Genomic DNA, 144,179 nt, shown 5'->3' with positions numbered 1-144,179 from the left:
CAGCATGCTATGTGCATGTGGATGAATTTTGGCTGGTGGCTCAGGAGACTGAGAATGCATGCCCTAAACATTCACCTAGAAAACATTCCCGATTTTAACTGGGCGTATCTGGTCAGTTACTCACACAGAGGACACTTTGTTCTAAAACCCTGGGGGTATGCCCAGCATTCATTACAGTCTGGGCACTGCGTCTTTGGTCACATTTACCCCTGGCAGGGTCCTTAGGTCCTAGTTAGCAGCTTTTTCTACTTCAAGGGAAGCAGCAAGAAAAGTTAAAAAAACAAAACAAAAAACAACATAGCAAGTGACTTTTGACTTTCCTAGCAAATCACCTAGCAATATCAAAGGGGAACGTGTCTGTTAACTGGATGACACCAAATGAATTATGGGGCAAAGGGCAACTGACAGCAACTGCCTGGGAGTGGCAGAGATGGATTTATAGACAGGCTCATTGCCCACCCTTGATTTCTCAAAATGAAACAGGGAGAGAAAGGTGTTCTTCAATTTGGTGTATCCCAGATACAGAAAACCAGTGAAGCAGGAAAGAGTGTGAGTTCCAAAGTATGGTGACTTCAGTTTGAATACCAGTAGCTGTATGAACCTGAAGATGTTCCCACCTTCCTGAACCTCCATTTCCTCATGTGTAAAAAGGGATACTACATACCTGCCAGATAAAGATTAAAGGAGATTTGATCACATAGAATAGTGCCAAGCTCACTGTAGGCCACCAATAAGTAGTGTTAGTTATCATTATTACTCACTTGAGTTTCTCCTGAGAAACACAATCTCAACTAAACCCAGGCCCGATTTTCTCTCTAAGGACTGGTTTATCCACCTGGGATCTTCCATAGGTGTTGCTCATGCTGCTGGTAGCTTCTCTCCTAAGCTTTACTCACCATTCTGGCAAACAGGGCTGTAGTGAACACTTTCTTCATATTGTGTAAGTCTTGGGGAGACAGAACTCTCCTTCCTGCTTGGAAAGCCAGCCCAGTCATCGCACAGGCCTGAGACCTGGACTTAATCAATTTGATGCCTCTTCCAGAGGCTGGGACTCTTATATGAATGAAAGAGAGACACTGGGACAGGTGAGAAATGATCGCGAGTCAGGGGGCGCAAGGACAGTAGCAATCCCGGCCTGTCCCCTGCTCTTGCTGCACAGCCTTCTTTAGTTGTTTATTTTCACAGCCTAGTTCTCCAGCCTTCTAGTCAATTCTGTGAACTACTAGGTCTCCTCCCAATACATTCCTTTTTTGAATGAGTCAGGCAGAGCTGCTTGCTATTGTTTGAAACGAAGAAGTTTCTAATGTGGAGCCAAGACACCTTTTACACACTGCCAGGCAAGAGGAAAATTCAGCCAGATTTGGGTGTTGAGAGCTGCCCTTTCCCTGGGAAAAGCAACTACTAGCAAAGAGGGCAAGAGAGATTTTCATAGTTACCCCAGGGTTCAGGGGAGGCAGTCTCTCTGCCTTTTGATGTTGCTGGAAATCCTCTAACAACGTTTGATGCAATCTCAAAACTAGCAACTCAGGAAACAGGATAAAGCAGTGCAAGAGAAATACAAGGCAGGCAAGTTCCTGGTTCAAAGTCATAAACATTTGCCATAAAAATGAGAACAAGATTTCCCTCGATAAACAAAACAAAGGCAAGAAAATGTGGAGATTGGTTGCTTTTTCCTCTTCCTGTACTTAGGAGGGTTGACCTTGATTCTACCCTTTCTTTGCTCAACAGCATAGGCAAAAAGACTAAGCTGAAGTCGGGCCAGGGAGGAGACACAGGCTTCCATCCCATAGTTGCCCCAACAGGGGACTGGGTGTGTCCTGAAGTTTCCTTTTTTCTTCCTGTCTCTACTAGCAAATGTCCCTTATAAGGACCCATAATGATGCAGAGTTACATGACCCCTGAGCCAAGTATCATCACCTCATCAGTGAAGCCTTCTTTGATATCCCCAGGTAGAGTTCATTGTTCCTGGCCCTACATAATACTACATTGTAGAGTATGTGGTCATTTAGTTGTCTGTCTCCCTCACTAGACCTATAGTGAGTGCTTTGAAGGAAAGGACTATGCCTGGCAGTACCAGGCTCAGAAGTAATCTCAGTCTGTTGAATAAATGCATGTGGGAGACCTGACTTCATGTGAACAGCTGTGTTATTCCTCTATTGTGTGAGTTCACAGTTGATAGCAACATGCCAAGAATGGCCTTGGCCTCCAGGCCCCATATGTGTGTTGGTGCGAGGCATGGGAGTGGGAGAGTCCATGCAAACAGCATTTAAGGCATCAAATGGCCCTCCTAGGGAAGTGATTAAATTGAATAAAAGGACTTATTTAATTAGCAAGCAATTATTGAGTGTTCTTGTACCAATTGGCCCATACTTAAGGTGAGAGGCAGTGAACACATGTCCTAGGAGCCAGAAAGGAAATCAGCAGTACTCCTTCCACCTAGAGCCATTGCTGACAACCCCTCTCTGCCCTGGCATCAGTCAGGCCCTGATGGCTCTGTCCTTGGGCAGATTCATTGTCAGCCCTCACTTGGGGAACTAACTTTTTTGTTTAACTTTTTAAAGATTTTCTGGCAAAAACCAGAAAGCCTACTAGACAAATTCTAATTCTAAGAGCTGTAACACTGGGAACTAACTTTTTTTTTTTTTTTTGAGACGTAGTCTCGCCCTGTTGCCCAGGCTGGAGTGCAGTGGTGCGATCTCGGCTCACTGCCACCTCTGCCTCCTGGATTCAATTGATTCTCCTGCCTCAGGCTTCCAAGTAGCTGGGATTACAGGCATGAGTCACCATGCCCGGCTAATTTTTTGTACTTTTGATAGAGACAGGGTTTCACCATGTTGGTCCTGAACTCCTGACCTCAAGTGATTCACCCTCCTTGAACCACCTTTTAAAGAAACATTAGACCCTGGGCCAGTCATTACCTTCAGGTTGCCACACTTCCTATATCACTCTCTCCTCTTAGTGGTTTTGACAAAAAGATGTGACTTGTCATACCCTAAGAGGCTGCTTTCTTTTCAGAGCAGATTGCTTTGATCACTCACTTGAGCACAGCAATGAGAGGTCTAGGGAGGTGCTGCCATGAATGGAAGCAAGGACTTTAAAGAGAGTTCATTTGGATCCCGTTCTTTTTTTTTTTTTTTGAGGCAGAGTTTCACTCTTGTCGCCCAGGTTGGAGTGCAGTAGCGCAATCTCAGCTCACTGCAACCTCTGCTTCCTGGGTTCAAGTGATTCTCTCACCTCAGCTTCCTGAGTAGCAGAGATTACAGGCACGCACCACCACGCCAGGCTAATTTTAGTATTTTTAGTGGAGATGGGTTTTCACCATGTTGGCCAGGTTGGTCTTGAACTCCTGACCTCAGGTGATCCACCCACCTCAGCCTCCCAAAGTGCTGGGATTAGAGGCATGACCCACCGTGCCTGGCCTGGATCCTTTTTCTTGGTTCTTAGGATTGGATTAATAACCTTTATTAGTGATGGTGGTAGGTCCTGGGTCCTGGTTTACAGTTATTCTATGAACAAGGGTTCTTTTCAAAAAGTGCCTGAAAATGATTAAAAATAGACTGGGCACAGTGGCTCATGCCTGTAATCCCAGAACTTTGGGAAGCCAAGGCAGGCAGATCATCTGAGGTCGGGAGTTTGAGACCAGGCTAACCAACATAGAAAAACCTCGTCTCTACTAAAAATACAAAATTAGCCAGGTGTGGTGGCACATGCCTGCAATCCCAGCTACCTGGGAGGCTGAGGCAGAAGAATCACTTGAACCCGGGAGGCGGAGGTTATGGTGAGTCAAGATCTCACCATTGCACTCCAGCCTGGGCAACAAGAGGGAAACTCCATCTCAATAATAATAATAATAATAATAATAATGCCAAACTGCAACTCTCCCGTCTTCCTGAAATAGTGAATGCTTTCCCTAAATTAGATTTACCTTAGTATGCTTAACAGCTTACAATGCAACAAATAAAAAGACAAACAATTCAATTTTAAAAAATAGACTAAGAATTTGAACAGGGAGAATTTGAATTTCTCGCAAGAAGATCTACAAATAGCCAATAAGCAGTAAAAAGGTGCTCAACCTCAGATTCAACTCAAAAGCACAATTAGGTACCACTTCATACCCACTAGAATGGCTATAAGAAAAAAAGTCAGATAGTAAGTATTAAGGAGGATATGAAAGAACCCTCATGCACTGCTGCTGGGAATGTAAAATGATACAACCGACTTGGAAAACTGCTTCTCAGTTCGCCAAATGATTAAACAGTAAGTTACCATATGACCCAGCAATTCCACTCTTGGGTCTATACCCAAGAGAAATGAAAACATATGTTCATGTCAAAACCTGTGTGTATGTTTATATCAGCATTATTCATAATAGCCAAAAAGTAGAAACAACCTAAATGGCCACCAACAGATTAATGAATAAACAAAATCTGGTATATCCATACAATGGAATATTGTTCAGCCATAAAAAGAAATGAAGTGCTGACATGTACTGCAACATGTGGACCTCGAGAACATTATGCTAAGTGAAAGAAAACAGACAAAAACCCCATGTATTATTCCATGTATATGAAATGTCCAGAATGGGCAAATCCACAGAGAAAGAACGGATGAGAAGTGACTATTAAATAGTACGAGGCCTCTTTGGGTGATGACAGAAATGTTGATCTCTAGACCCCATCTCTAGATAGTGGGATAATTATAAAATCTTGTGACTAGGCTGGTGGCTCAAGCCTGAAATCCCAGCACTTTGGGAGGCTGAGGCATGAAGACTGCTTGAGCACAGGGGTTTGAGACCAGCCTGGCAACATAATGAGATGCTGTCTCTATTTTTAAAAAATTTTTTTGGGCCAGGAGCGGTGGCTCACGCCTGTAATCCTAGCACTTTCGGAGGCCAAGGCGGGCGGATCACGATGTCAGGAGATCAAGACCATCCTGGCTAACTCGGTGAAACCCCATCTCTACTGAAAATACAAAAAATTAGCCGGGCGTGGTGGAGGGCGCCTGTAGTCCGAGTTACTTGGGAGGTTGAGACAGGAGAATGGTGTGAACCCGGGAGGCGGAGCTTGCAGTGAGCCAAGATCGCGCCACTGCACTCCAGCCTGGACGACAGACCAAGACTCCATCTCAGAAAAAAAAAAAATTTAAATCTTGTGACTATACGAAAGATAACTGAATTTTTATATATATATATATATATTTTGTTTGTTTGTTTGAGACAGAGTCTCACCCTGTTGCCCAGGCTGGAGTGCAGTGGCGCGTTCTCGGCTTACCGCAACCTCTGCCTCCCGAGTTCAAGCGATTTTCCTCCGTCAGTCTCCTGAGTAGCTGGGATTACAGGTGCCTGCTACCACACCCAGTTAATTTTTTTGTATTTTTAGTAGAGATGGGGTTTTACCATGTTGGTCAGGATGGTCTTGAGCTCCAGACCACTGGATGGGGTGGGCAGACCATCCAGATCTGCCCACCCCAGTCTCCCAAAGCACTGGGATTACAGGTGTGAGCCACTGTGCCAGGCCTACACTTTTTTTTTTAGATAGAGTTTCACTATTGTTGCCCAGGCTGGAGTGCAGTGGTGCGATCTCAGCTCGCTGAAACCGCCTCTCAGGTTCAAGCAATTCTCCTGCCTCATCCTCCCAAGTAGCTGGGATTATAGGCACCCACCACATCTGGCTAACTTTTGTATTTTTAGTAGAGATGAGGTTTCACCATGTTGGCCAGGCTGGTCTCAAACTCCTGACTTCAGGTGATCTGCCCGCCTCAGCCTCCCAAAGTGCTGGGATTACAGGTATGAACTACCATGCCTGGCCTGAATTTACACTTTAAAACGGTGAACTTTATGGTATGTTTTCCTCTCTTTGTGTGTGTATGTGTGTGTATATGTATTCATGCACATATATACACACACACTTAAGAGTTGTCATTGACCTGGCCTATTCTTTATTTTCTTATTTTTTTTTTGGTGACAGAGTCTACCCCCAGGCTGGAATGCAGTGGCACAATCTCAGCTCACTACAACCTCTGCCTCCTGGGTTCAAGTGATTCTCGTGCCTCAGCCTCCCAAGAAGCCAAGATTACAGGCATGTGTTACCATCCCTGGCTAATTTTTGTATTTTTAGCAGAGACAGGATTTTGCCATATTGACCAGGATGGTCTCGAACTCCTGGCCTCAAGCAATCCACCCAACTCCAAGCAGTGGAATTACAGGCGTGAGCCACCACACCTGGCCTGACATTGGCCCATTATTGCTCAAGGTCTTTACATACAAAGCAAGAGATGACTTCTAAGGGTTCTAACCACTCTGATGTTTTAAGCATGTGTCTACTTAAGCATGCAGAAAGCAAGCTCAAGTACTCTTGTACTAAATTACTAATTCAGAGCACCTTCTGCCCATAGACCTAAAGATATCTTGCAAGCCAGGTGATCTCAGGTTTATTTGTGGGCCACATGTTCAGATGTTCATGTGCCTGAAGATCACATGACTTTTAAAAAATTACCATTGTATGTAAATTAGTCTACTAATCATTAAAATTAAGAATCTTGGCCGGGCGCTGTGGCTCACATCTGTAATCCCAGCACTTTAGGAGGCCAAGGCGAGAGGATCACCTGAGGCCAGGAGTCCAAGACCAGCCTGGCCAACATGGTGAAACCCCATCTCTACTAAAAATTCAAAAATTAGGCGAGTGTGGTGGCGGGCTCCTGTAATCTCAGCTACTCAGGAGGGTGAGGCAGGAGAATAGCTTGAACCAAGGTGGCGGAGGTTGCAATGAGCTGAGATTGCACCATTGCACTCCAGCCTGGATGCCCAAGGGCGAAACTCCATCTCAAAAAAAAAAAAAAAAAAAAAAAAAATGTTTAGCAGCAATACAAAAGGAGTCTGTTCAAAAGTATATAGCCTAGTGCTACCTGTTAACCAATTCTAATGTGATTTGATCATATAGTAATGAAAGTATTTACATTATCCTCAGAACCTATCAGGTCAAGGCGTGTCCCAATCCTGACACCACATTTGAATTTACATGGTAGTTCTCAGCTTCATGTCAGCAGTTTCATGAAACAATAAGAACTTTGGCAGAACTAGGTCGAGGTCCTCTTGGTGGGCAGAGTATCATCTCCCTGTATTCTATCAGTTCCTTTGACTTGGATAGGACAGATATTAGACAGCTCTCAAGGACTGCATTCCAAAGGCAGTTGCAGAAAATCAACACATTTCACAGGTGTCTTAGACTGTGCCTCTCTCTCAAATTGTGCCCATTTTCACCAGGGAGAGCTTCAGTTTATCTTATACTATTCATGATTCCACCATGCTTAGGCAGTTCAGTAATGGGAAAGAAGTACATTTGGGTATTGTTATTCAGACCAGAAAGCTAGTTGGGTGTGGTAGCATGCGCCTGTCAGGCCCAGCTACTAAGGAGTCCAAGGCAGAAGGATCACTTGAGCCCAGGGTTTTAAGACCAGGCTGGACAACACAGGAAGATTCTGTCTCTCTTTAAAAAGAAGGAGAGAGACACAGAAAGACACTGCATCGGAGGGGGAAATATATTAATAGGCTGGGCACAGTGGCTCATGCCTATAATTGCAGCACTTTGGGAGGCCTAGGTGGGTGGATTACTTGCGCTCAGAAGTTTGAGACCAGCCTGGGCAACATAGCAAGACCTCGTCTCAACTTGAAAGAAAAAAAAAATCAGCTGGGCATGGTGGTGCATGCCTATAGTCCCAGCTACTCAGGAAGCTGAGGCGGGAGGATTGCTTGGGCTCAAGAGATTGAGGCTGCAGTGAGCTGTGATTGTGCCACTTCACTCCAGCTTGGGAGACAGAATGAGACTCTGTCTCAAAAAAAAAAGAAAAGGTAATATAGAATATGTATACATTAGAAGCATCATGAGCCCTAGCTTGGGGCAGTATCAGGTGGAGTTTAGAATAAAATCATATGAGGGAGGGACTGTTGCACTGTTCAATAGAAATATGAGCCATATATGTAGTTTTAAGTCAGCTAATAGACATATTTAAAAAGTAGGCCGGGTACAGTGGTTCATACCTGTAATCCCAGCACTTTGGGAGGCCGAGGCAGGTGGGTCACCTGAGGTTAGGAGTTTGAGACCAACCTGGCCAACATGGCAAAACTCCATCTTTACTAAGAATACAAAATAAATTAGCTGGGCATGATGGCATATGCTTGTAACCCCAGCTACTCAGGGGGCTGAGGCAGAAGAATTGCTTGAACCCAGGAGGCAGAGGTTGCAGTGAGATCACGCCACTGCACTCCAGCCTGGGCAACAGAGCTAGACCCCATCTTAAAAAAAATAGTAAAAAGGGCTGGGCATGGTGGCTCATGCCTGTAATCCCAGCACTTTGGGAGGCTGAGGCTGGTGGATCACTGGAAGCCAGGAGTTTGAGACCAGCTTGGCCAGCATGGTGAAACCCTGTCTCTACTAAAAATACAAAAAAATTAGTGGGGAATGGTGGCTCATGACTATAATACCAACTACTCAGGAGGCTGAGGTGGGAGAATCGCTTGAACCCAGCAGGCAAAGGTTGTAGTGTGCCAAGATTGCGCCACTGCACTCCAGCCTGAGCAAAAGAGAGCCATCCTGTCTCTAAATAAATAAATAAATACATAAGTGAATAAGGAAATAAAGTAGGCCAGGCATGGTGGCTCACACCTATAATCCTAGCACTTTGGGAGGCCAAGGTGAGCGGATCATCTGAGGTCAGGAGTTCAAGACCAGCCTGGTCAACATGGTGAAATCCCTTTTTTTTTTTTTTTTTTTTTTGAGATGGAGTCTTGCTCTGCCGCCCAGGCTGGAGTGCAGTGGCTCACTGCAAGCTCCGCCTCCCGGGTTCACGCCATTCTCCTGTCTCAGCCTCCCGAGTAGCTGGGACTACAGGCGCCCGCCTCGTCGCCCGGCTAGTTTTTTGTATTTTTTAGTAGAGACGGGGTTTCACCATATTAGCCAGGATGGTCTCGATCTCCTGACCTCTTGATCCGCCCGTCTCGGCCTCCCAAAGTGCTGGGATTACAGGCTTGAGCCACCGCGCCCAGCCAGAAATCCCATTTCTACTAAAAATAGAAAAAATTAGTAGGACGTGGTGGTGGATGTTTGTGATCCCAGCTACTCAGGAGGCTGAGGCAAGAGGATCGCTTGAACCCAGGAGGCAGAGGTTGCAGTGAGCCAAGATTCTGCCACTGCACTCCAGCCTGGGCAACAGAGTAAGACTTTGTCTCAAAACTAAATAGTAAAAAGAAACAGGGGAAACTAATTTATATATTAAATATATGAAACTATTTAATATATCCAAATAGACCCAATATATCAAAATATTATTTCACCATGTAATCAATAGATATATTTTACTTTTTTTTTTTTTTTTGAGATAGAGTCTCGCTATGTCACCTAGGCTAGAGTTCAGTGATGCAAACACAGCTCACTTCAGGCTCACGCCACCACACCTGGTTAATTTTTTTTATTTTTATTTTTTTAGAGACAGGGTCTCACTATATTGCCCAGGCTGGTCTTGAACTCTTGGGCTCCAGTGATCCTCCTGCCTCAGCTTCCCAAAGTGCTGGGATTACAGGCGTAAGCCACCACACCCAGCCTACGTTATTTTCTTCATATTTCATCAGTCTTTTTCCACAAAGTAATTTTTATTATGCCACTGTGCAGGTAAGAAAACTAGAGAGGTCAAGTTTGGCATCTCAGAACTAATACATGGTAGAGCCTGGACTCAGATCCAGATCTCTCTGACTGCAAAATCCTCGCTTGCTTGTAAACTCTCATTCTATTTTTTTTTTTTTTTTTTTAGAGAGAGGGTCTTGCTCTGTCACCCAGCTTGGAGTACAGTGGGGGCAATTATGGCTCATTGCAGTCCCAACCTTCTGGGTTCAAGCAATCCTCCCGCCTCAGACACCCAAGTAGCTGGGACTACAGGCACACGTCATCATGCCCGGCTAATTTTTGTATTTTTCATAGAGACAGGGTTTCACCATATTGCCCAGGCTGGTCTCCAACTCCCGGGCTCAAGCAATCCATCTACCTTGGTGACCCAAAATGTATCAAGACAAAAACCCATATGAATCTCTTGTCAAGAATTTAAAACACTCTTCCTCGGCAGGGCACGGTGGCTCACGCCTGTAATCCCAACACTTCGGGAGGCTGAGGTAGGTGGATCACAAGGTCAGGAGTTTGAGACCGGCCTGACCAATATGGGGAAACCCTGTCTCTACTAAAAGAAAAAAAAAAAAAATACAAAAATTAGCCAGGTGTGGTGGCGTGCGCCTGTAATCCCAGCTACTTAGGAGGCTGAGGCAGGAAAATCACTTGAACCTGGGAGGCGGAGGTTGCAGTGAGCCGAGATCATGCCACTGCACTCCAGCCTGGACGACAGAGACTCAGTCTCAAAAAAAAAAAAAAAATTAAAATTAAAAATTAAAAGAAAAAAAACGTTCCTCATTACAAAACCAGCATAGCTTGTTGTGGGCTTACTTTGGTATGGGATTTCTCACAACAGTTGGACACACTGCCAGGGCTGATTTCTCTGTTGTGACAATTTCACTCCAACACAGCATTTGTGGGGCATTCTTTGGAAAGAGATGGGGCTGCCAAGGCTTTTACAAAAAAACCTTCTCTTCCATGAAAATTCTCAAATACGGCAGCGAGCAGATATGTTCGCAGAGCCTCTGAATTCATGCACAGACAGATGCTCTGCATAGAAATTGTGACTTAGTCTACAGCCATACCATCCTGAATGTGCCCAATCTCATCTGATCTCAGAAACCAAGCAGAGTCGGGTCTGGTTAGTACTTAGATGGGAGAAATTGTGAATAAACTTCACAATTGGAGAACATAAAGATCTTTTATTTGCAGAGGTTGGAGATTAAAATTTGAATGTGCGAAACTGCCAACAGTTTGGTAAATACATCAGCCCACCAGCAGCCTTCAAAGGGAATTGAAATCATCTGTAAAATACAGTGAGGTGGGCAATGTGTGGGCATGTGGGTTTTCCATGGAGGGAATAGATTTATGCTAGATGCAAAATGCATACTTCATAAGTCTTTAAAAGTCTTAAGTCTTTGACAAAAGACTTGATATATCATACATCTTTGAAAACTGGTAATATTTTATAGTTACAGCTCATCTCAATTTTGACTACCTATATTTTAAATGTCAGTAGCTACACATGACTAGTGACAACTGTATTGGACAGCACAGCTTCAGAGCGTCTTAGCTGTGGGAATAATACAAGCAGCACTTAGTGAGAATCGATTTTGGTAGGCATTGTTCTGAGCTCTTTACAGGTATTAACTTGTTAATCCTCACAACTCTATGAAGTAGGTATTATCATCCTCTTTTACAGAGAAGGAAACTGAGTTTCAGAGAGGTGAGCTTATTTGCCCAAAGTCATAGCCAAGGTAGTTTCAGAGCTTCTGCTTTTAACTATTCTACTAAACTCCCTGGGGCCTGCCTACTATTTCTATCTCTAGTATGGTCTTAATAAGTGGTAATAAACCAAGTGCTGCTCTGTTGGGAATATTTTTTATTTTGTTGGAGAAGGATCTGATAAGGTGGAGTCACGAACTCTTCAGGTCCAGGAAACGCTAAATGTGGGGCATCAACTCAGTAAATCTCCAAGATTCCTTAATCTCTACAACCCTGCTTTAGCCCTTTACAAATATTTCACAAACTGGCAAGGGTCAAGGGCATGAACACAATGAAAACTTGTGATGCTAATCACTTTCTTCTCTAATCATGCAATGATTTGCAAAGTTCATAGCACAAATTTTCCTGGAGAATGATGCAATAGAAGCTGAGTATACTAGCCTTTTGACTTCAATAAACTGATAAACCTGTTTGTCCATTTTCTAAAGGTACAATTCAAATCCATTTTCCTACATTTAGACAAAACTTCAGATTACTTATTGGCAAGTGGTTTAGCCCTGCTAGTTAATATTATCTAATGAGGTAGTTTTTAATGTCAAATATGACATATAGTCCAAATGTTGGATGTTCTCCTGCCTTAGGAATACTCCTACTTTCCTTAACCAAAACTGGTAGAAGGATGAGATGGAGAAATTTAAGGATGCTATCAAAGAACATGTAGCAAATTATTTTTATGTCACAAAGGGATAGCAAACTGCTATAGACTTTTCTTATTCATTTTCTCTAAGCAGAGGTTTGGACAAGGACTTTACATGGTACTTTAAGGAACACCTCTTTTTGACTTGGAGAACTGAGCACATGCATTAATCTCTACTTCTTCCCACTAACATGAGAGCAAGTGAACATCAAATAAAGCCACGAGCACAAAGAATAAGGGAGGAGAGAACAGCAGATGAATGTGAACAGTTTCAGAAGTTAGAAACTGGCTAGAAGAGTGAGCAGTTAGGAAAAAGTGAAACCTAAACCTGCTGGGGATGGGAATGTCAATGAGAAGCAAATGAGTCAGGCCTCAGACCCTGGGGAAGCTCAGGATCCATGTACCGTGTATCATGCCATGTACCATGGAAAGCAGGGGGCCAGCTGTAACTGTCAGCTGAATCTCTACATGGAACAATTGGGCCCCTATGTACACTCTCATCCCAAGCAGCTAGATGACTACCCCTCTCCCAATTAACAAGAGACTGGGAGTTGATTCTGTGGGAGAGTTTCAGTCAAAGAGGTTCCAGGCAAATAAACTCCAGGCATGGTGGACGTTGGGGGAAATAATACATTATTGGGGAAAAAAGGTGAAGTGTTCACTGTGAATGATGAGATCTTAGCTTGCATTGCTTGGCTCTAAAGCCACCAGTAGCTAAATGTGTATCTTTGCCCCATCTTTTTCCCACCAGAAGACTGGATAATTCTTCTGTGGAGAAACCTATAGAAATCGATAGGAGCTTCAAACCACAATGCACTAACACATCTCATCTTCTGACATAGAGCTTCCAATGGCTTTTCTAGGGTCTTATAGACAACAAAAGACTTTTGAAAAAAAGGCTTCCAACATGAAAGGTAAAGGCCAAAATAAATAAAAACTCAAATGAATAAATGCAAGAACAAAATTTCAAAAAAGTTGTAATTAAGAAACACTTCATTTGGATGGAACTATAAAGTAAAAGAATGGGATAAATTGTATCATTTCACTCTATGAACTTATGTTTCTTTTCTTATTAGAATGTTGCCACCCTTTCACTTCAGAGATAAGCCAAATAAGAAAAAGCCATGAAAATAAATTCCAAGTTTTTTCACTTCTCTGCATGCACCCCCATCTCCACTGCAGTAGTCCAAAGCAGCAGCATCTTTCACCTGAACCATGACAACAGCCTCTTCAATAGATCTCCCTGCATCAGACTAGTCCCTGCCAAACAATACTACACAGAACATTTAGAATGATTTTTTTTTGAGACCCTGTTGCCCAGACTGGAGTGCATTGATGCGATCACAGCTCACTGCAGCCTTGACTGCCTGGGCTCAAGCAATTCTCTTACCTCAGCCTCCCAGGTCTTTGGGACCACAGATGTGTATCACCCCACCTGGCAATTTTTTTTTGTAGAGATGAGGTCTCCCTGTGTTGCCCAAGTTGGTCTCCAACTCCTGGGCTCAAGCAATCCACCCACCTCAGCCTCCCAAAATGTTGGGATGACAGGCATGAGCTACCACACCAAGCCAGGATGATTTAAAAAAAGAAAAAAAAAAAAAAAAAAAAAGAGGCTGGGCACGGTGGCTCACACCTGTCATCCCAGCACTTTGGGAAGCTGAGGCAGGCCTTGACCCGAGAGGTCAAGGGTGCAATGAGTCAAAATCATACCACTGCACTCCAGCCTGGGTGACAAAGTGAGACCCTGCCTCAATAAATAAGCACATAAATAAATCTAATGCCCTTGTGCTGGCCAACAAGGTCTGGTATCATCGGGTCTGTATACTCCTTCAGCCTCTCCCACTCCACTTGCCATTCCACCTATTCCTTCTCCCTCCGACATGCCAGCCCCATCCAGCTCTTTCTGTTCCTAGAACACAAGTTCATTCTCCCCTCAGGCCTTAGCCTAGAGGTTTCTGAATATGACTGCTTTTTTTTTTTTTTTTTTGTCTGTGTCCCCACACTGTAACAAAAGCTCCATGAGAGCAAGTATCATGTCTATCTTATTTTCCATCAGACCATCTACAAGGGTACCTGACACGTAGTATGTGCCCAATAAATATTGTATAAATTAAATCGTAGTACAGAAGCCTCAGAGTTTCAAGGGATAGGTGAAACAATGTAAAATGAAAAAATATTGAACCATTAAACAAATTCCATCAGGGAATATAAAAACTCTATTGATGTTTGAATCAATATTTTCCTTGGACCAAGTAGGTTTCAATGTCAAAAATTCTATTTTATCAATGTCAATATCCTGGCTGTGATATTATGCTATAGTTTTGCAAGACTGAAGGAACTGGATAAAAGATACACAGGATCTCTCTTATTTCATATAAATCTATAGTTATCCCTTTTAGTAGTATTGGGTATCTAAATTTACTAAATTATTAATATTACTTAGTATGTTATTTTAGTATCTCTGCTAAAATAAAAAGTTTAAATACTTCTAATCAAAGGTAAGATCATTTAGTATTCACCCAGCCTGCTTTTACAGTGCCACCCCAAAATGTATTCCTCTATAGAATGTTCCACAGAAACAAATGCTCACTGATGGAACTTAGGGTCCTAGAGGAAGCCTCCATAGCTGGTAGCTGATATCCTTCTCGGGGAGCTGAGAACATCAGACTATTCTTAACCACACACAGCGCCTCGCCCAGTCAGTGTTCAATAAATAGTTATTCAATGAGCTAATTATTCGAGAAAGTCAAAATGACATCCCGGCACAGGCTGTGAACTCTTATAACATTGGCTATTATTCCAGCATGGGAAGACACCAGCATCAAAGACAGGTCTATAAATGACTGTGTACTATTCACAAAGCCCCTATTACTCTTAAAGGAGTAAGATTCCCAAAATGTACAATTGACACTTATCCAACATGTCTAGTTACTCAATTCTTTGATACACAAAAATTTTAAAAAATAAAATCCTTCGATACAAATTGCTTTACATATTAAGGTAGGACAAGGAAATACTCTGGTAGGCCATGTATAAAATCCTACTCTTTAAATAGATACTGAAATAATCCTGGTCTTATTAACAAGTTAAGGCCCTTTCTAAAACTCGACTAGTAAATGTGTGGTTTGAGAAGGACAACTGTGTCAGGAAGTAGCTACCCACATGAAGAGGCCCTATTTGACTTCTCAATTATGGTAAAGGATGAAGTGCCTGCATCTCCTGGTTGTGTTTATATTTTGTTTCTATTTAGAGAACAGTTAATGGGTTAAGCAGCATAGTTGTCTATTGTATCCATTGAGCTAATCTACATACCTAAAATATTTTTGGGTCTTACATCCTCTAAAAGAACATTTAAAAAATTTTAATTTCACTTCATTTATTATAAGTTACAATCCTTACAAAGTTAAACATTAAAATTGACTACATAAAATTTAATTGTTTTTTAAATTTTTATTTTTCATTAAAATTGACTACATAAAATTTTATATAAACCAAGTTCTTCTGTCTGAGCATTTTTCTTTCTCCTCTACCCCATGAAAGAGCAATTTTTTTTCCCACAAGCTATCTAAATTGCACTCTAAAGCAAGTCCAGTAGCTGCTGCCCTTGAAGTTGATTAGCAAAACACAAAGTATTCAACATAACACAGGAGCTGATTTAAACTGATAAAAGGCAGGAAATTCAGAGCTGAAGGTAATACCAGCTCCTGACGTACCCCATTGTTCCTTGGCATACTAAGGCACTCATCACATTTAGTGACCTCATATCTCATCTGGACTAAATACCAAAGCTGAATGCATCTATTTAAGGCAGATGTAGCTTCATCCTTAAATTTCCAGATTTAAATCACTGTTGTCCTTTCTCATTTGTTTTCTAGAGTGGCAGATTTTATAAAAGTAACTAAGAAAATAGGTTTCATATGGAAGAGAGAGTTGAGCGATTAGTATACCCTTCTCAATTGTGTATAAGAGAAACTTTGAAGTTTAAATTTAAAAGGTCTATCAGCCCTGACACATTACAGGAATATTAACACTGTCCTGTGAATGAAACTAGATTTACAATAAAGTCTAAGAAAAAAAAAATTTTTTAATGTCAAGCTATCACTCACCTGTAGCATCAAAACACTATGCAAAAAAAGTTTAGGTAAGTACATTTTAGAACTTACCGGTAAGAATGCCCAACAATTTTTCTGCTCCTGAATTTTGGCATTGACCTTAATACTTAACTTCCATCAAAATTATCCCTTCATTTTCTTTTCCAACTCCCCTGCTTTCTACTTTTTGAAATCTTCAGATTTCAGACCACATTCATACTCAACCATAGAAATAGGTCATGCAAAAAATAAATGGAGTTTCACTCTTGTTGCCCAGGCTGGAGTGCAATGACACGATCTCGGCTCACTGCAACTTCCACTTCCCAGGTTCAAGCGATTCTCCTGCCTCAGTCTCCCAAGTAGCTGAGATTACGGGCACAGGCCACCATGTCCGGCTAATTTTTTGAATTTTTTTTTTTTTTCTTGAGATGGAGTCTCACTCTGTTGCCCAGGTTGGAGTGCAGTGGCACTATCTGGGCTCACTGCAAGCTCCGCCTCCTGGATTCACACCATTCTCCTGCCTCAGCCTCCCGAGTAGCTGGGACTACAGGTGCTTGCCACCATGCCCGGCTAATTTTTTGTATTTTTAGTAGAGACGGGGTTTCATCGTGTTAGCCAGGATGGTCTTGATCTCCTGACCTCATGATCCGCCCACCTCGGCCTCCCAAAGTCCTGGGATTACAGGCATGAGCCACCGTGCCCGGCCAATTTTTTGAATTTTTGGTAGAGATGGGGTTTCGCCATGTTGGTCAGGTGGTCTCAAACTCCTGACCTCAAATGATCCGCCAGCCTTGGCCTCCCAAAGTGCTGGGATTACAGGCATGAGCCACTGTGCCCACCCCATTCCAGATACTTTTTTACTTGTTTTATTTTTAGAGATCGGATCTCGCTCCATCCATCGCCCAGGCTAGAGCACAACAGCACAATCACGGCTCACTGCAGCGTCCATCCCCCAGGCTCGCGTAATTCTCCCACAACAGCCTCCAGAAGAGCCGGGACTACAGGTTTGAGCCATCACGCCCAGCTGATTTTTTTGTTAAAGACAGGGGTCTCACTATATCGCTCAGACTGGTCTCAAACTCCTGAACTCAAGGGATCCTCTCACCTAGGCCTCCCAAAGTGGTAGGATTAGGCGTGAGCCACCGCGCCCGGCCCTTTTTTAACTCTTAAGAATGACATAGGCCGGGCGCGGTGGCTCAAGCCTGTAATCCCAGCACTTTGGGAGGCCGAGATGGGCGGATCACGAAGTCAGGAGATCGAGACCATCCTGGTTAACCCGGTGAAACCCCGTCTCTACTAAAAAATACAAAAAAAACTAGCCGGGCGAGGTGGCAGGCACCTGTAGTCCCAGCTACTTGGGAGGCTGAGGCAGGAGAATGGCGTAAACCCGGGAGGCGGAGCTTGCAGTGAGCTGAGATCCGGCCACGCACTCCAGCCTGGGCGACAGAGCGAGACTCAGTCTCAAAAAAAAAAAAAAAAAAAAAAGAATGACATAATTGGCTGTGAATGGTGGCTTATGCCTGTAACTCTACCACTTTTTTTTTTCCTTCTTCTAGATGGAGTCTCACTCTGTTGCCCAGGCTGGAGTGCAGTGGTACAATATCTCGGCTCACTGCAGCCTCCATCTCCCAGGTTCAAGCAGTTCTCCTGCCTCAGCCTCCTGAGTAGCTGGGATTACAGGCACGTGCCACCATGCCCAGCTAATTTTTAGTAGAGTCGGGGTTTTACCATGTTGATCAGGCTGGTCTTGAACTCCTGACCTCAAGTGATCCGCCTGCCTCAGCCTCCCAAAGTGCTAGGATTACAGGTATGAGCCACTGCACCTGGCCAGTAACCCTACTACTTTGGGAGGGAGGCGGGAGAATCACTTTAGCCCAGGAGTTTGTGACCAACCTGGGCAACATGGCAAGACCCCATCTTGTGTACATCTCTACTAAAAGTACACAAAATTTACCAGGAGTGGTGGTACATGCTGACAGTTCCAGCTCCCTGAGAGGCTGAAGTGGGAGGATCACCTGAGCCTGGGAGATGGAGGCTGCAGGAAGCCGAGATCACACAACTGCACTCCAGCCTGGGCAAAATAGAGCGAGACCCTGTCTTGAAAAAAAAAAGAAAAAAGATTATCCAAACAAATGGAAAACATCTCATGTTCATGAACTGGAAGACAACATTGTTAAGATGGCAATTCTTCTGAAACTGATCTACAGATTCAGTATAATCCCTATCAAAATCCTAGCTTTTTTGCAGAAATCAATGAACTGATTCTAAAATTCATATAGTTTTGGGCGGGCGCGGTGGCTCATACGTGTAATCCCAGCATTACGGGAGGCCGAGGTGGGTGGATCACTTAAGGCCAGGAGTTGGAGACCAGCCTGGCAACATGGCAAAATCCCGTCTCTACAAAAAATACAAAAATTAGCCAGGCATGATGGCGCCTGCCTATAATGCCAGCTACTCTGGAGGCTGAGGTGCGAGAATCACTTGAACCTGGCAAGTGGAGCTGAGATCATGCCACTGCACTCCAGCCTGGGTGACAGAGTGACAGAGTGAGAGAGATTTTGTCTCTTAAAAAAAAAAAAAAGTATAAAGTATATATATACGTATATATAAATGTGTGTGTGTGTGTGTATGAGTGTGGGTATATATCTCTTGACAGCGCCTTGCACTCTGTCACCCTGGAGTACAGGCACATAATCATAGCTCACCGCAGCCTCAACCTCCTGAGCTCAAGCAATTCTCCTGCCTCAGCCTCCTGAATAGCTGTAACTACAGGTGTGTACCACCACACCCAGCTAATTTCTATTTTTTTATTTTTTGTAGAGATGATGCCTCACTTTGTTGCCCAGACTGGTCTCAAACTCCTGGATTCAAGCAATCCTCCTGCCTCAGGCTCCTGAAGTGCTGGGATTACAGTTGTGAGCCACTACTCCCAGCCTGGTCAACTGTTTTTTTGACAAGAGGACCAAAATAATTCAATGGGAGAAAAAGTCATCTCAACAAATGGTACTGAAACAACTAGATAATCACATGCAAGAGTAACAGTTGGACTTCTACCTCATACCATATACAAAAATTAACTCAAAATGGATTCGAGACTTAAGTAAAAGCTAAAACTGGAAAACTCTTAGAAGAAAACTAGGGGGGAAATCTTCATGATATTGATTTTACAACCCAAAATTGGATCTGGCAATGATTCCTTGGATATGACAGCAAAAACAAGCAAAAAATTGAAAAATAGATGTTTTAGATTTAATCAAAATTGACAACTTTTATGCAAAGGACTACTGAGTGAAAAGAGGCTGGGTGCAGTGGCTCATGCTTGTAATCTCAACACTTTGGAAGGCTGAGGAAGGCAGATTGCTTGAACTGAGGAGTTCAAGACCAGCCTGGCAACAGGACAACCCATCTCTAAACACACACACACAGTGAAAAGGTAACCCAAAGAATAAGAAAATAAATTTTAAAATGGACAGGGCTGGATGTGGTGTCTCACGCCTGTAATCGTAGCACTATGGGAGGCTGAGGCAGGCAGATCACTTGAGGTGAGGAGTTTGAGACCAGCCTGGCCAATGTGGTGAAATCCCATCTCTACCAAAAATACAAAAATTAGCCAGGCATGATGGCGCCTGCCTATAATGCCAGCTACTCTGGAGGCTGAGGTGCGAGAATCACTTGAACCTGGCAAGTGGAGCTGAGATCATGCCACTGCACTCCAGCCTGGGTGACAGAGTGACAGAGTGAGAGAGATTTTGTCTCTTAAAAAAAAAAAAAAGTATAAAGTATATATATACGTATATATAAATGTGTGTGTGTGTGTGTATGAGTGTGGGTATATATCTCTTGACAGCGCCTTGCACTCTGTCACCTGGAGTACAGGCACATAATCATAGCTCACCGCAGCCTCAACCTCCTGAGCTCAAGCAATTCTCCTGCCTCAGCCTCCTGAATAGCTGTAACTACAGGTGTGTACCACCACACCCAGCTAATTTCTATTTTTTTATTTTTTGTAGAGATGATGCCTCACTTTGTTGCCCAGACTGGTCTCAAACTCCTGGATTCAAGCAATCCTCCTGCCTCAGGCTCCTGAAGTGCTGGGATTACAGTTGTGAGCCACTACTCCCAGCCTGGTCAACTGTTTTTTTGACAAGAGGACCAAAATAATTCAATGGGAGAAAAAGTCATCTCAACAAATGGTACTGAAACAACTAGATAATCACATGCAAGAGTAACAGTTGGACTTCTACCTCATACCATATACAAAAATTAACTCAAAATGGATTCGAGACTTAAGTAAAAGCTAAAACTGGAAAACTCTTAGAAGAAAACTAGGGGGGAAATCTTCATGATATTGATTTTACAACCCAAAATTGGATCTGGCAATGATTCCTTGGATATGACAGCAAAAACAAGCAAAAAATTGAAAAATAGATGTTTTAGATTTAATCAAAATTGACAACTTTTATGCAAAGGACTACTGAGTGAAAAGAGGCTGGGTGCAGTGGCTCATGCTTGTAATCTCAACACTTTGGAAGGCTGAGGAAGGCAGATTGCTTGAACTGAGGAGTTCAAGACCAGCCTGGCAACAGGACAACCCATCTCTAAACACACACACACAGTGAAAAGGTAACCCAAAGAATAAGAAAATAAATTTTAAAATGGACAGGGCTGGATGTGGTGTCTCACGCCTGTAATCGTAGCACTATGGGAGGCTGAGGCAGGCAGATCACTTGAGGTGAGGAGTTTGAGACCAGCCTGGCCAATGTGGTGAAATCCCATCTCTACCAAAAATACAAAAATTAGCCGGGCATGGTGGCACGCACTTGTAATCCCAGCTACTCAGGGGGCTGAGACACGAGAATTGCTTGAACCTGGGAGGTGGGGGCTGCAGTGAGCTGAGATCGTGCCACTGCATTCCAGCCTAGGCGACAGAGACTCCAACTCAAAAAAAAAAAAAAAAAAAAAACCTCCGAATAACATTTCTCCGAAGAAGATACACAAATGGTCGGTAAACACATGAAGAAATACCCATCATCATCAATTATTAGGGAAATGCAAATCAAAACCACAATGAAGCTACTCTGCCTATGGAGTAACTATTCTTTTACTTTCTAAAAGTAACAAAATAAAAAAACAACCACACACACAATGAGATGCCATTTCATGGCCATTAGGATGGCTAATATATATATTTAAAAAGCAAATAAGATTACAAGTGCTGGCTATGAGGTAGAGTAATTAGGATACTTGTAATTTACTGGTAGAAATGTAAAATGCTACAGCCACAAAGAATTACCATGTGATCCTGCAGTTCCATTTCTAAGAATAGATCCAAATGAACTGAAAGAGATTCTAACAGGTATCTGTAAACCAATGTTCACAGCAGCATTATTCACAATAGCTAAAAGATAGAAACAATTCAAGTGTCCATTGATAGATGAATAACAAAATGTGGTATGAATACAACAGATTATTCAGCCTTAATGAAGAATGAAATTCTGATATATGCTACAACATGAATGAGCCTTGAAAACATTATGCTAAGTCAAGTCAGACACAAAAGGACAAATACCGAATGATTCACTTATAGGAAGTACCTAGAACAAGCAAATTTGTAGAGATATAATAGAATAGTGGTTACTAGGAGAAAGAAATGAGGATTTTTTAATTAATTAATTAATTAATTTTGAGACGGAGTCTAGCTCTGTCGCCCAGGTTGGAGTGCAGGGGCACTATCTCGGCTCACTGCAAGCTCTGCCTCCCGGGTTCATGCCATTCTCCTGCCTCAGCCTCCTGAGTAGCTGGGACTACAGGCTCATGCCACCATACCCAGCTAATCTTTGTATTTTTTGTGGAGACAAGAGTTTTGCAATGTTGCCCAGGCTGAGATTTTTTTTTTTTTTTTTATGGGTAACATTGCAAAACCCTTTCTGTTGCCCAGGTTGGGATTTTTTTTTTTTTTTTTTTAAACTCTACATGGGTAGAGTTTCAGATTGGAATGATAAAAAAGTTCGAGATAGTAGTGATGGTTGGAAATCAATGTGAATGTACTTAATGCCACTGATTTGTATACTCAAAACTAGTTAAGATAGTGGCCAGGTGCAGTGGCTCACGCCTGTAATCACAGCACTTTGGGAGACCGAGGCGGGCAAACCACTAGGTCAGGAGATCGAGACCATCCTGGCTAACACGGTGAAACCCTGTCTCTACTAAAAATACAAAAAATAAGCCGGGTGTAGTGGCGGGCGCCTGTAGTCCCAGCTACTTGGGAGGCTGAGGCAGGAGGATGGTGTGAATCCGGGAGGCAGAGCTTGCAGTGAGCCGAGATCGTGCCATGCACTCCAGCCTGGGCAACAGAGAGAGACTCAGTCTCAAAAAAAAAAAAAAAAAAAAAAAAAAAAGTTAAGATACTAAAATGTTGTTATATATATTTTACAATAAAATAACAAAAAGGCAACCCACAGAATCAGAAAATACTTGAAAATGTGTAAGAAACTTATATCTAGAATATATAACTCTTAAAACTCAGTAAACATATAACAATTAGAAAATGGGCAAATGATCTTAATAAACTTTTTTTTTTCTTTTTATGAGACAGAGTCTCGCTCTGTTGCCAGGCTGGAGTGCAATGGTGCAATCTGGGCTCACTGCAACCTCTGCCTCCCGGGTTCAGGTGATTCACCTGTCTCAGCCACCCAAGTAGCTGGGACTACAGGCACGTGCCACCATGTCCAGATCATTTTTTTTTTTTTTAGTAGAGATGGTGTTTCACCATGTTGGCCAGAATGGTCTCGAACTCCAGTCCTCATGATCTGCCCACCTCGGCCTCCCAAAGTGCTGGGATTACAGGCACAAGCCACCACACCCAGCCTTAATAGACATTCTTTAAAAAAGATATACAAATGGCTAATAAGCAAATGAAGAGATGCTCAATATCACTAGTTATCAAGAGAATGCAAATCAAAACCACAATGAGATACCATTTCACACTCACTTTGATAGCTAGAATAAGTTCATTACACAGTGTATGCTTATACCAAAATATCACATGTACCCTATAAATATGTACAACTATTACATACCCATAGAAAATAAAAATAAAAACATCCCCCAAAAGTCAGATGAGTGTTGAAAGGATGCTGAGAAATCAGAACCCTCAAGCACTGCTAGTGGGAATGTAAAATGGTACAGCTGGTTTGCAAAACAGTCTAGCAGTTCCTCAAATGACTAAATGTAGAGTTACCATATGACCTAGCAATTCCACTCTTAGGTATGTACCCCAAAGAAATAAAACTTCTACATGAATTTTATCAGCATTATTTTTAAGAGCTAAAAAATGGAAACAGCTCAAATGTCCACCCACAAATGGATAAACAAAATTTGGCATAGCCATATAATAAAATACAGTCACTAGAAAAAAGTACTGATACATGCTACAACACAGATGAACCTTGAAAACATGCTAAGTGAAAGGAGCCAGTCTATTGCATGATTCCATTCATATGAAAGTCCTGAATCAGAAACCTATGAACAAGTTCATAGTTGCTTAGGGCTGGGAGTGGAGCAGGACGGGAAACAGGGGAGTAATAGCTGAAGTGTATAGGGTTTCTTTTTTAGGTGATGAACATGTTCTAAAATTGACGATGGTGATGGTGTCCCATGTTTTTAATATACTAAAACCAATGTACACTTTAAATGGGTAAATCATATGGTATGTGAATATTTAATGAAGCTAAAAATAGCACCCAAAAAAGATCATTGACAAGAATGAAAAGTACTTATTACACCTAGGAGTTACTTTTCATTTATACATCAAGGTTTTAGAAACTCAAAACACAAAATCACAATATCAACCCTACCTCTGTGCCTCCAGGGCTCTCTCCAAATAGATACACTGAAAACCTACATAAAAGCGCTAGCATCCACACAAGACCCAGTCAGTAACATAACCAGTCACTACTCCAAGCTTAGTAGGAACAGTTCTAAATTGAGCTGGAAAAAAAACCTGTGGGGGTGGAGTGGAGGGAGCTAAGCAAATCAGCAAAAACCAAACCAAACCAAAAAACCTTCCCTGGCTTCCTTTCATAAGGTCAGAGGTTTTAAATATATAAATAAAAAAATATACTTACAAAGTCTTATACACAGGTTTTCTTGGAAAAACATGCAACGCAATTTCCTTTACATGAGTGGGGCAAATGTTATATTGCTCTATGTGACTCGATTGATTTATATATGCTAGTTAACAAGGAGAATTAGTATACTGTTCACCAATCACACTAAAGCAACAGAAATGGGTTATACTGCCTACTCTCTAGTCCTAGTGAGTCTCAACTTCTTAAGAATTTCGGTGACATTAGCCTCCCTTTCACCCTGAAAAAGAATCAAAAGTCGAGCTCTGGCCAGCTTTTAGACACTTCCTCTCTCCCCCAAATGATCACTTAAAAGCAATCTTTAATGAAACACGTACAAAATTTATGCCATTGACAGAAATTTATTCTTCCATTAAGACTACAGCAATGTGAATTGCCAATTTATAGCTGCAAGTCCATCCAGGATGTAAGCTAATTAAGGATGTTTCTCTATCAAGAATAAGACTCCTATGAAAAGAAAGAAATCACTCAAGGAAAAAAATGTAAAGTTCTCCACAATAATTATATTTCATTTAAATTTGGAAATAAAAAAAGGCTCTGTAGCAGCAATTGATGTTATCCCTTTATCCTGATAGATGCCATAGAAGGTACTAATCCACACAGGTTCCTCTTTACACAACATATGCTGCATTTAGACACTTAATATATAAAGCTTTCTCTTGAAGGCACACATAGGCACACAGTAGTTACTTTGCCAAATAGGCTCAAGGTTTTAAGAGGACCATTTAACGACAGGTGCACTTTGTAGCTATCATATCTTCATACTCTTTATAGGCAATTGAGCCATCGGGCTCAATGGTCAAAACACTCAAGGGGCTGTATTTGGCAGGTACACATGACGGTCTTGGCACTGAGGAGTCCAGCTTCTCATAGATGATGTTCTGTACCATGGTGTGAACTGGAGAGCCATACCGATGTCCAACTGCCCTTGGACAGTCCCCTTTACAGTATCGAGGGTTGTACCTGTGTGGAGCCACAATCCAGTTGTCCCACTTCAGCTGACTAAAGCTAAGTCTAAAGTCATGGAGCTCACACTCATTTTGTGGAAAAAGAAACTGTTTGAAGTATTCACTCAGATTGAAGGAAGCTGGGACCAAGGGCTTCTTCAATTCAGAACTGACCGTTTCCTGACCTCTGCGGTGTCGGTGATGGGAAGATCTCCCATCCTCAGCAGCATCTTCTCCCACAGGATAGGCAGACAGACTTCTCTCCTGGTCAGGACCCTGGGAAGGCCTCCTTTTATAGTAAAGGGAATACCACCTGTGATAAGCCTGAGCACTTGTGTCATTCAAATATAAGATCAGTGAGGGGGGCACCAGAATAGTCATGTTAAACAAACCATTCTGTGCTGAAGGATGCTCCAGCTGGTCTTTCATGCATGTAAAATTTATAGACATATGAATACTTCTCTTGTTGGAGGCCACTAAAGGTTGAAGGAGGCTGGTGACATCAATCTCAATCCATTTGGGTTTCTTTCCAAATTCAAACTGTGAGTTAAAGGTTAATGAGTACGGAGCTCTGCGGAGAGTCTTGCTAGGAGACTTTGGCTCCTTTATCATTAGGTTGCACACACATTTGACAGCAGAGGAAAAAGAAACTGAGTTGTTGATAGTGTACAACAAGACTGACTTGAATAAGTGTTCAACGGTAGTAATGCGATCCAGGTTAAATAACAGGTCCACTGATGGAAGGATTCCTAAGAAGAAAAATAATCTACCAGTAGTGCTTGAATATGAGTCAACATAACAGGTAGTCAAGTCAAAGAAATAGTACTTCGTAATATGCTTTCTCCCTTCTCTTTTCCCCCACTTTCTCAAGCCTCAAAAAAAAAAAAAAAATGGCAGTTAATACAGAAAAGGAAGGCAATTGGTACCATTACTAATTCCCAGCAACCATACTGGACATTTTATCTCCAGAAAGTCAGATTTGATGGTGAATTAAAGTAACAGGGAAGCACTACATTCTGAAGTTTCTTTTTTTTTTTTTTTTTGAGATAGGGTCTCACTGTTACCCAGGCTGGCATGCAGTGGCACCATCATGGCTCACTGCAGCCTCAATCTCCCAGGACCAACTGATTCTCTCACCTTAGCCTCCCAGGTAGCTGGGACTACAGGCATGAGCCACCACGCCCAGCTAATTTTTTGTTTTTGTAGAGACAAGGTCTCGCTATATTGCCCAGGCTGGTCTCGAACTTCTGAGCTCAGGCGATCCTCTCACCTCAACCTCCTAAAGTGCTGGGATCACAGGCATGAGCCACTGTGCTCAGCCTGAAGCTTCATTCTGAGCAATTTGCTCCAAACACAGAAGCAGTTGATAAGGAAAGTAGTATTTTTCTCTTGGACAGTCTCTAGAGGGAAAACCATAATAAAAACACTTACCAGACTTATTAAGATGACATTCTAAGCCCTAGTGAAGAAAGTCAATTTAAAACAATGTAATTGTCCTAGTTAATTTAGAACACTTGAGAGGAAAAACGGATGCTCTAAAACCACTGCATTAAAATATGATATTAAGGAAGGAGAAAGGGTTTTAAGCAGACACAACTACCCTGTTGAGTTAGAATGATTTTAAATCAAGAGCTAGTAGATAGAATTATTTATTTATTTATTTATTTTTAAGATGGAGCCTCACTCTGTCACCAGGCTGGAGTGCAATGGTGCAATCTCAGCTAACTGCAACCTCCGCCTCCCTGGTTCAAGCGATTCTCCTGCCTCAGCCTCCCGAGTAGCTAGGACTACAGGCACGCGCCACCACGCCCAGCCAATTTTTGTATTTTTGTATTTTTAGTAGAGACGGGGTTTCACTACGTTATAATTTTTTAAAGCACCACACCCAACTGCTGAGTCAAACTGTGGACTGACACTTTGTTCTTGTAAGGATTGACTCTTCCAAATGGGAACTTTAAGCTTTTCTCTCACAGAAAGTAACAAACGAGAAAAACACCCTATTTAACATTTCACACCAATAGCTGTAAGAGAAGTTTAAGGCCCATTCCTGGGCCAAAAGCTTGGTGGACTAGAAAGAGATGCTAACATTCTCTAGCAGCACTTCCCCTCAGCCCTGAAAGCCAGTAAGTCTCTGGTGTTGCTTTAAAATTCCATCATATTAGCCCACCTTAACCAATGAGAGCATTAGGAAGAAACAATAAGCTCAAGTCCCAAATTTGTTTCAATTGGATATTGAGTTTTATGCAAAATAAAATGCAATTCAAGGAACTAGGCTCAGCTCTTTTCTGTAATTGAAATGCAGAAGTGTCTATCATCTTCCCTCCACCCAATTAACCAATCTGCTCTTACATACCTGTTACCTGGTCTCCAGGAACCTGCTTGTGCTGGGTACAGGGGGTGAAGAGCCGAACAGTGTTGTAGAGGTGACTTCTATTGGATTTAGGAATCCCTTCCTTGGTAGCGTATGTCTTATAGAGCTTCTTCATGTAGTGCAAAGCTCTGGAGTCTGGTTGCAGCCTAGGTGCCCCACCTCGCCCAACAGATAGAACTCTGAAAAGCCGGGGAAGGAGGCCAGCTCTGTCTCTCTCATCTATAGGCTGCAGCAAAGACCAAGGTGTAGCCCCAGATTCCAACTCAGCACTAGCAGCAATCTGAGCATCTCCCCCAGAAGCCCGAGAACCAAGGCTAACAGGAAAACACAGCCAGGCAAAGCAGTAAAACCAAAGGAGAAATTTGTTGGGAAGCGCCATGGCCTGGGAGAACTAGTGAGGAACATATTTCTCCATGCCAGTCCTCTTCCTAAAAGCCAGGAAGAGCCTAGCTTGGTCTCTTAAATAAATTTCAGGTGTGTGGGTGGACTAGGGTCGCTTCTGTAATCAGGCCTCAAGTATGCCTAGCTGAAGATGATTTTTATCAGCTCTATATCGAGCAGCTGATAACACCTTATTTCCCCAATTAGTTCATTAGATACAGATTTATTTGGTTATTCAGCTTTCCTCTCTTTTTCCCCTGGCATTTCTTAAAACCTGTTATTGGTATACTACCGGACTAGCTATGTAGCTGAAAGTCTAAGATAAATTGAGGAATGATCTTAAATAAAATCTCTCATTTTTTAAGAAATTTGGATTAAGATGTTTGCAAGGTGCCTGCCGAAACTTCTGAGGCATGTGGAAAAGCTAGCCAATTATTCATGATGATATTCAGATCTGTTGGTATGCAACTTATGGTATTAGGTTTACTCTTCCTCTCAATTTATCTTCACGGCCTCTTGCACTTCCAGGTGTTTACAATATGTAATTATTCGCTGCATGTTAATTTGAGGGGTGAGAAAGTCACAACTGGCATAGAAGTTCCAGAGAGCAGAAAACCGTTAGGTTTCTCAGTCCTCCCAGGTGGTTGGGTACAGAATATGTACTCGGAGTACTGGAATCTTATTTGCAATGTTCTTAAAAGAGGACATCGCCTTTAACCTTGATTTATTTTTAAATATAACAACTTGATGTCCCTACTGTGGTCTGCACACTCATCTATACATATTTTGATTGAAAGGTTTTCAGATGTTTGCAGATGCTATAAAATAAATGAATGTTTTTTATTATTATTATTCACCCAAATGGTCATAGAATTCGCTACAATATTTCTGTCCTTACCTGTAATTCTGTTCTTGCCTTGGAGCTGAGACCAGGCTAGACATTATGGTTTTAAAAAATGAGGCAAAGGAGCACCATGAGAAGCTGAAATGAGGGGATATCCAGCGCCACCCCGAAGAAGACTAGGCTGGAAGAAAGTCAACCCACATAGTACAAGATACAAAGCCAGTTTGTGCAGTACCTATATGAGAAAACTAAGGTATGTCTGCAAAATACGAGTTGACTGCCTCCCGAGCCTCCGTGGGCCGTAAGCTGTGTTATAAAACACACCCAACTGCTGAATGAGAGCTTAGTCCTAGATTAAATATGGCCAGCAATTTCATTAACAACACTGACAGATGCCTCATGGCAAGCTGTACAGGACAACAGCATCGTCAAGCAGAATGCACTTCAGAGAAAACACAGTAAGGCCTCTCACCGGACTTCCTTGCTTCTCACGTGGGGAGAGGAAAGATCTGGGGCATCGTGATACCCCCCATCCCACGCAAACCATCTGGGAGGCGGTTCAGCATTCATCAGTTGACGATTATTTGATTATTTTTGTGGCTGAATTTGAGGAAACGTTTGTATTATCTCTTGGGAACGTTTACAGCCTGCCAGTGGACTCTAAAACAGAGGTTACCAAGAGAAGCCTTAGATGTGTGTCCCTGATTGTGGTGCTGGGGTCGCTGATGGCTTGAAAATAACAGAGCCCCCTTTGAGTTACTGGCCAAGGCCAAATAAAACCTCGTGCTCCTTTGCTGTGGGGCGGTCCGGTCTCGGGGCTCAGAGGCGCTGTCCACAGCTGGGAGAACTCGCAGGTCCCAAGCTCCTGGCCAGCGCGGCCCCCGAGGTCGGCAGGCCCCTTGCTCGTCACCTCGTTGCTCCCTCACCCGCCTCCCGCATTCGGCCGCTTCCTGACTGGGATTCCACAGAAAGGCCGAGAGCTGAGAAGTGTGAGCGCCTCCGCCTGTCCACTGTCCCCCAAAGTCAGTTCAATCCCCGACGTCCTCCGCTAGGCTCCACCCCACCGGCCCCGGCGGGGCCTCCAAGGCACCGCCCACCTACGGGTCACCCAGTCAGGCCACTTCTTTCTGGGACAAACGCATCATCCCTTAGAGACAGCAGGAAAATGGCATCTCCCGGAAGTTACCTCACGACCTCCAAGCGCGGCTTCCAACCTTTCCGGAAGTGACGAAAGAGTCAACCGGCTCGGTGACTGCGGAGGGCGAGCTAACACCTGTGCGTGAGTAAGAGGCTGGTTGTGCAGTGTTGGTGGACCCTGGGAGGCCACGGGCGCCCCGCTGGGCTGGGGTAGGATAAGGAGTCCAGAGGCAGGAGTCTGGGGTTGGGGTGGTCCGCCGCGGGGACTGCGGCGCTTTGCGAAAGCGAGCCAAGCGCCTGTCCGCCCTCGGTCCTGCAGGGCCGTCGCCACGATGGGCCGCGAGTTTGGGAATCTGACGCGGATGCGGCATGTGATCACCTACAGCTTGTCACCTTTCGAGCAGCGTGCCGTCCCGCACGTCTTCAGTAAAGGAATCCCTAACATGCTGCGCCGCGTTCGGGAGTCTTTCTTTCGCGTGGTGCCGCGTGAGTGCCCTGGGCCTGTGGGAGCGGGAGGCTGAACCCCAGCAGCAGCAGCAGTCCCTGCGTCTCCGCTCTGAGCGCTGGCGGCCGGGCAGGCGCTCTGTAACTTGCCGTACACACCTTTCTCGTTGAATATTCCTGACCGCCCTTAAGCTGGTCATATTATCCTCCCCATCTTACACGGGGAAAACTAAATTACAGAACTGAAATGACTGGCCCAAGGTCACTCGGATGATTCCAGCGTGTTCCTCTGAGGTCATCTTTATCGAGTTCTTACCAGTGGTGAAATGCTTTGAATTAAACGTGCAGCAGATAGTGATGATAGTTGCACGGCCTTGGATATGCTAAGAACTACTTAAGTGTATACTTTAAAGAATACAACAGGACTGAGACCTTTTTTTTTCTTCTATATGTCTTATATATGTGCTCTGTTTACTCTCTTAATTTTTAAAGAATTTGTAGTGTTTTATCTTATCTACACATGGGGGACTGAAGAGTTCGAGAAATCCAAGAGGAAGAATCCAGCTGCCTATGAAAATGACAAATGAGCAACGCATCCGGATGACGGTTCCCTGTCTCTGAAAGACCTTTTTCTGGAAGAGGAGTCTGCATTGTAGTGTCTCAAAGACACAATAAACTTCCTATGGTCTGCACTGTTGTGATTTTACATTTTTGTGAGTAGAATCCTGTGTGACCACTAAATATTCAAGTTAATGAAGCGCCCCTCCTCAGCATGAGTCTTGACGTTTTGCCTGGTCTTGGGTTTTGGTGAAAGAGGAGGGCTCGCCCTTTGTTCCATAATCTACAAGAAAGTAGCTGCAGCTACTCCTGCAGCTAACCATTTGTGGGTGACATGGACTATGGGGAGTGCTGGTTCTTGGCCCTCTGCTCCCATAACAACAATAAAGTCTAGTAACTATATTGTAATTAGTATGTGTCAGGTACACTTTTATTTTTTATTTGTTGAGATGGAGTCTTGCTCTGTCACCCAGGCTGGAGTGCAGTGGTGCAATCTTGGCTCACTGCCATCTCTGCCCCCTGGGTTCAAATGATTCTCCTGCCCCACACTCTAGAGTAGCTGGGATTACAGGTGCAAGACACCACACCCGGCTAATTTTTTGTATTTTTTGTAGAGACAGGGTTTCACCATGTTGGCCAGGCTGGTCTGGAATTCCTGACCTCAGGTGATCTGCCCACCTCAGCCTCTCAAGGTGCTGGGATTACAGGCATGAGCCATGGCACTCCAGGCCTCAAATACTCTTCTTAGCTACACAAATGAACTGTTAAACCTCACAAGCACCTTTAATGTATCCTCATCTGGCAGATGAGGAAACAGGCACAGAGAGATTAAGTAATTTGCCAGAAATTATACAGCAGTGAATGGTGGAGTCTTGCACTCAAGTGATGCTCTTAAAGCTATGCTCTACTGCAGGGGTGTCCAATCTTTTGGCTTCGCTGGGCCACACACAAAATACACTAACACAACAATAGCTGATAATCTTAAAAAAAATTGCAAAAAAACCCAGCATTTTCAGAAAGTTTACAAATTTTTGTTGGGTGGGATTCAAAGCCATCCTGGGCCGCTTGCTGCCAGGACTGCGGTTGGACAAGCTTGCTCTACTGCCTTTCCTCCTAAGGCGGGCCTTAGCCTGAAGGGATATAAGCTATAAAACGGAGGAGGTGATCTCTTGGCCTCCACAGCAGTTTTCTGTTTCTATGCCAGGAAGCCAACAATGTTTTCAACCGTATGTGGTTCATAAAGCCTCAAATATTTACTCTGTCCCTTTATGAAAAAAGGTTTACACCTGATCTAAAGCCTTTAAATTATCTTTTTGGTATTAAAGGTACCATTTTCCCTTCGCCCACTGGCAGATGGTGGGGGTAGGTGTGGTTGGCAGTTTTATGCCTCTAGTTTCTTAGAGAGGCTTCTCTAAGCTTCAGGGCATGGATCTCACTTGTGGTAGCGGGTATGTGGAATATGATGAGTTGTCATAGCTCAGTCAGTACCATACATGACATGGAATCTGAGATCCGTTTTTAGAAACTCTTCCTGCTAGCAGCAACTTTGATTCTGGCTCAGACTGTTTTTTTTTTTTTTCTTTTTTTTTTTTGAGATGGAGTCTTGCTCTGTCGCCAGGCTGGAGTGCAGTGGTGTGATCTCAGCTCACTGCAACCTCCGCCTCCCGGGCTCAAGTGATTGTCCTGCCTTAGCCTCCCAAGTAGCTGGGACTACAGGCACACACCAACACACCCAGCTAATATTTGTATTTTTGTTTTTTTTTTTTTTTAGCAGAGACGACGTTTCACCATGTTGGCCAGGATGGTCTTGATCTCTTGACCTCGTGATCCACCTGCCTCGGCCTCCCAAAGTGTTGGGATTACAGGCGTGAGCCACTGTGCCCGGCCAGACTGTATCTTTATTATCCTAAATACTGCTATTGCCTGTTAAGAATCAAAAGTTAAGATACTTCAAAACATGGCTGGATGCGGTGGCTCACGCCTATAATCCCAGCACTTTGGGAGGCTGAAGTGGCTGGATCACTTGAGGTCAGGAGTTTGAGACCAGCCTGGCCAACATGGTGAAACCCCGTCTCTACTAAAAATATAAAAATTAATTCAGCATGGTGGCACACACCTATAATCCCAGCTACTCAGGAGGCTGAGGCAGAATCACTTGAACCTGGGAGGTGGAGGTTGCAGTGAGCAGAGATTGTGCCACTGCACTCCAGCCTGGGTGACAGAGCGAGACTTCAAAACAAAACCTAAAAGATGAACTCCATTGTGAGGCAGGATATGGGGAGAAGGCTGAGTCTTAACAATCTTGGGCTTGTCCTCTTAGCCCGTCACTTCCTCATTATGTGATACAGGGAAGAAACCTACCTTCATGAGCCTTAAGCTTCACACCCATAACATGGAAATACAAAGTTCTTGCGGCCGGGCACGGTGGCTCAAGCCTGTAATCCCAGCACTCTGGGAGGCCGAGACGGGCGGATCACGAGGTCAGGAGATCGAGACCATCCTGGCTAACACGGTGAAACCCCGTCTCTACTAAAAAATACAAAAAAACTAGCCGGGCGAGGTGGCGGGCACCTGTAGTCCCAGCTACTCCGGAGGCTGAGGCAGGAGAATAGCGTGAACCCGGGAGGCGGAGCTTGCAGTGAGCTGAGATCCGGCCACTGCACTCCAGCCTGGGCGACAGAGCAAGACTCCGTCTCAAAAAAATAAAATAAAATAAAAATAAAGTTCTTGGGCTGTGATGATGGTGAAATGAGTGACAAGTGTCTGTCAAGATGGTATGGGTTTAACATAGGGCAACTGAGGAACTCTTCTACCCCACCCCCAAAAGACAGGCCAGTTTTCCCATTTTTCTCTGTCCAGATTTATTCCCAGGTCTTGCAACGTATTTGGGTCATAGACTTCTTTGAGAATGATGAAAACTGTGGACCCATCCTTACCGTGCATAGTTTCAAGAAGTTCACAGCCCAGGGGAGGACCACTGCTTTGAGAGGCCGTTCATGTCTTTCTGCCTCTGGTGTTCGCCCCAAGCTGCCGGGTAGATGGCCACCCTCTCCCATCTTGCTCGCCTTTTTCTACACTTAGACTATTTCTCCCTGGTTCTTTGACTTCTTTGGAGAGACCAGCTCAAAAGATCGAAACCCATTTTCTCAGCCCAAACCAGGCATTGAGCCTATTCTTTTTATTCCAGGAGTGCTCTACTGAGATGACTGTGCCGTAAGCCCTGTGATGTGCGGAGCTTCTGCTTTGGATGAAATTAGTCTGCTTTAAGCCTGTGTCTCATCAAAGGGCTTCCCTCTCTAAGCTTGGAGGAATGGATCTCACCTGTGTGGCAGAAGTGCTGAGGTGGTGGGTGTGTGGAATGTGGTGAGTTTTAGTCGCTCAGTGCTCCAATACATGATCTGGGATCATTTTAGGGGACATTCTATTTGCGTAAGTCCTCAGAGGAGGACCTGAGTAAAGCCTTTTAAGGATGGACAACTGCTGTGGGTTTCAGTGCTGGTAACCCATCTGGAGCCTCCAATCCTGGGTATGGATCCCTTACCTGCTACTCTGGCATAACCACTTGCTCCATTTAACCTTTCTTTCTCCAAATGCTCCTGCCCCCACAAGCGTTTTTAATCTATGGGCTGCAGAGTCTGGTGAAAGGAACACCCTTGCTCTTTTAGTTTGCAAGCAGTCCTCAAAATGCAGGCCTAGGGTAGGCCCAGAAGTCTGTGCCAGTTCCAGCTAGCAAAAAAGCAAATACACTTTGACCTTTTGTTGAAATTTTACCTGGTAAAGTTTTTCCATTTCAGAGTCTTTCCTCTTTTATTAGGCACCTTCTGCTTAGGGACAGCAAAAGGTTTCCAATTACTGCCAACTCCCAGTGATCGACCTGGAATGTGTTTCAAACAGCTGCTCATGTAGCTATACCCTCTTTCTCCCATTTCATCCTAAGCATTTGCCTCAGAAGCATAAAATCTCTGAGAGTTGTATCCAGAGTTACCAAGCTCTCGGCTATCAAATCTGCTTCAGTCTCATTTTCTTCTTGTAAATTAATCATTTGAACCCCCAAAGTGACAGAATAGGAGACTAAAGCCCAAAGAGGGGAAGGGCCAGCCTATTGGCAGTTGCACTCTGTAGACCCCAGGCTACTGCTTACCAGTCAAGCATTCTATCTTCTTATGGCTGAAACTGTTAAAGGCTACTTAGGTCTTTCTATTGGATAAGGAGCATGTAGTTACGTGTATACTCACTGAGCAAAGTACTTGATTGTAGAGTCCGTGAATTTTTTTTTTTTTTAATTTCAAGAAGAGGCCTTCCCAGTCTCTCAAATGTGGGATATCTGTGGACAAATGCTGTCAATTCAGCTAAGTGCTGCCTGGATGTTGCTTTGAGTTTGATTTTTGTGCCACACTTAACTAAAACAACTAGAGTTCACATAGACATATGTTAAAATACTTTCCCCTTCCCCAACAGTGGTTCCTTCAACAGTGACTAATGGATTTTTTCTTTTGGGGAGAGGGTGGCATACAACATAGAAGCTTGAACCAAAGTCCTCTGCAGTGTTGTCACACTCATGAAGATGAATGGTCCTTTCCCCCTACACAGAGGGGCAAGGGCTTCAAGCTTTCTTTCCTTGACTGTGTTATCGGCTTTACAAATTAACACAACAGGCTAGTTTGATCCTGCTAGAAGTACAGGAAAGCAGAAATGGAGGAGTGGAGAATTATTCATCTTTTGGATGAACAGTTTCCAAATCCCATTTGGCGCGTCACTCTAGACTGGTAAAGGGGAGGCTGGCACTGAGGCCACAGACCCAACTGGCTCTAGGACATCACGTTGTTCAGTCCTTTGCTTATCTAATCACATTTGTGTTCTTACCCAATGCTCACTAGGTCACCACATAGCCACTTCCCCTCCCAACAAAAGTTCCCAGTTAGGCCCCGTCTGGGATCATCCAGTATCCAAGCTCAGGGGTGAAGGGAGGGAGCAGATAACTAGTCTCAACTGGTTAGTTGGTATATAGGTCTCTTCTCAGTGTTCCTAAAGTGCATGCAGTGGCATCCCCCTCAAGGCCTAGCTCCATGATTCTGAGAGGACTAGAACCAGGACAGTCAGATCTGTGGTCACATCCTGCCCAATTCCAGTTCTGAGGTCCATCAAACCATCTGCTTCTCCCTTGGCAAGAAGCCAGTCAGTGGCCATCCTTTTCTACCTTCAGCTGTTGTGTATCTCCTCCACTTTTTCTGGGGTAAAGAAACAAGCAGGTTCTTATCCAAATACCCAACCTGTGAAGATGAGACGGCCCTTGGGAAGAGGTATTAGCCACGTTTTCAGTGTGATGCCTGGCAGAAAGAATTTGTTGTATTTGTCTTAAGCTTATTATCCTCCCAGGTCATAGGAACATCTAAAGTTCAATGAATCTCCTTACTCTGAATTCACACCTTTCCCCTCAAACTTAAAATGCCCACATCATTTCACTAATACCCATAACTACTCATGGTTTAGATACATGTCCTCACTTGGTCTAGAAATCTGCAGCAGTGGGCTGGGCGCGGTGGCTCACGCTTGTAATCCCACCACTTTGGGAGGCTGAGGCAGGCGGATCATGAGGTCAGGCGATCAAGACCATCCTGGCTAACACGGTGAAAGCCCGTCTCTACTAAAAATACAAAAAATCAGCCTGGCGTCGTGGCAGGCACCTGTAGTCCCAGCTACTCGGGAGGCTGAGGCAGGAGAATGGGGTCAATCCGGGAGGCAGAGCTTGCAGTGAGCCGAGATCCCATCACTGCACTCCAGCCTGGGCGACAGTGCAAGAGTCCGTCTCAAAAAAAAAAAAAAAGAAAGAAAGAAATCTGCAGCAGTTCCTACTTAAACTGATGGATACTTTGGGCTTTGGAGATATCTCATCCTTATGCCTGCTGCCCTGAGGAAGGAAAGGCCCCACTCAACTACTGGGTAGAAAGCCCGTAATTCAAGGCGCTTAATACAGTCACTACACAAGCTATCCCTCTGATTTAGGAGATCTTGTTACCTCCTCATCTGCATGTGCTTAAAGACAAAAAGAAACCTATAATTATTCATCACCTGTGGTCCAAGTCAGTCTCACATCCAGCCATTCCCCTGAGAGGGCAGGAGGCCAGACTTGGAACTTTCCACAGCTGGGTCTTCATTTTACTAGTGAGATGAACTGGTGCAGATTAGGGCGATAGTCCATCTAAGCAAGTGGAGGATCTGGGGAACTGTAGACCTTGCTGAAGCATCCTTCCACAGAAAGGAGATAAGGGCCTTAACCAATTGCCTGTACATAATAGATCAGTGCTGCTTTCCTAGACAAGGCCCAAAGGGGTCAACATTATTTCTGAAGACTTCATTATTGGAATTCTATGGGAGTGATCTCACTGAGCTATTTTGGAATAGCAATGTGGCTAGTTGCTTGACCTCCCTCAATGGTTTCACGTGGCTTTTAAAGGGAAGGAAGGGCAGTGCTGACTTGTGGTAAAATGGGCAACAGGGTCCATGCCAGCAACACAATCACTCAAAGTCCAGATGAGGGATCAGTAAATACAACGTGCCTGAAAGGCAGCCCTTGAGCACACTCCTCTGGTAGATATTAACTTATTAAATTGATTCTGATTACAAATACAAACTTTGCCCCCCTCTCACCTGGTAACAATGTAAGAGTCGATGTCAGTCTATAAAAGGAAGTAGGAACTGTCCCTGGCTTTCAGGCTCCAACATCCTCCCTCTGTCAAGATGTGGCACCTCAAACTTTGTGCAGTCCTCATGATCTTCCTCTTCCTGTTGAGCCAGGTAAGGAGGGAAGGATACATATGTGTATGTGTGGAGTGTGGAGATGATAGTGGTGGTGGAACTTGAAAGCTAGATTCAGTCCTGAGGAATGATTCCTCTGTGTCTACAGCATCTGGGGAATGATCATTCTTCCAAGGTGTGCGGCAGGGTGTCAACACTTCCATATATGAATGTCTTCGCCCTACAGATAGATGGCTCCCCAATACCAGAAGTGAGTTCAGCAAAGAGAAGGCCACGGAGAATGACCCCATTTTGGAGAGGGGTTTCCCTCAGGCCCATTGGAGCCTCCTGCCGGGATGATTCTGAGTGTATCACAAGGCTATGCAGGTACTCCACGAATCTGGGAGCAGGGTTGGGCCAGAGAGCCCTGGAAAGCTGGGCAGAGGAGTGACGAGGGGACACATGAACCTAAGAATAAAGCTGGGATGGAGGAGTTCTAGGCTGAGACTGGGAGCTCCATGGAAAATCCCTTAGGAGTTAGAAGCCAAGAACAGCTCCATGTGGGTACCATGAAAGAGTGGTGCCTTTCCATTCTTCAGTCTTTCCTGAATTGGATAGATCAAGCGAAGAGGAAGGAAATGCAGCATAGGTGGCCCTGGTCATTCCTAGACCCAGTCTTAAACTACCCTTTCTTTTCCCCTAGAAAAAGACGCTGTTCCTTAAGTGTGGCGCAGGAATGATGTACATACCAGGGGAAGAAAGGACAGCAGTCACCTCTGGCAATGCTCCGTTCTATGGAATATTGATTAACTGCATTTTGGCTGGAGACACACAAGTGAAGCAATCTTGTATTTTTAATATTTAAAGGCAGATGTATGCTTTAAATTGGTCTCCATTTCTTCTTAGAATGTTGATATATGGATAAGTATAACTAAACTTGTCAACTTAGAGTTTATTTTTCTATGGATACTATTAAATGTCTCAAATTGAAATTTTAGCAGTTTGGAATTCAAGCTTTTGAGGGAAAGAAGGATTCACTTTGTATACTAAAGAAAAAACCAGCATTGCCCAATAATGTGTTAACTTCTCAATCTGGAAGGTGTGGTGAGAGCTACATAATCAACAGCTCCGTAATCAACTTCAGCAAGTTCCTAAGTTGTGGATCCCTTCATTCCATAACTCTTCAGGGAGGTGTCAAAGGTGGTCAAGCTTGGGAGGCTGAGGCAGGAGAATCACTTGAACCTGGGAGGCGGAGGCTGCAGTGAGCCGAGATCATGCCACTGCACTCCAGCCTGGGTGAGAGAGAGACTCTGTCTCAAAAAAAAAAAAAAAAAAAAAAAAAAAATAGATGGTCAAGCTTGGCACTTGCCATCTAATGAAGCACCCAGGTTTGTCTATGACCGCCTGAACATAAGGTAGAACAGAAAGAAAGATCTAGTTTAATAAAGCAATAAAAGCCCAAGCCACCAAAAGCACCAAAAGAGATTTATGTTGGGACAAGGTGAATTTTGACATATGCACAAGGACCCATGGCCAGCAAGTTTAGAATTTCTGTAATCAGAAAATGAAACCTCAGCTGGCAGGAATAGACTTTTAAAGAGTAGTAATGGACCTTAAGACACAAAACAAGAATTGCATGGAAAGGGCTCAGTTGAAGAAATACGAAGAGCACAGTGTTCATTAACTTTAATACAGAAAATCTATTTGATATTTATTAAACTTAGTTTCTCCAGCTATGGTTTGGCATTGTACAAAGCATCTTAATGACACAGTAAAGTTAAAAAGATCTTTACAAATTGAAATGTGATACCCTTGTCTCCAAATATTTTAATTGCCATAAATTTGTTTAAAAATACACATTAAACGCATGTTTGACACTCTAAACTTTCTATACTCTCAATACCACAAAATACATATAATATACTATACAGATGTGGAAAAATCTAGTTAGTATATAATACTTTGCTCACCATTAACAGCTTTATCATGTGAAATGCACATACTGACTTAGAAATCCTAGCTTTTGAGCCCCAAAGTACCTCTGAAATTTTAATGTATTGCAACAAATAAAAATCACAGTATATAATTGAAATTCTGGTTGAAAATGTCAGATGCCTAAATATTTTGGATAAAAGAAACGTAAAACAAAGATTTGGTTCATGTACAAAACAAAGGCATCCTATCAGTCACTAACAGTACCTTTCTGCAAAATCAACAGGCTTTTAATTTATCAGTGACATTACCTCCCCTCCAAAACCCTCCCCAAATATCAAACAATTATTTACCAAATAATTTTAATTTCAAATAAAAGGATTTTCAATAAATATATAAGCATTTCCATCCTCCATATACAAAATTTCTTAAAACCATTCAAAACGGAGGCTAGATAGAAATTTTCATAACTGTGCTTACCAACACCACAACTGGCCCTCAAAGGTGGTGCCTTTTCAGGCAATGTCAGCTGGCCAGTTCTGTTGGTGAGCCCCCCCACCCCCCACCCCACCCATCCCAGTACTGTTGAATGCTCATGTTAATGATTTGCCAGGTGTGTGCATAAAGTTGTAAAATGGGGACACTTCTGGAACAGCAACAAGAAACTCAACAATATGGAAAATCATGGCATTGATTTGAAAGGCAGCATTTCCAAATTGATATTTTCCAGAGAGGAACATACCAGGTAGAAAATTCCAATGGTTAAAAGCTGAAAAGAAATCCCACATGGAAGCAGTTAAGAGGTCAAAACTGAGTATTACTAGAATTTCTGGGTGGGAGCTTTTTTATTTTTAAGAATGGCAAGTTATGGTTAGCTGAGTAACAGCAGCAAGGAGAGGTCAATGCTGACATTCCTGAAAGTCAACTTCTTTACATGATGACTACTTAGGCTGCTATTTTAGGGTACTTAAAGATCTCTAAGACTTAGATTAGACTTAACTTGAATACCTTATTCTGTGACCAAATTACATGAAAAGATACACAGTTATTCTTTCCATTCCTTTTTCTGGAGACAGCAAGTTCTAATTAACCATAGGGTTCATGTGAATAGGAGCTTTGTAAGACCAGCATCCACTTTACAAACTATTAATAATTTACTTTTTGTCACTTGCTAACTTGGTTTTGGGGTCTAGAGGTCTAAAGTGAATTTCTCCATTAGTGAGTACCTGAAAGACGTGCTCACAAACATGAAAAATTTGGCCTCTTGTCACTACATATTCCAAGGCATTCAATAATTATCTCTTCTATTAATTTTACTGAATAGCAACCTTAGATGTACAGTATTATTACTGGAAAAAAAGCCTGCCTCTTCAATACATTAATGCATAAAGCTGAAATGAAATTTATGTTCCATGTATTAGGGGATATACAGATATGATAGTTGTCTATATGGGTTTGAAATGCTCTGGCTCCCCAAGTTACTTAGGTTTTTTAAAAAACATCATCACAAGCTGCCTAACAGTCACCCCCAGTAGATGTTCCTGGGACCCAGACACAAACTCCTATAAATCAAAATTTATAATGAGGCCATACTGTTCAATTAGCAACTGGAAAATTAAAATCTTTCCCACCCTGTAAGAGCCCTACGACACTACAGAAGGGCTCAAATACATTTTAAAAGTTAATTTACTACAAATCATAGTAATTAAGCTTTAACAATCTAAAGGAATACACATTGCACCCATGAACATTAATATTCAAGGTGTCAACAAGAAAGTGTCTTAGATCAATTTAATAAATAATGTGGAAATAGTTGCACTAAGCTAAAATACTAAACACACACATTTTTGACAAACTAATTTCATGTTTTCATACATACATACATATATATAAAGTGTGTATGTGTACATAATTTTAAGATCCAAAGTTGCATACCCTTACACCTAGAAGAGTGCACAGTATACCCCTCCTCTATATAACTAAGCATCACTGACTGGAACAATCACTGGCTGCTCTGACACTCCACAGAGTACTGGCCTCCAGAGCCAGAACTTTCATTTATAACAGGTGCCTTTTGTAGGCTCTTGCTTCAGAATGCAAGCTCATTCATGAAAAAAATGTACCAACGTTTCTGTCGTTAAATACAAAATGATGCTGTCTGATCTGTCTGATTAAACCTTTAATGAAAAGAAACAAACAACAATTTTTAAAAAACTAGTGAATCTAATAAAGCCACAAGTGTGTCATTCAAAGTGCAGCCCAAGTGCCTATGAATCCGCCACTGTGAGAGCTCCCAGAAACACAGGTGACTGTGGGCTCACGCACACACTGCTCTCCATTGCTTTTACATTAGAGAATTAGATCAATGATGGTCAACCTTCTCCACTCTTCGGCAGCTATAGCTGTAAGTTTATCTGAAGTACTCACTGCGTATAAAGTCACTTCTTGGCTACTTGCCCAGAAAAAGGTAGCACTGAAGCAAGGAATGGGCTGGATGCTCTCTAGCCAGACTGGAGCCTGGGCTGAGCTGTGGAAACTCCCCTGAAGGGGAATACTCCCCACAGCCCAGCCCAGTCCAGCCCAGGCAAGAGGACTGTGACGACTGCATCCACTGCAATTGGTTCGTTGGTTGCTTGTAAAGAGTCTAATGGTGTATAGGCTGCTGCCTCCTGGCATACAAGTGTAGTCATAAAGAGCAGTCAACAGAGTAATTGTTAAAATAGTTGTTGTTTCTATAATTAACCATATATTCAGTACAAGTCTCAGATTAAGTTTTTAGCTACTTGTCAAATTCAGTTTTAAATGGTTAGAAAACACTGAGGACACCTATTGAGGAGGGAGGGAGGAAGGTCACCTGTAAAGGAGTCCAAAGTATGTGCTGGAGCAGATGATGACAAAGACAGAACATCTAAGAAGACAGACGTGAAGGAAAGGGAGTAGTATTTCCATACACTATGACATTGAAAATTCGATAGGATTTTGATTTACGATAGGATTTTGATCCACTGCCCATTACTACCTTGTGGAAAAAACCTTCCACAATGAAAAGGTTGAAAAATTCATTCTCCAAAAATTGACACAGTTTTAAAGAGAAAATATTAGAGCAGCACCATAAACCATGCAGGAAACTCTGCTTTAACAAAACATCAGTGTGACCCCAGAAATGCTCCTGCTGCCTTTCAGGACATACAAGAGACTAGAACACACTAGAACGTAGAGGTATCCCATTGGCTGTTGTTGCTAAAAGTCTGAAAGCCCAGAGGATATTCTTTCCATTTCTAAGACATCACTGCAAATTAAGGAATCTGAGTCAGAGAAATCAGAGAATGACAAGACATACATGTACTTGATTAACAACTATTATTTCTTACTAAATAACTATCATGATCATTGAGAAGTTGTCCTCTTATGGAAAACTGTTCCTAGAACACACTAAGATTAAGTTAGAAAGATATCAGAGGCAATTTCTCCAAGGGAAACTGGTTAAATTCAACATAATTTGTACATCTCAATTTTCAATGATATCTAAAAACAATCTGAAGTACAAAACAGTTAAGAAGCTCTATAAATATGAGGCCACAAGGACAATGGAAGTTCACTAACTTCAGAAATAAGTGTAAAAAAGACTCAAACACAAAGGATTCACTGCACTACTGGACTTGAAACTTTTCTATGCCTTTGTTCCCCTTTCCTATTTCAAGCCTTAGCAATCATCTACAAATAGTAGTATAATCTTTTTTTCTGACTGGATGGATTCATTTCTGGAATGGGGAGAGGGACAAACTATTTTTCAAAGCAGCACTACCCAATTAGTTAGACTAAGTCATGTACCAAAGCAATAGCTTTTCTGAAAGAACTAATCTTTATAGGACCCTAAAGAAAGATTTAAAACGAAAGAGAATTTAACATTATTATTGTAGAAGACCAATCATGTATGGACGATCTGGTCCTAGTGTAAAACTTCAATTGTAAACAATCCATAGAGTCTTCATTTAAAGGTAAGATTTAAGGCACACCAAACATGATAGGGGCATGAAAAATAAAGTATAGAGGGTACATTTCTTACCTTAGACTTCTACATGCACCTTGCAGCAAAAGGTACTTTGATATACAACTCTTACAGAGCCAGCTTCTTAAGCTCTACCCTTGGCTCCCCTCCCTGTCCCGAGAGCTCACACTGAATCAAGTTAGGTACACTTTTCTAGTGTGAAATTTTCTGATTCCATCAGAAACACACATCATTGAAGAGGGCCTTCATAATACAAAAGCAGTAAACACAAGATAGGTTTAAAAAGGAGAAATTCATTATCTCTACATCAGGCATTAGAACTGTAAGTTGTATAGCAAAAGCACACACCAAAGCTCCAGCCTGTTTCTGTATCAGTCACTGCATGCTCATATCAGAGCATCACAATCCAGTATGAGGGGGAAAAAATCTGAAAAATAACTCTAACCGTCAAAGATAATCAATTAAAGACACATAGGCAGCAATCCTCAGGAGTTGGATCATCCTTTTTTCCACAGTAACTTATTCTGTTTCGATTAAGTGTCAAATGATTAGCAACAAAAAATAACATATGGTTTTAATAAAATCCGTAACGTTCAGGATTGTCCTTTTATGAAACCCTTCAACACAAAATGCTTCTTCTAGAAAGTTTGCCCTCCCTCTTTTGTAATGCATTAAATGCAAGTTATAGTCACCGTGTGATTGCTGTAGTGTTATTAACACACATTCACAGTTTTTGAAATAATGCATACCAAATCAGACACATTTCATAGTACATACATGTAGAATGTCATTTTCTCATATTTAAGTGATTTTTTCATGTGTAGGAGAATATCCTTAATAGTAACTGTAAATTCCACAATAATAAAATTGGAGTTAAGATTTCAAATATCAGGTCAGGTAGTAGGTGTAGAAAGAATATGTCCTTATTTTAGATGAACCAATTCTTACTCTTAGAACAGCTACCACAAAAAGATATTAGGTAATAAAGCTCCCGAAGTATATAAATAAAAATGTCTACATTAAATTTATGCTAAATATTCAACAGAGTAAATTTATAGGCAGAAATAACTAAGTCTTAAACTAGCCCCAATCTGGGAACTTAAAAAAATTAAAATAAATAAAATTTCAATTCATTAGCTATGAATTGCAACTGGAATTTCAATCTTATCATAGCTCATGGAAACCATCTTATCAATGTGCTGCAGAATTAAAAGCATTTAAATAACTGTTCACATTGGAAATATTAAAGGGGCCAACTGACATGATGGCTTTGGGTTATCAAAAACAACAACACATGAACCAACGAGGAGAAAACTATTCCTCATTCTTAGTGTCGACTAGGTGGTATGTTATGGCAGTTTTCCTTCATGATGTGACACAGTGTTGTGGAGAAAATCAGAGGCAACGAGAATGTGTTCAGTTCAAGATACCAACTTGGCATCCTGGCGAAGCCAGTGCAGTCCCTGCCGGGTATAACGAACTAGATCTGTCATGATGCTTGCATTAAAGATGAGAGGGCCCATTACTTTATCCAGTTCAGCAAAGAATTCTAGAAAACCAAAAATATTCATTAAATGATATATACTCTTTTGAATCACTGCTTTAAAATTATGAGATTATAAAACAGCATTCATAAACTCAAAAAATACCTCCTTCTACACTAAAATGCTTTACTGTCCATGTTTTAGAGCAAATCATTCCACAGTCTCTCAAGTTATGTTTGTTCCCTAAGTCATGCAACATTTTAAACAGAATGTATCGTCAGAAATTAAGTGTTATGTATAAGCAGGATTCCATGAATGGAAATGATAAATTGCTATTACGTAGTAAATATTATTAAAATGAAGACTTAGTGCCATAATGTGCTACTGATTACTCAAAACATTTTGTGCTTTTGTATAAGAAGCAAGTGATACAAAAAGGAGGATGTTTTTTGCGGGTTTCCTGTAACAGCCTCTGTGAGGTTAGATACTTAAGATTGTATCAAACTTTCAGCTACAATCATATGCCATGAACCAACTGATAACTAAATCTCATGTTTTTATTTATTTTCATTTATTTTTAGACACAGTCTCCCTGTCGCCCAGGCTGGAGTGCTGTGGTGTGATCTCGGCTCACTGCAGCCCCAGTCTCCTGGGTTCAAGCGACTCTCCTGCCTCTGCCAAATACAAAATACAAAAAAGGTTTTTCGGTGTGTTTTTTTTTTTTAAGTAGAGACGGCGGGGGGGTCTCACCATGTTGGCCAGGCTGGTCTCGAACTCCTGACCTTTGGTGATCCACTCGCTATGGCTTCCCAAAGTGCTGGGATTACAAGGTGTGAGCCACCATGCCCAGCCACAAATTATGTTTTTATAAATACAGCTTTGGCCGGGCGCGGTGGCTCAAGCCTGTAATCCCAGCACTTTGGGAGGCCGAGACGGGTGGATCGCGAGGTCAGGAGATCGAGACCATCCTGGCTAAGACGGCGAAACCCCGTCTCTACTAAAAAATAGAAAAAACTAGCCGGGCGAGTTGGCGGGCGCCTGTAGTCCCAGCTACTCGGGAGGCTGAGGCAGGAGAATGGCGTAAACCCGGGAGGCGGAGCTTGCAGTGAGCTGAGATCCGGCCACTGCACTCCAGCCTGGGCGACTGCGAGACTCCGTCTCAAAAAAAAAAAAAAAAAAAAAAAAAAAAAATAAATACAGCTTTATGTTGAATGTTGGGATTCCTAGCCTGAGCAACGTAATAAGACCTTATCTCTACAAAAAGTAGAAAAATTAGCTGGGTGTGGTGGCACGCATCTGTAGTCCCAGCTACTGAGGAGGCTGAGGCAGGAGGATCACCTGAGCCCACCCAAGAGGTAGAGGCTGCAGTGAGCTGTGACTGTGCCACAGCCTGGGTGACAGAGTAAACCCTGTCTCAAAAAAAAAAAAAAAAAAAAAGTTGGGATTCCACTTTTACCTTTCTCTCACCATAACCTCTCTTTAGGGATAGGAATCTTTCATTTTCATCTGATTACCTGTTCATACTGTATTTAAATATACTCTGTGACAAAATGACACTTGATTGGCTAATGCAGTGTTTCTCTGCAAAGGAAGAGAAGCTGCATGCAAATATTTGCTAATAACATCTACTAAATAAAATGGTGGTTGTACAGTACTTTCCACTAAGGTCTTCAAAGACTTTATAATTCTCAATGTCTTTGGTTTGGGAAATAATAAACTTTTAAGGGGCAAAGCCTCAAACAACCTAATTTTAAAGAATGTTAAGAATTCTGGCCGGACGCAGTCGCTCACACCTATAATTCCAGCACTTTGGAAGGCCAAGGTGGACAGATCACAAAGTCAGCAGTTCGAGACCAGCCTGGTCCACACGGTGAAACCCCATCTCTACTAAAAATACAAAAGTTAGCTGGGCGTGGTGGCGGGCACCTGTAATCCCAACTACTCAAGAGGCTGAGGTAGGAGAATTGCTTGAAACCAGAAGGTGGAGGCTGCACTGAGTCGAGATTGTGCCACTGCTGTCCAGCCTGGGCAACAAGAGTGAAACTTCATCTCATTAAAAAAAAAAAAAGAAAATTTCTATTCATTTCCTAGTCTCCTTTATTTCATAGGTTTCTTCCAATACACTTAAAAATCCAGTATGAATATGCTTTCTTATACATTAACCTTCTCAGATGTACAGAGGTTTGGATGTAATCCTATGCCTATTGCCAAATTTACTGTTAATCATCCTAGGGTAGAACATATATTTTATTACTTTTATGGTATGAGCTACATTTAATGTGCCAGACTAGAGGCACATTCATCTTAGACCAAGAACTATTTTCAGTTTAGTTTTGTCACCAGAATCACGAGAGGTATCTTTTGACCAAATTCAGTTTCATTTAGTGTAACTGCTAAGCAATGAAGACTATTAACAAAGATTATCATTAACTCTAAAGTAAATAATAAAACTAAATATAGACTAAATACTTACTTAACTAAATTATAAAAGTTCCTTCTAACAATTCCATCCCTTGAAGTTTATCCAGAAACCTACCTACCTTTTTGCTCTTTGGAAAGCTGTTCAGCTTGGTCCCAAATTTCGGTGGCATAGAGGAAGTTGGACGTGACCTGAACATAGCTGGCTGCCATCTGGTGGATCTTCTGTGGAATGGTCACTGAAGAGCCACTTGCAGAAGCACTACTGGCCCCAGATGAATAATTTCCTGAATTGCCTGGTGACAGCTTTGGAGAAACGGGGGAAGGCATCCCCACAGCTTTGCTACACAACAGAAATAGGAAGCTTGTTCATATGGACATGGTGAGCATTACAAAATCAAGTACTACTAGCTCTTTCTTCATGAAACCATTTAAAATGTAAAGATTCTCTTAAACTAGATGGATTTGCAGACAACTACAATTTCTTCTAAATAAGTACTATAATCTTGTAATTCATAACCTTATTATCTTAGAATCTATACCCTTTGATTTAATGAAAACAAAACAAGAGATGGACAATAACTGAAGAAGTCATGCACCTTGTTAGTGACAGTTCAAAGACTTAAAAGCCAGATCCCCTCACTCTCTACTTAACACTTTCCATCTATTCAGGCATATAATTACATATTTTTCATACTGTTTTGTAGAAAGTTTGGTGGAATTCACATTTAACCTAAAAAACTGTGGTAGAAGATGGGAACATCTTTTATTGAACTCCATAATTTCTGACACTTTCCTAGTTTAACCAAATTACTCAGAGCTGACAGAGGTACAGCTCTCTCAAGCAACTGTAATCACCCCAACCTTCCTGCCAATTAAATATGTCTTAGAAAACATGTATGTTGAAATCTGGCAGGTTCATTTCAGGAGTTCTAAAATTTGTGAAATGTTCAAGACTGTGATCACACACTAAAAGAAAGGAAAAATCAAAAGTTGGAGGAAAAATAAATTTGTGTGTGTGTGTGTGTGTATATGTATATATATATATTTTTTTTTTTTTTTTTTTGGGGGGGGGGAAGACACTCTTGCTCTGTCACCCAAGCTGGAATGCAGTGGCGCGATCTCGACTTACTGCAACCTCCACCTCCCTGGTTCCAATGATTCGCCTGCCTCAGCCTCCGGAGTAACTAGGATTACAGGTGTGCACAACACCACACCCGGCTAATTTTTGTATTTTTTAGTACAGATGGGGTTTCACCATGTTGGCCAGGCTGGTCTTTAACTCCTGACCTTGTGATCTGCCCGCCTCAGCCTCTCGAAGTGCTGGGATTACAGGCGTGAGCCACCATGCCCGGCTTGTTTGTATTTTTATCTGCACTTTTAACATTATAAACTTATGTAAAAAAATACATTCAGGACAAAGAACATCAATTCTTATAAACATAATAACTGAACAGATAAAATTAAAAAGGTTCCATGGTGTTTTTCATCCTTTGGAAGATCGGTGGGATGAGAGTGACATGGAGATGGAGGAGAAATCACAATCATGTCACTGTTACTAAATTCTGGCAGTGCCAAGATTTGACTAAAGATAAGCCTGCTGTGATAAGTCCAAGTAACTATGGAAATCAAACTGTGAAAAGGGTTGAGTGCTAGTAAAAACTCAGATTTCTTAACAGGTGAAATGTCTCATATCTATAATCTTTATGATTACGTTCACTTATATTTTCAATTCATAAAAAATAGAGAAAAAATTATAACTTCTAAAAATATTTTATCAGAGACTGTTTTACTTATTTAAAAAGCAGTCATCTTTCCATTTTTGGAAATTGAACCATACTCATTTCACTTTTATTGTCACAAATAATATTTTACATAATAAAATTTTACCTACCTTCCCAAGCCAGGCGATGGTGCTTGAGAATTATTGTAAGAATTCTGTGGAAAAAATAAAATGTACTTAACAACAACAAAAACCACCACTACTTTATAAAGTTCTAAATATATTTAAAAGCACTGAGTCAGAGCTGATCGCAAGCAGCTTTAAATATTTAAGACACCAAAATACGTGTGTGTGTGTGTGTAAAAGTACAACAGAAAGAAATTATTAGGTGAGAGCTGGGGTGTTCTGGAAGACTTCACAGAAAAGGCAAGGAAAGAATGAGTAACACATGGATAAAGGGAAGGGGGATAAGTCCCAGCTACTCTCAGCTACCTGAGAGTAGCTGCAGTGAGCCATGATCTTTTTTTTTTTAAAAAACTCTCTCTTAAAAAAGAGGGTGGGTGGGTGGGTGGAGAGAGGGGAGAGATGAATCATACTATGCACAAAGGCTGCAGAAAAGACAATGTATGTGCCCCATGCAGTTTGCCTAAAGCAGAGGTTTAGACAAGGAACGAGAGAGACCCCTTGGGGCCAGGGTAAGGAGTTTAAACTTGACCTAGCAGGCAACTACTGAAGGGTTCCAAGTCATAATCAGAGGCAGATTTTAGCAGGATTTATGTGGTGCTGGCCTGAAGAAACACAGGAAAACCTTTTAGGCAACTAAGATAGTAGTCAGAAAAGGATGGCATGAAAACAAAAGATTTTTTTTTTTTTTTTTGAGACAGAGTCTCTCTGTTACCAGGCTGGAGTGCAGTGGCCTGATCTCGGCTCACTGCTGCCTCCGCCTCCGGGGTTCAAGTAGTTCTCCTGCCTCAGCCTCCCAAGTAGCTGGGACTACAGGCGTGTGGCACCTCGCCCGGCTAATTTTTATATATTTAGTAGAGACGGGGTTTCACCATGTTGGCCAGGATGGTCTCGATCTCTTGACCTCGTGATCTACCTGCCTCGGCCTCCCAAAGTGCTGGGATTACAGGTGTTAGCCACCTCACCTGGCCGAAAACAAATTATCATTTAAAAAGTAAATCCAGCCACTGCACATGGCTACCAGAGTTCTACCATCAGATACACGTACATTAAAAAACTTGAAGAAACCTCCAACTTATTTAAAGGTCCCAAACAGTAGCTCCTCCCCTGGTGTGTTTTGCATAAACATGAGGGCAGTTCTGGGGTGGGGACGGGAGACTACATATTTTGTCTCCTAGGAAACGGACCTTGTGCTTTTGTATGCTTACCTTCAGGTGCTCTGTCAGTGTCTTTGAGTACTTCAAAGCATTTTCTTTCTTCAGTTTGAAAAGCCTCAGGTACAGCAAAGACTCGCATCGCAGGCTAGCCAATGGAAAAGGGCAGCTTATTTACCAGGACAGCAAACTGTGGCCAGATCTGCACAGTCTTTGCATTGTGCAGGAGACTGGTTCATGTGACCATGGCAGAGGCCACAACATTAATCCTTAGGCAAAACCAACAGATGTGCTCTTATTGTGGTACACATCCTACGGAGGGGAAGATGGCTAAGAAGCCTAGGACTAGCCTCTCATTATTTGCTGACATTCCAAAATCCAAACCTTATCCATAGGACACCAACGTGTCATGAAGTTTTAAAAATTATGAAGGGGTAGAATTTCCAAACCAAAGTGTAAACAATCTAAAATTAAAAAACAAAAACTAGGAAACTCAACTACAAATATTACAAACCAAAACATAGCTTACAAAGACCCTGCAGGATCATCCCTGCCTATCTCTCCAGTCACACCCACTTCTCGCTGCTCTTCTTTTAGTTCCTTGAAAGTTTCCCATTCCTTTCCACCATCCAGCCCTTCCTTGTACATGTTGTTCCCTCTAAATAGAGTAGGTCTTCCTACCCTCTACTGTTACAGTTACATATACTTTTCTTTCAAAACACTTAATTCATATGGACTTGTATGATGATTTGTTTGATTTCTGTCTTCTCACACTAGACTATACTCCATGATGAACAGGGCTGTGTTAGTTTTCTTCTTAGCTGCATTCCCAGTGTTAAATACAGTGCCAGTTAAAGACCTATAACAATTGAACTGATAATATCTCACTGGGATGAAGCAAACAAGTCACATCCTTTATTCTGAGCAAAGTAGATGCTTGCTCCCTAAGGAAAAGCATGGGTGAATGGAGAGAGAGGGTACCAAAAGAAGAGTGTGGAAAATTGATTATTCAAGACCACGGAGGTTTCTACTATCAGTCCCACAAAGCCAAGGCTTTCATCAAGAAGGAAATGGATCAGCGACTGACAACTCAAACCTTTCAGTAGGAATTTTGAGTTACTTCCTGCTTGACCCGTCAAGAACAGATTTAAGACAGGATTATGGAAGGCTGATTCAAGGAAAACATTCAGAAGAGCACACACAGCACTATTTATTATAGAACTTCCTGTCATCTAGCAGAGGCTAGAACACAGAAAACTCACCAAAGTACTGTGAGTCGTTTATCTGCAGCTGTAGCATCTGGTGCCAAGTAATTCTTTAGCTTCATAGTGTATCTGTTGAGTTACAATAACAAACAAATGACAAACAGAACACTTCACCTTGATCTTATGATTTCACTTGTCCTCAAAACATTAGAATTTCAAACCTAAATAAAAGCAAAAATACTCATTGAAGTATCTACTTCTCCTTTATCCAAGGACATTAAAGGATTATACACCCTCTTCAGTTTACCATATATCAGCCCCTTCCTAGATGGACCAGAGAAATAATGTTATTGCCAATGATCTGCCAAGTTTTTCCACTTACTTGATGAGATCCACTGTCTCTGAATACATAGGGAATGGGGATTTGGATTCCTGAGCATTTTTCTCTAATGCATTCCCACATTCAATGAAAGATACCACAGCATCAAGATAGTATACAGCTTTCTCAAACCTATCAGACTGAAGAAAGGAGAGAATGCAAGTAATGAGTAGTGATCTACTATGGCTACAAACATCAAAAGATTACTTAAGTTAATTTGATTAAATATGTAAGTGTAAGGAGAATATTTACATACCAGTGCATCTGCATTGTGCTTTAGCTTTTTTGCTTCTTGTAAATAATGGTCTGCTGAATAATTTCTGCAAGGTAAATTTTCATCATAAATAGAGTAGTAAATATTTTCATAATACGAGTTCATTTCAGTATCTAGTATCCCTCAGTTTTTATGTCCTCAAACAAAGAAAATGAGCTATTACTAAGTATTTGTTTCAGTATTTTCTGACAAATGTTTGTATCAGGTTAAAAGCGTAAGTTGTTTTGACCAACTCATGGCAAATCTAATTAGGAAAATAGAAATCAAGCTCCCTAGTATCAAATACTAAGTTACTCAAGTTGACTGAAAGATTAAGCATAAATAAAATTAGAGTAGGAGAAATAACCCTTTTATTAAAATAGAGGAAAAAACAATATTGCTCTTCCTCATCTAAGAAACCCTCCATTTTAACAGTGATATCAGCAGTAGTAAGATTCTTCTACTGGAAGGCAGATCATTCACATCCCCCATGGGAGTCATGGAGTTAAGCTAAAGGAACAGTACTTGGACTAGTGGGTACTGTTCAAATTGAAACCTGAATATTCTGCAGATCATACATAAGTATACATCCTTCTGATCAATGACAGATTTATTTATTTATTTTTTTGAGACGGAGTCTCACTCTGTCGCCCAGGCGGGAGTGCAGTGGCACCATCTCGGCTCACTGCAACCTCTGCCTCCCAGGTTCAAGCAATTCTCCTGCCTCAGCCTCCTGAATAGCTGCAATTACAGGTGTGCAACACCACACGCAGCTAATTTTTGTATTTTTAGTACAGACACGGTTTCTCCATGTTGGTCAGGCTGGTCTCAAACTCCTGACCTCGTGATCCGCCTGCCTGGGCCTCCCACAGTGCTGGGATTACAAGCGTAAGCTGCCGCACCCGGCCAATGATAGAAATTAAAATGAGTTTCTTATATGCTGACTGGAATCATTTCTTAAATACACATACAAAAAATCATATTATCTCACCTGTCATCAAAGACAAGCTTTGTTCTCCGAGGCTTAGAAGAATCAAGAGTTGGTGCAGATGGAGGACAATTAGAGGAGCTACTTGGAGCCTTTTCCTGACCAAAAAAATATATAACTACAATGAAAACTGTAAGGAGATTAAAAATGAAACTAATAGCATTTCTTCAGCCACTGGTAAAAAGGAAACGAAATTTCATTGCCTTTCGTAATGAATTTCCTTGTTACAAAACTTTTATAAACTTCATAATGTAAATTAAAAAAAAAAACAATGGGTCCATTTTATATAACTGAAATATTCGTTCTAATATTTATATAAGGGTCTACTATATGCCAAGCACTGGCCTAGGCAGTTATTAAAACATAAGGAAGACAAAAGCCTAGTATGAAAATGGCAGCACTACTTATGGCAAATTTATTGGTAGTTACTGGTCAATGAAAACAGCAATAATATTAACAGCATCTAATGTTTATTATGTGCTTATAACTTAGCAGGCACTAAGTTAACTAAGTACTTAGCATTATTGTTTTTTTTTTTTTTTTTGAGACGGAGTCTAGCTCTGTCGCCCAGGCTGGAGTGCAGTGGCCGGATCTCAGCTCACTGCAAGCTCCACCTCCTGGGTTTACACCATTCTCCTGCCTCAGCCCCCCGAGTAGCTGGGACTACAGGCGCCCGCCACCTCGCCCGGCTAGTTTTTTTTGCATTTTTTAGTAGAGACGGGGTTTCACTGTGTTAGCCAGAATGGTCTCAATCTCCTGACCTCGTGATCCGGCCGTCTCGGCCTCCCAAAGTGCTGGGATTACAGGCTCGAGCCACCGTGCCCGGCCAGCATTATTGTTAATCCTTTAACAAACCTATGAAATAAGTACTGCTATTAAGATAAAATGAAAAAGCAGTCTCAAGGAGGTTGAGTAACTTGCCTAAGTTCAAACAGGTTTTAAGTGGCATTCCTGGAATTTGAGTTTTAAATTCAGAATTGCCAGACTTCAAAAGCCAAGTTACTTTCTTAACCTTTACTCTGCCTCTCATCCACATGTCTTTTTTTTATTTTAAGAGATGAAGTCTTGCTATGTTGCCCAGGTTGATCTTAAACTCCTAGGCTCAAGTGATTCTCCCGCCTCAGCCTCCTGAGTAGCTGGGACCGTAGGCATGTACAACTGCACCTGGCTATATGTTTCTGCCTCCTATCAATATAGCCCTTTATGAAAGAGCTATGACTCTCTCTCAACTGCCTCCCATCCAGCCCTATCTTTAATAAAACGAACATACATTTTTCCATAATAAAACACCATAAACAAGTGGAATTTATTCCAGGAATGCATGGATGTTTCAACATTAGAAACCCCAATAATATATAATTTTACTTTACCTAACAATTTACCCAATAATATAAAATGTTTTATATTTATATAAAAAATATAAAATTTTTAAATATATAATTGTACTTTGAAATGGCTTTCTGAATATTATGTTGTACTGTAACATTACTAGGATAGCTTTCCCTCTGTTTTATTTATTTATTTGTTTGAGACAGCGTCTCACTCTGTTGCCTAGGCTGGAGTGCAGTAGTGCAATCATGGCTCACTGTGGCTTCAACCTCCTGGGCTCAAGCAATCCTCCAGCCAGCCTCCCAAAGTGTTGGAATAATAGGCCGTGAGCCACCATGCCTGGCTGCCTCTATGTTTTATAAATAGACCCATAAGGACCTACATTCAGATATGCTTTTCAGAGGATTTCTGAAAATAAGTTTCCAAATATTTAAACACAGTTTTCTTATATAAAAACTATGTGTAATATTGGTTTTCCAGATCTAATTTTTTCTTTAGTTGATAGTATAAAAAACAGCGTATTTCCTAACTAAATTACAGATTGTTCTCTAAAAAACTCAAATGTCACTGCCTAACTTGGGAACGGTCAAGACTAACAAGTATTAACTTCAATAACTGTTAAGTGTCAAGAGCTATTGAAATCAAAGTGGTAAGGCCCTATTCTGTATTTTGTTGAAAACAACAGAGTACCAAATGACTACATTTGATCCAACAAATATTTCCTCATTACCCAGCAAGTTAAGCACCGGATAAAACACAAAACAAGACACAAATCTCTGCTTTCAAGAAGCTGACAAACTTCTTGAAGAAACTCCCTTATGTGTGATAGAAGCATACACAGTGATTTTTACCTATGAGATAGCAGAATCCAAAAGAGGAGAGCTCACTTACTTAAGAGCCAAAAAAAAAAAAAAAAAAGCAATAGCAGGTTTCAAGAAGCAAGCACAGAGGCCTCAAATCCTACAGTTAAAGGATGGGAAATAGAGAAAAAACATGAGCAGGCAGATGGAGAACTGGAGCAATAAAGCTGGCCAATGTAAGAGTCAAGGTCCTAAGCACCTTGTGCTAACACTAAACTACTACAGAAGGAGCTTGTTCAGCTAGAGAAAAAGCTTTCTGTGTATTTAAATTTAAGAAGTTGTTAATTAAAATAATCTCAATTAAAAATTTTTTAATTTTACCAGTTAATAAATATAAGAGCTTTAAGGAGTCTTATTTTTCAATTCTCAAACCTTTGCTTACTAAATAATAGGTATTTTCTGATTTGAGTAAATTTGCTTCTGATCAGAACAGTTTAGAAAGCAAATGACCTGGTAAACAAATTGAGGGTGAGAGACTATTAAAGTACAGCCTTCAACAAACTCCTTTGATCCAAATCTCCATCTATAAATGTGAAGAATACTTCCCCCTACATTGTGAGTATCCTAGGAATAATAATTAGAAATAATTTCAGTGCTAACTTAGCTAAAGATTTCTTTTTCTATTTCATGAATCAAAGCCAAATGATTGCTTTGTCACTTTACATAATATAACTAGTTTGTAAAGTATAATTCTGAGAAACTAAAAGCCTATTTCAAACAATATACAAGAACTCAATCTTAGCAACTAAAACCATTTAGTTCTTATTTTAAAAAGTTCCATAACCAATTTTTCCAATTACTGGTTTCTATCTTTTTTTTTTTTTTTTAATTCTAAAGCTCTTTTACAGACAGGGTCTTACCACATTGCCCAGGCTGGACTCAAATTCCTCAAGTGATCCTTCCATTTTAGCCTCCCAAATAGCTGGGACTACAGGTATGAGCCACAGTACCCAGGGGTTTTTATTTCAATGGACCAGCTGACTTACTGCCTTCACAGTCTTACATCACTGTATTCATTTATTAGGATTATTACATATAGAGGGTAAAAGGCATAGGCCTATGTATTTATTAATATGTTACAATAATTTCAAAGCACAGTGTCACCGTGGAAAAGTCACATGGCAAGTTGAGTGATTTTCAAAAGCCCCAGGCCCCCGACACTTTACCTTAACCTCCTTGGAGCTACTGGAAGTCTTCCCTTCGGTCTTCTTCTGCTTCGATGTAGAGGAACTATTTCTGCTGCTGCCACTAGTCTCCTTGTTGTTGTTACTGCTTGACTTTAAGGAAGAAGACTGACTAATAGTCCTCTTCCGAGAGCCATGCTCTGTTTTTGGATCTTTTGAAGGAACAGGCCCAGCAGGAGAAGGCAATAAATCCTTTTCTTTTGCAGCACTCTGCTTAGATGACCTGCCAAACCAAACGAATGCCCTCATTTCTCCACACAGTAATACAAGGGTAGCTGATTTTTCCATTTCTCTTTGTCTGCTTTCAAGACAAATCTGTTTTTCCCCATTTGATTACTAGGACACAAGATTTCTATAAAACAAAATAAGACTGTAAATTCCATGAGGGTAGGCATCTTCTCTGTTTTTATTCCTGTGGTTGTATATCCAGGGCCAAAAACACGACCTACCACTCAGTAGTACTCAATAAATATTGGCTGAATGAATGAACAAAATGATGAATAGTGAATGAAGAGATGACCACTTTTAAGTTGGCAACCAGTCTCTTGGAAATTACAGGTAAGTTTGCCATCTAACCAGAAAGTGGCATAGCTTTACTTTAATTCTCCCCCGATACTCACCCCTACCACAATAAAAAATGAAGAAAGGAAGAATTAATTAAATTTTAAATGTTTTCCATTCCTATTAGCTAAAAGCGAAAGCTCCCACTATTTGGCATATGTTATGTGTGTGCATTTATATAACACTCGCTTACTAAAAGGAACACTTAGAGCATGTTAGAAAGTACCCAGTATCAAATGATACACATATATTAACAACATTAGCATGCAACATGTTTTGGGGACGTACTCTCTGTTGCTGGATGGTTTATGGCCTGCTGAATTCTTGTCCTCTGTTTTGGGTTTCTTGCTCTCGCTGGCTCGGCTATCATCTTCATTCTAGATGAAAAATAGAAACCGTGGTCTGATTTTTATTCAACTAACTTCAGCTTCCAGCACTAGCTACCCACAAAGAGTTTATCCCTTATTAGGCATCAGAAAGATAAAACAGAAGTACAATAATTCATTTAAATAATATTCAAGAAGATTAGGTTTTAAGGCTGAGGTCTCCTATTTTAGATATACAGAACCCAAAGACTGAAACAGATTTCCTACAGTCTCTAAGATGGCATCTTTTCAATGTAATGATTTGGGGGGTGGTATCTGTGAAATTATAATTAAGATATAATTTACATAACATGAAATTCACTCTTCAGAAGTACACAATTCCATAACATTTGGTATATTCAGAGTTGTACAACCATCACCACAATGAATTTTAGTTTTATTTATTTATTTATCTGTCGCCCAGGCTGGAGTACAGTGGCATGATCTCAGCTCACTGCAACCTCTACCTCCCGGGTTCAAGCGATTCTTCTGCCTAAGCCTCCTGGCTAATTTTTTTTTTTTTTTTTTCAGTAGAGACGGGGTTTCATCGTGTTAGCCAGGATGGTCTCAATCTCCTGACCTCATTATCCGCCCATCTCGGCCTCCCAAAGTGCTGGGATTACAGGTTTGAGCCACTGCACCCGGCTTAATGAATTTTAAAATATGTTCGTTATCCTGAAAACACACTCCATACCCATCTCTTCCTCCCCCAGACACTGACAATCACACTTCATCTTTATAGATTTGCCTATTCTAGACATTTCAGGAAAATGGTATCATTCAATATATGTGGCCTTTGTGGTTCCTTTCATTTAGTGTAACATTTTTAAGGTTCATCTATGTTGTAGCGTGGATCAGTACTGCATTCTCATTTATGGCTGAACAGTATTCACTGCATAGAATTTATTCATTTCGTTGACTCATTCATCAGGTGATGGCCATTTGGGTTGTTTCCACTTTTTGGCTAATACGAATAATGCTACTATGAACATTCAAGTACAAGTTTTTGTGTGGACATATGTTTTCATTTCTCTTGGATATATACCTAGGAGTACAATTGCAGGTCAAAAGGTAATTCTATGTTTAACTTTTTCAGTAACTACCAAACTATGTTCCAAAGCAGTGGTATCATTTCCATTTTCATCAGGACCGTATCAAAGTTCCAACTTTTTCACAACTTTGCCAACAATTTTTATGGTCCCTACTTTTGATTATAGCCCAGCCTAGTGACTGAAAAAACTTTTTGATGGAAAACACAAGTGGTGGGCCCATCCACTGCCATGTTACTTTTCTAAGTGAATCTAAGTTTTCCTTTTGTTTCAAATATCAGGGCACAAGAATGTAAATATTCTACCATAACAAAAGAATCTGTTCCCCTAAACAAACGATTAAAGACAGACAAATGAAAACATGAGAAAAAGAAATCTACATCCTTTATTACCCTTAACTGGGTCTTCTCTTAGTACTACCTGCTTTATCTCCAGGTATTGCCCTTGACACTTTATATTTTAAATGTTTGAATATCTTATAAAAGGGCCAGGTGTGGTGGCTGACACCTGTAATGTCAGTGCTTTGGGAGGCTGAGTGGGAGGACTGCTTGATTCCAGGAGTTTGAGAACAGTTTGGGCAACAGAGCATGACACTATCTCTATAAAAAATTAACCAGGTGTGGGGTCACATGCCTGTAGTCCTAGCTACTTGGGAGGCTGAGGAGGGAGGATCACTTGAACCCGGGAGTTTGAGGTTGCAGTGAGCTATGACTACCATGGCACTCCAGCCTAGGTGACAGAGCAACACCCTGTCTCTAAAAGTAAGAAAAATAAAATAAAATGTTATGAAAAAAGTAATACTTTTTAAGCACAAAAGGACCATTCTTTTTAAATTCCATAAAAAAACCTAGGTTCCTAAAGAGCAGAGTCCATCATACACAAGCTCTTATTCCACATAATTCTATGAATTAAATCCCACAGTCAAGTCCAGCAATCTGAGGCTGTGGGCTACAGGGGCCAGTGGCCCTAAACAGCTTACTAGTCCAGCAAAACATCCCTGTACAATGATAATGGAAACTCATTAGGTATAGTAAGGAGAGCAGTAAGCACTGGTTTTCTAAAAATTCAAATAATGTGGACAATTTCAATTTTTAAAGATTCAAAAAAGAAGTGAGTTATTATTCTAATTTGTCTGAATATATATCATCTGTACATGGCACTGTGGTTTTATGAAAAGGAGAGAGGAAAATATCTCACACCATTTTAAGAAAGTGCTCTACTCTCCCTGTAGTATATGTGATTTTCAGGTCAAATGGAGTGGTGTTTGTGTTCCAAGTTTACTTGGTAAGGCCATTCTGGTACCTATCTGTTCAGCTACTCAAACTTAACTTCTAGTCTTTCACAATCATACACATGTATCAGGGGAAATTATAGTTACTCTTTGATACAGACTACTTAAAACTTTACGTTCTCCTGAAAATTCCCCACTAGAGCTGAAAAGATCAGGCTGTTTTTCCCACCGAGTCTCTATATTTGTAGTGATTCAGATCACTTCATTGTATGATTATTATCCTCCAATCATAGACATGTGTGAATTTTCACATTTCCTCCGTCTAAGAAAAGCAGACCTTAAATGTACAAATTTTGCCTCTATATCCAAAATTATCTTGGAAGTATTTAGGGATGAGAGCTGGCTATGAGCCAGCAATATTTTTAGTTCTGACCTTTGTTAAGGAAGAGAAGCTGGGGCACAGAGGTACACAGTAGATGAGTTATTAAAAGTGTGCCTTGGTCTGGGTATATGACATAAGAGAATGGTAGGGATTATAACAATCCGGGGAGTATCCAAAACTAAAAACACCTACAACCAAAATGTTGAGAATGTTGCAAATGCCTGTTTGCAAGTTGCTGCTCTCTAACCTCTACACTGGTCAGCACATGCTGAAAAGCACTGGCTCATTTCTTATTTCATTAGCAACTATCCTGCTTTAACTGAAGGACACAGGCAGAAACACAGAAATCTTCAAGAGACTGTTCCATAAGTAGCCTCAAGTGGGCCTTGGGTTTACCCACTATTTTCCTCCACAGTTTATGACCTGCCTTGTTACTTTGTGGCTTACTGAGATTTCCACCGCATTTCAGATTCTGATGTTTCAAAACAAACAACAAAAACCCTTCACAAACCTTATGCTTCCTCTTGCCTTTGTTGGAAACTTTTTCTGAGGCTTGTTTCTGAGCCTCTCTCGTGTGCTTTTCTGGCACATTTTTCTTTTCCCCCTTGGGCGGCTCTGTTTCTTTGTAAGGCTTTCCTGGTATTCTAGTCAAAAGATTCAGGTCAATCTTCACAATAAGTGGGTACCTGTCATCAGGCTCACTGAGGGGTGAAAGAAGTTCCTTCTCTTCCATAGGAGAGAACATTCGTTGCCGAAAAAAGCTATCTTCTTCCTCCACTGAGGAGGGCTTAACAGGAGTCCTATTGCTCTCGGGGTACTTAGGAGTTTGTGAGGAAGGAGGAAGGCTCTCGCTTTCATCCGAATCTGAGGATGAGGTATCTGTTTCTATGATTTCCCTTGATTTCTGGGAAGATTTACTTGTTGACTTATATTTCTTTTTCTCTGCTGTAGGTCGAGGGGAAGACTTAGACTCCTTCTTTATATTGGGTTTCCTTGAGCCTTTGGTGGCTGCTTTGTGTCTGCTGGAGGGCATGCTGCTAGCCAAGTCTACAGGGGTTTCACTTTCTATCTTCAGGCCTCCACGAGGCTCTTCAGCAGCTGTCTTCTCAGCCTTTTTGGGTTGTTTTTTGCCTACAGTTCTTCTCTGTGTTGTGCTGTCACTCTGTGCAGGAGATTTCTGCCTCCCACGCCCACTTTCTGATCCCTTTTGGATGGTTTTGGAGTCTCGTCCAGGAGTAGCGGAACTCGTTTCTTTAGGTCCACTTGTATCAGTGTAGCTATTCCCAGTGCCCTGCTCTCGGCCTTCCTTTTTGTAGCCTTGAGATGATGGGATGTTACTGTCCACTGAAGAAGCGGGTGACACTTTATGTGGGTTCACTTTATTCAGCCAATTATCAAGTTGCCATTTGTTTGTTGGCGGGGGTTCAGGCTGAAAAACAGAGAAACATATATGCTTTTTTCCATACTGAAGCGTTCTCCCCCCTTTACAACCTCAAAGAAGAGGAAAAACCACAATGCCTAATGCAACAAAAGCATTTACTTGCCATGGTTCTCTATGAACCAAAGCAAAGGGCTGAGTATTGACTATTAGCTCTTATCATCTGATCATCTGAATAAGAAGATAAGCGGCCAGGCACAGTGGCTCACACCTGTAATCCCAGCACTTTGGGAGGCTGAGGTGGGCGGATCATGAGGTCAGGGGTTTGAGACCAGTCTGACCAACATGGTGAAATCCCGTTTCTACTAAAAATACAAAAATTAGCCAGGTGTGGTGGCACACGCCTGTAATCGCAGCTACTCAGGAGGCTGAGGCAGGAGAATCACTTGAACCCGGGAGGCGGAGGTTGCAGTGAGCCAAAATTGAGCCAATGCACTCCAGCCTGGGTGACAGAGTAAGATTCCGTCTTCAAAAAAAAAAAAAAAAAGATAAGCTTAATGTTATATGTAACCTTTAGATAGCAAATATTCCCATTCAAGAATCCAATTTCAAAGGTGTAATTACAAATGGCCATACAGAATATTTAATTCTAGAAAATAAACAAATGATGCAGGTACAAAGAGAGATTTTCAACTGCAATTTAACAAGCTATACTAAAATTGTATTACATAAGATTCTTTTTATCAACACGTGATGTTCTTTGTAACTACAGAACATCAATTACCATGTTGAGTTATAAAAATAAAAGACCAAACTAAAGGTACACAATATTTTAGTGACCTGTAATATGCCAAGCAGTTCCTAATTTAGACTGAATTTGTTCAAACAACAAGGAATCATCTAGGTTTCCTCCAAGGTACACAGTACAATTTCTTTTTGTCAGAATATGGAACCTTCTTTCCTTCTCCTTTTATATTTGAATCAGGTTTTAAATGGACATCACCAAGGACCCTGAGAGGGCCTATGGGAGGTACCCCCTTCCCTCTGTCTCACCTCAGGAGATGCACTCTGGGATGGCTCATTTGCCTCACTGTCACTGGAACTACTTTCACTCTCTGAGTCAGATCCAGAGCTGCTTTCAGATCCACTGTGGCTACTAGAATCATCCCTGGAGTTATCTGCTCCTTCACTATTATGATGTGAAGGTTCAGAATTACTAAAAGAGATGAAATATACAAATGTCCAAAGTTTATTTTACATTGACAACAGGAAAACATCCAAATCGGACAACCAACTTTCTTTTTTTCTTTTCTTTTTTTTTTTTAGATGGAGTCTTGCTCTGTCGCCCAGGCTGGAGTGCAGTGGCGCGACCTTGGCTCACTGCAACCTCCGCCTCCCAGGTTCAAGCAATTCTTCTGTCTCAGCCTCCCAAGTAGCTGGGACTACAGGCGCCCGCCACCACGCCCGGCTAATTTTTGTATTTTTAGTAGAGACGGGGTTTCACCATATTGGTCAGGCGGGTCTCAAACTTCTGGCCTCAGGTGATCCGCCCACTTCGGCCTCCCAAAGTGCTGGGATTACAGGCGTGAGCCACCACGTCCAGCCACAACTTTCTTTAAAATGTTTACTATGTGTTACATTGCTGTAATTCTATGAATCCAGAACTTCACTGTAAATGAAATGAACAATTCTTTTTAAAAATTTCTGATGTGCTACTTAGGTATTAATACTCACCTTTTAAAAACAGTTTGAGGTATAATACACAAATCACCCACTTTTAAGTGTATAATTCAATGATTTTTAGTTAATTTACAGAGTTGTACAACCACTATCAAAACTGATATTTACTTATAAGGCCACTTATTATATCCCTGCAATGTTATCAGGCTGACCCAACTCTTACCAATAAAACAGAAAAGAAAAGGATGCCCACCTTCCTGGTGTACTCCTCGGCATTGTCTTATCACAATCCTAAAATTAAAACGTAAGAAGAAATCTGTGAATGAATAAACAGTATTCTATTTGCTTAGTGTGAATAATATCTGAACTCTTAACAGAAAAAACTGGCTTCTCTAATGTATGCAACAATGTTTAACACTTACACTGTTTTTACCTAAAGAGTAACTGAACTGCTAGAATTTAAGATCAAAAGCTTTGTTAATAGTTATTATTGTCAATAATCTACTGCTTCACGAGTATGTGTTGATCCATAATAAATGTTGAGGAAAACCCAATTTTTTAAAAAAATAAGAAAAAAATGGAGATTTAAATATAGAGAAGAAAACTACAACATTCCAGTGTCAGAAAGTTTATAAGAAGAAATTTATTTTAAGTAACAAATGCATTATTCAATTATCATTTTTATAAAATACAAATACTATGTGAGACTGGCAAAATAATACAATAGTAGACACACCTGTTCCCCATCACTGTCTTCACTGCTGCTTAGTTTTAAGTCATCTTTTAACATACTAGAGGGAAAAGGCAGAAAGGATTATTATTTTTGGAACAGTTTACATGGTATGCCAGGGTACTAAATATCTACTAAAAATTCTAGAAATAATCACTGTGGTAGCCACAGATTAACCAAAAAACAAAATACTAGTAAGTCTTATTCTATCTGGTTTGGTTCCAAATCTCAAAATTGAGAATGGAGGAATTTAACCATTCCATAAGCTCTATCCTTCCCATGAATAGATCTTTTCTAATTAAACAAAATCTACTTTCTATAAACTCTCATATTCAGTTCTGTAGTCTCTAACTTTTCCCCTAGGTGCACACACACATTCATTATTAAAAATTAACAAAGTCATACCCAACAATCCACTAGAGAGATATAACTCCTAAAAAGAAGGAAGATAAAACGAAAGCATCAAGCAATTCTTCCTTTGCCCCCATGTTCCACAAAGAGAGGTTAGTATAACTGCTGACAACTGGGTAACTGTGAAAACCAGAACAGTTTCCTAAGCCAAAGTTCTAGTTCATAAATGTCTTGCTATGAAACAAAGCACCCTCTGTAGAAATAAATATTATGGGTAAAAATCTTGGCTATATAGCAAAAATGACTATGTAAGTATGTGTATGTATATGTATGTGTGTGTGTGTGTGTGTGTGTGTGTGTGTGTGTGTGTATATATATATATATATATTTTTTTTTTTTGAGACCGAGTCTCGCTCTGTCATGCAGGCTGGAGTGCAGTGGCGCAATCTCGGCTCACTGTAAGCTCTGCCTCCTGGGTTCACGCCATTCTCCTGCCTCAGCCTCCAGAGTAGCTTGGACTACAGGTGCCCGCCACCACGCCCGGCTAATTTTTTGTATTTTTATAGAGACAGGGTTTCACCGTGTCAGCCAGGATGGTCTCGATCTCCTGACCTCGTGATCCACCTGCCTCGGCCTCCCAAAGTGCTGGGATTACAGGCGTGAGTCACTGCACATGGCCGACTATGTATATATTTTTTAAACTCCCAAATTCTGGCCGGGTGCGGTGGCTCACACCTGTAATCCCACTACTTTGGGAGGCTGAGGTGGGTGAATCACCTGAGGTCATGAGTTTGAGACCAGCCAAGCCAACAGGGTGAAACCCTGTCTCTACTAAAAATACAAAAATTAGCCTGGCGTGGTGGTGGGCACCTGTAATCCCAGGTACCTGGGAGGCTGAGGTAGGAGGAGAATCACTTGAACCCAGGAGCTGGAGGTTGCAGGGAGCTGACATCCCATCACTGCACTCTAGCCTAGGTGACAGAGTAAGACTCTGTCTCAAAAAAACAAAACAACAACAAACAAACAAAAAAAAACTCCCAAGTTCCACAATCTCCCTCCATCAAAATTCAAATCAATTTAAACACATACACACAAATACTATAAGCTGACAGTTTCTGGAATTTGTTTTTGAAAGCAAAATTAAAGATGTAAATTTTCTTTTAAAGTCATAAAATCAAAATCATTAAACTTAAAATTTTCTACATAACAGCCCACAAAACATTCCTTGTCTTTTTACATGGGAGGAAAAATTAATACAAAGTTTAGGGAGAACTACAACTAGAAAAATGTCTAATTTCTCATTACCAGTAATTCCATTACCTTTCTTAAAATTTCATGACAATCTCCAATCAGCGAGAAGGAAATCTTCTTTCACTCTAATAACTACTTGTACTTTTCCCCCTCAAAGTTTAACCTACATTTCTATATCTGACCCTAAGTTCAAAATATTACATATTAAATATCACCCTGAAATAAAGTAACTAGATGCTTTTTAAGACTGGCCCAACTAAACAGAACAGGGAAAAAAGAGTTTTCTTTCAGACAGGGGCTTAGTGCATCTATCTCTATGACTGATTTTCCTCTAAGGAAATGTACTTACTCTGAATTCTCTTGGCCCTTATGATTTAACAATGGCAGCTCAATGAACTTGTTTACACGTGTCAGTATGTCAAAGCTTTTACCAGACTGCTCAGAGCCGTGCTCGAGTTTGTTCCCTCACAACCAAAGTAATAGGTATAGATATGGTAAGTACACTTCCGTTCTTTACATATAAATAAGTATGATGAATAGGAATATAGTTTGAATTTTTCAGCAGTGAGGGGGGTGCTTCTTGTGTCCTTGTATTTTCATTCTTAGTTCTTTTATTCAGCTGAAGTGCTACCAGTTTAGGGTCATCACAGTACAGTTTGTGACTGTGGCATGGTAAGCTGACACTGTAGTCACTGCTTCTTTAGAATTTTGTTTTAATCACTGAGTTAACCTGTGGTCTCAGGAATTGAGGAGTTCATTCTTTAAGTTGGAATTTATTTTCATCCAATACATTACCCTGTTACATTTTTATATATATTCCTGCTTCTACCAACAAAATAAAAATAAGAAAACTTAAAGACAGTACAAACTATGTATGTTAATCTAGTGGTTAAATGAATGGCTTGGCCTAAAGAAGAATCCTGTGTTTATTTTATGACTTCTTTATTCAATATAAATTAGGAATATACACAGAAAAATATACACATACAACTCTCAGATGAGAAAAAACCATGATCTCAGAGCAGAGGTAGTCAAACTGTGGCCCACAAGCCAAATCCAACCTACCACATTGTTTTAAAGAGTGTGGCTGGAATACAGCCACACTTATGGTCTGTAACTCCTTTCATACTACAAATGGCAGAGCTGAGCAGTCAAAACACAGACTATGTGGCTCTGAAAGCCTAAATATTTCACTATCTGACCCTTTACATAAAAATTTGCATGCTCATGCCTTAAAAGGTCAATATTTCTTTTATTTTTTAATTTTCTGAGACCAAGTCTCGCTCTGCGGCCCAGACTAGAGTGAAGTGGCACGATTTCGGCTCCCTACAACCTCTGCCTCCCAGGTTCAAGAAATTCTCCTGCCTCAGCCTTCCAAGTAGCTGGGATCACAGGTGCTTGCCACCACGCCTGGCTAATTTTTTCTATTTTTAGTAGGGAAGGGGTTTCACCACGTTGGCCAGGCTGGTCTTGAACTCCTGACCTCACGTGATCTGCCTGCCTTGGCCTCCCAAAGTGCTGGGATTACAGGTGTGAGCCACCCTGCCCAGCCTCAATATTTCTAAATATTGTTCAAAATACCCAGATATTACAGGTAACTTTTAGCTAAAACAATACACATTAAACTCATTAAGCAATAAACTTACGATTTAGACTGGTGCCCATTTGAAGTTTTAGAAGGATTATATCTTTCTGGAACAAAAAGAATGAAGTGAGCAACTAAAGTATGGCTATTTAGACTGTAAAATGTCTATGTAAAATACCCTCAAATAAATGTAAATCAAACAATGAAATATAATTCTTCAACCACCAAACTGGTAACACCATCAAGCCCAATAATATGACTACAGGGGAAATAAGCATGTGTACATGTTGCTGGTAGGACTGTAAACTCATACGACCTTCTTGAAGAGCAATCTGGTAATACCTTCTCAGTACTGTAACTATACTGCTGAGTGACTTAGTAATTCCAATGAAAGGAATTTACATTACAGGTATAATCTTGAGGAATACACAAACACACAAGCACACACTCGGGAATGTTTATTATAGCCTGGTTTGTAATGGCAAAAACTGGGGAAAAAAATGTCCATTGATAGGGGACTAGTGAAATAAATTATGGTATTTTCATACTATAACTAGAGTTTTATGCTGTTATAGAAATAGCTCTAAAACAAAGTCAAAAACACAAATAATGAGTAGAGGCAGCTTATGATCCCATTTGTGAACAGCTTTCAGAAAAGAGAATGGGAGAAGAGTAGAAGGATGAAGTATTCTTAAAAGAAGATGACTAAGGAAAACAAGCTGAGAAAAAAAAGAAATAAAAAGAGAGAAAATGTAAATTTTCTGGCCTATAGTTAGCTATTTTCTGCATTTTAACATTTTCTGCATATTAACAATGTCAGATCCCTTTTTCCTGTAGCTACAGCCTTTAAGGTGGAACTAAGAAATTGATATACAAATAAAAAAAGCATAACATCAAAAGAGGTATTCTTCTAGTTTTATCTCTGCATTAAGATCACTGAAGATAAATTAAGGATCAAACAGTTGCACATTTTCATTTCCAAAATACCTTATGACTACTATAAAATACCTTATGACTAGTATAAACCTACCTTAATTAAGAAGTTACTGCTCTTGGCAAAAAGAATACCTGTTTTGTTACAGAGGTATACGGTGAAGCCCAGACATTTGCAATGGTTCCCTCAATCTACACAACCACAATCTCTTGGGACCATATTTGAATTCCCTACAACTATCTTCCCCAGAAATTCTTCTGACAGGCCACGAAAGTAAGGGTGAAGGTGAGGGTACAGCAGGCAGCAGACTTTCTACCCAGATCAGAAAACCAAGGAAGAATAAACAGGGACTGTACAAATATAACAAGAAAAGAGCCATGGTCAGCTAAATAAAATGACCCCTTCTTGTGTGGAGTTTTACCATCATGGAACCAAGTACTTTCATAAAGGAAGTTAAAAGAAAGAAGAATGACTCTTGAGTTTACGAGGTGCCCATTAAATTGTATTCATGAACTGTTAGTTCAAATGCTTAATAAAAGTAGTGTATTTTGATCTCCAATGACCTGCAGTTCCTGAATTTTTAAAGAGTAACAATTTTTCAGCTCGATCCTCACTACTCATTAGATCATAAAAATTAGAATACGAGGTCATGGTGGCTCACACCAGTAATCCTAACACTTTGGGAGGAGAGGCAGCTCCATCACTTGAGCTCAGGAGTTCGAGACCAGCCTGGGCAACATAGTGAGACCCTATTCTACTAAAATTTAAAAAATCAGCCAGGCATAGTGGCATGTGCCCATAGTCCCAGCTACTCAGGAGGCTGAGGCAGGAGGATCACTTGAACCCTGGAGATCGAGGCTGCAGTGAGCTACAACCACACCACTACACTCCAGAAAAAAAAAAAAGAAAAATGAAAAAGGATATGACATGTAAAGGTATTACTAAAGTTATATATGCTGTGACCATGAAAATTGAATGTTCAATAAATAGCTTAATTTGAAAACCAAGAGGAAAAGAAATACTCACTTTGTTCTCCAGGGCCAAAATTGGACTGCTGAGATTCCTAAGAAAAAGGAACATAAAATTATACAAAGTGACGCTAAAAAAGAAAGGTTAATTTGTGAAAAATGCTTAAATTACATAAAAACATTTCAAGTACTTGAAAAAGCACAGAAAGAATGTAATGATCCTGTCTGATCAGCCTTGGCAATTTTGTGATCAATAATGGACTTTCCCAGAGACTAATACAAAAAGCATTAAGCCACCTAAATTATCATTCAATTCTTTCAGCAGCATCCATTGTAGTCATATCCCTATTTAGAGCCCTTTACAAAATAAGTAATTTTTGGCCGGGCGCAGTGGCTCAAGCCTGTAATCCCAGCATTTTGGGAGGCCGAGACAGGCGGATCACGAGGTCAGGAGATCAAGACCATCCTGGCTAACACGGTGAAACCTCGTCTCTACTAAAAAATACAAAAAACTAGCCGGGCCAGGTGGCGGGCGCCTGTAGTCCCAGCTACTCGGGAGGCTGAAGCAGGAGAACAGCGTGAACCCGGGAGGCGGAGCTTGCAGTGAGCTGAGATCTGGCCACTGCACTCGAGCCTGGGTGACAGAGCAAGACTCTGTCTCCAAAAATAAATAAATAAATAAATAAATAAATAATCTCAATTTAAAATTCTTAGTCTTAAGAAAACACTTCATTTAAAACTAAAGATAATACTGAAGACAGTGTACTAAGTAAAAATATCTGTATATGTTTATCCATTGTAAGTATACCACTTTTTTGGGAGGCAGAGGCTGGTGGATCATGAGGTCAGGTGATTAAGACCATCCTGGCCAACACGGTGAAACCCCGTCTCTACGAAAAATACAAAAATTAGCTGGGCAAAAAAATTAGCCGGGCGAGGTGGCGGGCGCCTGTAGTCCCAGCTACCCGGGAGGCTGAGGCAAGAGAATGGCGTGAATCCGGGAGGCGGAGCTTGCAGTGAGCTGAGATCCGGCCACTGCACTCCAGCCTGGGCGACAGAGCTAGACTCCGTCTCAAAAAAAAAAAAAACTAGCTGGGCATGGTGGCGTGCACCTGTAGTCCCAGGTACTCGGGAGGCTGAGGCAGGAGAAGTGCTTGAACCCCGGGAGGCGGAGGTTGCAGTGAGCCGAGATCGCACCACTGCACTCCAGACTGGCAACAGCGCGAGACTCCATCTCAAAAAACAAAAAAAAGTATACCACTGTTATGGACTAAAAAAACCCATATGGATATTTCCATGTCATTTTAATCCCTCCTTCTCCCTGCTCCCAATATTTTATATACATTAGCAACATGAGGAAGAGATGGTCATTTACTTCCATGTAAGCCTTGTAACAGCATAGTGTCTGGCACTCAGGAAGTGCCAATAAAAACAAGCCAAAATGTCACCCTCAGTGAAATATGGCTTTCCAAACTCAATTTTCATGACCAGAACAGCTGTTCCATATATGCAAACTATGCATTTCTCAAAATTAAATCTGGGTACAAGACGTAGCACTAAAATTACACAAATATTCCTAAAAGCCTACTTAAAAATAAGCATACTCTTCCTTTAGTTAACAGAACTGTCTGTGAAAGAACAATATAGTTTTGCTGTTAAAAAACATTAAAAACCTATTTCTATACTCAACTGATTTTCCAAGAAGATGCCAAGACCATTATATGAGAAAGAATAGTCTTTTTAACAATGGTGCTGGGGGAACTGAATAGCCATGGGCAAAATAAAGCTGGGCCTTTATATTACATCATTTTAGAAAAACAAAAACAAACAAAAAAAACTCAAAATGGACCAAAGACCTATAAATGTAAAAGCTAGAGCTATAAAATCCTTAGAAAAAACCACAATGCCAAATCTAAATGATCTGGGATTTGGCAAGATAAACTGGACTTAATCAAAATTAAGAACTTCTGTGCTTCAAAGGCTGCTATCCAAAAAGTGAAAAGACACCTCACAGAATGGGAGAAAATATTTGCAAATGATGTATCTGATAGGGGGCTGGTATCCATAATATACTATAAAGAACTCTTACAATTCAATAACAAGACAATCCAATTAAAAAACAGGAAAAGGGCCTGAATAAACATTTACCCAAGGAAGACATATAAATGGCCAATAAGCAGATGAAAAGATGTCTCACACCCGTCATCACGGAAATACAAATCAAACCTACAATGAGATACTACTTCTCACCCACTAGGATGACTAGAATCAAAAAGACAAATGTAACAAGTGTTGACAAGGATGTGGAGAAATCAGAACCCTGGTAAGAATGTGAAATGGTACAGCTGCTTTGGAAACATTCTGGCAGTTCCTCAAATAAGTTAACACAGAATTACCACATGAACCAGCCATTCCACTGTTAGGTATATAACCAAACAAAATGTAAATGTAAGTCCACACAAACATTTCTATATAAGTGTTTATAGCAACATTATTCATAATAGCCAAAAAGTGGAAACAACTCAAATGTCCATCGGCTGATAAACGTATAAACAAAATGTGATATATATCCATACACTGGAGTATTATTGGGACATAAAAAGGAATGAAGTACTGTTACATGATACAACTTAGGTGAATCTTGAAAACATAATGTTAAGTGAAAGAATCTAGTCACAATCTAGTGGTTGCTTAAGGCTAGGAAGGAAGATAGAGGTAAAAAGGGATAACAGTTAAAGGGTACAGTTTCTTTTTGAGTTGATGATTTACAAACTCAAAACTACTGAACTCTACACTTGAAGTGGGTGAATTACATGGTAAGTGAATCACATCTCAGTGCTGCTGTTAAAAAACTGTAAATAGAGCAGTGGGCAAGAGGTCACTTTTGTGACTTTTGTTTAAAATGAAGATTCCAGGATGGGTGTGGTGGCTTACACATGTAATCCCAATACTTTGGGAGGCTAAGCAGTGAGGATCACTTGAGGCCAGGAGTTCAAGACCAGCCTGGGTAACATACCAAGATCCTATCTGTACAAATAATAAAAATAAAATAAAATGAAGATTTATTTACCCCCTTGAATTGTTTATTGTCTTATATTCATTTACTTGATAAATGGCCTAAAAGTTAATAGCCCCATATTCCAAATAATCTCTGATTTCTTTGTCTTATATCTGACAATAGTCAGCAGGTCCCCAAATACTACTGGATTCTGTCTCTTAAACACCCATCAAAGGCAAGACCGTCTGAACTGGAAAGACTTCAGGTCCTCATCTTTTTTACCTACAATGGCCTTCTAATGGATCTTCCTAGCTCTAGTCTCTTTCCTTTACTCAACTATAGCCTCCAATTTACCCTTCTACAGCCCAGGTCTTAGTATGCGTCATCACTGCTCTCCTATTTTTCGCAGAACCTCCAATGACTTTTTGTTTTTTCCTAGGGATGAAACCCAAACTCTCTGGCATCACACTTACTCGTGTATCAAAGTACTGAGAAAACAATGATAAGCAAAAACTGACAAGGGCCCTGCCCCCAAGGAGTTTAACACGTATTTGAATGCCAATAATGACTACCTTTGCAAGCACTCACACAAATCCAAGTAAAATGGCAACTGTAATAAATACAATGAAGGGCAAACACACAGAATTATAGTAAGAGTTTGTAATTGTGCATGCATGTGTACCTGTGTGCGTGTGTGCATGTGTGTGTATGTGTATGATCTAGCCAGGAAGATGAGCAAAGGCTTCCCTGAGGAACTGCCATTCAGACTGAAATTTGAAGGATATATAGGAAATAAACTGGGAAAGGAAGAGATAGGCTAAGTGCTGTAGGGAGAGAGAAAACATGTGTAAAGTCCAGCTTAAAGGGAAGACCATGGCTGGTACAAGGAACTTAAAGGCAGCCCACAGAGAGGAAAAAGGAAAGGTGGAAGAGTGGTGAGACATGAGACTGAAGGCCTAAAATGCTAGATCACACGGTTTACAGACCTTATAGACCATATTAAAGATCTGTGTGTGTGCAGCTTATTAAGTAGGAGAGTTACACAACTACATCTGCATATCGTGAAGACCATCTCACCTACTAAGTGGATAACAGCTTTAAGAAAGCTAGAATGGAGTTAAGGATACAAAATGAGGTTACTGGAATAGTATCAGTAGGAGGTAACTACATCTTAAAGTTTGTCTTCGAGCTTTTTTTTTAATCATATACTCCATTACTAAGAAATTTTTCCATTTGTATCTTCAAAATATGTATAGAATATGCATTACTACTTAACATATGTATAAATACTGTAATTTTAAAGGCATAACAAAAATTAAATACCATTTTTAGAGTAATTTTTAAATTATATTTATGAAAGACAACAAAACCTTTCTTACACACAAAAATATAATGCTTCAAAGGTATGACACTAAGATGGACTTATTTTTGATATCTGGTTTCATTAGATGCCACAAAGATATAGTTATACTCATGGAAGAAATACTATGTTTATTAAATCACAGTAACAAAATTTCAGCCCTATACATTAATTATGTAAAGGATTCTATTGAATTAGATTTCCATGTTTCCTGGTGTAAATCATTTAGGAAAATAAATTAGAAGGTGGCATTTTAATCTTTTTAGCAAATAGGTTCAAACCACTGAATAGAAATTTTTTTCAGCTCTTTCAAGTTTGCACATTAGAACTGTGGTTTTTGGTAACAAAAAAACTAAAAATACATAAACAACGACAATATTATTTTTTAAGTGTTATTTTCCTAGCTCGTGTGTGTGTGTATATATATACACACACACACTTGTATATATATTTATACACTATACACACACACACACATACATATATATATATAGAGAGAGAGAGAGAGAGAGAGAGAGAGAGAGACAGAATCTAGTTCTGTCACCCAGGCTGGAGTGCAGTGGCGTGATTTTGGCTCACTGCCACCTCCAGCTCCCAGATTTAAGCGATCCTCCTGCCTCAGCCTCCCAAGTAGCTGGGATTACAGGCACCCACTACCAAGCCCAGTTAATTTTTGTATTTTTAGTAGAGATGGGGTTTCACTGTGTTGGCCAGGCCGGTCTCGAACTCCTGACCTTGTGATCCACCCATCTTGGCCTCCCAAAGTGCTGGGATTATAAGCGTGAGCCACCGTGCCCAGCCACTCAAGTATATTTTTTAGGGAAGCAGTTACTTCATTCATTGTTAAAACATCATTTTTTTTTTTTTTTTTTTTAGACGGAGTTTCATACTCCTGTAGGATGTTTCATACTTGTTGCCCAGGCTAGAGCGCAATGGTGTGATCTCTGCTCACTGCAAACTCTGTCTCTTGGGCGCAAGTGATTCTCCAGCCTCAGTCTCCTAAGTAGCTGGGATTATAGGTGCATGTCACCACACCCAGCTAATTTTTGTATTTTTAGTAGAGATGGGGTTTCACCATGGTGGCCAGGCTGGTCTTAAACTCCTGATCTCAGGTGTTCTAGCCGCCTCAGCCTCCCAAAGTGCTGGGATTACAGGTGTGAGCCACCACGCTTAGCCAACATCATCTTTACTCTGAAGAGAGAGGGGGGTTTAATTATGTTTTTTAAAAATACATTATGAAAAGACACATATAGCATATTTGGTGGTGGTATGCATGTGCGTGCGTGTATGTGTGTGTGTCTATATGTGACAGAGATAAAAAGAAAGAGGTGTCTAACTCATTTTTAAGTAGGATAACTGATATAACGAAACAACTTCTATGTTAGTGTAAAAAATATTCAGATTCATTCCTCATTTCATTACAGAATATATTGTACAGAGCATGATTCTATAACCGAGTTGAAGATATTCCACAGTTCCAGACATTTCTGGCTTCAACATCATTGTTCCAACACTGCAACTGTGCATAAACTGCACTTGTACCATTACTCTTGCCTTGTCCTGGGTCCCTTTTTGTAATTCCTGTTAAAGCAGCCACTGTATCAACAGTGGCATGTGGAAGGGCAAAGAAAAGAGGGAAGGAGACGGGGAGGAGAAGATGATAAGATTTGTGAAGAACCTAGGTAAAGAGGTTCTAAGTAAAGAACAGAACACAAAGAGAAGACAACGTATGTCTAAGTGTGATGCACACAACTACACATCCAATTAAACACTAATAAATAATTCCTATTGCTTTCTTTTGTATTATTGCTTTCTACAAGCAAATGTTTGGCATAGGCAAAACGCATTTCTTGTTTCACACTTCCTTACAGCATCCAGCAAAATACCAGGGAAAAATAGCAAATATGAATCAATATTTAGTAAGTTTTCTTCTAAACCAAAGGAATGACTGAGGAATCACAAGGAACAGAGGGATTGAATTGTTTTTGTTTTTAAATGGGACCAATTCAAGGAGAGAGATGAATATACTAAACCAGCTCCCCAATATGATCCTAAACTTAGCACCATTTGCCACCTGTGAAGTGCTCTTTCAGACTCATCAATGGTGTGAAGTGCTTTCTGATGTGTTCCTTATCTTCCCACATCTTGCTAACACTCCTCTACTTCTCCTTTAAACTCTAATTGGTGTCACCTCCTGTAGGATGCTAAACCCAAATTCCCTAGATATAACAACTTTCTCCCTTCTCTGTCCTCTCATTGGACTTGGTACATATAACTAGTGCACACGGAGAGTAAGTACCTATTAAAGAATCACACAGAGCTTTTAGCCATATTACACATGAAGTTCCACCAACTTAAATTCAGAGAATGAGATAAGCTATCGGTAAGAAGCAACCCACCTTAGCGACAATCAGTCAGTAGCTGAGGTGTCTCACAAACACCAAAATCTAAACACTGTTACTTGAGTATATATATCCATATTCAGTTAACAAACATTCATTGAACAGCTACTTTGTGCCAGAACTATTCAAAGCATTGGCACAGCATTTTCCTATGTTTTTTAAATACCCATCTTAGAGCAAGAACATTTAAATTATACAGTGTTCTATCTCCAGTGTCAGGAACACTGCTGGAGGTTGTTCCAAACATGGTAAATAAGTGCAAAGGCAATCAAAATCTTTAATATTCTCCAAACTATCACTGGAAAATCTCCCAAGCTATCCCCAACTATACCCATATTCTCTGCTTCCCTCTGGTGCCAATGAAGTAGTGGTGCTCTATTCTAAAGCTACTCTCCTGTACGTGGGCACTGAATCTTAATTGCTCTTATGAAGATTTCCTAAGGTCACCTCCTCTCTTTCCCATGGATCATTTGTTTTTCCCTTTCTACTAAACTATCAGCATTATAAAAATAACAAAATATCTTCATCTTATAAAAACACTCCCCTGACATACCAAGACCATACAGTTCTTGGTACCCCATTCTCTGTTCCTTTTTACAGTAAATGCTTCAAAAGACACTTACTCTGATATCTTTTGAGCCTAGTACAACTAGTCTTTTACCCTCATCTTTCTACTAAAACTCTTTGTCATTAATAAAGAACAAATTGTCAAAGCTCATGCCAGGAACATAGAAGTTAATAAGCATCTGTTTAATTAATAAATATATAAGCATTATCAAATTTTTATAAAAACATGTCTAACATAAAAATATATATTAAATGTGTAATAGCAGATTAGACATCGCAGAACACAGATTAGTGAACCTAAAGACACAGCAATACAAACCATTCAAAATGGAGCAATACAATATAAGATCCCCCCCCCAAAAAAAAAGAAAAAAAAAAGAAAGAACAGAACATGAGTGAACTCTGGGACAACTTTAAGGGGCCTAATATACATGTAATTGGAGTCCTTGAAGAAGACGAGAAAAGGGGAGAAGAGGGTAAAAAAAAAAAATTGAGTAAGTTTCTCAAATTTGATGGAAACTATAAGTCCAAAGTTTCAAGAAGCTGAACAAACCCCAAGCATGAGAAAGATAAAGAGAACTACAGCAGAACATATCACAACTGAACAGATTAAAAAGCATGATTAAAAAAAAAAACTTAAAAACAGCCAAAAAAAAAGGACATTTTACATATAAACAAAGAAAAGAATGACAACAATGTACGTATCAGAAACAACGCAAGCTGGCAGACAGTGGCGGCAAGGCCCTCAACCTAGAATTCTATAGCTGGCAAAAACACTTTAAAAAATAAAAAAGGAAAGGCAAAATAAAGATTTTTTCAAAGTGCTAAAAGAAATATTCAAGTCCTCCAGATAATAGTAAAATGGGCCAAGTGCAGTGGATCACACCTGTAATCCCAGCACTTTGGGAGGTGGAGGTGGGTGGATCACCTGAGGTCAGGAGTTCCAGATTGTCTCTACTAAAAATACAAAAAAAAAAAAAAAAACTTAGCTGGGTGTGGTGGCAGGCACTTGTAATCCCAGCTACTCCGGAGGCTGAGGCAGGAGAATTGCTTGAATCAGGGAGGTGGAGATTGCAGTGAGCCAAGACTGCACCACTGCAGTCCAGTCTGGGTGACAGAGCACGACTCTGTCTCAAAAAAAAGTAAAGATAACAAACTGTGTGTTTATTTATTTAGAGACAGGGTCTCACTGCCACCCAGACTGGAGTGCAGTAGAGTGATGATGGCTCACTGAAGCCAAGACTTCTGGGGCTCAAGCTATTTTTCCACCTCAGCCTCCTGAGCAGCTGGGACCACAGGTATGTATCACCACACTCAGATAATTTTTTCATTTCCTATAGAGACAGGGTCTCACTATGTTGCCAAGGCTGGTCTCAAACTCCTGGACTCAAGTGATCCTCCTTCCTCGGACTCCCAAAGTGCTAGGATTATAGGTATGAACCTTTGCACCCAGCCTAAAAGATAATAGATTGTTTAAATAAAAATAGTAACAATATTGTGCCATTTATACTTTATGTGGAAGTAAAACGTAAACAACAATAATACAGATTCTATGAGGGGAGAAATGCAAGTATAATGACAACAGGGTCTTATACAGTAGAAAAGGAAGGTATAAAATCACTTGAAGATAGACTGACACATACACACACACCAAAAAAAAGGCCTGATGAGACAAACAGAAATCAAAAAGCAAGATAGCAGATTTAAGCCCAACTGTATCAATCATCACATTAAATGTAAGTGGTCTGAATACCCTAAAGAGCAGAGTGTCAGATTATATTTAAAAAGCACAACAAAATCATATACTACCTACAAGAAATGCATTTTAAATATAAGAACATAAACAGGTTAAAAGCAAAAGGCTGGAAAAAAGTATACCATGCTAACATTAAATAAAAGAAAGTTGGAGCTGGTCCTATTAATATCAAAGTAAATTTTACACAAAGAGCATTATCAGGTTTAAAAGGGGTTGTTTCATAGTAACAAAGGCTCAACTCCTTAAGAGGTAACAATCCTAAGTGTTTATGCACCTAAAAACAGAGTTTGAGAAAGCATGAAGAAACAAAGCAAGAACATATATACAAATCCAAAATTAAAGTTGGAGTCTACTCTCAATAATAGATCATTGATAGAATAAAATTAAAATGAGTAAGGATATAGAAGATTAGTATAAAATTATAAGCCAACTTGACCTAACAGGATACTCCAGAGACAGGGTCTTTCTCTGTCACCCAGGCTGGAGTACAGTGGCATGATCATGGCTCACTGTAGCCTTGACCTCTTGAGCTCAGGTAATCCTCCCGTTTCAGCCTTCTGAGTAGTTGGGACTACAGATGCCCACCACCGTGTGCGGCTGATTTTTAAATTTTCGGTAGAGATGAGGTCTGGCTATTGCCCGGGCAAACTTCTGGCCTCCAGGGATCCTCCCACCTCAGCTTTCCAAAGTGTTGGGATTACAAGCGTGTGCCACCACACTGGCTGGAATACACATTCTTTTCAAGTGTACACAAAACATTAGCAAAAAAAGACAATAATCTGGGACATGAAATAAGTCTCAATCTCATACAATGTATGCTTCATGACCACAATGGAATTAAATCACAAATCAATAACAAAAAATATGCAGAAAATCTCCAAATATTTGGGAACCAACACAATTAGAAATAATCCAAAAAACAAGAAATCAGGACGGGCATGGAGGCTCATGCCTGTAATCCCAGCACTCTGGGAGGCCGAGATGGGCAGATCACTTCAGGTCAGGAGTTCAAGACCAGCCTAGCCAACATGGTGAAACCTCATCTCTACTAAAAACACAAAAATTAGCCAGGCATGGTGGCACAAGGCTATAATCCCAGCACCTAGGGAGGTTCAGGCAGGAGAATCACATGAATCCAGAAGGCGGAGGTTGCAGTAAGCTGAGATTGCTCCCACTGCATTCCAGCCTAGAGGACAAGAGCAAAATTTCATCTGGAAAAAAAGAAAGAAAGAAAGAAATCAAAAGGTGTGTTTTTTTGTTTCTTTTTGGAGATGGAGTCTTGCTCTGTTGCCCAGGTCAGAGCACAATGGCTCAATCTCAGCTCGCTGCAACCTCCACCACCAAGGTTCAAGCGATTCTCATGCCTCAGCCTCCCGAGCAGCTGAAATTACGGGTGCACGCCCTACCATACCCAGCTAACTTTTGTACTTTTAGTAGAGACGGGGATCTGCCATGTTGGTCAGGCTGGTCTCAAATTTCTGACCTCACGTGATCCGCTTGCCTGAGCCTCCCAAAGTGCTGGAATTAACTGGCGCGAGCCACTGCACCTGGCCCTCAAAAGGTATTTTGAACTGAATAAAAATGGGTATGGTGGTTCACACCCGTAAAGGACAAGACTCCAACCTGAAATTAAAAAAAAAAACAAAAACTACATCAAACTTTGTGACATGCAGATAAAGTATTAGAGGGATGTTTTTACAATAAAATCCTGTATTAGAAAATAAGGGCTGGAGGCAGCGGCTCATGCCTGTAATCCCAGCACTTTGGGATGCCGAGGTGGGTGGATCACTTGAGGCCAGGAGTTTGAGACCAGCCTGACCAACATGGTGAAATCCCATCTCTACTAAAAATACAAGAATTAGTCAGGCATGGTAGTGTATGTTTGTAATCCCAGCTACTTGGGAGGCTGACGCAGGAGAATCCTTTGAATCCGGGAGGTGGAGGTTACAATGAGCCAAGATCACGCCACTGCACTCCAGCCTGAGCAACAGAGCGAGATTCCATCTAAAAATAAATAAATAAATAAAATAAGAAAATAAGAAAAATCTCAATTATATGACCTTAGCTTCCACCTCAAGAAATCTGTTAAAACGACGAGCAGGCCGGGCATGGAGGCTCATGCCTGTAATCCCAGCATTTTGGGAGGCCAAGGCAGGCAGATCATGAGGTCAGGAGTTCGAGACCAGCCTGACCAACATGGAGAAACCCCGTCTCTACTAAAAATACAAAAATTAGCCAGGCACAGTGGCATGTGCCTATAATCCCAGCTACTCAGGAGACTGAGGCAGGAGAATCGTTTGAACCCGGGAGGTGGAAGGTTGCAGTGAGCCAAGATCACACCACTGCACTCCAGCCTGGGTGACAGAGCAAGACTCCGTCTCAAAAGAAAAAACAAGAAGAAGAAGAACAAATTAAACCACAAAAAAGCAGAAAAGTAAAAGATCAGGGTGGAAATCAACGCAATAAAAAACAAAAACAACAGAGAGAAAAAGCAGCTCTCAAGAAAACTGACCATCTCTAGCCACGGCACTCAAGAAAAAGACAAGAAAACAAATTACCACAATAGGTAATAAGATAAGTGCTATCATAATAAAATATGTTAAATGTGTAAGGGAATATTATAAAAAATTTACAACAATTTGTTAACTTTGGTAATTCATAGATAAAATGGACAAATTCCTTGAAAGATATAAACAACCAAAGATCATTCAAGGAGAAATAGGTAACGTGAGTAGCCCTATAGCTACTAAAGAAGTCTAATTTTTGCTTAAAAACCATCTTACAAAGAAAGCTTATATCCAGAGGTAAATTCTAACAAACACTTAAAGAAAAAAAATACCATTTCTGGCCGGGCACAGTGGCTCATGCCTGTAATCCCAGCACTTTGGGAGGCCGAGGCAGGCGGATCACGAGGTCAGGAGATGGAGACCATTCTGGCTAACACAGTGAAACCCCGTCTCTACTAAAAATACAAAAAATTAGCCAGGTGTAGTGGCGCATACCTTTAGTCCCAGCTACTCAGGAGGCTGAGGCAGGAGAATGGCATGAACCCGGGAAGCAGAGCTTGCAATGAGCCAAGATCGCGCCACTGCACTCCAGCCTGGGTGACAGAGCAAGACTCTGTCTCAAAAAAATAAAGAAAGAAAGAAAAAATACCATTTCTATGCACACTATTCCAGAAAATGGAAGGGGAAGCAATTATTTCCCAACCTATTCTATAAGGCCATCATTACTCAGATACCAAAACAAGGCAAGGATATGAAACCATCCTCACAGGGTTAAACAGAATTCTGGACAAAAATACAATTATAATTAAGCATTAATTATACTGCACTTTGACTCACTTGTTTTTTGTTTGTTTTTTGGTTTTTTTTTTTTTTTGAGATGGAGTCTCGCTCTGTCACTCAGGCTGGAGTGCAGTGGTACGACCTCAGATCACTGCAACCTCCATCTCCTGGCTTCAAGCGACTCTCCTGCCTCAGCCTCCTGGGTAGCTGGGAACTACAGGCACCTACCACCAAACTTGGCTAATTTTTCTATTTTTTGTAGAGACAGGGTTTCACCATATTGGCCAGGCTGGTCTTGAACTCCTGACCTTGTGATCCCCCCACTTCAGCTTCCCAGAGTGCTGGGATTACAGACGTGAGCCACCACACCTGGCTGACTCACTTCTTTGTAACAGAAAGTCACTAACACTAGATACTGACCATTGGCATCCCCATTGTTCCTACAGATAGAATTTTTGACATTAGAAACTTAAAGCTTTTGTTTAAGAATTGCTTAAGGCCAGGTGTGGTGGCTCACATCTGTAACCCCAGCACTTTGGGAGGTTGAGACAGGTGGATCACGAGTTCAGGACCAGCCTGGGCAACATCGGGAAACCCTGTCTCTACTAAAAAATATAAAAATTAGCCGGGCGTGGTGGCGGGCACCTGCAATCCCAGCTACTTGGGAGGCTGAGGCAGGGAGAATCACTTGAGCTAGGGAAGCAGAGGTTACAATGAGCTGATATCATGCCACTGTACTCTAGCCCTCTAGCCTGGGTGATAGAGTGAGATGTTGTCTCAAAAAAAAAAAGAATCGCTTAAGCAGGACAGTCTCAGTAGCTCATGCTTACCAACCCAGTGCTTTGTGAGGCCTAGGCAGGAGGATTGCTTTAGGTCAGGAGTTTGAGACCAGAGTGGGCAACATCATGAGACCATTTCCACAAAATTTTTTTTTAAAAATCAAGAGTTGCTTAAGCACAGTGGAACAGATGAAGCCAACCAGTTTAAAGATCCCCACAGAGGAACAGAATTAGCCTGAGAATACTGCTTGTACATCTTCCCAACCCATGATTTCACCCAGCATTCTTTGACAAATCAATGATCTTAATACTTCAGCCCACTCCATAATCCTTAAAAGCCATGGTCTCAACTCCTTGGGAAGAGAGATTTGAGGTTTCCTCTCATCTCTTTGTTTGGAGGCCCTATAATTAAACTCCTTCTCTGCAGCAACCCAGTGTCTCTGTTATTGACTTGCTGTGTGCATCAGACAACAGATCTGTTATGGTTACAGATGTAAGAACAGAACAATACAGACCAAAATAGCTCAGGAATACAGATGCAAAAATTAGAAAAAACTTTTAAAATCAATTCCAGCACTATAAAAAAATACATCATGACCAAGTAGAGTTTATATCAGGAATGTAATATTGATTTAACATTTAAAATTTAGCCAATGTTTTTTATTTTTATTTTTTGAGATGGAGTTTCGCTCTTGTTGCCCAGACTGGAGTGCAATGGTGCAATCTTGGCTCACCGCAACTTCTACCTCCTGGGTTCAAGCGACTCTCCTGCCTCAGCCTCCCGAGTAGCTGGGATTACAGCCAAGCGCCATCACGCCCAGCTAATTTTGTATTTTTAGTAGAGATGGGGTTTCTCCATGTAGGTCAGTCTTGTCTCGAACTCCTGACCTCAGGTGATCCGCCCGCCTCAGCCTCCCAAAATGCTGGGATTACAGGCGTGAGCCACCACGCCTAGCCAAATTTAACCAATGTTATTCACCATATTAATACAAATAAAAACAGGAAAATCTTATGATCATTCCAATAGATTTAAAAAGTATTTAACAAAATTCAAAATTCATTCATAATGAGAACTCTTAGGCAAAGAGGAATAGAAGAATTTCCTTAATGTAATAAATGACATCCACAAAAAGCCCACAGCTAACACATCACACTTAATAATGAAAGACTGGATACTTTCTCCTCTATGATAAAAAATAAGGCAAGAATGTCTAATCTCACTACTGGCATTCAACATCATACTAGAGATTCTAGCCAGTGCAATAAAGCAAGAATATAAAATAAGGCATTCATTTGAAACAAACATAACATCTTTATTCACAGGTGAAATGATTGTCTAAGTAGGAAACATGGTGTCTACAAAAATGCTATTAAAATTAAGTAAATTTAGAAAAATTACAAGATAAAACATAAAATTACACATGAAAGGTATTTATTTTCTTTTTTTTTTTTTTTGAGACAGAGACTCACTTCATCGCCCAGGCTGGAGTGCAATGGCGTAATCTTGGCTCACTGCAACCTCCGCCTCCCAGGTTCAAGGAATTATCTTGCCTCAGCCTCCCAAGTAGCTGGGATTATAGATGTGTGCCACCGCACGTGGCTAATTTTTGTATTTTTTAGTACAGATGGGGTTTCACCATGTTGGCCAGGCTGGTCTCGAACTCCTGACCTCAGGTGATCCTCTTCAGCCTCCCAAAGTGCTGGGATTACAGGCATGAACCACTGCATCCGGCCCATGAAATGTATTTCTATAAATTAGCAAGGAAAAATCAAATACTGAAATTTTTATAAAATTCCATTTACAATAGCACTAAAAAAAATCAAACAGGGCTGGATACAGTGAGTGGCTCATGCCTGTAATCCCAGCACTTTGGGAAGCCGAGGTGGGCAGATCACTTGAGGCCAGGAGTTCAAGACTATCCTGGCCAACATGGTGAAACCCTGTCTTTCCTAAGAGTATAAAAATCAGCTGGGTGTGGTGGTGCAGGTCTGTAATTTCACCTACTTAGAAGGCTGAGGCTACACTGAGCCAAGATCGTGCCACTGCACTCCAGCCTGGGTGACAGAGCAAGACTGTCTCAAAAAAAAAAAAAAAAGGGCACAGTGACTCACATCTGTAATCCCAGCACTTTGGGAGGCTGAGGCGGGCAGACCAATTGAGGTCAGGAGTTTGAGACCAACCTCGTCAACATGGCAAAACCTCGTCTCTACTAAAAATATAAAAATAAGCTGGGGACATGGTGCACGCCTGTAATCCCAGCTACTTGGGAGGCTGAGGCAGGAGAATCGCTTGAACCCAGGAGGCAGATGTTTCACTGAGCACCACTGTACTCCAGCCTGGGCGACACAGTGAGACTCTTTCAATAAAACAAAAAGAGTAACTGACAAAAGATGTCCAAAATCTATATACTGAAAACTACAAAACAATACTGAAAGAAATTAAATTAGACTAAAATAGAAATAAGGACTCATGGGTCAGAAGACTCAATACTGCTAAGACATCAATTCTCCCCAAATTGATCTATAGATTCAACTCAATCCCTATTAAAATCCCACAAGGCTTTTATGTTGAAATTGACGAGGTGTCCTTCCTCTTTCTTCTTTTTTTTTTTGAGACAGAGTCTTGCTCTGTTGCGCAGGCTGGAGTACATGCAGTGGCATCATCTTAGCTGACTGCAACCTCTGCCTCCCAGAGACTCCTGCCTGAGCCTCCTGAGTAGCTGGGATTACAGGTGTGCACCACAACGCCCCATGCACAACTACTTTTTGTATTTTTAGTAGAGACGGGGTTTCACCATGTTGGCCAGGCTAGACTCAAACTCCTCCTTAGGTGATCCACCTGCCTTGGCCTCCCAAATTGCTGGGATTACAGGTGTGAGCCACTGTGCCCAGCCTAAAATTCTTATGAAAATGCAAATGGCCTAGAAAAGTCAGATCTACTTTGAAAAATACTAATATAGGCCAGGCGCGGTGGCTCACGCCTGTAATCCCAGCACTTTGGGAGGCCGAGACGGGCAGATCACGAGGTCAGGAGATCGAGACCATCCTGGCTAACACGGTGAAACCCCGTCTCTACTAAAAATACAAAAAAAAAAAAAAATAGCCGGGCGTGGTGGCGGGTGCCTGTAGTCCCAGCTACTCGGGAGGCTGAGGCAGGAGAATGGCGTGAACCTGGGGGAGCGGAGCTTGCAGTGAGCTGAGATCCGGCCACTGCACTCCAGCCTGGGCGACAGAGCGAGACTCCGTCTCAAAAAAAAAAAAAAGAAAAATACTAATATAATTTGAGGATTTACATAGTAGTGACTTTACAGTAAGTCCTGAAGTCGAATCATCAAGACAGGCTCATATTGACACCATGACAGACAAACAGGTTAATGAAACATAAAAAGTCAGAAATGCACCACACATAGAGTCAACTACAACTGCAAAGGCAATTCAATGGAAAGAGAAGGCTTTTAAATAAAGATGCTAATTGGATATGTACATACAAGAGGATAAAACTTCATTCCATATATTGTAACAACATAGAAAAATTAGCTTAAGATAAATCATAGGTCTAAATGTAAAACCTAAAACTATAAAAAAAATCTAGGAAAGGCTGGGCACAGTGCCACATGCTTACAATTTTAGAACTTTGGGAGGCCAAGGCAGGTGGGTCACTTTGAGCTTAGGAGTTCGAGACCAGGCTGGACAACATGGCAAAACACCATCTTTACTAAAAATATAAAAATTTGCAGGGTGTGGTGGCACGCACTTGTAATTCCAGCTATTCGGGAGGCCAAGGCATGAGAATTGCTTGAGGCCAGGAGTCAGATGTTACAGTGAGCCAAGATCACAACACTGCACTCCAGCCTGGGTGACAGAGTGAGACTCTCTCTCAAAAAAAATAAAAATAAAAAGTCTGGGATAACTGAGAGCAGAGTCCCAGCTATGCAGGAAGCAGAGGAGGGTGAGGATCACCTGAGCCCACAAGTTCAAGACTAGCCAGGGCAGCACAGCGAGACCTGGTCTCTTATTTAAAAGAAAAAAAAAAAAGAAGTCTAGGAAACAACATAGGAGGATTCGGTTAAGCAAAGATTTTTCTTTTTTTTTTTTTTTCAGATGGAGTCTTGCTCTGTTGCCCAGGCTGGAATACACTGGTGCAATCTTGGCTCACTGCAACCTCCGCCTCCTGGGTTCATGCGATTCTCCTGCCTCAGTCTCCCAAGTAGTGGGATTACAGGTGTCTGCCACCATGCCCGGCTAATTTCTGTAATTTTAGTAGAGTCAGAGTTTCGCCATGTTGGCCAGGCTGGTCTCGAACTCCTGACCTCAAGTGATCCGCCCACCTCTGCCTCCCAAAGTGCTGGGATTACAGGTGTAAGCCACCAGCCCAGCCGGCAAACATTTTTTTTTTGAGACAAGGTCTCACTCTGTCACCTAGGCTGGAGTGCAGTGGCATAATCATGGCTCACTGCAGCCTCAACCTCCCAAGTTCAAGCAATCCCCCACCTCATCCTCCCAAGTAGCTGGGACTATAGGCTCTGCCACCACGCCTGGCTAATTTTTACATTTTGTGTAGAGGTGGAGTCTTGCCTTGTTAACCAGGCTAGTCTCACACTCCTGGCCTCAAGTGATCTACCCACCTCAGCCTCCCAAAGTGCTAGGATTACAGGCAAGAGTCACCTCGCCCAGCCAGGCAAAGATTTCATAGACACCAAAAACATGACCTGTAAAAGAAAACACTAAAGAAGTGGATTTTATACAAATTAACATGTGTTCTTAGAGGGATACTACAAAGAGAATGAAAAGGTAGTCCACAGAGCAAGAAAACAAAATTTCAAATCACATATATGATAATGGCAATAAGAATCTGAGCCCGGGCCGGGCGCGGTGGCTCAAGCCTGTAATCCCAGCACTTTGGGAGGCCGAGACGGGCGGATCACGAGGTCAGGAGATCAAGACCATCCTGGCTAACACGGTGAAACCCCGTCTCTACTAAAAATACAAAAAAACTAGCCGGGCGAGATGGCGGGCGCCTGTAGTCCCAGCTACTCAGGAGGCTGAGGCGAGAGAATGGCGTAAACCCGGGAGGCGGAGCTTGCAGTGAGCTGAGATCCGGCCACTGCACTCCAGCCTGGGCGACAGAGCGAGACTCCGCCTCAAAAAAAAAAAAAAAAAAAAAAAAAAAAAAAAAAAGAATCTGAGCCCATTTCAGGCCGGGCGCAGTGGCTCACACCTGTAATCCCAGCACTTTGGAGGCCGAGGTGGGCGGATCACGAGTTCAGGAGATCGAGTCCATCCTGGCTAACATGGTGAAACCCCATCTCTATTAAAAATACAAAAAATTAGCCGGGCGTGGTGGCAGGTGCCTGTAGTCCCAGCTACTCGAGAGGCTGAGGCAGGAGAATGGCGTGAACCCAGGAGGCGGAGGTTGCAGTGAGCCGATATTCCACCATCGCATTCCAGCCTGGGCCACAGAGTGAGACTCCACATCAAAAAAAAAAAAAAAAAGAATCTTAGCCCATTTAAAAATGGGCAAAATATTCAGACACTGCAACAAAGAAGACAAGCAAGTGGCAAATCAGTACATGAAAAGATGCTCAAGATACTCTGTCTCTACAGAAATGTAAATTGAAATCACAATGAGATACACAGAGTAGTACTATATCAAGTGTTAGTAAGGACAATATCAAGCGTTAGTAAGGACATGGAACAAGTGGAACTCTCATATACCATTGGCAGGAATATAAAATGGTCCAACCACTTTGGAAAATAGTATGACAGTTGTTTTCTCTTCTTTTTTTGAGACAGAGTTTCACTCTTGTTGCCCAAGCTGGAGTGCAATGACGCGATCTCGGCTCACTGCAACCTCCGCCTCCCTGCTTCAAGTGATTCTCCTGCCTTAGCCTCCAAGTACCTGGGATTACAGGCATGCGCCACCATGCCTGGCGAATTTTGTATTTTTAGGAGAGACGGGATTTCTCCATGTTGGTCAGGCTGGTCTCGAACTCCCAACCTCAGGTGATCCACCCAACTTGGCCTCCCAAAGTGCTGGGATTACAGGTGTGAACCACTGTGCCCAACATGACCGTTGTTTTCTAATTTTTTTTTTCTTCCCAGACAGGGCATCTCTCTGTAACCCAGGCTAGAGAGTAGGGGCATGATCTCTGCTCACTGCAGCCTCAGCCTCCTGTGGTCAAGCAATCCTCCCACCTTAACCTCCTGAGTAGCTAAGACTACAGGCCTGTGCCACCATGCCTGGGTAATTTTTAAAAATTTTTTTGTGGAGACAGAGTCTCATTATGTTGCCTACACTGGTCTCAAACTCTTGGACTCAAGTGATCCTCCCGCATCAACCTCTCAAATTACTAGGATTACAAGTGTGACGCATAGACACCTACCATATACCTAACCACTCCACTAATAGGATTTATAATACAGAAATAAAAGCGGCCAGGCGTAGTGGCTCATGCCCGTAATCTCAGCACTTTGAGAGGCCAAGGCAGGAGAACTGCTTGAGTCCAGGAGTTCAAGACCAGCCTGGGCAACGTGGCAAAACCTTGTCTCTACAAAAAAATACAAGAAGTAGCCAGACATAGTTGCATGCGCCTGTAGTTCCAGCTATTTGGGAGGCTGAGGTGAGAGACTGCTTGAGCCTGGGAGTTCGTGAGTGCAGTGAGCCATGATCATGCCACTGCACTCTAGTCTGGACAACAGAGATCTTGTCTTTAAAAAAAAAAAAAGAAGTAAAAGTAAACGTTTATACAAAGATTTATACACAAATATTCACATCAGCTTTACTTTTAATAACCAAAAACGAGGCTGTGGGCGCAGTGGCTCACACCTGTAATCCCAGTACTTTGGGAGGCTGAGGCAGGCGGCTCACAAGGTCAAGAGATGAAGACCATCCTGGCCAACAGGGTGAAACCTCGCCTCTACTAAAAATACAAAAAATTGGCCGGGCGCGGTGGCTCAAGCCTGTAATCCCAGCACTTTGGGAGGCCGAGACGGGTGGATCACGAGGTCAGGAGATCGAGACCATCCTGGCTAACACGGTGAAACCCCGTCTCTACTAAAAATACAAAAACTAGCTAGGCGAGGTGGCGGGCGCCTGTAGTCCCAGCTACTCGGGAGGCTGAGGCAGGAGAATGGCGTAAACCCGGGAGGCGGAGCTTGCAGTGAGCTGAGATCCAGCCACTGCACTCCAGTCCGGGAGACAGAGCGAGACTCCGCCTCAAAAAAAAAAAAAAAAAAAAAAAAAAACAAAAAATTAGCTGGGCGTGGTGGCGTGTACCTGTAGTCCCAGTTACTCGGGAGGCTGAGGCAGGAGAATCACTTGAACTTGGTAGGCAGAGGCTGCAGTGAGCCAAGATCGCGCCACTGCACCCCAGCCTGTGCAACAGAGCAAGACTTTGTCTCAAAAAAATAATAATAATTTTTTAAAGTCAGCCAGGCATGGTGGTGCATGCCTGTAGTCCCCACTACTCAGGAGGCTGACGCAGGAGGATCACTTGAGGCTGGGAGGTCGAGGCTGCAATGAGCCATGATCATGCCACTGCACTGCAGCCTGGACCACAAAGTGAGACCCTGTCGCAAAGAAAGAAAGGAAAGAAAGGAAAGGAAAGAGGTCAGGCGCAGTGGCTCACGCCTGTAATCCCAGCACTTCGGGAGGCTGAGGCGGGCGGACCACTAGGTCAAGAGATCGAGACCATCCTGGCTAACATGGTGAAACCCCGCCTCTACTAAAAATAGAAAAAATTAGCCAGGCGTGGTGGTGGGCGCCTGCAGTCCCAGCTACTCGGGAGGCTGAGGCAGGAGAATGGCGTGAACCCGGGAGGCAGAGCTTGCAGTGAGCCGAGATCACACCACTGCACTCCAGCCTGGGTGACAGAGTGAGACTCTATCTCAAACAAACAAACAAACAAAAAAAAAAAAAAGAAAAGAGAGAGAGAAAGAAAGAGAGAGAGAGAGAGAAAGCAAGGAAGGGAGGGAGGGAGGGAGGGAAATACAGTTTTCAGTTTGCTATAAACTTAGTGGTGGGTACTGTAGCTTGTGCTTGTGACACTGAAACAGAAGGATGGCTTGAAGTCAGGAGTTTGAGACCAGCCTGGGCAGTATGGTGAGACCCCCATCTCTATATAAAAGTCTGGCATGGTGGTAAGCATCTGTCGTCCAAGGTACTCAAGAGGCTGAAATGAGAGGATTGCCAGAGCTCAGGAGTTCAAGTGTATAGTGAGCTATATGACAACTGTACTCCAGCCTAGGTAAGATCAGCCTAGGCGAGACCTCAGTCTCTAAAAAAATTAAAATATAATAAATAAGTAAAATTTAATATGCACTTACCCTATGAACCAGCAATTCTACTTTTTACTATGTGACCCAGTATTTACCCAGGATAAAAGAAAACATGAATGTTTATAGATGCTTTATTCTTAACAGTCTAAATCTGGAAATAACCCAAATGTTCATCAACAGGAAGCAAATTTTGGTATTTCCATATAATAAAATACTGATTGGGAACAAAAAAAGAAAAACTGGGCCAGGCGTGGTGGCTCACACCTGTGATCCCAGCACTTTAGGAGGCCGACACAGGCAGATCGCAAGGTTGGGAGTTTGAGACCAGCCTGACCAACATGGTGAAACTCCGTCTCTACTAAAAATACAAAAATCAGCGAGGCATGGTGGTGCATGCCTGTAATCCCAGCTACTTAAGAGACTGAGGCAGGAGAATCGCTTGAACCCAGGAGGCGGAGGTTGCAGTAAGCCGAGATCGTGCCACTGCACTCTGGCCTGGGCAACAGAGCGAGACTCTGTCTCAAAAAAAGAAAAAGAAAAACTATGGATACAATCAAGAACATGGAAGAATTACAAAACTATACACTGAGAAAATGAAGGTAAATATATAAAAGAAGCACATGATGTACTGATTGATTCCATTCACATGAAATTCTAGAAAAAACAAAACTTATCTAGAGTGACATAAAATAGACCAGAAACTGCAATAGGGACAGTGGTGGAGGCAAGGGAGACTACAAAGGAATATGAAGAAATCTGGGGGTAATGGAAATGTTCTAATTCTTAATTACGGCAGTGGTTATACAGGTGCACATACCTATCAAAACTCAAACTGCAGGCCGGGCACAGTGGCTCACGCCTGTAATCCCAGAACTTTGGGAGGCAGAGGCAAGTGGATCACCTGAGGTCAGGAGTTCGAGACCAGCCTGGTCAACATGGTGAAACTCTGTCTCTACAAAAAATACAAAAAATTAGCCAGGCATGGTGGCTCGCGCCTGTAATCTCAGCTACTCGAGAAGGTGAGGGAGGAAAATCACTTGAACCCAGGAGGCGGAGGTTGCAGTGAGCCGAGATCGCACCACTTCACTCCAGCCTAGGCAAAAGAGCAAGACTTCATCTCAAGACAAACAAACAAACAAAAAACAAAACTCAAACTGCACATTAAATACCAGTGCATTGGCCAGACGTGGTGGCTCACACCTGTAATCCTAGCACTTTGGGAGGCCGAGACGGGTGGATCACCTGAGGTCAGAAGTTCAAGACCAGCCTGGCCAACATGGTGAAACCCTGTCTCTACTAAAAATACAAAAATTAGCTGGGCGTGGTAGTGCGCACCTGTAGTAACAGCTGCTCGGGAGGCTGAGGCAGGAGAATTGCTTGAACCCAAGAGGCAGAGGTTGCAGTGAGCAGAGATCACGCCATTGCACTCCAGCCTAGGTGACAAGGGGAGACTCCACCTCAGAAAAAAAACAAAAATAAATAAATACCAGTGCATTTTGTATATGTAAACAAAGATATAAAAGGTAAGAGTGACATGGCATAAATATAGATAGAAAGTTTTTAAATCTACCTGACATCATTCACGAAGGTAAACATAAAAAATAAAACTAAAAACCACATTGAAAGAAAAATAAGAGGGTATGTTTATGATCCTAGAGAAAGAAAAGTCTTCTTTAACATTAAAAGCAAAAACTATAAAGGAAGAGAAAGGTAAATTTTATTCATGAAAAATTAAAAACTTTACACCATAAAAAGAAAAGAATCTAACTGGTAGATAAATTTTCAGCATGTATAAGAAATTATTAGAATCCAGAATTCAAACAAAACAACACAAAACAAAAAAGGAAGACCACCTAAAACTCAATAGGTAAAAAATGCAACCCAAAGGACAGTGAGAATAAGCAAATTTACCCACAAAGAAACCAAATGGATAACAAATACATAATGATGAACCTCACTAGCAATCAAGCAAATGGAATGCCATTTTCACTCAAAACAGTGCTGTTTAATAACATCAAATGGTGGTGTGCATGTGTGAAACAAAAGGTAATACAAGTGGGAATACTGGCTGGTACAAATCCTGTAACAGAACTATGGAAGGAATTTGTGAGAGTATATATTAAATATATACTCTCAACACTCAGCAATTCTACTTTTTGCTTTTTACCCTAAAGAAAATCACATGCACACAGAAGGCATGAACAAAGATACCAAGTGAAGAAACATTTATAGCAATGAAAACTTGCTATCAGCTTAAATACCAAAGAGAAACGGCTAAACAAACGAGGATACATTAACACTACCGATGCAATTCAAAGAAACGAAACACCTCTACATGTAGTAACATAGACAGGTCCCCAAGACCTACTGCTGACTGGTGAAAGATACAGAACAATATTATTTGTGTAGAAATAAATGAGAAAATGCTTACATGTAATGATTATATATGTATTACACGAATATAGACTTGCAAAGGTACTTATGAAAGGAGCTCTGTTGGGATGAGGGGACGGAATTGGGGAAAGGCTATTATTAGGGGTCCTGGTCAAACTTTCACAAGGAGAATGTATTTCTGTATTATTTGTGTTAAGTGTAAATTAATACTGTTAAGTACAAGTTTAAAAAAAAATCAATCTGCTGATTTTAAACAACCTTGGAACTGTTATCTGAGGAACCTCCTTCCATGGGACATAAGTATGGTTGCTATGTCTTATAGAAACAGGTTCTTAAAACGACAGTTTGAGAAGCCCTTACCACCTCTGGCCTACAATACCATAATAGTTTGCAACAAATATGAATGTCTTTTTTTTTTTTTTTTTTTTTTTTGATAGAATCTTGTTCTGTTGCCCGGGTTGGAGTGCAGTGGTGCAATCACAGCTCACTGCAGCCTTGACCTCCCAGGTTCAAGTGATCCTCCCATCTCAGCCTCCCCAGTAACTGGGACCACAGGCATGGGCCACTATGCCAAGGTTTTGTTTTTTTTTTTCTTCAATTTTTGGTAGAGACAGGGTCTTGCTATGTTGACCAGGGGGTCGCAAACTCCTGGCCTCAAGAGAGTCTCTTGCCTCAGCCTTCCAAAGTGCTGGGATTACAGGCGTGAGCCACTGTGTCCGGCTATATTAATGTCTTTTAAATCTCTCTCCCATATTGCCTTCAAAGCTTTCTTAGATACCTCTTGATCCAAGATGCTCTCAATTCCATTACCCTGCTAATTATCTTCATAACAGTTGTCACTATCTGAAATTTATCTATTTATTTATTTATTTACTGTCTGTCTCCCACTAGAATGGGAATGGCAAGACAATTTTTAATCCATATGATTTCAGTCAAGCCATTTAGAGTTTTCTTACATTATGAAAGACACATTTTATTTACTTACCTTAGTTGGAAAAGGAAATTTGGAAGGTTCTGTTTTGCATGGTGTATGAATAGCCGTTAGAGGGGGAGGCCATGAATGCGTCATCTCCTGAAATGTAATTATTACAGTTTGTTTTCAACCAGGTCAAGGATAAAAATTATACAGCTAAAAACCAGATTTGTATTTATAAATACTGGTTTCATGACAGCTCCTCCAAAATTCTACATATTATAGTCAATAAATATTAAGCACAATTGTGTGCAAGGCACTATGGTGTAGGTAGTAACAAGATTAGTAAACACTCCCTGGCTTTGAGTTTACAATTCAAATTATGAAACCTGTGAATAGTTACAGAAATCAGCCTGTAATCAAATACAAGGCACATAATAAGACACTAAAAAGGAAGAGCTTGCTGTGATAGTGGGAGGAAGGGGACAATGATAAGGAAAACAGCTAACATTTACTGTGTACCTTGAATGGGCCAGACATTGTGCTAAGTGTTTTACATGTTTATTACTCATTTAGTACTCACAATGACATGATGAGGTTGATACCACTATCATCCTATCTCTATTTAGGATGAAACTGAAGCACAAAAGTTATTTATTCAAGGCCACACACTTAGTAAATAATGAACATTATATTTCATCCTCAAAAGTCTGGCTATAGAGGCTATATAATCGTAGAAAAAATTTGTCAGGGGAAGAAATCAGAAGAGAAATTTCAAAAACACATGAGGAGGAAAACGGAAAAGCAAGACCCTAAGTTTGATTTCATTCAATGCCTTCTGCCTAATCTTAACGCCAAATATGTCTGGGTGAGGTCTGGTAAGATTACAATGTGTATGTTAGGCAAGCCGAGAAGACAGAGGTATGAGAATAAGGAGAGAGTATATTATTTCTGGCATTTAGTTCAAAGTAAGTCATCAGGTAAATTAAGGAAACGCAACAAATTAATAGTGGTATAACACCTAGGAATTTATCGCATAGCAATATCCACACAGTTTTGTAAAGATACACATACAAGGGGCTCACACTTCAAAAACTGAAACAACCTAGGCAGTCAATGTGAAAGTTGTAAGAATCAAAATGGAGTCACTAATAATTATATTAAAAAAAAAAAAAAAAACACCCTGAGCTGCGAAAGACCATGAAGAAAGGTTTCTCATGCTTGTACGCCTGATAAACAAAAAAGTCTACAAAAACCACAACCTTGCACAAAGGTCATCAAAACCCTAAACCAAAAAAATACTTCCATAAGGACATCTGTCCAGCTTGTCCGAACTCAGACTGGTGTCCTCTTTACTACTGATCTTTGTAGCCAAGGATAATTATTTCAAAAACAATTACGTAATTGTCCTCATTTTCCCCTTTAAAAACCTTTGTCTCTCTTTACCTCCTTGAATATGCACATAGACTACTATGGCACGTGTACTCCCAGTGCAATGCTCTATTCCCATAATCTTTTCTTTTAGAGAGTCTCTGTTATTTAGGTTGACACCAATCAACACAGTACAGATTAAATAAATTACCAGACATCTACAAAACAGAACACCAAGTAGACATTAAAATGAGAAATTTAACTGTTGATATGTAATGATGTTCACAGTATTTTATTAACTGACAAAGACGAATCACAGTCTATGTCCTAGTTAATGTTTAGCTTTGGGCAACAGAATGACAGAAGGAAGAAGAGACAAAGGAACTTGATATTTTACTACTTGAACCTCTTAAAACAGCCACCTGCACATAATTGCTCTTTATCCCCTTAAAATGCTTTGTTTTTTAATAGAATTTCACTTCCTGAAATAATCTTATATAATAGATTGCTTCCTACATCCAGCTCTAGAATATCAGCTCAAAGGCGTAACATTATGACCACTATATTCCCAGTGGTTGACACAAAGTAGGTGCTCAATGAGCATGCCTTGAATAAATCATTTTTTCAATAAATATACATTACTTTTAGAGTAAACTTTTTTTTAAGTTCATGATGGGGCTCCTAAAAATGATATGACTACAAATACAAAGAAAACACGAAGGGAACACACACCTGAAGTTCCTTGCATACTACAGACAGGAAAGGGAAAAGGAAACAAAAATTCATAAACTCAGCTTTTTAGCAGTGGCATTTTATATCTCAAATAGCAAAACTCTCAATTGAAAATTTGATTTAATACTCCAAGTATCATCGAATCACTGAGCACCTATTAACTAAAGGCCAAGTGCCAAGCCCTTGTACATATAAAATACAGATGTCAATAACATTAAAGAGATCATTAAATGTAAGAAAATCTTTCAGGTACTAATAATTCTATGCACTGTTGAGGATTCAGAGGAAAATATTTATGCTCCCTTAAACTTTTTATATACATGACAACTAAGAAATGTACGACATTCAAATGAAAGAGCTGTCACTGTGGTCTCATAATCTGATATGGGGGAAGAAGGATTTCATTGGGATTCCAGGAAAAAACAATCTATATATAACTGAAGAGGTAGGAGAAATACATTCCAACCTTACTTTATTTAAGGAGGTAAAAGAGCAAGAAAGTATGTGGCTTAGGGAAACCAGTTTGGCAAAAGTGGTCAGTCAGTAATGAGACAGGTTAGGATTGGCCTGCGGATATTAAATTTGGATACTATTCTTTCTATAGTCTTAGAGAGCCACTGAAAATTTTTAAGGGAAAAATTAATTTATGAAGACTAGGGCCTGAAGTAAAGAATCAGGTAGCAATGCAAAAGACATATGAGCAGGGAGATTCTGGAGGCAGAAAGGCTGAATGAGGACTCAGTGTTATAATTATTGAAGCTCAAGGTGGCAGAAATGGGAAGAAAGGAATGGATATTTAAAAAACAAAAATTTTAAAAGTCTACATCCAGTTTTGTGACTACATAGAACATGAGGAAGAAATTAGAGATATTTAGGATTCTACACTTACAAGCATGGGAAAGTGGTGTACTACTAATCCAAGGAAGTCTGATAAGTACGGCTTTAGACATGTTGAGTCTGAAGCAGCAAAGAGAAATAAATCCAAATGGAAACTCAGCTAAGAAGCAATTAAGAGACAAACCAAAACCCAAAGGAGGTCAATGCAGGAGAGAAAGACTAAACAGCTGTCAAACAGATAAAACCAAGAATGGTGAAAAAGGCAAGTCAAAGAGCAGAGGCTACAAGAATGCACCTGCACTTAAGAGATAAGAGAAGGCACAAGGGTTCCAAAAAGGGCAAAAAAAGAGAGGCAAGAAAGGCGGAAGGCAAACAAAAACAATGAAGCAAAAAAACAGTCAAGGAAAGAAGAATGTTTCCAGAAGGAAAAAATAAATAGCAGAAAGAATAAAAAAGAACTCAAATGATGCCTCTAGATGGAGGGAGAAAGATAATGACCATAGAGAAACAGGTTCTGCAAAATGGCAGAGGTAAAAGGGAGATTACAGTGGGCTAAAGGAAGGAATGGGAAAGAAAAGAGTGGAAGCAACCAATGCAGGTAGTCTTTCAAAGGTGTTCACAGTGAAATGCAAGTATAAACTACAAATTCAGGAGCACACACACACACAAAAAAGGAAAATACAAGTAATATGTGACTCACAGTTTTCTCCACTAAGCAAAAAGTAGTCACTGTCATTCACTAATGCACTGGACTTTCTTTTTCTAATATAGTAATGTGCTTTTTGGTCATGTGTCAATTTTAAACATGTTTCCTTAAATATCCAAAATGTTGGCTGCGCATGGTGGCTCATGCCTATAACCCCAGCACTTTGGGAGGCCAAGACAGGTGGACAGGAGTTCCAGACCAGCCTGGCCAACATGGTGAAACCTCATCTCTACAAAAAAAAAAAAAAAAGTAGCCAAGCATGGTGGCGGGTGCCTATAATCCCAGCTACTTAGGAGGCAGAGGCAGGAGAATCACTTGAACCTGCGAGGTGGAGGTTACAGTGAGCCGAGATCACGCCATTGCACTCCAGCCGGAGTAAAATTCCAGTTCAAAAAAAAAAAAATGTGTAAAACAGCCAGGTGCAGTGGCTCAGGCCATAATCCCAGCACACTGGGAGGTCGGGCAGGGAGGTGGGGGAGGGGAAGTAACTTGCGGTCAGAAGTTCAAGACCAGCCTGGACAACGTCGTGAAACCCCATCTCTACTAAAAATACAAAAGTTAGCTGGACGTGGTGGTGGGCGCCTGTAATCCCAGCTACTCAGGAGGCTGAGGCACAAGAATCACTTGAACCTAGGAGGCAGAGGTTACAGTGAGCTGAGATCATGCCACTGTACTCCAGACTGGGCAACAGAGTGAGACTCCATATCAAAAAAAAAGAAAAAAAAAAACCAAAATGTGCAAAACTGGAAGGAAATCTATTACTGTAAGATTTGACCAGTATGTACAGATGAACAAAAGCAAGGTATTTTGATCATAATGGTTTGACTGACAACTACTGAGTTTTTTGCACTTCAAATTATTAACAGTTAAGCATGAAAAAGTAAGGTTATAATTGGCTTGTTGATATATTCCAGGCAAAGTAAGTGTTAAGATTAAAATCCGTTTTACTTAAAAGAAAAGAACGTGGCTGGGCGTGGTGACTCACACCTGTAATCCCAGCACTTTGGGAGGCTGAGGCAGGTGGATCACCTGAGTTCAGGAGTTCCAGGCCAGCCTGGCCAACATGGTGAAACCCCATCTCCGCAAAAATACAAAAATTAGCTGGGCATGATGGCGGGCGCCTGTAATCCCATCTACTCAGGAGGCTAAGGTGAAAGAATCGCTTGAATCTGGGAGGTGGAGGTTGCAGTGAGCTGAGATCGCACCATTGCACTCCAGCCTGGGCGACAGAGTGAGACTCCATCTCAAAAACAACAACAACAAAAACCCACAAAGAACAAAACTAGCTCTTTGAAGGCAAATGGTAAACAAAGAAGACAGTAAATTATTTATGATGGACATAATCAAGTTACAAATATAAGCAAACTGTTGCTTCAGATCCTTTGTGAAATACAGAGGGTAAGAGGGTGGCAGAGCATAAAAAATTAAAGAGATTGAAAAGATTTTTTTTAAAACTTACTTTTAGGATTTCATCCACACAGCTCACATCACCAGAAGCTGATGCCTTGAGAGAAAAAGCAACACACATTAGATTTTTATCAGTAGATTTTTAGTATTTGCTTCACAGACTTAAAAACATTATTAAAAGTATTTATGACCCCACTACTCTAAATCAGTACACTGTTTAGAATCTTTGGATTAATTTCCTTAAATACAAATTTTTCGAGCACCAGAAAATTTTAATCACCAAACTACACAAAGCTGGGGGAACTTTACAGTTTTCAAACGTTTTAAGTTTTTTATCCTATATTTTAGATTATAAATAATTTTTAGAATGTAATTTTTCAGGTGTTAGCTTGTCCAAAAATTTAAGCTTATCTATATATAAAATCTATCATGATACTGAGATACATCATTTCACATAAACAAAGTTAACCCATTTATGCCAGGGGTTGCAAATTTTTTGTGTGAAGAATCAGACCTTGGCGATGACCTTGAGCAGTAGGATATAAGTAACTCCCACGAGCTTAGCATTCCAATAATGGAACACTAAGCATAAATGGGTTAAACAAGTATTACTGAAAGATTACTAGTCTGGAACATGGACATTTTACATAGTCTTTCTAAATCACAAAAAGCAAATTGCTTATTCTAAGGCACAAACAGGAATTAGAGAGCCGAACTCCAGTCAAATTCTAAAGATCACGTTATTTTTTAAAGAAATAAATTACCATTTTACTGTTCTCTTGAGAGGAGTAATTAGATAACAAATGCCACTCAAAATGAGTTTCCCAAGGCTACTGGAAAGATGTTTTAAACGTTTGCAAAACAGCATTTTACATTACCTGGATTCTTCCTTCCACCCTTTTGAGCTAAGAGTTGTAATTTTTTGGCTACTGACATTGTTTTCCAATTTTTTTTTATTGCACAAACTACATGAAAAGATAAAATTTGGGGTTGGGCACAGTGGTTCACGCCTGTAATCTCAGCACTTTGGGAGGCCAAAGTAGGCGGATCATGTGAGGTGAGGAGTTCAAGACCAGCCTGACTAACATGGTGAAACCCCATCTCTACTAAAAATACAAAATTAGCCGGCCATGGTGGCACATGCCTGTAATCCCAGCTACTCGGGAGGCTGAGGCAGGAGAATTGCTTGAACCCGGGAGGTAGAGGTTGCAGTGAGCTGAGATCATGCCATTGCACTCCAGCCTGGGCAACAACAGCGAAACTCCGTCTCAAAAAAAAAAAAAGAGAGAGAGACAAAATTTGGGCCAGGCATGATGGTCATGTCTATAACCTCAACACTTTGGAAGGCCAAGATGAGAGGATCACTTGAAGCCAGGAGTTCCAGACCAGCCTCGGCAACATGATGAGATACCCGTCTTGAAAAAAAAGATATAATTTCAGCTATTTCACAATGAAATGTTCCAGAAGGCTTTGGTAAGCAATTCAATTTAAATTTCAAACCATCACTATGAACCTGGAACAGCTGTCTCCATCCTTTAAGTATAACCAGAGAAAAGGATCATAGCATTCAAAGTATACAATATTACCATTTCCACAGACCCGAAAGTCCCATTTATCATAACCATACACCATGACCTGCATCTCATTCATCAGTATCAATGTAAGCAAAGTTAATTTTGTTTTTAAACAACAAAGGTATATTGTTCTATAAAATCAAAATGCAGAAATTGAAGATATCAATTGGTCATTCTTTTATTCTATAACTGACTTGTCATCTTAATATTTGAAAACTGTGAATGACATTTTCTCCATTTCCCAAAAGGACAAGTTAAAAGATCTACGGATCCACTTAGGAGTAACTCACAAGTCTGTCTTTACATTTTTTTTCATCTTTCAACTTTTACATTCCTTACTATTAAGGCAAAGAAGCAGTGTTCAAGTTCAATCGTAATTTCATGATCAGTCAATTACTTCACATAGTCACAATGTTAAAAGCTCTAAATGTGTGACTTACATCCAGTGGTTGGGAAGGTATTTTCAGCTTGGTGAGATGTGCTTTGCTGCTGGGCTTCAGCTCAGTCATGCTGTTGCCATGAGATTGGCTGCTGTAGTGCTCAGAGGACAGCTTTGGTTCCATGGACTCCTGTCCGTCCATGGGCCGCACATAGGCAGTGGGTTTCTGTAACATTGAATTGGACTTTGACATCAATGAGGGTGGGAAAGATTGATTTGAGTGCTGCCCACTTGAAAAAGGTACACGGGAAGGAGAATCCCAGTTTGCATCAGGGTCCCGAGGTGATTTGGAGCGTTGATGTTCCTTGCTATGGTGATCATTCCCATGAGACCTGGAATGACTAGAGCTTAATGAAGAAACAGCCTGGGGTTTTCCAGGGCTGGAAGAACGTGATTTGGAGTGTTCTGATCCATGCTGGCCTTTTTTCCGGCTACTGCTCCCACCACTGTTATATGACTCACGGTCATGCCTCTGACCACTACTGTTAGCGCCACTACTGCTACCTGCACTGGTCCGCTGGCTACTATGTCCACTCTGTAAGCCTGAAGACCGTTTCTGAGACTGAGAAGTGCTGGGTGCGGGTCCTACTGGAGTCCATTTGCTACTCTGATGAGAGCCTCCATGTCTCTGTTCAAAGAAATTTGGGTTAGATTTTTCATCTGCTGATGGTGGTACTGTAGGCTTGGGAATTGCAACAAGCTTTGGTATAGATCTGTCTCCTATGAAATCCTTCATTTCATCGTAGTTTCCAAGCATACTCTGAATACGACTTGATAACTTATCTTCTTTGCTAGTCTGCAAAAAAATAAAATAAAATTATACAATGAGCATAATCAGAAATAAAATATGCTTCTGAGCTAATTTTCCAAACTTCTTTTTTTTTTTTTTTTTTTTTGAGATGGAGTCTCGCTCTGCCGCCCAGGCTGGAGTGCAGTGGCCGGGTCTCAGCTCACTGCAAGCTCCGCCTCCTGGGTTTACGCCATTCTCCTGCCTCAGCCTCCCAAGCAGCTGGGACTACAGGCGCCCGCCATGTCGCCCGGCTAGTTTTTTGTATTTTTTAGTAGAGACGGGGTTTCACCATGTTAGCCAGGATGGTCTCGATCTCCTGACCTCGTGATCCGCCCGTCTCGGCCTCCCAAAGTGCTGGGATTACAGGCTTGAGCCACTGCGCCCGGCCAATTTTCCAAACTTCTAATGGAAAGGGGCTTTTCAAAGGAAGGCTTTACCTCATATCTTAACATTAATACCTTGAAGCATACTCCAAATAGATCATTCTGTAGTGAAAAAAAAATCATTGAAAAGTGCCTAAAAATAACCATACTAAAATATAATCTGAGTGCATTGGCACGTGCCTGTACTTTCAGCTACCCCGTGCAGCTGAGGCAGGAGGATTGCTCGATTCCAAGATTTTCAGGCTCCAGTGCACTATGATTTCACCTGTGAACAGCAACTGCACTCCAGCATGGATAACATAGCAAGACTCTTGTCTTTTAAATTCACAAAGTATTTTGAAGGGCCAGGTGCAGTGCTTCATACCTGTAATCCCAGCACTTTCGGAGGCCGAGGCGGACAGATCACCTGATGTCAGGAGTTCCAGACCAGCCTGGCCAACATGGTGAAAACCCATTTCTAGCAAAAATACATAAGTTAGCCGGGCGTGGCTGGACATGGTGGCTCACACCTATAATACCAGCACTTTGGGAGGCCAAGGCGGGCAGATCACCTGAGGTCAGGAGTTGAAGACCAGCCTGGCCAACATGGTGAAACCCTGTTTCTACTTTAGCTAGGCGTGGTGGCAGATGCCTGTAATCCTAGCTACTCAGGAGGCTGAGGCAGGAGAATTGCTTGAATCCAGGAAGTGGAGGTTGCAGTGAGCCGAGATTGTGTCATTGCACTCCAGTAAGACTCCATCTCCGAAAAAAAAATTAGCCGGGCAAGGTGGGGCATGCCTGCAATCCCAGCTACTCAGGAGGCTGAGGCAGAAGAATCACTGGAACCCAGAAGTCAGCGGTGGCAACGAGCCGAGATCATGACATGGCACTCTAGCCTGGACGAAAGAGCGACACTGTGTCTCAAAAAAAAAGTCTTTTGAAGAACAGTAAAGTAATCTGCCTTTATAAAATTAAGTTCCACAGGCCAGCAGATTAGCTAACGCTTATATTTTGGCAGTTTATGAAAATACTATATTCCTTATAATTCAATGTTATAGTTAGAAGCAGAAACAAAAATTTAATGAACAAATGATACCCAAATGACTGTCTATAACAATAAAAAAATCAGACTGATACTGAAGACACATTTATTCAAACATACTAATAATCTCTGAAACTTTGTAAACTAAGTAGCAAATGGCAGTGAGGAGTAACAAAAGCATCTACGAAATATTCATTTTTTATTGATATCATACTTAACACCTAGGAAAAATCAAACAGTGCAAATTGAGTCACAAAATTCTAATTTAATTCAAGGCTCAGAATGGTGAAGTACCCGCCCATAGTTAGTAGCACAACTAGGAAAATAGAGATAAATGTATGAGCCAACTCAGAACACATTTTTAAGAACACAAGACAGTAATAGGAGGTGGTTTGGAAGATGACTTTTAGGGTGCTAGTAACGTTCTATTTCTTGATCTGAGTTGTATGAAGCTGTTGATGCTGTGAAAATTCTTCAAGCCATAATACCTATTTTGTGTATTTTTCTGTAAGCATAATATACTCCAAAGAAAAGTTTATCCCCAAAAAAGTATGTTCTATGTAAAGGACAGGGAAAAAAAAGTTAAGTAGTATTCATAGTAATTCTTTTTTAATATAAACATTCAAGTATGAAACATTTTAAAAGCAAAAATGTCATGCTAATGGGAAAAAAACATTCACAGAAGGGCAACTTACAACTTTGTATGGCTCTGCAAAAAGAGGAGAGCTAGGTGGGAAGGCGTCTTCACCCTGCTGAATTTCCTGATTCCGCCTTTCCCGTTCTTTCATACGCAGCACATTCCGGTCTTCACGGTTCATGTTGCTATGAAAAGAAACAGTCTTTGTATCACAAAAATAAAAGGAAAAATTAAATATTCTGTACAGATTTTGTCAGTTTAACACTTCAATCACAGATTCCCTTTTGACCTCCAAGTAAAAAGAGGCATTAGTGCCGAAGCTGGGTTTTGGTAATGGTTTTATCAACATATACCAATAGTGTCTTCCACAACTATTCCAAGGAAACATTAGTCCTGAATATTAGAACCCACCCCAACAAAACACTTAACTTTATCAATGTCTGAAGTACTCGGTTAGCTAAAAGCAAAAACTTGTACATTCAGAGGGAAAGTAGTATTTGAACACAAATCCTCAATATTTCCTTTTGGGCCTTGCTCTTCAGAAATCTGCCTATTCTTTGCCCTTAGAAGCATATAACCCACTCCCAACTATCACCCTTCCCCCCAGGGTCCAGTTCTTTTCTCTACTTTGCATCTACCTTATCTTGATTTCTTTTTGTCCCAAACACAGCTTCCTTGGTGCCCATCCTTACGGTAGTTTGACCTCAGCTTTGTTGTTGCTCTAGATTCCCTAAAAAATGACATTTCTGCTCTAAATATATTAATATTTCAATTAACACCTCAATAAATGGCAAAACCCAGGTTTTCAGTAGATGGCAAAACCCAGGTTTGATTCCAAGTTAATCAAAAATTAACTTGGGTTAGTTAACAGTAACTAAAATTGCATTGAAAAAGGAAGTCTTTGGAGTGGGGGAAAAAATGGAAGTCCCATCTCTATAATCATGACAGTTTGTCTTATTTTCACTAGAACAAACCAAAAGAAATACAGCCCATTTATAGCAGCAAGGATTTTGGTTAAATAGACAATGGTAATAAAGGCTGTCAAACTCTGGCACTAGGGATTACCAGGGAATCTGCAACTCTTCCCTGGAGACAGATTAAATAATCAGACCTGGTTTTGTTTTTTTTAAAAAAAAAAATGTCCCACTGGAGCCCAGAAGGAAACAATCAGGTTATATGTGTGAAGCATTTCTGGCCTATAATGCATAAATCTAATCAGAAAATTAAAGTTCATCAGAAACTATAATTATAAAATTAGAATTAGTAACAAAACCAGTATTATACTCTTTTTTTTTTTTTTTTTGAACACAGTCTTGCTCTATCATCCAGGCTGGAGTACGGTGGTGTGATCTCTCAGCTCACCACAACCTATGTCTCCTGGGTTCAAGCGATTTTCCTACCTCATTCTCCTAATTTTTTTATTTTTAGTAGAGACAGGATTTTACCATGTTGGCCAGGCTGGCCTGAACTCCTGACCGCAAGTGATCCTCCCGCCTTGGCCTCTCAAAGTGCTGGGATTACAGGCACGAGAGCCACCAAGCCTACCTCAATACTGTATTTTTGAGGCCTTTAATCAGTGGTTAGAATTAGTGAAAGCAAACATTTAAAATTAAAACTTCCTGATTTGCATACTAAGTGTCATGCAATAAAAGCAATTTAAAGTTTAGAAAAAAAAAAAAGAAGGGACCCCAGGTGGGAGGATCATTTGACCTGCCTAGCCAACATGACAAAACCACATCTCTACTAAAAATTAAAAAAATTAGCCAGGTGTGGTGGCGCATGCCTGTAATCTCAGCTTCTTGGGAGGCTCAGGGGGGAGAATCACTTGAACCTGAGAGGCAGAAGTTACAGCGAGCCATGATTGTGCCACCACTGGACTCCAGCCTGGGAGACAGAACAAGACCCTGTCTCCAAAAAAAAAAAAATGTTCTAAGTGTTTCAGATATGTTTTCAAATTGTTTTGTATGTGTACAATTTTCTAATAAGCTTAAACAGGATTTCTTTGGTTTCGCTAGTACTTAGCACTCTACAGAACCACAAAAAGTATTTCAATCTTTCTTTAAAAAATACCACAAAACTTAAATATTCATAAAACAAAACCAAAGAACATATTATACTCCATCACATTTGAACCAAGTAATAGTTTTATATCACTAACAACCATGCTTCAAATAGGCCTCTTGGGTTATGGTTCTGCCAACATACCTGAGAGACGAAGGTGTATGTTAACTACCAATTTCCTTAAATTTTAATCCTGAAAGATCTGAAAACTTTTTTTTTTGTGACGAAGTCTCGCTCTTGTCCCCCAGGCTGGAGTGCAATGACACGATCTCAGCTCACTGCAACCTCCACCTCCCGGGTTCAAGCAATTCGCCTGCCTCAGCCTCCTGAGTAGCTGGGATTACAGGTGTCTGCCACCATGCCCGGCTAATTTTTGTATTTGTAGTAGAGATGGGGTTTCACCAAGTTGGCCAAACTCCTGGTCTCAAATTCCTGACCTCAGGTGATCTGCCTGCCTTGGCCTCTCAAAGTGCTGGGATTACAGGCGTGAGCCTGAAAACTTCTTTAAAGTATAGTTTAAGGCCAGGAGCGGTAGCTCACAACTGTAATCCCAGCACTTTGAGAGGCCGAGGCGGGCATATCACTGGAGGTAAGGAGTTCAAGACCAGCCTGGCCAACACAGTGAAACCCCATCTCTACTACAAAATACAAAAAAGTAGCCTGCCAAGGTAGCAGGTGCCTGTAATCCCAGCTACTCGGGAGGCTGAGACAGGAGAATTGCTGGAACCTGGGAGGCGGAGGCTGCAGTGAGTCAAGATTGTGCCACTGGACTTCAGCCTGGGTGACAACAGCAAGACTCCATCTCAAAAAAATAAAAACAAAAAGTAAAGTATGATTTAATTTTATAGATTGACCAGCATGAAAACCATCATTCAGGAAATATTTCTGTATCTCTTGTAAAAATAGGTGATTCCCATAATAAAATTATTTCTGTAATTCAACACCAAAGAAACTGTTTTTTTTTTAACTGGCTACCAGGAAGCTAAGAACTAAATTAACTCACTGTAATAATTAGGTCGGGTGCCGTGGCTCACTCCTGTAATCTCAGCACTTTGGGAGGCCGAGGCAGGCGGATCACCTGAGGTCAAGAATTCAAGACCAGCCTGGCCAACATGGTGAAACCCCAACTCTACCAAAAATACAAAAATTAGCCAGGCGTGGTGGCAGGTGCCTGTAATCCCAGCTACTCGGGAGGCTGACACAGGAGAAAAGCTTGAACCCAGGAGGTGGCTGAGATGTTGCAGTGAGCTGAGATTGCATCAATTGCCTGGGTGACAAAACGAAACCACATCTCAAAAAAAAAAAAAAAAAAAGAAAGAAAGAAAGAAAAGAAAAAATTAATCTACCAGTTATAGCGCATATTCTCTTATTTTTTTCTGATCTTTTTGTATCAAATATATGGGGTCTTTTCCCTCCTGTGTCTCTTATCATCACTATCTCCACCTAAGATGAAATAAAGTTTGCTCCAAAAGCAATAATTCCAGTAATCTGAACTACTCTAATGTTAACATGAAATTTAAATGAGTCAATGTGAAGTGTATCTTTGTCATACGGGCAAAACTATTTTATAGGTCTGAGAATACAGGAATAAACAAGCTCAGTTTCCTTTTTTTTCTGAGACAGAGTCTGGCTCTATCTCCCAGGCTGGAAAGCAGTGACACAATCTCAGCTCACTGCAACCTCTGACTCTCGAGTTCAAATGATTTTCATGCCTCAGCCTCCCAAGTAACTGGAATTACAGGCACACGCCACCACACCTGGTTAATTTTTTTTTTTGTATTTTTAGTAGAGACGGGGTTTCACAATGTTGCCCAGGCTGGTCTCCAACTATTGACCTCAACTGATCTGCCCACCTTGACCTCCAAAAGTGCTGGGATTACAGGTAGTGAGCCACAGTGCTCAGCCAACAAACTCAGTTTCTCACACAATACTCTAACAACATCCTTCTAACACCAGACGTGTGGGGGTTTTATCCCACACACAAGTAAGCAACTGCACAGTGGCTCACGCCTGCAATTCCAGCACTTTGGGAGACCAACGAGGGCAGATTACCTGAAGTCAGGCATTTGAGACAAGCTGGCGAAACCCCGCCTCTACTAAACCCCTCCTCTACTAAAATACAAAAATTGACACAGCATGGTGGCACATGCCTTAATCCCAGCTACTTGGGAGGCTGAGGCAGGAGAATCGCTTGAACCCGGGAGGCAGAGGTTGCAGTGAGCCAAGATCCCACCAGTGCACTCCAGCCTGGGCGACAGAGCAAGACTCCATCTCAAATTAAAAGAAAAAGTAAGCAATCAACTCTTCAGAAAATACCAGCTGGGTGTCCTCTATCTCCTACCTGGAGATAATGTCAGACCCCATAGGTTGAGTGAGGGTTCAGTCCCTAAGGCTGCCCCCCACTGTTGATGTCAATCCCAAGTCCCAGGTTGTTTTACCTGTGCTTCTGACCAATTGGCTAAAAATTGGGATTCTGCAATCCCTTCCTTTGGTTTTAATAATTTGTTAGAGAAGCTCACAGAATGAATGGAAACCTGGTCACTGGACTCTTACAAACGTTATTTTAAAGGATATAAATAAACAGTAAAATAAAGAGTTACAGAGGTGAGATGTACAATGTTGTAGGAGCTTCAATTCCCTTGGAGAATGGTGTGCCACCCTCTCAGCACATGAACATGTTCTAGCTTACCTTTCTGGAAGCCCCCTGAACTCAGTCCTTTTGATCTTTTTTTTTTTTCCCCCAAGATGGGAGTTTCGCTCTTGTTGCCCAGGCTGGAGTGCAATGGCACCATCACAGCTCACCGCAACCTTCACCTCCTGGGTTCAAGTGATTCTCCTGCCTCAATCTCCTGAGTAGCTCGGATTACAGGCATGCACCACCATGCTAGACTAATTTTGTATTTTAAGTAGAGGCAGGGTTTCTACATGTTGGTCAGGCTAGTCTCAAACTCCCGACCTCAGGTGATCCGCCCGCCTCAGCCTCCCAAAGTGCTGGGATTACAGGTGTGAGCCACTGCACCCGGCCCATTCAGGTATTATTAATCCTGCCACTTGACAAAACACCATTTATCACCTGGGTGCAGTGGCTCATGCCTGTAATCCCAGCATTTTGGGAGGCCAAGGCATGAGGATCCCTTGAGCTCAGGAGTTCAAGACCACCTTGGGCCACATGATGAGACCCAGTCTCTACAAGGCTACTGAGATGGGAAAGGGGTCCTTCAAGTACACCTGGGTCTTGGATAAACTGAAGGCTAAGTGTGAGGGTGGTGGTACTGATGATAGTTCCCTGTGGGAACTTGAGGCCAGAAAGTATTATGTAACTAGTTGATGCCCCAAGACAAAGACATTTAAAAAAAACATGATCACAGGCACATCTCAGGCTGACTATGTGACCCTGATTGTTGCAGCTGGTGAATTTGAAGTTGGCATCTCCTTCTGACTTACATACTGGGTGTGAAATAGCTAATTGTTGGAGTTAACAAAATGGATTCCACTTAGCCACCCTACAGACAGAAGAGATACAAGGAAATGGTTAAGGAAGTCGGCACTTACAATAAGAAAGTTGGCTACAACCCCAACACAGTAGCATTTGTGCCAATTTCTGGTTGGAACGATGGCAACATGCTGGGGCCAAGTGCTAACATGCCTTGGTTCAAGGGATGGAAAGTCACCTATAAAGATGGCAATGTCAGTGTAGACACTCTGCCTGAAGCTCTGGATTGCATCCTACCACCAACTTGTCTAACTGACAAGCCCTTGTGTCTGTCTCTCCAAAGACCGCTCTCCAAGCGGCCACCTTGGCTCCAGTCAATGTTACAACTAAAGCCAAATCTGTTGCAATATACCATGAAGCTTTGAGTGAAGTTTTTCCTGGGAACAATGGGGGCTTCAACATCAAGAACATATCTGTCAAAAATGTTCATCATGGCCATGTTGCTGGTGACAGGAAAAATGACCCACCAATGGAAGCAGCTGGCTTCACTGCTCAGGTGATTATCCTGAACCACTCAATCTAAATCAGTGCTGGCTATGCTCCTGTAATGGACTGCCACATGGCTCACACTGCCTGCAAGTTTCCTGAGCTGAAGGGAAAGACTGATTGCCATTGTGGTAAGCCGAAAGATGGCCCTAAATTCTTGAAATCTGGTAATACTCCCATCTTTGATGTGGTTCCTGTCAAGCCCATGTGTGTTGAGAGCTTCTGACTATCCTCCTCTGGGTTGTTTTGTTGTTCATAATGCAAGACAGCCAGTTGCTGTGGGTGTCATCAAAACAGAGGATAAGGCCAGGCACAGTGGTTCACGCCTGCAATCCCAGCACTTTGGGAAGCTGTGGCAGGAGAATCACTTGAGCTCAGGAGTTTGAGACCTGCCTGGGCAACATGGTGAAACCCCATCTCTACCAAAAATACAAAAAATTAGCTGGGTGTAGTGGCATGCATCTGTGGCCCCAGCTATTCAGGAAACTGAGGTCTGGGGAATGCTTGAGCTGAGACGTGGAAGTTCAAATAAGCCAAGATAGCACCACTGCACTCCAGCCTAGGTGACAGAGTGAGACTCTCAAAAAATTAAAAAATGGCCAGGTGCCGTGGCTCACGCCTGTAATCCCAGTACTTTGGGAGGCTGAGGCAGGCAGATAACCTGAGGTCAGGAGTTCGACACCAGCCTGGTCAACAGAGTGAAACCCCATCTCTACTAAAAATACAAAAATTAGCCAGGTATGGTGGCAGGCACCTGTAATCCCAGCTACTTGAGAGGCTGAGGCAGGACAATCACTTGAACATGGGAGATGGAGGTTGCAGTGAGCCATAACCACGCCACTGCACTCCAGCCTGGGCAATAAGAGTAAAACTCCGTCTCGAAAAAAAAATTTTTTAATTTAAAAAAAAAAACAACAGTGGACAAGAAGGCTCCTGGACCTGGCAATATCATCGAGTCTGCTCAAAAAGCTCAGAAGACTAAATGAATATCATCCCTAATACCTGCCACCCCAGTCTCAATCAATGGTAGAAGAACAGTCTCAGAACTGTTTGTTTCGATTGGCCATTTAAGTTTAACAGTACGAGACTGGTTAATGATAACAGTGCATGGTAAAACCTTCAGAAGGAAAATATGACTGTTTTGTGATCCACTTTGAGTTTTTTTCACATGGCAGTTTTAAATTACTAGTTTTTAAAATTAGTACTGTTTAATGGAAGCAACAGGACCAAGAATCCATCTCAGAATTTTGAGACCCATGAAACAAAGTTTAATGAGAGGCTGGTTCCAAGGTAGTCAGTTATCTCAACTGATTATTCACAGTCAAGTTATAGACTGAACTCCTTGTTCTAGTCTTTGACCCCTTCTCACTATCACAGTTGACTGCCTAGTTTTAAAAATAAACAAGCAAGGCCGGGCGCTGTGGCTCATGCCTATAAACCCAGCACTCGGAAGGCCAAGGCGGGCGGATCACCTTAGATCAGGAGTTCAAGACCAGCTTGGCCAACACGGTGAAACCCCATCTCTACTAAAAATACAAAAATTAGCTGGGCATGGTGGCAGGCACCTGTAATCCCAGCTACTTTGGGAGGCTGAGACAGGAGAATTGCTTGAACCTAGGAGGTGGAGGGAGGTTGCAGTGAGCCGAGATTGCGCTACTGCACTACACTCCAGCCTGGATGACAGAGCAAGACTCCATCTCAAAATAAAATAAAAATAAAAATAAACAGGCCGGGCACGGTGGCTCATGCCTGTAATCCTAGCACTTTGGGAGGCTGAGGTGGGCGGATCACCTGAGGTCAGGAGTTCGCGACTAGCCTGACCAACGTGGAAAAACCCCGTCTCTACTAAAAATACAAAATTAGCCAGGCGTGGTGGCACATGCCTGTAATCCCAGCTACTCGGGAGGCTGAGGCAGGAGAATCACTTGAACCCGGGAGGCGGAGGTTGCGGTGAGCCAAGTTGCGCCACTGCACTGCAGCCTGGGCAACAAGAGCAAAACTCCGTCTCAAAAAAAGAATAAACAAGTAAAGTTTAATGAGAAAAAAAACCCACAATATCACTCCATACCCATCAGGATAGCTATGATAAAAACAAAATCACAAAATAACACATGTTGGTGATGATGTAGACAAACTGGAACCTTTGTGCACTGCTGGTGGGAATGTGCAATGGTGCAGCTGCTATGGATTGGCAGTTCCTCAAAAACTTTTAACAAATAATTACCATAGGATCCAGCAATTTTCCTCCTAGGAATATATCCAAAAGAACTGAAAGCAGAGACTCAAACAGATCCATGTACACCAATGTTCACAGTGGCATCATTCACAATAGCCAAAAGATGGAAACAACCCAAGTGTCCATCAACAGATGGTGATCCATCAACACAGAGAAGCAAAATGTAGTATATATACACAATAGAATACTGTTTAGCCATAAGGAATGAAATTCTGATACGTGCTACAACATAGATAAACCTTGAAAACATGATGCTATGTGAAATAAGTTAGACACAGGCCGGGCGCGGTGGCTCAAGCCTGTAATCCCAGCACTTTGGGAGGCCGAGACGGGCGGATCACGAGGTCAGGAGATCGAGACCATCCTGGCTAATACGGTGAAACCCCGTCTCTACTAAAAAATACAAAAAAAAACCAGACGGGCGAGGTGGCGGGCGCCTGTAGTCCCAGCTACTGGGGAGGCTGAGGCAGGAGAATTGCGTAAACCCAGGGGGCAGAGCTTGCAGTGAGCTGAGATCTGGCCACTGCGCTCCAGCCTGGGCGACAGAGCGAGACTCCATCTCAAAAAAAAAAAAAAAAAAAGAAATAAGTTAGACACAAAAGGACACATATTGTATGATTCCACTTAATATGAGGCACCTGGAATAGACAAATTCATAGAGACAGAAAATAGAATAGAGGTGGGGAGGTTCTGTTTGGGATGATGAAAAAGTTCTGGAAACAGTGTTGATGTGTACAATACTGTGAATGTACTTAATGCCACTGAATTGTATCTGTAAAATTATTAAAATAGTACATTTTATGTTATATACATTTTGCCACAATAAAAAAATTAGTACACCGTAAAAATAAAAATTTAAATGTGTATTCCTATGAATTTCATTCTATAATTTTTTTATAAACACATACATTAGTTATAAAACATTTTAGGTCAGGCGTGGTGGCATGCTCCTGTAGTCCCAGCTACTTGGGAGGCGGAGGCACAAGAATTGCTTGAACCGGGAGGCAGAGGTTGCAGTGAGCCAAGATCACACCACTGCACTTTGTGACAACAGAATAAGACTCTGTCTCAAATAAATAAATTAAATAAGTATATAAAACACTTCGTGACTTTTTACAATTTTAATTTTAAAAAATTTAAAACAGCCGAGCATTGTGGCTCACACCCGTTAATCCCAGCACTTTGGGAGGCTGGGGCAGCGGATCATTTGAGGTCACAAGTTCGAGACCAGCCTGGCCAACATGGCCAAACCCCATCTCTACTAAAACTACAAAATTTAGTCGGGTGTGGTGACATGCACCTGTAGTACCAGCTACTCGGGAGGCTGAGGCAAGAGAATCATTTGAATCTGGGAGGCGAAAGTTGCAGTGAGCCAAGATTGTGCCACTCCACTCTAGCCTGCACAACAGAGTGAGACTCTGTCCCCCCCACAAAAAAAAGAAAAGAAAACAGTTTAGTGTAAAATATGTACTCTAACTTTCCCCATTCAAGTGGAGGTCAGAATTTGTTACAATTTTTTTTTTCACTTAGTGTCTTAGAATAACTATCCTACTGAAAAACGGAGCCATTCAGCTATAAGATTATTGAGTGATTTAAACTCCGAAAGTCAAAATGAGGTTTAAGCTAAGATTTCAATTATTTTCAAATCCAGTATATTACAACTGCTATTAAACTGTAACTTTACCACAATGCACTATGTTAAAGCACAAAGCCTCAACAGTACGTAATCCCCGTTGGCCTCATTTGGTAAGATTTCTCTACCCATGAGACAGTCTGAAGAGGTCCCTTCCTGCAAGTCAGGGAAACAAAGGTTGTACACTTAGAGATCAAAGCCAATAACAAAACATCAGGTCCTAAGACAATATTTAGCACAGAAGGACCTTTGCCCCAAAGTTAGTCATGAGACTTCTATAGCCTTCAGGTTTAAAATAATGTAGTGAAAAACATGAAAGCAAAGATAACAATTCCACACATTTTTGCTTTCTTCATCACATCCTTATGCATTATCTGAATTTCTCGTTGTATTTCATAAATCACTCTCAATTGGACCCTCAAAGTTTCCCAGAAATTGTGTGTGTGTGTTTTTTTTTTTTTGAGATGGAGTCTTGCTCTGTCGCCAGGCTGGAGTGCAGTGGCACGATCTCGGCTCACCGCAGCCTCCACCTCCTGTGTTCAAGCAATTCTTGTGTCTCAGCCTCCCGAGTAGCTGGGACTACAGGCACATGCCACCATGCCCGGCTAACCTTTTGTATTTTAGTAGAGACAGGGTTTCATCATGTTGGCCAAGATGGTCTCAATCTCCTAACCTCATGATCTGCCCACCTCGGCCTCCCAAAGTGAAACTGTACTATTTTTCTCTGATGAATGCCCTTTCCCATTCCTCACAAGTATTTCATGAAGTTCTATGACTCCCCACAATCCTAATTTCCATTCACAAATAACCTTGTCTTAATGGACAAAGATTAAAAAACAGAATACTAAAAATCAGAGAGAGGCAGCTCCAGCAGCAAAGACGGTATCATGGCCTCACAGTGATGAGCATGTCCTGGGGCTTTGCTGGCTTCTTTGTGCCCTGGTTCATCCCTAAGGGGCCTAACTGGGGAGTCATCATCACCATGATGGTGAGCTGTTCAGTTTGCTGCTCTCTTTTGGCTGACTGCAATTCTGGCCCAGTGCAACCCTCTCTATGCAACATGCTTGAAAGATGAAACCACCTGGTATCTGAAGCATCATTGGCCTTGAGGAAGAAGACACGTTCTACAGTGTTCAGTGATTGAAATCAAGAAAGTGAATTCCTTTTTGGATGCAAAATTACCTCCAAATGCAGGCCACTTTCTTTGACTTTGCCTATTTGGGGCATCAGCTGCCTTAAATGTTCATAACACATTTGAATTTTCTTTTTCACAATGCAGTATTTTTTTCCTTCACCTGATTTACACTTTGATGAATTATGTGTGTACTTAACCTAAACTATGCTGATTCCACACAATGTTTATGGACTCCTGTAAGTCAGAAGATGCTCTCTTCTGAGAAATATATTAATCTATCCCTTGGAATTTATAGATTTGAAGATGGCTGTTGCCTTATCAAAACATGAGAATCAGTGAAGGGTCTAAAAACTGCTGTTAGACAAACAAGACTCCAGTGGGGCAGTAGGTAGGAAGGCATGTTGAGAGGAAAGATCTGTCCCAACAAAACTACACCAAATTATATTTTCAGGATGAAAATCTTATTTCTGCCATCTTTTGTCTTTTTTTTTTTTTTTTGAGATGGGTCTTGCCATGTTGCCCAGGCTTGCTTCAAACTCCTTGGCTCAAACAATCCTCCTGCCACAGCCTTCAGAGTAGCTCAGACTACAGGCATGAGCCATCATACCTGGCTCTCTGCCATCTTTTTGGAATAAATTATTTTTCTGCTTTAAGAAACAATGGGCCAGGCCCAGTGGCTCACACCTGCAATCTCAGCACTTTGGGAGGCCAATGTGGAAAGACCACTTGAGCCCAGGAGTTCCAGACCAGCCTGGGCAACAAAGTGAGACCTCATCTCTTAAAAAATGTAAAAGTTAGGCCAGGCACGGTGGCTCAAGCCTGTAATCTCAGCACTTTGGGAGGCCGAGGCAGGCAGATCATGAGGTCAGGACATCGAGACCATCCTGGCTAACACGGTGAAACCTGGTCTCTACTAAAAACATACACACACACAAAAATTAACCAGGCGTGATGGCGGGTGCCTGTAGTCCCAGCTACTCTGGAGGCTGAGGTGGGAGAATGGCATGAACCCGGGAGGCGGAGCTTGCAGTGAGCAGAGATGGTGCCACCGCCCTAGAGCGAGACTCCGTCTCAAAAAAAAAAAAAAAAAAGTAAAAATTAGCCAGGCAAGGTGGTGCATGCCTGTAGTCCTAGCTACGTGGAGACTGAGGCAGAAGGACCACTTGAGCCCAGGAGTTTGAGGCTGCAGTGAGCTATGTTTGTGCCACTGTATTCCAGCTCGGCCAACAACAGAGCAAGACCCAGTCTTAAAAATAAACGAATGAAAATAAAAAGCCACCGGGCAAGGTGGCTCATGCCTGTAATCTCAGCACTCTGGGAGGCCGAGGGGTGTGGATCACGAGGTCAGGAGTTTGAGACCAGCCTGGCCAACATAGTGAAATCCCATCTCAACTAAAAATAAAAAAAATTAGTTGGGCCTGGCCGGGTGCGATGTTCACACCTGTAATCCCAGCACTTTGGGAGGCTGAGGCAGACGGATCACCTGAGGGTGGGAGTTCCAGACCAGCCTGACCAACATGTCTCTACTAAAAATACAAAATTAGCCGGGAATGGTGGCACATGCCTGTAATCCCAGCTACTTGAGAGGCTGAGGCAGGAGAATTGCTTGAACCCGGGAGACAGAGGTTGCAGTGAGCCGAGATTGTGCCACTGCACTCCAGCCTGGGCAACAAGAGTGAAACTCCATCTCAATAAATAAATAAACAAACAAACAAGCCAGGCATGGTGGTCGGTGCCTGTAATCCTAGCTACTCGGGAGGCTGAGGTAGGAGAATCGCTTGAATCCAGGAGGCAGAGGTTGCAGTGAGCCAAGATCGCCCCACTGCACTCCAGCCCAGGCGACACTGCGAGACTCCATGTCAAAAATAAAATAAAACTAAAAAACAATGAAAGAAAAATATTTTTATCAATCAACAATCAGCTTTCAAACTATCAGCGTCTACATCTATTCTCCTCCCTCCCAGTGACAAAGGAAAAAAACTCGAATCTTCCTAACAAAGAACAACTATCCCCATTTTGCTGTCTTCTAGACCTTTAGCAGTCATGACTTTTTCTCAAATAACTTCAACTTCTCCATCTCTAATGAATCCTTTGAATCCTTTCCATCAGCATTCAAACATATTCTTTAAAAAAGAGTTTAAAAAGGCCAGGATGGTGGCTAATGTCTGCTGTAATCCCAGCACTTTGGGAGGCTGAGACGGGCAGATCACTTGAGGCCAGGAGTTCGAGATCAGCCTGGCCAACATGGCAAAACCCTGTCTCTACTAAAATTACAAAAATTAGCTGGGCAGGGTGGTGCACACCTGTAGACCCAGCTACTCAGGAGGTTGAAACAGGAGAATCGCTTGAACCAGGAGGCAGAGGTTGCAGTGAGCAGAGATCGCGACACTGCACTCCAGAGCCTGGGCAACAAGGTGAGACTCTGTCTCAAAAAAAAAAAGTCTTCACTGGCCCCCAACTCTCTCCAGCCAAGCTTCTCAAAAGGACTTCTGGTGATTCTCCACTTCCTCAGCAACCATTCATTTTATAAAATGTTATCCCAAAAGGTAAGGACCAATACAGTGAACAGTTGTGCTACTCATCAAACCACCACCTTAGGAAATAAAGCATTACCAACATAGTAGAAGGCTACCGTGTACTTCTCCTGGATCACATCTCCAAGTACTCTCTCCCCCTATAAGCAGTAGACACTATTCTGATTTTGGTGTCAATCATTCTCAGGAATTTCTTTTCCTTTTTTTGAGACAGAGTCTCACTTGGTTCCCCAGGCTGGAATGCAGTGGCACGATCTCAACTCACTGCAACCTCCACATCCCAGGTTCAAGCAATTCTCCTTGCCTCAGCCTCCTGAGTAGCTGGGACTACAGGCATCTGCCACAACACCAGGCTAATTTTTGTATTTTCAGTAGAGATGGGGTCTCAAACTCCTGACCTCAAGTGATCAGCCCACCTTGGCCTCCCAAAGTACTGGGATTATAGGCATGAGTCATCACGCCAAGTCAGGAATTTCTTTATACTTTTACTACTTATGTACGTATCTCTAAATAAGAAACTGAATTGTTTTGCATATTTTTTCAATGTTATTAAAAAGGTATACTCTTAACAACTCAATTTTTTTAATGCTCAGCATTACAAGGTTAATCCATTGCTGCAGTTTATTTATTTTCACTGTGTATCCACACAGTTTACTTATCTACTCTCCAGATGACACATATTTAGGTAGTTTCCCCTTTCTCTGCCATTAAAAACAATACTAAATGATCATTTTTATGCACATCTCTTCACACCAATGAGTGAGAGCTCTTCTAGAATAGACAGCTAGAAGTGGAACTACTGGGCTGCAGAGGATGAGCATTTTCAACTTTAGTAGATACAGCCAAATTATTAATACTTTCCAAAATGCTGTATCCAATCACTATTCAACATTCTACTGTTTCCAATTTCCCAACATTCTGTTTACAATTTCCCACATCGTATTTCTTTGCCAAGATCATTAGCAACTTCCATATTGCTAAATCCAACAGATATTTTACCATTTTACTTGACTTACCATTCAATACATTCAGCCACTTATTTCTCCTTGATACACTCTTTGGCTTCTGTAACACTTAGCCTTCCCAGTGTCCCCAGCTCCTCTGGCTCTTCCCATCCTACCTACCAGACATCTTCAAAATTGGTGCTCCTCTGGTGCTCAGCCATGGGTCTTATTCTCATTCATTTTATATCCTCTCCTTACATTCCCAAAGCTTAAAATATCTCTATGTGGCCAGGCGCGGTGGCTCACACCTGTAATCCCAGCACTTTGGGAGGCCAAGGCGGGCAGATTACTTGAGGTCAGGAGTCTAACACCAGCCTGGCCAACATGGTAAAACTGTGTCTCTGCTAAAAATACAAAAAAAATTAACTGGGCATAGTGGTGCATGCCTGTAATTCCACCTACTTCAGAGGCTGAAGCATAAGAATCACTTGAACCTGGGAGGCAGAGGCTGCAGTGAGCCAAGATTGTGCCACTGCACTCTAGCTTAAGTGACGGAGTGAGATTCCATCTCAAAAAAAAAAAAAAAAAAAAACAACTCTATGCCTACAACCAGAATGCCCACATATGCTCCCCATGATACTTTCTCTTCTGAAATACAAAACCGCACATCCAGGGACCTGTGTGACAGTGCTCTTTGGCTATCTAAGAAATCTAAATCAGGGCTTGGCACTATGTCTCATGCCTGTAATCTCAGCACTTTGGGAAGGCAAGGTAAGAGGACTGCTTGAGCTCAGGAGTTCAAAACCAGCCTAGGCAACATAGGGAGGATCTCGCTATTAAAAAAAAAAAAAAAAGAAAAAAAGTGTACCATTTTTTAATCCCAAAGGCTTCAAAACTAAGATATCTCTTTTTTTGTTTTTATTTTAATTTTTTATTTTTCAGAGACAGGGTCTCAGTCTGTCACCTAGGCTGGAGTGCAGTGGTGCAATCATAGTTCACTGTAACCTCAAACTCCTTAGGTAAGTGATCCTCCCACCTCAGCCTCCTGAGTAGCTGGGACTAAAGGGTACATGACACCACACCTAGATAATTTTTTTTCTTTTTAATTTTTTGTAGAGGCAAGATCTCATTGTATTGCCTAGGCGGGTCCCAAACTCCTGGCCTCAAGTAATCCTACCACCTCAGTCTCCCAAAGTGCTGGGAGTACAGTAACTTTGTAATAAGTCACCATGCCCAGTCCCAAAAATCTCAATCTTAATACATCTAAAATTAATTTTCTGATCTGCTTTCCCTTACCGCCAACCACTCCTCCTCCAGTGATCTTCATCCTAATAGTAGTGCATCCAGCCAGCCAACTGCTTTTGCTGAATTCTTCCTTCAATCTCTTTTCAAATCCAATCCATCACCATAACCTCCAAAATATATTTTGAATCTCCCTCCTCACTTATTTTTCCACTGCCACAGTTCAAAACACACAACATTTTATCTTTGGCTTGAGTAAACGCTATAGCCTTTCTAATTGGACTTCTACTTCCCTCGGTCTCTCTTTATATGCCATACAGCAGTCAAAGTAATCTTTCTAAGATGCAAATCAGGTCAGATTGCCTAATTCCTGCTTAAAATTTTTAAATAAGCTTTCCATTTACCTTAAGATAAACTTTAGGTAAATTTTAAAGTCCTCAACACGGCTTATAATATTCTACTTGATCTGACTCTTGTCTCCTCATCAGATTAATCTCATACTTTCTACCAGTCCCTTCCAGTTCCAAGGGCCTTTTCCTGGGCTTCTTGAACACGCAGTACGCACTCCAGATTCAGGAAAGTCATGCAGATGAGCAGTCCCCAATCTTTTTGGCACCAGGGACCAGTTTCACAAAAGACAATTTTTTCCATGGATGGACAGGGGTTGCAGGGAGATGATTTTGAAAGAAAACCATTCCACCTCAGATCATCAGGCATTAGTTAGATTCTCAGAAGCAGTATGCAACCTAGATCTCTTGCATGTGCAGTTCACAACAGGGTTTGAGCTCCTATTGACACCGTATAGTTCCCTCGACCCCACCACATGACTTGTGACAGAGGTGGCTCACTTGCTTACCCACCATGCTCAAACCCCCTGCGGGAGGGGGAGCACACAGGGTGAGTGGGTGCAGGAGCCTTTGGGTGCCAGCAGGAATGAACCCCATCCCGGCCCATGGCAGCATCTAGGGGTGGTTGCCCACGACCTCTGGAGCCCCAGACAGTGTGTGTTACAAACAATGCTCTTTTATCATTTGCTGTCCATGGATGGCTAAGTGTTAAGCTCAGTGGAAGGTCAGGGTGATAGCCTTTCACATCCTGCTTTCTTGGTACCCAGGTTCTTCTCTGGTATTCAGGAAGAATCAGGTCACATGAACTTAAAGGATGGTGAATGCAGAAATTTTATTGAGTGGTGGAAGTGGCTCTCAGCAGGATGGGCAGCTGGAAAAGGGATGGAGTGGGAAGATAATCTTCCCCTGGAGCTCAGCTGTCCCTAGCTGAAATCCTCCCCAACCCATAGTCTCTGGTATCCAGCTGCTTCTTCTCTTCTCTACTTCTTCTCTTCTCTCCTTCTCTGCCATACCACTCTGTTCCCCTGCTAGTGGAGCTTGGGGTTTTTATGGGTACCGGGTGGGGGCGCGTGGCAGGCCAGGGTGGTTATGGAAAAGGCAACATTCAGGCAGGAAAACAGGGATGTGAAGTTCTTATTTAGGGCTATGGGTCCAGGCTTGAGGGGCCCTCACCAGGTATCCCACCCTCTTCGGGCCAGTATTTCCCTGCCTCCTGTCCATATCACTATGAGAATCTGATCTGATAGGAAGCAGAGCTCAGGCGGTAATGCTCACTTGCATAGTATACTACATAATAGTGTACCTATAACTATACAGGTCGGGTGCAGTGGTTCACGCCTGTAATCCCAACACTTTGGGAGGCCGAGGCGGGCAAATCACGAGGTCAGGAGTTCAAGACCAGCCTGATCAACATGGTGAAACTCCATCTCTACTAAAAATACAAAAATTAGACAGGAGGGGTGGCATGCGCCTATAATCCCAGCTACTCAGGAGGCTGAGGCAGGAAAATCACTTGAACCTGGAAGGCAGAGGTTGCAGTGGGCCAAGATCGTGCCACTGCACTCCAGCCTGGGCAACAGAGCGAGACTCTGTCTCAAAAGAAAAAATATATATATATTAAAAAATATACAACATGTATTACATAGATTATATACTATATAATATACAGCAGAATATATTATATATACTACATATAACATACGCTATATGTACTATATATAATATATACTATATTTACTATATTTTATATATATAATGCACAAAATGTGTAATATATAAATATATAATACATGTAATATATGTAATATACGTGTGTATTATACACATATGTATTACACAAATATACATATTCTACAAACAAAAAACCCTAACAGCCACCACAGTAAATAGGGACCTTGTAACTAACTGCTCAACGCTAAGAAAATCCTCAAACCCAAGTATCCACTAAGGCCCATTTGATCTGCTAAGGCAGGATTCAACAAATGTTTTTAGGGAAGTAAATATTTCAGGTTTGGCAGGCCATATAGTCACAATTACTAAATTCTGCCATCACAGCAGCAAAAGCAGCCACAGACAATACATAAACAAATGGGTGTGCTGTGTTCCAATAAAACTTTATTTATGGGCACTGAAATCTGAGTTTCCTGGCCGGGCCCGGTGGCTCATGCCTGTAATCTCAGCACCTTGGAAGGTCAAGGCAGGCAGATTACCAGAGGTCAGAAGTGCAAGACCAGCCTGGCCAACATGGCAAAACCCCATCTCTACCCAAACTACAAAAATTAGCTAGGCATGGTGGCGCAGGCCTGTAGTCCCAGCTACTCGGGAGGCTGAGGCAGGGAGAATCACTTGAACCTGGGAGGCGGAGGTTGCAGTGAGCCGAGATCACACCACTGCACAGCCTGGACAACAGAGCAAGACTCCATCTCAGGGGAAAAAAAAGAGAGAGAGAGAGAGAAATCTGAGTTTCCTAAAATATTCACTTGCTAAAAAAAAAGACTTTTTCCAACCATATAAAAATGTAAACATGGGCCAGACAAGGTGGCTCACACCTGTAATCCCAGCACTTTGGAAGGCTGAGGCAGGCACATCTTAAGGTCAGGAGTTCGGGACCAGCCTGACCAATGTGGTGAAATCCCATCTCTACTAAAAACACAAAAATTAGCTGGGCGTGGTGGCAGGCGCCTGTAATCCCAGCTACTCAGGAGGCTGAGGCAGGAGAATCAGTTGAACCTGGGAGGTGGAGGTTGCGGAGAGCCAAGATTGCACCATTGCACTCTAGCTTGGGTGACAGTGTGAGACTTCGTCTCAAAAAATAAGTAAAAATGGCCAGGTGCAGTAACTCATGCCTGGAATCTCAGCACACTGAGAGGCTGAGGTGGGAGGACTACTTGAGGCCAGGAATTTGTGACCAGTCTAGGCAACACAGCAAGACCCCATCTTTGCAAAAACCAAAAAATTTAGCCAGGCATGGTGTCTCATGCCTGTAGTCCTAGCTACTTGGAAGGCTGAGGCAGGAGGATTGCATTCAGCAGATCTAGGTTGCAGTGAGCCATGACCGCCCCATGCACTCCAGCCTGGGCAATGGAGTGTAACCCTGTCCAAAAAATAATAATTATTATTATTATTATTTTTTTTTTTTTTTTTTTTTTTTTGAGACGGAGTCTTGCTCTGCCGCCCAGGCTGGAGTGCAGTGGCCGGCTCTCAGCTCACTGCAAGCTCCGCCTCCCGGGTTCATGCCATTCTCCTGTCTCAGCCTCCCGAGTAGCTGGGACTACAGGCGCCCGCCTCGTCGCCCGGCTAGTTTTTTTTTTGTATTTTGTAGTAGAGACGGGGTTTCACCGTATTAGCCAGGATGGTCTCGATCTCCTGACCTCGTGATCCGCCCGTCTCGGCCTCCCAAAGTGCTGGGATTACAGGCTTGAGCCACCGCGCCCGGCAATAATTATTATTATTAATTTAAAATCTTATTTAATTCAATGGTAAATCAGACCAGACTTCTAGATGTTAACTATTAAAAGCTACAGAAAGGCTGGGTGCAGTGGCTCATGCGTATAATCCCAACACTTTGGGAGGCCGAGGCGGGCAGATCACCTGAGGTTAGGAGTTCGAGATCAGCCTGGTCAACATGGCGAAACCCCGTCTCCACTAAAAATACAAAAATTGGCTGGGTGTGGTGGCAGGCACCTGTAGTCTCAGCTACTCAGGAGGCTGGGGCAGGAGGACTGCTCGAAACCCAGGAAGTAGAGTTTGCAGTGAGTTGAGATCATGCCACTGCACTCTAGCCTAGGTGACAGTGCGAGACTCCATCTCAAAAAATAGAAATAAAAAAAAAATAATAAAATGTACAGAAAATACAAGGGACAAAAGAACATATTACATGAAACCACTGGGATCTCATCAACACAATCTAGATGCTGAGAAGTATCATAGGGCAAAGACCTGGCTTCTCCAACAAACCAACTGTATGGGAATAACCACAATAAAAAAACAGAGGAAAACTTACAGATTAAAAAAAAGAGGGCTGAGATGTACTTAACCCCAATGTAATATATACAGACCTTATTTGGATCCTAATTCACACAAATTGTAAAAACAATACAAAAACTATAATCAGGGAAATGTGAACACTTAACTGGATATTGATGATATTAGGGAATTAGTGTTACTTTTTTTAGTGTATAATATTATGATTATTGTTTTAATCTTTATACTTTAGAAACACATAATGAAATATTACAACAGTTATAGTCCTTCTTTTACTAGTGTCTTCCCTAATTCATTTTTCATGATGTTACTCAGCAGGCTATAGTCCCACAGTAGCTGCATAACAAATAATTAAAAGAGGTACACCAGCCTGGACAACAGGGTGAAACCCCGTTTCTATAAAAAATACAAAAAAAAATTAGCAGGGCATGGTGGTGCACACCTGTAGTCCCAGCTACCCGGGAGGTTGAGGCATGAAAATTGCTTGAGCCTGGGAAGCGGAGGTTGCAGTGAGCCAAGATCACACCACACTGCACTCCAGCCTGGATGACACAGTGAGACTCTGTCTCGAAAAAAAAAAAAGAAAAGGAGCTACAAAGTGATGCAAAGATTGAAAGGAAGTAGATCACAATTGGAATGGGGTGAAGAATTAAGCAAAACTTCAAGAAGGCAATGAAATGTGAATTAGGCCTTTAAAAATGGTGAGATTTTAACAGGTAAGAAACAAGATAGAAGAAATAATATTCCAACTGGGAGAAATGGAAGCAACTGCAAAAAGGTGAGAAGGTGTGTCTCTGCAGAGTACTGGCTGGTACTCACCTCTCCATAAAACTGTACCTTCCCTAACGATGACATGAAAAGTCATAACCCACTAGGCAACTCCAAACTGACAAAATCCTGGGAGAGCTATTAGGCCCAAAGCAACCCCAGGAAGCCCTGTCCCCAAACAGATCTCTGGATAATCAAACCATACTGGCTTTCCAGTGCAATCTATTCATGTCAGTCCCTGATTTCTTCTATCCAACAACCTTGAGAAAGGAATACATGAAGTTCTCTTACCTGTCCTAGGAAATTATTATTGAAGTAATTAGTTTAAAACAGTATCCACTAATAAGCTATGTTTCCTTGCCTAAAAGCCACCAACACAGTTCATTAAGCACTCCAAGAGAGAAAAAGTTACATAAAATGCCTTCTGTCAGAACATTCCTCAGGTTACAGATTTTTTTTTTTTTTTTGAGATGGAGTCTTGCTCTGTTGCCAGGCTGGAGTGCAGTGGTGCGATCTCGGCTCACTGCAACCTCCGCCTCCCAGATTCAAGTGATTCTCCTGCCTCAGCCTCCCAAGAAGCTGGGACTACAGGCACACGCCACCATGCCCAGCTAACTTTTGTGTTTTTAGTAGAGATGGGGTTTCACCATATTGTCCAGGATCGTCTTGATCTCTTGACCTCATGATCCTCCCGCCTTGGCCTCCCAAAGTGCTGGAATTACAGGCATGAGCCACTGAGTCCGGCCAGGTTACAGATTTTTTAATAAAGAATAGCTGATAAAGCCGGTAGTTAAGTAAGATTTTTTTTTCTTCAAAAATAGAATAGGTAGGCCAGGCGCGGTGGCTCAAGCCTGTAATCCCAGCACTTTGGGAGGCCGAGACGGGCAGATCACGAGGTCAGGAGATCGAGACCATCCTGGCTAACACGGTGAAACCCCGTCTCTACTAAAAATACAAAAAAAAAATTAGCCGGGCGAGGTCGCGGGTACCTGTGGTCCCAGCTACTAGGGAGGCTGAGGCAGGAGAATGGCGTGAACCCGGGAGGCGGAGGTTGCAGTGAGCTGAGATCTGGCCACTGCACTCCAGCCTGGGCGACAGAGCAAGACTCCGTCTCAAAAAAAAAAAAAAAAAAAAAAGAATAGGTAGTTCTAGCATTAAAATGTTTTGGAATACTCTGGAATTGAATTTGGTGGTTCTAATATTTTCTGTGCCCCAGTACCGTTAAAATTTCCAAGATATGATACCAGTGAAAATGAACATCAAGACAAATAGGAATGCAGATGATATGCCAAAACTCAGTAACTGGAGCATATATTACTGCTCTCTTCCATGTATTAGAGTAACACTTCAAATAACCAAGAAGGGTATGTATAGGGAGTTAACAACAAGTAGGAGTGCTTTTCTTTTTTTTTGAGACAGAGTCTCACTCTGTCGCCCAGGCTGGAGTGCAGTGGCGCCATCTCCGCTCACTGCAAGCTCTACCTCCCGTGTTCACACCATTTTCCTGCCTCAGCCTCCCTTGTAGCTGGGACTACAGGCACCTGCCACCACGTCCGTCTAATTTTTTGTATTTTTTTTTTTTAGTAGAGATGGGGTTTCACTGTGTTAGCCAGGATGGTCTCGATCTCCTGACCTCGTGATCTGCCCACATCGGCCTCCCAAAGTGCTGGGATTACAGGCGTGAGCCACCGCGCCTGGCCAGTAGGAGTGCTTTTCTTAAACCAAAGGAAAAAGCAGCAAGGTAACAGGTCAGGTTAGCTTTATGCAGTCTTTAGTCACCAGCTTTCACAATAACTGAGACTAGCTAACACCCTCCCAGAAATCAAATAGAATCGTTCCAACTTATCAGAGGAAATGAATAAGGGAATGGGTAAAACATAATAAGGATGCAGGAGAGCTGGGAACCTTTATATCACATAGAAAAGTCTTTATAGTGAGATATCTGTAGAATAAAGCTAAAGTAAAAAAAAAAATCTAAGTCATCAATTTTTTATAGTACATGCTGTACTTCTGGGTCATTGTCCAGGTGTGCTCTCAATACTTCAGAATACCTCTTTGATTTTATTAAAATACCACAAAGAAAAGTCAAGTCCTCATAGATTCTGAACTCCATTCTAAACCAGTAGATGGCCACAAAGGAAGAAATACCTGTTTTATTTGTTCCTCTTAGGTACACATAAAACCATGGCATTTACCTTACCTTCTCAAAAAAGGCAAAATGCATAACTTCTAGAAAGCTTCATATTCTGTCTCCTCTTCTGAAACTGATTGGCTTTTCCCTTTCAAATACTGATCTTTTGCTCATACAGCTTTCTTTACCTTTTTGTGAAATCTTAGATAACTTGATAGAACAACAATTTCAAGTTCAAAATATTATCACATTCAAATTCAATCTAGTAATTGTGCAAAATACTGAGGAAGATAAAAAGAGGAATAAATATAGTACTTCCTCAAAGACCCTGTAACAGATCTATAAGAAAATTATTATGCATCCCTCAATATCTGCAAGAGACAGGGAAAAAAAGAAAATTACAATGCAAAATATATAGTGGGCTTCTGTTTGTTTTGAGACATCGCCCAGGTTGGCCGGGCACAGTGGCTCACGCCTGTAATCCCAGCGCTTTGGGAGGCCGAGGCGGGCAGATCACGAGGTCAGGAGTTCGAGAGCAGTCTGACCAACATGCTGAAACCCCGTCTCTTCTAAAACTACAAAAAAATTTAGCCAGGAATGGTGGCATGCACCTGTAATCCCAACTACTCAGGAGGCTGAGGCAGGAGAATCGCTTCAACCCAGGAGGCGGAGGTTGCAGTGAGCAGAGATCAAGCCACTGCACTCCAGCGGTGTGATCTTGGCTTACTGCAACCTCTGCCTCCCGGTTCAAGTGATTCTCAAGCGATTCTCGTAGCTCAGCCTCTGGAGTAGCTGGGACCACAGGCGTGTACCACCATGCCTGGCTGATTTGATTCTCATGCCTCAGCCTCTCAAGTAGCTGGAACTACAGGTGTGCACCACCACACTTGACTAACTTTTGTATTTTTAGTAGAGACGGGGTTTCACTATGTTGGCCAGGCTGGTCTCGAACTCCTGACCTCAGGTGATTCGCCACCTTGGCCTCTCAAAGTGCTAAAGTGCTAGGATTACAGGTGTGAACCACCAGGCACGGTTGCAGAATATATTGTTACGAAAAGGATACAATAACTCAAGAGTACACAGAAGAGAATGTATCAACCTGAATGTGAGAATCTGACAAGTAGAAAGTGATTCAGAACAAAAATATTCTATCTTTAAGAATTCTTAATTACACAGCTTCACCTTACACTCCCAAACTGTAGATCATATTCCAATTAACACAGCTAGGCTCTTTTTTCAGACACCCTATCTTGTCCCCACCTGAAGCAAAATTTTATTTAAAGTAAAATTTGCCTACTGTTTCTACAGAGCTAACAAAAATCAAAGTACCAGCTTGCAAACCACCACAAGTTGAAAGAAACTGCTGGTAATAAAAAAAAGAAAAATTTGACTGCTACCGGGTTTTTAGTTAACTCTGAAAGATAACTTAAAGTAACTTATTGGGAATTGTTTTTATGTTTAGGAGCTGAAAGATGCAGTGATAACAAGGAAAACGAACCTGAGAAATTTAAGCCAGCTTTGTTGAAAACCAAGTGGCCACTTGCTAACACTTCTTTATGTACATATGACCAAAGATGATTCTAGGCAGACTCACAGACCACAAAGGCTCGCTATCAAATCCCGAATTAAGAAAGTTCTCATAAATATTTCAATTTTTGATAAGTTAAAGGCCAGTTAAGTTTTAAAAAGCACTTTATGAAGTGCAGAATCAATACAGAAACGACACTTTGCGCTTTTCACATCTGAGCCCTAAAACTAGCACACATTTTATGTTACATTTACAGTCTATTCACAGACAATAGCTTAGATTCCATCAAGAAAAACATTGGTCAATGGAAAAGTGACTGGCCTTAGTTTAAAATTTCCATATGGCCAGCAGGGAAGAAACTGGATAATTCTGAATTACAACTGACAAAACTACGAGAACCCTAAATCGAAATCTTCGCCTTGAACTCCATATACAAACGTTTCAGATGTGTACTTCCACTTCCTGAAAATAATATTGTTTGTAAACAAAAAGGCAATAAGGTTACTCCCAAAACTCCTGTACTCCATGATCCATCCTCAAAGAGTGGAAGGAACAGCAAAGTAGAAGGAACAAAGCACTGACGTCAATTACGTGATTAACCCCAAGCACAGGCAGCTGGAGGAAAGGCCTAAACATCAGTATCCACGCACAAGCTACTGGGATAACTAGGTAACAGACCGATTCGGAAGTTGTGGGGGGAGTATTCGAGAATTATACCCTCCACGTTCCCATTTTTAGTCAACCCCCTTCACAAGTCGATGGCGGAAATTTTTCCTTTTTTTTTTTTTTTTTTGCGGGGGTGGGGGTGTGGGAGAGGTGCGCAGGATCGCGAGAAGGAAAGCGAGAACTAGTTGGGTAATGTTAGCCAGAATCTGGGCCTATTTTCTCTTTAAGTAGAAATAATTTGAAATTGAGGAGGATATGGAAAAGTAACAAATCAGCCGATGGAATGCCTGAGGGAAGAAAGAGGAAAGGAGAAACACTAAACAGATGGATTTCTGGGAATTTTTGTTAGGATTGGGTTAGCTTTTTTTATTTTCTTATTTTTGCGGCAAGGTGGTGGGGTGGGACGCGAAGATGAGGGGAGGGGTGAAACCTGATCGAGCAGCCCCAGCCCGGAGGGTCTCCCCGAGGCTCCCCGCGGAACTTGCAGGGCCCCTCACCCACCCCACCCGGCCCCGGCCACAACCCCAGCAGCCCGGCCCGGCCCTCGGTCAGTCTGTCGGCCCTTCTTACCTCCAGTCCCGGCTCCGCTAGGCCCGAACCATCTCCTGGTTGCGGCAGTGGCGGCGCCGGGCCTGCACCTTCACCGGACGCGCATTCGAGCCCGCCCAGGGGGCGGTGACAGGCTGCCAAGGGCGAGGGGCTCCGGGAGGCGGCGGGGGTTCCGGAGGCCTAGACAAGCGAAGGCGGCGGCGGCGGCAGCGACGCGCCTCACACGGAACAGGCGTAGGCCCCGCACCGCTCCATGACGGTCGGGCCCGGGCTGGGACGGCTGACTGAGGCGGCGGGGGCGGGTTGACGAGGACCTGGCACCAGGATCCCCGCCCCGTCCGCTGGCGGCGGCGACGGCAGCTGGACTCCCGCAGCCAGGGCTGTGACTGACGCAGCGGCCGTGCCACCATGTGACCAGGGCCGGGCGGGTGCGGGGCGTCACGTGATGCCTCTGCGCCCCTCCCCGCTGGGGGAGTAAGGGGCGGGGGTCTGTGGGCCGGCTGGGCCGGGAGGCGACACCCGGGGTGGTGACGTGCCCGGCTGTGGGGTCCGATGACCCGGGCCAGGCAAAGGACCCGCCCGAGCGGTTTAGGCCTGAGCCTCTGGTAACTGCGGCCGCTTCGGGCAGGGCTGTCAGGGCAGGACAGGGCCTGCACATCCGGGAGCGCACGCCCTCCTGCGCGTAGCCCGCTAGTGAGGTGCCGAAGGGCGGTGCCGGGCCGAACCGGATATGCCGGTTCTGGGGCTCAGGTGAGGGACCCAGGCCTTCCGCCCCTCGCCCCTAGTGGGGATCCGACCCAACCTGGAGCCCCCTAGACGTGGATCCAGGTGTCGAAGCCTCGAGTCCTCAATAGGTGCAGCAAAAAGGCAAAGGACGCAGAAGGCTGTTCGGTATTTCCAGTAAACTTATCCTAAGAAGCCAAACTGTCCCTCTTTCTTCGTCATCTAAACATCTTTTGCCACTAATGTTTTTCTTTTTATTTATTTAAGACAGATCTCGCTGTTGTCGCCCAGACCGGAGTGCAATGGCGCTATCTCGGCTCACTACAACCTCCACCTCCCAAGTTCAAACGATTCTCGTACCTCAGCCTCTGGAGTAGCTGGAATTAAAGGCGGGCGCCACCAGCTCCCGCTAATTTTTGTATTTTTATAGAGACACGGTTTCACCATGTTGGCCAGGCTGGTCTCGAACTCCTGACCTCAACCAATCCACCCGCCTCGGCCTCCCAAAGTGTTGGGATTACAGGCGTGAGCCGCCACACCCGGTCCGCTAATGTTTTTCTTCGCATATCATTCTGAACACTTCTTTCACCTCTAAACATCCTTTCAGTCAGGGCAAGCCATAATTTAACTCAAAGAGTAAAATGATACAGACTTTACAGGGTTTTCAAAAGGTCTCATGGAATCTAATAGGGTGACTGTCCAGGGATGAACCTTTTGTTCATCATTTCAAAAAGAAGATATTGGCCGGGCGTGGTGGCTCACGCCTCTAAACCCAGCAGTTTGGGAGGCCAAGGCAGGTGGATCACGAGGTCAAGAGATGGAGACCATCCTAGCCAACATGGTGAAACCGTCTCTACTAAAAATACAAAAATTAGCTGGACATTGTGGCATGTGCCTGTAGTCCCAGCTACTTGGGAGGCTGAGGCAGGAGAATCACTTGAACCTGGGAAGCGGAGGTTGCAGTGAGCTGAGATCGTGCCACTGCACTCCAGCCTGGTGACAGAGCCAGTCTCCGTCTCAAAAAAAAAAAGAAAGAAAGAAAGAAAAAAAAAGAAAAAGCAAGGTATTAATATAATCTCATATCTCTTACCTGTTTACTTTCACTGAAGAAGCCTTATGAAGTTTTTTGTTGTTTTCTTTTTGCTGTTTACTTTCTGATTTTGAAGCGATCAATTCAGATATTGTTTTTAATAAGATTCAAAAGTTTTGAGGAACTTTGTAATCAAGTAGTATAAGAAATATGAAAAATGCTTTTATGAGCCTCAAAGGTAGCAACAGAAGTATACAACTTTTTTTGTTTTTGTTTTTTTGGGGTGGGTTTTTTATTGTTGTTTGTTCTGTTTTGTTCTGTTTTTGGTAGAGACAGGGTCTCACTTTGTTGCCCAGTCTGGGCTGAAACTCCCGGGCTGAAGCTATCGCCTGCCTCAGCCTCCCAAAGTGCTGGGATCATAGGCGTGAGCCACCAAATAGCACCCAGCTCTTTGTCATTTCTAAAATTCCTGACTACCGACCGGCTGCGGTGGCTTATGCCTGTAATCCCAGCACTTTTGGAGGCCTAGGCGGGTGGATCACAAGATCAGGAGTTCAAGACCGCCCGAACAACATGGTGAAATCCCGTCTCTACTAAAAATACAAAAAATTGCCGGATGTGGTGGTCGTGCCTGTAATCCCACCTACTCAGGAGGCTGAGGCAGGAGAATTGCTTGAACCCAGGAGGCTGAGTTTGCAGTGAGCCGAGATCTAGAGATTGTACCACTGCACTCCAGCCTGGGCGACAGAGCGGGACTCTGTCTCAAAAAAAAAAAAGAATTCCTGACTACCTACTATTTCTTTTAAGCTTCACTATTTATATACATTTTCTCTATAGAGCTATATAAATTAGAAAATGTCTTCATACAAAATTCAAAACATGACAGAGTAAAAAATAATTGATTCTCCCATCTCTGTTAGCTGTTCCAGTCCTGGAAGGCAATCACTTTGCATTGTATAATGTACCCTTCCCTACATATTTGTAAATAATACATTAAAATATAGGGATACTTCTTTTACACAAAAGGTAACACACTATATACGCTGTTCAGTCCTTTTTTTCTGACTTCAAATATCTTGGATAGGCTGGGCACAGTGGCTCAGGCCTATAATTCCAACACTTTGGGAGGCCGAGGTGGACTGATCGCTTGAGACCAGGCAACAGGTTTGAGAGCAACCCCGGCAACAGGGCAAAACCCCATCCCTACGAAAAATACAAAAATTAGCTGAATGTGGTGGTGTGTGCCTATAGTCCCAGCTACTCTGGAGGCTGAGGTGGAAGGATCACCTGAGCCCAGGAGGTCGATGCTGCAGTGAGCCGAGAGCGTGCCATCCAGCCTGGGTGACAGAGTGAGACCCTGTCTCAAAAAGAAAAAGAAAAATGTCTTGGACATCCTGCTGTATCACTATATAATGAACTACCTTTTTCTTCCTGGAGGCAGAATAATATTCCACTTATGCAAATATCCTAATTTATTTAACCAATCTCCTACAGGTGGATATTCAGCTTGTTGCCAAGCCATTACTATTACATGCTAAGCTGCAATGAATAACCTCATACAAGACAAGGCAACATAGTGAGACCCCATCTCTATAAAAAATAAAAAATTAGCCATTTGTGGTGGCACAGGCTTGTGGTCCTAACTACTAGAGAGGCTGAGTTGGGAGAATTGTTTGTACCCAGGAGGTGAAGGCTGCAGTAAGCCCTAATCCCACCACCACTGCACTGTAGTCTCAGTGACAGAGCAAGACCCTGTCTCAAAAAAGTTAAAATAATTAAAAATGAAAAACAGCCTCATATAATGAGCAAATTATACCTATATGAGAAATCCTTGCCCTGGAATCTTTAGATCAAAAGGATTTTTAATTTTGATAGATATTACCAAATTATCCTACACAGAAATTGTGCCTATTTCATTTACTTTCAAATTCTGCTTAAGAAGACTTACAAGGCTGTATAGGTTGGAGGGTTGAGGGGATGGAGAGTGAAAAGAAAAGAGTATTTGTCACTTTACACCATAATAAAATTTTTTTTTGAGACGGAGTCTCGCTCTATTGCCCAGGCTGGAGTGCAGTGGCTCACTGCAAGCTCCGCCTCCCAGGTTCACGCCATTCTCCTGCCTCAGCCTTCTGAGTAGCTGGGACTACAGGCGCCTGCCACCACACCCAGCTAATTTTTTGTATTTTTAGTAGAGATGGGGTTTCACTCTGATAGCCAGGATGGCCTGAATCTCCTGAGTTTGTGATCCGCCCGCCTCAGCCTCCCAAAGTGCTGGGATTACAGGCGTGAGCCACCGCACCTGGCCACACCATAATAATTTTGATTAAAGATGAGTATTAAGGTGCAAACTGAAAATATATAACAAACTTTATAAGTAAGTTTCCTTGCTTATTTTGAAGTAAATGTTATTTGGCTAATACAAATAATGATATGCTTTTGTTCTGTAAAGGATAGTGTTACTTTTTCAATACAAAATGAAACCTTATTTAAAAACCAAAAAGGGGAGGAATGGCCAGTGTAGCCTTTTATTTGGCATTATTCTGCAAATAAGAAGCTTCTGGCCAGGTGTGATCCTGCTTGTAAGCTCATGCTTGTAATCCAAGCACTTTGGGAGGCCAAGGCAGGCAGATCACCTGAGGTCGGGAATTCGAGACCAACCTGACCAACATGGAGAAACCTAATCTCTACTAAAAAATACAAAAATTAGCCGGGCATGGTGGCCAATGCCTATAACCCCAGCTACTCAGGAGGCTGAGGCAGGAGAATCGCTTGAACCCAGGAGGCGGAGGTTGTGGTGAGCCGAAACCATGCCATTGCACTCCAACCTTGGCAGCAAGAGCGAAACTCCATCTCAAAAAAAAAAAAAAGTTTTCTCTGTTTCAGCAAATAGAAGAAAAAGTTCCTAAAATTATTTCTAAATTTTTACTATTTTAATACTGTATCATTTCGTTTAAGAAGCTGCATCTGTTTTAACAAAGTGAATGTTCTGTCTCTAACTTCATTGTTCCAGAACAGTGTAAGACTACTGTGCAGAATGGAGAAATTGCAGAAAATAACCTACCATAAAACTGAAAGAGAAACGAAAATCTCAAAGCAAAATATGATTGTTTTACTAGCATGCAAGATTTTAACAAAGTATTTAAGCTGTGCACGGTGGCTCATGCCTGCGATCCCAGCACTTTGGGAGGCCAAGGCAGGTGGATCACCTGAGGGCAGGAGTTCGAGACCAGCCTGGGCAACATTGTGAAATCCTGTGTCTACTAAAATACAAAAATTAGCTGGGCATGGTGGCACACACCTATAATCCCAGCTACTGGAGAGGCTGAGACAGCAGGACTGCTTGAACCCTGGAGGCGGACGTTGCAGTGAGCCAAGATTGTGCCATTTACAGTCCAGCCTGGGCAACAGAGCAAGACTCTGTCTCAAAAAAAAAAAAAAAAAAAGGATTTAATGTATATTGTTAGAGTAGCAATACTTAGTAGAGTACTGTTTTTAAGTTAGGTTTTTGGAGGTATAATTTACATATCATAAAATTCATCCTTGGCTGGGCATGGTGGCTCATCCCTGTAATCCCAGCACTTTGGGAGGCAGAGGTGGTCAGATCACTTGAGGTCAGAAGTTTGAGACCAGCCTGGCCAACATGGTGAAACCCATTCTCTACTAAAAATACAAAAATTAGGCAGGCATGGTTGGTACACACCTGTGATCTCAGCTACTCGGGAGGCTGAGGCAGGAGAATCACTTTAACCTGGTGAGTGGAGGTTGCAGTGAGCCAAGATCTTGCCACTGCACTCCAGCCTGGGCAACAGAGTGAGCATCTGTCTCAAAAAAAAAGTATGCAATGTACAGTTTTATGAGTTCTGACAAATGATATAGAACATTTCAATCACCACAAAATATTCCCTCTTGCCCCTTGGTAATGAACCCTTCATTTCAACCCCAGTTCCTCAAAAACATAGATCTACTTTTTGTTCTTATACCATTACCTTTTCCACAATATCAAACAAATGGAGTCAGACAGTATATAGCCTTTCAAGTCTGGCTTCTTTCACTTGGTATAATGCTTGTGAAATTTATCCATTGTTATTTTCATATATCAGTACTTTCTTTTTTTTTTATCACTGAATAGTATTCCGTTATGTGGATATAACATAGCTCGTTTAGCCATTAATCAGTTGAAGAACATTTGGGTGGTTTCCATTAACAAAAAAACAATTAGAAGTCATTGTAGAAGTCCAAGAAATAAAAATAAAAATTATGAATAAAGCTACTATAAATATCCATGTACAAGATTTCATTTCGGCCTTAAATGATCTCCACCAATATTTTCTGAAAATCACATCTAGATATAGGAGCTACCAAGTCACAACTACAGCTACATAAACATTATTCTATATTATTTTAGAAACTCATAATTTATTCATTATTTATCAAATATTTATTAAACATCTACTACATAGCAGGTACTGTTCTAAGCACATAGATAAGACAATTGTCAGATACTAGCTCCCCCAAAATACCACCAAGACAACCCATTGGCGAAACCCTGTCTCTACTAAAAATACAAAAAACTTAGCCAGGCGTGGTGGTGGATGCCTGTAATCCCAGCTACTTGGGAGGCTGAGGCAGGAGAATTGCTTGAACCAGAGGTGGAAGGTTCAGTGAGCCAAGACTGCACCATTGCACTCCAGCCTGGGCTACAGAAGGAGACTGTCTCAAGAAAAAAAAAAAGCAAAACTGAGTTATTGTTCACTTCAATAAAAAAGATCACTACCTTAACACAGTCTCAGTAACACCTTTAAGGGGGAAAGCAAAGTTAGAATATATATAAGGTTTGGGGATCTGATTTAAGAGAGTTTTTCAATTCAAGGGACTTGATTACAACTTGGTAGGAATCATGATACATTGGGATTTGTGGACATAGTTTGAGACAGAGTTCTGCTCTTGTCACCCAGGCTGGAGTGCAGTGGCGAGATCTCTCGGCTCACTGCAACCTCCGCCTCCCAGGTTCAACTGATGCTCCAGCCTCAGCATCCCGAGTAGCTGGGATTACAGGCGCCCACCACCACGCCCAGCTAATTTTTGTATTTTTAGTAGAGACGGGGTTTCGCCAGACTGGTCTCGAACTCCTGACCTCAGGTAATCTGCCTGCCTCGGCCTCCCAAAGTGCTGGAATTATAGGCATGAACCAAAGCACGGGCCAGGAAAGGGTTTTAGAGTCTGGGATAGTGTATTAGTTTTCTACTGCTGCGGTAATGAATTACCACAAATTTAGGGGCTTCAAACACCACAAATGTGTTATCTTACAATTGTGTCAATAGAAGTCTGACACCAGTCTCACTGGATTAAGACAATGTATTGGCAAGACTGTTGCTTTCTAGAGGCTGTAAGGGAGAGTCCTTCCCTTTTCCAGCTTCTAGAGGCTGCCCTCATTCATTGGCTTGTGACCCTTTCCTCCATCTCCAAGCCAGCAATGGCTGATTGTGTTCTTTTAAAATCATATCACTTTGACTTTCTATTCCATCTCCATTATTTATTTTATATATATAAACATATATATTTGGCCGGGCACGGTGGCTCACACCTGTAATCTCAGCACTTTGGGAGGCTGAGGCGGGCAGATCATTAGTTCAGGAGATCAAGGCCATCCTGGCTAATACGGTGAAACCTTGTTTCTACTAAAAATACAAAAAATTAGCCGGGCGTGGTGGCGGGCGCCTGTAGTCCCAGCTACTTGGGAGGGTGAGGCAGGAGAATGGCGTGAACCCAGGAAGCAGAGCTTGCAGTGAGCAGAGATCGCGTCACTGCACTCCAGCCTGGGCGACAGAGCAAGACTCCATCTCAAAAAATAAAAAAATAAAAATATTTAAATATATATATATATATGCGCTATATATGTCTTATATAAAAGTAAAGGACATTTCTTATTATTTTGGGCCAACTCAGATCATTCAGAATCTCATCTACTTGTTTTAAGGTCAACTAAATAAACAACCTTAATTTCATCTGCCACCTCAATCCCCCATGCCATATAAAATAGCATATTAGGGCTGGGCGTGGTGGCTCATACCTGTAATCCCAGCAATTTGGGAGGCCAAGGCAGGTGGATCATGAGGTCAGGAATTCAAGACCAGGCTGGCCAACGTGGCGAAACTCCATCTCTACTAAAAATACAAAAATTAGCAGGGCATGCTAGCATGGTGGCAGGTGCCTGTAATCCCAACTACTCAGGAGGCTGAGGCAGGAGAATTGCTTGAATCTGGGAGGCAGAAGTTGCAGTGAACTGAGATTGCACCATTGCACTCCAGCCTGGGTAATAAGAGTGAAACTCCATCTCAAAATACAATAAGATAAATAATAAAATAGCATATTAGGTTGGGTGGAGTGGCTCACGCATGTAATCCCAGCACTTTGGGAGGCTTAGGCAAGAGGATCACTTGAGCCCAGGAGTTTAAGACCAGCCTGAGCAACATAGTGAGACCCCATCTCTTAAAAAATTGAAAAATTAGCCAGGTGTGGTGGTGCATGCCTGCAATCCCAGGTACTTGGGAGGCTGAGGTAGAAGGATAAATTGAGCCTGGGAGGTGGAGGCTACAGTGAGCCATGATCCTGCCGCTGGGTGACAGGGAGAGAGCCTGTCTCAGAAAAAAAAAAAAAAAGCATATTAGTATATTCACAGGTTCACAGGTTCTGAGGATTAGTACATGAACATCTTTGGGGAAGAATTATTCTGCCTACCACAGACCATAAAGTCACTTGAAGTCATCTATTGAAAAGCTGAGCAGTTAGATGTTCTTTAAAACATTGATATGGTTTGGATCTGGGTATTACCACCCAAATCTCAAGTAAAATTGTAATTCCCAGTGTTCGAGGTGGGGCCTAATGTGAGGTGATTGGATCACGGAGGTGTTTTTCATGAATAGTTTAGCACCATCCTCTTAGTTCTGGTCTCATGCTAGTGAGTTCTCACAAGATCTGGTTGACTAAAAGTGTGTGGCACAGCTGGGCATGGTGGCTCATGCCTGTAATCCTAGCACTTGGGAGGCCAAGGCGGGCAGATCACTTGAGGTCAGGAATTTGAGACCAGCTTGGCCAACATGGCAAAACCCCATCTCTACAAAAATACAAAAATTAGCCAGGTGCGGTGGTGTGCACCTGTAGTCTCAGTTACTTGGGAGGCTGAGGCAGGAGAATTGCTTGAACTCAAGAGGTGGAGGTTGCAGTGAGCCAAGATCACTCCACTGCATTCCAGCCTGAGCAACAGAGTGAGACTCTGTCTCAGAAAAAAAAAAAAAAACAAACAGAAGTGTGTGGCACCTCCCCCATTATGCTCTCTTGCTCCTACTCTGGCCTCATGATGTGTGTGGTCCCTCTTCACATTCTGCCATGATTGTAAGTTTCCTGAGGCCTCCCCAGAAGCTGAGAAGATGCTGGCATCATGCTTCTTGTACAGCCTGCATAACTGTGAGCCGATTAAACCTCTTATCTTTATAAATTACTCAACCTCAGGTATTTCTTTATGGCAATGCAAGAACGGACTAATGCCTGTCATTCCAGCTACTCAGGAGGCTGAGGCAGGACAATCACTTGAACCCGGAAAGCAGAGGTTGCAGTGAGCCAAGACCCCGCCATTGCACTCCAGCCTGCGCAATAGAGTGAGACTCTGTCTCAGAAAAAAACAAAAACAAACAAACAAAAACCAAAAAAACAGACTAATACAAACACGATTTTGAAAAGTTCTGAAATTGTTAGAGGTGTTCCAACCAGAGTGACTCCATCTTGAATACGGGCTGGGTGAAACAAGGCTGAGACCTACTGGGCTGCATTCCCAGGCGTTAGGCATTCTTAGTCACAGGATGAGACAGGAGGTCGGCACGAGATACAGGTTGCAAAGACCTTGCTGATAAAACAGTTTGCAGTAAAGAAGCTGGCTAAAACCCACGAAAACCAAGATGGTGATGAAAGTGACCTCTGGTCGTCGTCACTGCTCGTTATTCCTTAATCATAAATCATTAGCGTGCTAAAAGACACTCCCACCAGCACAATGATAGTTTACAAATGCCATAGCAATGTCCGGAAGTTACCCTACATGGTCTAAAGTGGGGAGAAACACTTAGTTATGGGAAATCCCCGCCCCTTTCCTGGAAAACTCATAAATAATCTACCCCTTATTTAGCATATGATCAAGAAATAACTATAAGTATACTTAGTCAAGCGGCCCATGTCACCATTCTGTCTATGGAGTATCATTCTTTTGTTTCTTTACTTCTCTAACAAACTTGCTTTTACTCAACTTTGTGGATGGACTCCCCTGAATTCCTTTTCTTTTCTTTTTTTTTTTTTTTGAGAGGGACTCTTGCTCTGTCGCCCAGGCTGGAGTTCAGTGGCGCGATCTCAGCTTGCTGAAACCTTTGCAACCCAGGTTCAAGCTATTCTTCTGCCTTGGCCTCCCGAGTAGCTGGGATTGCAAGCACATACCACCACGCCCAGCTAGTTTTTTTGTATTTTTAGTAACCACAGGGTTTCACCATGTTGGCCAGGATGGTCTCCAACTCCTGACCTCAAGTGATCCACCTGCCTCGATCTCCCAAAGTGCTGGGATTATAGGCATGAGCCACCATGCCTGGCCTAGCAAACTTTCTATGTAAGAAACAGACAGTAAAATATTTTTAGGCTTTGCAGATCAAGTGGCAAAATCAAAGATTTTTTTTCTTTTTTTTTGAGACGGGATCTCACTCTATTGCCCAGGCTGGAGTGCAATGGTGCGATCTCGGGTCACTGCAGCCTCCGTCTCCCAGGTTCAAACGATTCTCCTGCCTCAGCCACCTGAGTAGCTGGGATTACAGGCACCCACCACCACACCCAGCTAATTTTTTTATTTTTAGTATAGACGGGGTTTAATCAAGTTGGCCAGGCTGGTCTTGAACTCCCGACCTCAAGAGACCTACCCACCTTGGCCTCCGAAAGTGCTGGGATTCCAGGTGTGAGCCACCATGCCCGGTTAAATCAAGGATTTCATCTAGGTACTTATATAATAATATAAAAATTTCCATGAATATTTTATTGATAACATTTATACTTTCTGGGTGTATGTATGGAAAACAGAGTCTCACTGTATTGCCCAGGCAGGTTTCGAACTCCTGGGCTCAAACTGTCCTCCTGCCTCTGCCTCCTTAAGAGCTGGGATTACAGGGTTAAGCCATCACGCCCAGCTTATTGATAAAATTTTAAAATATAGTAGTTAAGTTTTCAGGCCTGTTAATAAGAATAAAGCAATTTTGGCTAGATGCAGTGACTCACTCCTGTAAACTCAGCACTTTTGGAGGCTGAGGCAGGAGGATCACTTGAGGTCAGAAGTTTGAGAGCCACCTGGCCAACATGGTGAAGCCCTGTCTCTACTAAAAACACAAAAATTAGCTGGGTGTGGTCGTGCGTGCCTGTAATCCCAGCTACTTGGGAGGCTGAGGTAGAAGAATAGCTTGAGCCTGCGAGGCAGAGGTTACAGTGAGCGGAGATTGATCACACCATTGCACTCCAACCTGGGCTACAGAATGAGTCTCTGTCTCAAAAAAAAAAAAAAAGAAAAAGAAAAAAGAAAAAGAAAATATCTTTTCACACAGATAGGTACTGCTAAATATGATATCAATCCACTGTCATGTGATATTATTTTAGAATAATCATTGCTGGAGAGAAATTTATAAAATTCTACTATAGACTGGTCCCAGTGGCTCATGCCTGTCATACCAGGAATTTGGGAGGCCGAGGCAGGGAGATCACTTGAGGTCAGGAGTTCGAGACCAGCCTGGCAAACATGGTGAAACGTCGTCTCTACTAAAAATACAAAAATTAGCCAGGCATGGTGGTGCTCACCTGTAATCCCAGCTACTCAGGAGGCTGAGGCAGGAGAATTGCTTGAACCAAGGAAGTGGAGGTTGCAGTGACCTAAGATGGCGTTACTGTACTCCAGCCTGGGTGACAGAGCGAAACTCTCTCAAATAAGTAATAAATAAATTGTATTAGACTCTTCTCTTAATATATGCCTTTGAGCATATACATTGAAAAGTAATCACCTCCAACTGAAGATTAGATGGGAGATCCTCAATTGTACATTTAAACTGCTTTTGAAATATGGAAATTTCCAGCTGGGAGCAGTGGCTCACACCTGTAATCCCAGCACTTTGGGAGGCTGAGGCGGGCACATCATGAGGCCAAGAGATGGAGACCAGTCTGGCCAACATGGTGAAACCCCATCTCTACTGAACATACAAAAATTAGCTGGGCGAGGTGGTGTGCACCTGTAGTGCCAGCTGCTCAGGAGGCTGAGGCAGGGGAATCACTTGAAACCGGGAGGCAGAGGTTGCAATGACCTGAGATCATGCCACTGCACTCCAGCCTGGTGACAGAGCGAGACTCCGTCTCAAAAAAATAAAAAGGAATATGGAAATTTACTTTATATGTGAGAGCCAAAAACATGCTGCAGACACTGTAGTTCAAATCACAGAAAAGATGTATGCTGCAAATTTGTGCAATAACAGACATCTCAGGTCTTGTTTTAATTTGACACCAGGTCGGGGATTTTGGCTCACACCTGTAATCCCAGTACTTTGGTAGACCAATGCAGGCAAATTCACTTGAGGTCAGGAGTTCCAGACCAGCCTGACCAACATGGTGAAACCCTGTCTCTTCTAAAAATTCAAAAATTAGCCAGGGCTGGTGGCGCTCACCTGTAGTCCCAGCTACTCTGGAGACCGAGGTAGGAGAATCACTTGAACTTGGGAGGCAGAGGGTGCAGTGAGCCGAGATCGTGCCACTGCACTCCAGCCTAGGCAACAGAGTGAGACTCTGTCTCAAAAAAAAAAAAAAAAAAAAAAAATTGACACCATAGGACGTGTGTAAATCAACTTGACATTTCTTGTGATTCAAACAACATTATGTATTGCCCGAAACAACTTTATCACAGTAAGAGTTTCACATATCAATACCATTTTAACTGGTAATTTTAGGTTGAACTTATTAAGAAGCATTATCACATCTTCAGCAAAAGCTAACCTCTAAAACCACTTAGTATTCAATAAAACTGGTTGAGGGCAATTCTCATTCATAAGAATTTCCATATCACAGCATTATTCAGCATAGCCAAGGGTAAAAGCAAGTGACTGTTCAACAATGAATGAATGGATAAGCAAAATGTGGTATATATATACAATGAAATATTATTCAAACTCAAAAAGGAGGAAAAGCTGGGCACAGTGGCTCATGCCTGTAATCCCAGCACTTTGGGAGGCTGAGGCCGGCAGATTACTTGAGGTCGGGAGTTTGAGACCACCCTGGCCAACATGGTGAAACCCCGTCTCTACTAAAAGTACAAAAATTAGGCCGGGCACGGTGGCTCAAGCCTGTAATCCTAGCACTCTGGAAGGCCAAGACGGGCGGATCACAAGGTCAGGAGATCGAGACCATCCTGGCTAACACGGTGAAACCCCATCTCTACTAAAAATACAAAAACTAGCCGGGCGAGGTGGCGGGCGCCTGGAGGCTGAGCCAGGAGAATGGCGTGAACCTGGGAGGTGGAGCTTGCAGTGAGCTGAGATCCGGCCACTGCACTCCAGCCCGGGCGACAGAGCGAGACTCCGCCTCAAAAAAAAAAAAAAAAAATACAAAAATTAGCCAGGTGTGTCAGCGCATACTATAATCTCAGCTTCTTGGGTGCCTGAGGCAGAAGAATCCCTTGAACCTAGGAGGTGGAGTTTGCAGTGAGCCGAGATTGTGTCACTGCACTCTAGCCTGGGCAACAGAGTGAGACTCTGCCTCAAAAAAAAAAAAAGAAAAAAAGGAAGGATAAGTACTAAAACATGGATGTACCTTGAGGATATTATGCAAGATGAAGTAAGACAATCAAAAAAGACAAATACTATATGATTCCACTTGCATAAGGTACCAAGAGCAGTCTAATTCACAAAGACATAAAGTAGAATGGCAGTTCCTAGGGGTTGGGAGTAGGGAGGTAATGAGGAATTATTATTTAATGGGTATAGAGCTTGAGTGTTGCAATATGAAAAGTTCTAGAGATGGATGGTGGTAATGGTGACCATGGTTTCACAACATTGTGAATATACTTAATACCATTGAACTGTATAATTAAAAATGGTTAGGATGGTAAATTTAATGTTATGTGTATTTTATCACAAGTTTTAAAAATTTCCTTCTTGGCCAGGCATGGTAGCTCATGCCTGTAATCCCAATACTTTGGGAGGCTGAGGTGGGCAGATCACCTGAGGTCGGGAGTTCAAGACCAGCCTGACCAACATGGAGAAACCCCATCTCTATTAAAAATACAAAAAATAGGCCGGGCGCGGTGGCTCAAGCCTGTAATCCCAGCACTTTGGGAGGCCGAGACGGGCGGATCACGAGGTCAGGAGATCGAGACCATCCTGGCTAACACGGTGAAACCCCGTCTCTACTAAAAAATACAAAAAAAACTAGCCGGGCGTGGTGGCGGGCGCCTGTAGTCCCAGCTACTCGGGAGGCTGAGGCAGGAGAATGGCGTAAACCCGGGAGGCGGAGCTAGCAGTGAGCTGAGATCTGGCCACTGCACTCCAGCCTGGGCGACAGAGCGAGACTCCGTCTCAAAAAAAAAAAAAAAAAAAATTAGCTGGGTGTGGTGTTGCATGTCTGTTCTCCCAGCTACTCAGGAGGCTGAGGCAGGAGAATTGCTTGAACTCAGGTGGTGGAGGTTGCGGTGAGCTGAGATTGTGCCATTGCACTC

General features: G+C 42.0%; 4 protein-coding genes and 3 pseudogenes across 14 annotated transcripts; 4 read left to right on the top strand and 3 right to left on the bottom strand.

Moving 5' to 3' along the window:
* Nucleotides 1–2,557: 2,557 nt before the first annotated feature.
* Nucleotides 2,558–2,623, bottom strand: LOC117066231 (annotated as a pseudogene).
* A 22,012-nt stretch (nucleotides 2,624–24,635) lies between these two features.
* Nucleotides 24,636–30,043, bottom strand: GDF9 (growth differentiation factor 9). Of its 7 annotated transcripts, none has more exons than XM_033181252.1 (4): nucleotides 29,955–30,043; nucleotides 28,908–28,943; nucleotides 27,611–27,854; nucleotides 24,636–26,006 (listed from the first exon to the last, which is right to left on the bottom strand). In XM_033181252.1, exons 3-4 carry the CDS (start codon nucleotides 27,741–27,743, stop codon nucleotides 25,036–25,038), a joined length of 1,104 nt encoding a protein of 367 aa, XP_033037143.1. In that variant the 5' UTR covers nucleotides 27,744–27,854; nucleotides 28,908–28,943; nucleotides 29,955–30,043; the 3' UTR covers nucleotides 24,636–25,035. The 7 variants fall into 7 exon arrangements, with proteins under 7 accessions (XP_033037143.1, XP_033037144.1, XP_033037139.1 ...); XM_033181253.1 differs by having other exon boundaries at nucleotides 27,611–27,787; nucleotides 29,955–29,991; XM_033181248.1 differs by lacking the exon at nucleotides 29,955–30,043 and adding an exon at nucleotides 29,326–29,489.
* On the top strand, nucleotides 29,991–31,126 carry LOC117065879 (cytochrome b-c1 complex subunit 8). 4 transcript variants are annotated; one of them, XM_033181256.1, is made up of 3 exons: nucleotides 29,991–30,128; nucleotides 30,310–30,476; nucleotides 30,927–31,126. In XM_033181256.1, exons 2-3 carry the CDS (start codon nucleotides 30,323–30,325, stop codon nucleotides 31,019–31,021), a joined length of 249 nt encoding a protein of 82 aa, XP_033037147.1. In that variant the 5' UTR covers nucleotides 29,991–30,128; nucleotides 30,310–30,322; the 3' UTR covers nucleotides 31,022–31,126. The 4 variants fall into 4 exon arrangements, with proteins under 4 accessions (XP_033037147.1, XP_033037146.1, XP_033037149.1 ...); XM_033181255.1 differs by having other exon boundaries at nucleotides 30,018–30,132; XM_033181258.1 differs by having other exon boundaries at nucleotides 30,027–30,136.
* A 6,280-nt stretch (nucleotides 31,127–37,406) lies between these two features.
* On the top strand, nucleotides 37,407–39,143 carry LEAP2 (liver enriched antimicrobial peptide 2). The gene is made up of 3 exons (XM_033181246.1): nucleotides 37,407–37,787; nucleotides 37,975–38,114; nucleotides 38,431–39,143. Exons 1-3 carry the CDS (start codon nucleotides 37,731–37,733, stop codon nucleotides 38,465–38,467), a joined length of 234 nt encoding a protein of 77 aa, XP_033037137.1. The 5' UTR covers nucleotides 37,407–37,730; the 3' UTR covers nucleotides 38,468–39,143.
* Nucleotides 39,144–39,398: 255 nt separating this feature from the next.
* Nucleotides 39,399–130,088, bottom strand: AFF4 (AF4/FMR2 family member 4). Of its 2 annotated transcripts, XM_033181243.1 has the most exons (21): nucleotides 129,682–130,077; nucleotides 103,982–104,108; nucleotides 101,094–101,888; nucleotides 99,132–99,176; nucleotides 94,099–94,185; nucleotides 69,352–69,388; nucleotides 67,453–67,498; nucleotides 64,211–64,265; nucleotides 63,728–63,765; nucleotides 62,848–63,010; nucleotides 60,928–61,845; nucleotides 57,678–57,766; nucleotides 56,811–57,051; nucleotides 53,459–53,553; nucleotides 52,471–52,534; nucleotides 52,218–52,354; nucleotides 51,893–51,964; nucleotides 50,685–50,778; nucleotides 49,465–49,508; nucleotides 47,693–47,913; nucleotides 39,399–45,217 (listed from the first exon to the last, which is right to left on the bottom strand). In XM_033181243.1, the coding sequence occupies exons 2-21, from the start codon at nucleotides 104,102–104,104 to the stop codon at nucleotides 45,090–45,092; spliced, it is 3,492 nt and encodes a 1,163-aa protein (XP_033037134.1). In that variant the 5' UTR covers nucleotides 104,105–104,108; nucleotides 129,682–130,077; the 3' UTR covers nucleotides 39,399–45,089. The 2 variants fall into 2 exon arrangements, with proteins under 2 accessions (XP_033037134.1, XP_033037135.1); XM_033181244.1 differs by lacking the exon at nucleotides 94,099–94,185 and having other exon boundaries at nucleotides 129,682–130,088.
* Nucleotides 106,111–110,262, top strand: LOC117066125 (annotated as a pseudogene).
* Nucleotides 110,037–114,941, top strand: LOC117066124 (annotated as a pseudogene).
* Nucleotides 130,089–144,179: the final 14,091 nt, after the last annotated feature.

The sequence above is a fragment of the Trachypithecus francoisi genome, unplaced genomic scaffold (assembly GCF_009764315.1).
Source record: "Trachypithecus francoisi isolate TF-2019V2 unplaced genomic scaffold, Tfra_2.0 Lachesis_group2, whole genome shotgun sequence".
NCBI lineage: Eukaryota > Metazoa > Chordata > Mammalia > Primates > Cercopithecidae > Trachypithecus > Trachypithecus francoisi.
Note: the sequence above shows the minus strand (reverse complement) of the source record. Positions and strands in the feature narration are given on the sequence as shown.

What these genes read in the sequence shown, in the direction of transcription:
- GDF9 (XM_033181247.1), bottom strand. Translation starts at nt 28,007, where the DNA reads ATGGCGCTTCCCAACAAATTTCTCCTTTGGTTTTACTGCTTTGCCTGG. An exon ending in TCCTGGAGACCAGGTAACAG is followed by an intron (nt 26,007 to 27,610) that starts GTATGTAAGAGC and finishes TTTTCTTCTTAG; the next exon opens with GAATCCTTCCATCAGTGGAC.
- LEAP2 (XM_033181246.1), top strand. Translation starts at nt 37,731, where the DNA reads ATGTGGCACCTCAAACTTTGTGCAGTCCTCATGATCTTCCTCTTCCTG. An exon ending in TCCTCTTCCTGTTGAGCCAG is followed by an intron (nt 37,788 to 37,974) that starts GTAAGGAGGGAA and finishes TTCGCCCTACAG; the next exon opens with ATAGATGGCTCCCCAATACC. An exon ending in TGTATCACAAGGCTATGCAG is followed by an intron (nt 38,115 to 38,430) that starts GTACTCCACGAA and finishes CTTTTCCCCTAG; the next exon opens with AAAAAGACGCTGTTCCTTAA.
- AFF4 (XM_033181243.1), bottom strand. Translation starts at nt 104,104, where the DNA reads ATGAACCGTGAAGACCGGAATGTGCTGCGTATGAAAGAACGGGAAAGG. An exon ending in CCGAGGAGTACACCAGGAAG is followed by an intron (nt 63,011 to 63,727) that starts GTGGGCATCCTT and finishes CATCTCTTTTAG; the next exon opens with TAATTCTGAACCTTCACATC. An exon ending in AAACCATCCAGCAACAGAGA is followed by an intron (nt 57,052 to 57,677) that starts GTACGTCCCCAA and finishes TTGGTTTGGCAG; the next exon opens with GTCATCTAAGCAGAGTGCTG.
- LOC117065879 (XM_033181256.1), top strand. Translation starts at nt 30,323, where the DNA reads ATGGGCCGCGAGTTTGGGAATCTGACGCGGATGCGGCATGTGATCACC. An exon ending in TTTCTTTCGCGTGGTGCCGC is followed by an intron (nt 30,477 to 30,926) that starts GTGAGTGCCCTG and finishes TAATTTTTAAAG; the next exon opens with AATTTGTAGTGTTTTATCTT.